Here is a 143425-nt window from a genome sequence, read left to right as displayed (position 1 = left end):
ACTGATCTTGCAACGCACAGGCTCTCAACATATCTTCAAGGATTTGGTTGGTTCTTGTTGGAACTTGCTCTCGGTCGCAAGGGGGCCCAACAAGGGTGACGTCAACAGGGTTACGCGCAAGATGGCAATAGCTCTGTTAATCTGGCCTCTCACGGGCACTGTGCGGGGGTATTTATAGGTACCTGAGCGCCCAGCGCCTTGTGTTAAGGACGCATGTGCCCTCAGCTACCTAGATTATCCCCAGAATATTCCCATAAAGCAGAGTTACAGACTGTAATTACAGGAATGCCTTTACAAATTAGGCCTGTAACACGCAGCGGCCTCGCAGGGCCCGTTACAATGGGCCGGAACACACGTGGGCCTCCGAGCTGGACGAGGCCGCACGGTGGGATGACTACGTCGCAGGCCTTCGTCTGATGCTGTATCGAGCGAAGGGTGTCCCTGCCCGTTTTGTCTCCGTCGGACCGGCGACTGCAGCGAAGGCCTCGAGCGAAGGGTGGCGTCTTTGCCTTCGCCCCAACATTTGCCCTCCGAGGGACCAGTTCGACAAAGTCACCTGGTGCCGAAGACGTCGCTAGATGGTGGAGACGCTGCCCTCGCTCGAAGTGGTTCCGCGGGGGTTTTTGACGTGACCGTTGATTGACAACGTACTGTTGGATTGCGGGTTTCCCGAAGCGCCGCGCCCTGTTGGATTGCGGGTTTCCCGAAGGGCCGCGCCCTGTCTATAAAAGGGGGCGGGGGTCGGTGTTTTTTTAACTTCACTTTCCGCGCTCCGTGAAAACCCTAGCCGCCTTTTTTCATCGTCTTGTTGCTCGTCTGCCCGCCGTGCTCTTGTTCGCCGGTGATCTGGCTCGAGTGAAGCAGACCGCCCGCCGCCGCCGACGGTACGTAGCGATGCCGACCTCCTCTTCTTCCGCTGCCGCTACGCCGCCGGCCGACGCCTCGCCGCCGGCCAGCGCCTCGTCTGAGGAGACACTGAGTAGTTTGATGGCAGAGGAGTTGCGCGCCGGCGATTCTGTGGATTTTGGCGTGTCGCGGATGTCGTCGGTCCGCGTGCAAGATATGCAGCGGTTGGGTTACTTCGGTGGCGGAGTTGCTCGTGTCCCGGGGACGGAGGAAGTCCCCGAGCCGGAGGGCGAGTTGGTTGTGTTCGAGGCGTTCTTCGCCGCCGGTCTCCGCCTGCCTGCGCACCGATTTGTTGGCGAAGTCCTGCGCAGGTTTAACGTTCAGATACATCAGCTGACACCGAACGCCGTGGTGGCTCTGTCAAAGTATGTCTTGGCGACGACTTCGTACGGCGGACAGCCATCGGTCGAAGTCTTTGCGAAGTATTATTGCTTGCACTGGCAGAAGAGGATGATTGGAGATGAAGTTGCTCAGTTTGGGTCCTGCACGTTTACGCCGAAGACCGGCAAGACCACGATGCAGGTAGTCGAGTTGGTTCCTTGCGCCCGCAACAAGTGGGGCAACTGGAATGAGTTTTGGTTTTACGTTGCTGAGGGTACCGTCGAAGACCATGAGGGACTCCCTGTATCCGAGATGTGTTCTCATTTTTACTCAGCGTACCAGCCCTTTGAGGTGGCGGAGGAGGATGCGGACGAAGGGGCCCTTCGGTGCGCCGCCGGCCTGAGCAGTGGGCGCGATTTGGTTGAAGAATTTGTGGCGTACGGGGTATGGCCCTTGGCGCATGGCTGGGCGTTGGGCGAAGTGTGCCCTCGCCAGATGCCTTTCCACGGTGGGAGGGTGGTGCGAAGTCCGGCCTTCGCGCTGAATCTGCAAAGCCGCGATCCGGCCGCCTTTGTGCGCGAGGCGGAGGATGGGGCGGTGCGGCTCGTTGGTCGTTACGTGCCGAGGACAGAGGGCCAGCGCAGCTGGGAAATCCGCGGGTCGAATGACCGTCTGAACAGGGTTTTTGAATTGAATCAACTGTCGTATGATGGCTATCCCGGTCAAGACGATGTGGACCGCCGTGGGAAGAAGCCGGTGGTGGAGACTAGAGACGACCCTGCGTCGGCGGCCGCGCCATCCTCTAAGAAGAGGAAACTAGGTACTGCCATGGGAGGACTTGGGGTTTCCGATGGTTTTGCTAGAGAGTTGATCAGGACATGCGCGGCCCCGGGGGGAAGGATGTCTTCGCCCGAGCTCCGGGAGTCTTCGGCTCGGATGCTGAGGGTTACCGGGGGTTGTTGGCCTAGGAATGTTCCTATCCCCGCGCTGCTGGCGAGGACTTTTTTACATCTCGCATGGTTCGTGAATGGAGAGTTTTTCCTTACGGGCGGAATATTGCTGCTGTTGTGTCGGCAGTGATGGACAAGGATCGCCAGGGAGCTGCACAAAAGCGCCAGGCGGCTGTCAGGCTCGTTGAAGCCAGGCCGAAGAGGCAGCGGAGGGGCTGCGAAGGCTGCGGCCCCCGGCGGAGGCAAGCCGCCGCTGGCGGCAAAGTCGGGCGTCCCTGCATCTAGCAAGGCGCCGGAGGCAACGGCAGGCGCCGGAGGCTCCAAATCGACGAAAGCTGTGCCACCGTCCAGCAGAGTGCCGGAGGTCGCGAAGGCGGCCCGAGCGTTGCCGTCGTCCGGCAAGCGTGTCGCCGACTTCGCCACCGATATTAGTGTGGACGACTATTTTGGTGGTAAGTCGTTGGCTCGTTTTTATTTATTTATTTATTTATTTATTTATTCGTTGATACGTCGCAGGGTCGGATGAAGGCCAACTTGCTATAGTTGCGCCTACCGCGGCGACCACGACGGCTGCCGCAGCGCCGAAGGCGAAGGGCGGGGCTCTTAGCGCCGGAGGCGAGGTGTTGGCCCTCGCGGCTGTCAGGGATGAGGCGGGCGCTGTGTCCCGCCGGCTGAAGGAGGTGAAGGAGGCACTAAGTCAGGTCCGTTGAGCTAGACTTCGGTGTGTTTTTTTTTGTCGGCTTTGCTGGGGCCGCGGTCTTACGTGTGTTTTGCAGGCGGCTGACTTCGTCGACCGCACAGCGTCGGGGGCGCTCACGGCAGTTGTGTCTGCCGAAGTCGAGAGACTTCGGACGCAACATGCTGACGCCGTCCGTGAAAAATCAGCCACCGACAGTAAGTGCCGCAAGCTGGCGGACAAGGTGGCCGCACTGGAGAGGGAGAAGGCTGACCTCCGGCGCCAACTGGCGGGGGAGAGGAGGGAGACCAACGAGGCCCTCGCCAAGGAGCAGGCTGCGCAGGCGGAGGCCAAATTGGCGCGGGCGGAGGGCAATATTGCCAGGGAGCGCGCCGAGCAGCTGCAGGAGCGGCTCACCGCCCTGGAGAGCCGCGTGGAGAGGTCCGAGGCCGTGTCACGCGCGGAGGCAGAGCGGACGCGCAAACAGCTTATGGATACATACCATGAGCTGGGCGCGCGGACCGGTGACTTCGAAGTGCCGGACCGAGAGCCCGGACTTCGCTGCCTGGAGTGGGTGCAGGAGGAGTTGCAGGCACTCCCCTCTGTCGTGGAGGGGTTTATGTCGTATGCCTCCCTGGTCACCTGCGAGGGGGCGATGAACGCGCTCTCCCGCGAAGGGTGCCGGCACTTCGAGGTCTTCGACCAAGCCGATGAAGATTTTGAGCAAGATATCTATAAGGTTGAGGACCCCATAGTGAAGGAATCCGCCGGAGCCATCTACGACCGGATGTGGGGTCCGTACGGTCGTGAGGTGGTCAGGGAGCGGGCCGAGACGGCGAGGGCTCAGGTAACGTTTTCGTTTGTTTGGCGTTTGCTGGATGTGGGCTATGTGTGGGTTTGCTGAATTTTGTGTGTTGTGTCTTAGGCGGCGCGTGGCGAGAGGGTGGACGACTTCGGGGCGTTGAACAGCGCGCTGCCTGACCCGGAGCCGACCCCGGCGGAGGCCGTGTCCGGGGCCGCCCCCGGAGACTGCGGAAGGCGCACCGGATGCCCCCGCATCCGCTGCGGCCGGCGGAGACCTGCCCCCAGAGACCGCCGAAGGCGCGCCTGATGCCCCCACAGCCACTGCGCCGAGTGCTGAAGATCCTGCGATGGTGGCGGCGGAAGCAACAGCGGAGGCAACGGCGGAGGCTCCCGCAACGACAGGGTCTTCGCAGGTGGCGTAGTGGGTGTAGATAGTTAGGGAATTTTGGATATGTTGCTGAATTTTGGTTGCTGCGCAGGTTCAAGATTTTGGGCCTGCGCACGCAACCGCCACTACTAAATTTTTGGCGGCTTCGACCGTGGATGGTGGTAATAAATGTGATGGTTCTGCATCTGAGTTTTCTGATTTTGCTAACTCTGGGAGCTCGGTTGAGTGGACTGAGGAGTCGTCGGAGGAGGATTTGGACTATTTTGCGGTCTTGGATGTGGCTGCGGCGGAGGCTTCACCGCACGCTGCGGACACAGAAGATGTGCCTGGTCCTAGTACTGGGCGCCGGCGACGAAGGGCGGTTGCGAAACGCAGAGTGAGTGAAACGGAGGGAGGTCGGCTTCGTGTGAGCAGGGCTGGCCGGCAGGAACTATTGTCTTTGCCAGCCGCCGTGAGTACAGGTGAAGGGGAATTGCGAAGTCTTTTTGCGGGTGAGGAGCTTAGGATAATGTTATTTAATTATAGGGAGATGGGAATTATTCCTAAGGTTGAGCTGATGTAGAGTGTGGTGCCCTCGCTTGTATATGTGTAAAGGCTTGTATGATGAGGTTGTGTGCCCCCGCACACTTGGCTATGCTTGCGAAGGCTTTATTCCTCTGATGTGTTTTGTTATGCTGTGCTAGTGCGCATATAGTGGGTCTTGGCGCGGACAGTTTGGTGTTGTCGTTTGTGCTTTTGTTGTGCTAGTCCGGCTGCACCCTTAGGCGACTTCTGCGCGGATAGTCTTCGCGGTAGACTTCGGTTTCTTTTCGCACTTGTTGCGCTAGTCCGGCTGCACCCTTAGGCGACTTCTGCGCGGATAGTCTTTGCGGTAGACTTCGGTTTTTACGCACTTGTTGTGCTAGTCCGGCTGCACCCTTAGGCGACTTCTGCGTGGATAGTCTTTGCGGAAGACTTCGATTTTTCGCACTTGTTGTGCTAGTCCGGCTGCACCCTTAGGCGACTTCTGCGCGGATAGTCTTCGCGGAAGACTTCGATTTTTCGCACTTGTTGTGCTAGTCCGACTGCACCCTTAGGCGACTTCTGCGCGGATAGTCTTCGCAGAAGACTTTGATTTTTCGCACTTGTTGTGCTAGTCCGGCTGCACCCTTTGGTGACTTCTGCGCGGATTTGTCGCACGCGAGGGTGGCTAGCGCTGAGCCTCGCGGTGACCTCGTAGTGGTCGAATGTCGAAGGCCGTCGTTGCGGTCTTTTTTCGACGCATGTTTTTGCGGGGGATTTTGCACACATATATTACATGGCTCCGCCTCGTTAAAAACCTCACCCCCTAGGAGGAAAAGAGTGCGGGCCGATATAAGATTGTTTTTGCGGATTACAAGGGCGAATCAGCCCTGGTGAGTCAAACAAAAACTTTGCGGAGGTTGTCGATGTTCCAGGAGTGCTCCAGGTCTTCGCCGCTTGGCGTTGTAAGCCTGTAAGCGCTGGGGGAAGCTTTCGTCTTGACTATAAAGGGGCCCTCCCACTTGGGCTCCAGCTTGCCCTTGGACTCTGTCCGAGCTGTTCGGACGAGTACGAGGTCCCCTTCGCTGAATTCCCTCGGGATGACTGTGTGGTCGCGCCATGCTTTGGTCTAGGCTTGGTATTTGTTTAGGGCCTGTAGGGCGAAGACTCGGTCTCCGTCGATGAGATCCTTTGAAGTTGGCTCGTCCACGTCGGGGACGGCTGACGGAACTGTTCGCGGGGACCCATGCTTTATTTCTTGTGGGGTCATGGCCTCCGATCCGTATAGGAGGCAGAAAGGAGTAAACCCAGTCGCCCTGCATTCAGTCGTGTTTAGTGCCCAGACTGCCTCGGGTAACAAATCGGTCCATCTGCCCTTTTTTCATCGAGGAGCATCTTTTTGACAGCTGTGAAGATTTTCCCATTGGCGCGTTCCACAACCCCGTTGGACTGCGGATGATAGACTGAGGCGAAGGCAAGCTTGGTGACAATGGAGAAGCAAAAATCCTTGAAGTCTTGGCTGTCAAACTGCTTGTCGTTGTCAACTGTTAGTTCGGACGGTACTCCGAAGCGGCAAACAATGTTTTGCCAAAAGAATTTCTGGGCAGTTTTTGATGTTATTGTGGAAACAGCCCTTGCCTCGATCCATTTGGTGAAGTACTCGACAACGACGAAGGCGAATTTAAGGTTCCCCTGAGCGGTGGGCAGGGGCCCGACAATGTCCAGGCCCCAGCGCTGGAGAGGCCATGTGTGGGCAATCAGCTTTGTATACTGCGAGGGGTTGCTTGACTGAGGAGAAAACTTCTGGCAGGCTTCGCAGGACCTTGTGACCCGATTTGCGGCGCAGATCATTGCGGGCCAGTAAAAGCCTTGGCGGATCACCTTAGCGGCTAGGGCCCTTGGCCCTGCGTGCGAGCCGCACGTGCCGCTGTGGACTTCGCGTAGGATCTAGATGCCCTCGGTTTCGGTGACGCACTTAAGCATTGGCTGACTGACCCCTTTCTTGTAGAGTTGGCCTTCGATCAGTGCGAAGTCTCGGCTTCGATGTCCGAGGCGTTTGGCCTCACTGATGTCAGTTGGATGATAGTACCCCTGTAGGAACAGGGTTATTGGTGTCCGCCAGTCTTCGGTCATGATAAGGTTGACTATGCGGTGGCCCTCGCTGTCATTAGTTATTTGGAGCCCTTCGGGGCTCCGGACGGCTGGCGTGCCGATGACATGAAATAATACGTCGAAGGGCAAGGACTCGCCCCTGGCGGCGGCCTTGGCCAATGCGTCGGCCTCTTCATTCTTGGCCCGATCCACATGCTGCAAGGTGAATCCCTTGAATTGTCTCTCGAGGCTTCGGATGGCCGCGAGGTATTGCATAAGTGCGGGGTCCTTTGCTGCATAGTCTTTCTCGACTTGGCCGGCAACTACCTTGGAGTCTGTTTTGATGATGCAGGTGGTGACTCCGAGGGCCCTTAGCTTGCGGAGGCCGAGGATGACTGCTTCATATTCTGCTATATTATTAGTGCATCTGTCGGATTCCAGAGCGAAGCTGAGTCGTGCTGCATATCTGTGCTTGACCCCGGCTGGTGAGGTGATGACTGCAGCGGCGCCTGCCCCGCATGGCACCATGCGCCGTCGCAATGGATTGTCCAAACCTTTTCTGCGAACGGGTCTGGCTGTGTTATTGGCCCAGTCCAGTCGATGACGAAGTCTGCCAGGACTTGTGACTTGATGGCTGTCCTGGGCTCGAAGCTGATGTGGTAGCCGGATAGTTCGGCTGCCCACTTGGCAATCCTCACCGATGCCTCCGGGTTTTTGAACAATTCGCCGAGTCCCCTGTCTGAGGTGACTCAGACCTTGAATGTTTCGAAGTAGTGGCGCAGTTTGCGCGAAGACATAACGACTGCGTAGGCAATCTTCTCCAGCTCTGTCATGTTGCACTTGGACGGTGTCAGTACTTCGGAGACACGGTAAACAGGGCACTGCCTGACCACGCCCTCAACTGTCTGCTCCTGCACTAGTGCCGCGCTGACCGCATGCGGCGAAGCCGCGACGTAGAGCAATAGGGGGAGCGAGGAGTCGGGGCTTGTGAGGACGGCCAACTCCGATAGGTACTGTTTTAGTGAGGCGAAGGTCGCTGCTTGCTCCGGTCCCCAGGCGAAGTCTTTTGCACCGCGGAGTGTTTTGAGGAAGGGAAGACTTCGCTCAGCGGACCTGGAGATGAATCTGTTGAGAGCGGCCAACCTGCCTGTCAGGCGCTGGACGTCCCTGGCGGACTGCGGAGGCGTCATGTTTACGATGGCCTGGATCTTGGTTGGGTTGGCCTCGATGCCGCGGTGTGATACCAGGTAGCCCAATATTTTGCCTTGGCGAACGCCGAAGACGCACTTTTCCGGGTTTAGGCGGAGTCGTGCGTCTCGCATGTTCGCGAATGTCTCGGCGAGGTCGGCGAGATGGTCCTCCTTGCTCTTCCTGGCGACGACGATGTCGTCGACATATGTAAATATATTTCTGCCAACTTGCCCTTCGAGCACTGTTTTGGTGAGTCTGGAGAAGGTGGACCCGGCGTTCTTGAGTCCCTCCGGCATTCTGATGAAGCAATATGTGCCGAAGGGTGTTATGAAGCTGGTGCTAGCCTTGTCTTCCTCCTTCATGTATATCTGGTGGTAACCGGAGTAGCAGTCGAGGAGTGACATGACCTCGCATCCGGCCGCGCTATCGACTATTTTGTCGATTCGCGACAACGGGAAATTGTCCTTTGGGCAGGCCTTGTTGAGACTGGTGAAGTCTATGCACATTCGCCACTTCCCGTTTTTTTTCTGCACCATTACAACATTGGAGAGCCACGTGGGGTAAGCCACTGGCTCGATGAATTTTGCTTCCAGGAGACGGTGCACCTCCGCCTTGGCGGCCTCTGTCTTTTCATCGGACATTTTGCGAAGCCTCTGCTTTTTTGGTCGCACCGAAGGGTCAATTCCCAAGCTGTGCTCAATTATGGATCGGCTGACTCCGACCAGGTCGAGGGTGGACCAGGCGAAGACATCTTTATTCTTGGACAGGCAGCAGAGGAGTTTCTCTTCTTCATGCGAGGTGAGGTCTTCGCTGATAGTGACTGTCTGCTTGGGCGTGGCCTGATCGAGGGGGACAGTCTTGGTCCCGTCTTGGCTCTGCAGCTGTGCCTTGTCGTGCTGTTTATCGGTTGGGCTGGCGGGCGCGGGGACTTCGCGCTAGGCCGTGAGGCAATGCACGTTTCTCTGACTGGGCACGAAGTCTCGCTCTATGTTGCGCGCCGTCTGTTGGTTGCCGTAGACCGTAATGACGCCTAACGGACCTGGTATCTTCATACATAGGTACAGTCCGTGAATGGCGGCTTTGAACTTATTGATGGAGCCCCGACCCATGATGGCGTTGTATGGATATACCATATCCACGATATCGAAAGTCACTTGCTCACTTCGGGCATTGGGTGCTACACCGAAGGAGAGGGGCAACTCTATTTTGCCGACGGGAAAGGTGCCCTTGCCGCCGAAGCCATACAACGGGTTGTCAGAAGGCTTGAGCAGGCTGTGGCTTATACCCATGCGGTCGAAGGCGTGGAGGAAGATGATGTCCGCCTGAATGCCATTGTCGACTAGGACTTTGTGTAGGTCCCAGCCTGCCACGCTGCAATTGATAACCATAGCGTCGATGTGGGGGGCGCTGCGCTGGTCGACGTCTCGTGCGTCGAAGGTTAGCGGTATGTGGGACCACTTTGTCTGCACGACTGGGCCAGTGACGGCGACATGGTTGATGCTGCGGTGGTGGTCCCGCTTCTGCCGCTTGGTGTCGAAGTCAGTGCTGGACCTCCCAATTATCATGTGAATGACTCCGCGATATGGTTGATCGGCGAAGTTTTCCTGCTTTGGGGCGTGGGGGATGTTTTGATGTTGCTGGTGTGGTGGTGGGGGTGGGGGAGGTACGATTTGTACTTCCTGATGGTGTTGGTAAGCGTGGTGCGGTGGATGCAAGCCGGGGGCGTGGATGTATGGTGGAGGGGGTTGCTGGTAAGTGTGTGCGACAACTCTGGGGTTGTCGGCTGGTTGCGCCTGTGCCATTCTGTCCCTGGTGGCCTTCGTTTCGGGGCAGTCTTTGGTTTGGTGGGCGCAGTCTTCGCCATGGAAGAGGCAGTAGAATCGGCGCGGCGGCTGCGCACGCCCTCGACCCCTACCACGAGTTCCATTTCCGCGGCCCTGGGGGGGATATTCCTGGCGACGAGGGGGGTCAGCAGCGGGGTGCTGGTTGGCGATGTTGTGCACTTGCTGCTGATTGCGGCCGTCTCGACCGGAGTCTGGCTGTGGAGTCCTCGTCCACGTGCGACTGGACTATGGAGCATCTTTGGGTTTCCGCTGCGACTCAACCTTGCGCTGGTGGAGCTCTTCGGATTTTGCATATTTTTCGAAGAGCTGATATAGCTCCTGGAGGTTCTTGGGCGGATCTCTGATACAGTGGCTGTAGAGGACGCCGGCGCGAAGGCCACTGATAGCGTAGTGGATAGCGATCTGATCATCGACTGAGGGCAGCTGTGACTTGAGTGTTAAAAATTTGCGGTAATACTCCCGCAGAGTCTCCTTTTCCAGCTGCTTGCAAAGCGAGAGCTCGGCCAAGGCGTCGGTGTCTGGGCGGTACCCTTGGAAGTTGAGTAGGAACTTATCCCGGAGGCTTCTCCAGGAATCAATGGACAGCGGAGGCAACCTGGTGAACCAGGTGAGAGCTGGGCCCTCCAGGGCGATGATGAAAGACTTCGCCATTGTGGCGTCGTCCCCTCCGGAAGATGCAACGGCTACCTGATAACTCATTATATATTGTGCTGGATCGGTGTTGCCGTTGTACTTGGGATATGCCCCTGCCCGGAAGTTAGCTGGCCAAGGCGTCACTTGCAGGTGTGGCGCCAGGGGACTTCGCTCGTCGAGGTAGTTGACCCCTTGGAATGGCGCGGCGTGCGGGAAGGTATGGTCGCGCTGGGGGAAACGCGGGGCTTCCTGTTGTGCGCGGTCTTGCAGGGGTGGCCCATGCTGCAGGCCGAGGTGGCCTTCGCGCGTGTCTTCCAGTTGTGCGCGCTGCTGGAGGGGTGGCCCGTGCTGCAGGCCAAGGTGGCCTTCGCGCTGCATCAGCGCGATCTCCCGCTCGAGGTCTTGGGCCTTCTGCTCTTCGTCGCGTATCATTTGCCGCACTTTGGCTAGTGATGACACGCGCTGGCGCTTGGCCTCTAGTATCTCTTTCTGCCTCTGGAGATTGCGGTTCTTGAGGCGTAGGGCGCGCAGCTGTAGCTGTTCTTCCGCTGAGACGCCGAGGACTTCGCCATCCTCGGTGAGGTCCGCGCCCTCCAGTGAGGTGAAGCCTGGGGGTAGCTGCGATTGTCCTTCAGGGCCGCAGGTGCGGGGAATGTCGTCTTCGCAGGTGCGGGGAATGTTGTCTTCAGTGGCCTCCTGGTGGGTGGATTGGGTGAGGGCGAGGGCCTTGCCCTTTCTTGCGGCTAGCAGTGCTGCCTTCGCAGCCTCGTCAGCCTTCGGGTTAGCTCTCTTGGGTGCCATCGCGGGTGGTTTTCTCGTAGCACGAACGGTGGGCGCCAAATGTTGGAACTTGCTCTCGGACGCAAGGGGGGCCAACAAGGGTGACGTCAACAGGGTTACGCGCAAGATGGCAATAGCTCTGTTAATCTGGCCTCTCACGGGCACTGTGCGGGGGTATTTATAGGTACCTGAGCGCCCAGCGCCTTGTGTTAAGGACGCATGTGCCCTCAGCTACCTAGATTATCCCCAGAATATTCCCATAAAGCAGGGTTACAGACTGTAATTACAGGAATGCCTTTACAAATTAGGCCCGTAACACGCAGCGGCCTCGCAGGGCCCGTTACAATGGGCCAGAACACACGTGGGCCTCCGAGCTGGACGAGGCCGCACGGTGGGATGACTACGTCGCAGGCCTTCGTCTGATGCCGTATCGAGCGAAGGGTGTCCCTGCCCGTTTTGTCTCCGTCGGACCGGCGACTGCAGCGAAGGCCTCGAGCGAAGGGTGGCGTCTTTGCCTTCGCCCCAACAGTTCTTTCAGTCTGACCATCTGTCTGTGGATGATACGCTGAACTGAAATTTAGATGTGTGCCCAAGGCTTCATGCAACTGCTGCCAGAAATGAGAGGTGAACTGCGTTCCTCTGTCTGACACTATCTTCTTTGGCACACCATGAAGACAAACGATCTGAGACATATACAACTCTGCCAATACTGCACTGCTGTAGTTGGTCTTGACAGGTATGAAGTGGCCTGACTTGGTTAAGCGGTCCACCACTACCCAAATGGAATCGTAGCCGGCTCGAGTGCGAGGCAATCAGACTATGAAATCCATACCGATCTCGTCCCATTTCCACTGAGGAATTTGCAACGGTTGCAACAATCCAGTTGGCCTCTGGTGCTCTGCCTTGATCCACCGACAACTATCACACATAGCCACATGCTCTGCGATTTCCCTCTTCATTCCATACCACCAGAATTTCTTCTTCAGATCCTGATACATCTTCTCACTACCAGGGTGAATCGAATAGGCTGTCTCATGAGCTTCCTTGAGGATCAACTCCCGAATAGACTGGACATTGGGAACACACAAGTGGTCTTTGAACCATATCACACCTCCTGCGTCTTCCCGAAAATCTTTGCCTCTGCCATCTAGAATCAGTCGTCGGATCTCACTGATCTTCTCATCATTCTTCTGTGCTTCTTTGATTTCCCGCTCCAGGGTAGGTTCCAACTCAACTGTGACTCCTCGCGAATTGTTCAAAAATCCGAGACTCAACCTGTCAAACTCCTTGGCCAACTCATAAGGCATCGGACGAGCGACCATCAGATTGATCTGGCTCTTCCTGCTCAAAGCATCTGCCACTACGTTCGCTTTGCCTGGATGGTAATGGATCTCCAACTCATAGTCTTTGATCAACTCTAACCATCTTCGCTGCCTCATATTCAACTCTGACTGAGTGAATATGTACTTCAGACTCTTGTGGTCTGTGTAAACATCGCATTTCTGTCCATACAGGTAGTGCCTCCATGTCTTCAGTGCGTGAACCACTGCTGCCAACTCTAGATCATGGATTGGGTAATTCTTCTCATGAACCTTCAACTGTCGGGACGAGTAAGCCACAACTCTTCCCTCTTGCATCAACACACATCCCAAACCAGTGTAACAAGCATCACAATACACCGAGAAGGGCTTGTGCACATCAGGCAAGACTAAGACAGGCACTGTAGTCAACTTCTCTTTCAGCGCTTCAAAAGCCTCTTGACATTTCTGGGTCCACTTGAACTCGACCTTGTTGCCTAGCAACGCTGTCATTGGTTTCGCAATCTTCGAAAACCCTTCAATGAATCGCCGATAATATCCGGCCATTCCAATGAAGCTCTTGATTCCTCGAGCATCTGTTGGCGCTTTCCAGTTCAGAATGTCTGCCACTTTCTTCGGATCCACAGCCAATCCTTCTTTGTTGATTATGTGACCCAAGAACAGGACTTCACTGATCCAGAATTCACACTTGCTCAACTTTGCATACAACTGGTGCCCTCGCAATCTCTGCAATACCATCCTCAAATGACTTGCATGCTCTTCTTCGCTTTGAGAATAAATCAGAATGTCATCAATGAATACCACCACAAACTTATCAAGATAATCCATGAATACGCTGTTCATCAAGTTCATGAAGAAGGCCGGTGCATTGGTCAAACCAAAAGACATCACAGTGAACTCATACAAACCATACTTGGTAATGAATGTCGTCTTCGGAATATTCGAAGGTCGGATCCTGAGCTGATGATAACCTGACCTCAGATCAATCTTGGAGAACACACTGGCACCTCTCAACTGGTCGAACAGATCTTCTATTCTGGGCAAAGGGTACTTGTTCTTGATCGTGACCTCATTCCGAGCTCGATAATCGATACACATCCTTTTGGTGCCATCTTTCTTCTCCACAAATAGGACGGGGGCGGCCCAAGGCGAGGTGCTTGGCTGAATGTAACCTTTCTCTGACAGCTCATCAATCTGCTTCTTAAGCTCAACCAACTCCGGTCCAGATATTCTGTAAGCTCTCTTAAAGATGGGGGCAGTTCCACTAAGAAGCTCTATGGCAAATTCAACTTTCTGCTCTGGTGGCATACCCGGTAAGTCCTTGGGAAACACATCTGGAAACTCAGACACAATCTTGATCCTCTCAATTGGGTCTGCTTCACTGCTATCGACAGCCATCTGATAACAACTTCCTTTATTCGGCTCAGGCAGGACTAACTCGGTCACCACTTCCTCTCCTAGTGCGGACACCAACTTGATTGTCCTTTTATCACAACTGATAACTGCCTGATACTTATCTAGCCAATTCATCCCTAGGATGGCATCTATTCCCTGAGTACCCATTACTATGAGGTTGGCGGGAAACGCTATCCCCCTTATTTCCACACTTATATTCAAACAAATGCTATCGGCTCGAATTCTACCACCGGCTGAGTCAATTTGAATGGGGGTTGACATGGTAGTTATTGGAAGATTATGTGCTTCTACCCATGATGCAGTAATGAAAGAATGCGTTGCTCCAGTATCAAATAACACTTCTGCAATATGGGAGTCGACTGGGAACATACCTACTATCATGCTGGGGGTCTCCTGAACTGCTTCAGCCTCCAAGTGGTTCAGTCTTCCATGATTGTAGCGTGGCTGAGAGCGGTTGCCTGCTCCGGGCTGAGACACATTCTGCTTTGCTGGGGCATTGGGGTCTGATTGCTGCTGGGCTACCTTCTTCGGACATTGCATCACCTAGTGGCCTTGCTCTCCACAGTGGAAACATGCCCTGTTTCCAACCTGAGCTGGTGCTGCCTGACTGTTCTGCTGGGCTGCTGGGGCAGGAAGACGAGGTGTCTGCTGATTCTGCCTCTGAAACTGACCTCCTCCTGACTGATTGTTGTGACGATTACTAGTGCTGAGGATACTGCCTTTGAAACTGCTGCTGCTGAGGTGGACGTTGGTTCTGCCTGAACTGCTGAGGTTGATTGCCTGAGAAACGAGGACGATTGCTGCTTCCAGGCTGGGGTCCACTGATCTTGCGCTTACGATCCTCCATCTCCTTACGCTTCCTCTCTGTCATGATTGCTCTGTCAATCAGGTGCTGGAATGTCGGGAAGGTATGATTCATCAGTTGGTACTGCAGAGGATCAACCAAGCCTCTTAGGAAACGGTACTGTCGCTTGGCGTCGGTGTTGACATCTTCAGGAGCATAGCGAGACAGCTGCAGAAACCTGTCCCGATACTCACTAACAGACGATGACCCTTGCTTGAGGGCCAGGAACTCCTCCTTCTTCACTATCATCAGACCTGCGGGCACATGGTACTGACAAAAGCTACCTCTGAACTCCTCCCAGGTGATGGTGTTGGGGTTGGCATGGGTGGCGAGATAAGACTCCCACCAAGACTGGGCTGCTCCTCTCAACAGACGGGGACCATACAGGACTTTCTCCCTGTCGTCACACTGAGCGGTATGCAACTCCCGCTCCATAGTGCGCAGCCAGTCTTCAGCATCCATGGGGTCAGAAGAGTGAGCGAACGTTGGTGGATGACCTCTCATGAATTCAGCACGCTTGTCCCTGGGCATCTGAGGCATCTGAGGCTGAGGTGGTGCCTGCTGCTGCTGCTGCTGAATGGCGGCCAGAGTCTGACCGATGGCTTGAACTGCCTGAGTCTGCATCAGAAACATCTGCTCGATGGACATCGGGGGCGGGGGCGGCAGCTGCTGTTGCTGGGGTACCTCTTCCTGTTGAGCGGCTTGCTCCTGCTGAGCACGTCTTCCTCCTCTGCGCCTGTTCTCTGACATCTGCAGAATGCAACCACACATTAGAACTGATCTTGCAAATCTTGCAGCATAAGAAAAGAGTATATAATTCTCCACAACCCTGAACAGATGAGCATCTTCACTGATCTCCAACACAGACCAACACAGCTTCTTAGATAAAGAGGAAAGTGGAATAAAAGGCTTCCCAACTAGATAGCTAACTCCTTTAACATATAACAGGTAAACCAAAATGCAGGGGATACCCACACTCTGGTGACAGTCATTACAAAGATCCAAACCAAACATAGTTCATCATGACAAACATAAAGGCACAGGATATAGCAAACTACCCTGTTTAACTAAGACTAACTAAAAGCGAGACTAACGCTAAGACTGTAGCTTCTACGTATATATTTTGTATTAATTACAAGATCCAACTCTAACGATCTATGGTTCTAGATTTATCTTGGTCTTGCAGTCGGGATTGCCATAAGACTGGCGTCCACGCCGAGGTGAGCGGTACGGGTGCTGAGTCCCGACGGGAGCGGGGGAACCATCATCCAGGTGACGACGTTCCGCGCGCTCAGCCCGCAGCAGGGCGATCTCAGCACGAGCCCTACTCAGCTCGTCTAGTGCATGGTCCAGCTCCGTGTTTAGCACGGCGGCTAGGTTGGATGTGCTGCTCAACCTAGGATTGCCCTCGCCAACAGGTGAGACAATCACGCCTCCTGTGCTGCCAGATAGACGGCGGGGGTAATACTTCAGGTCGAGACCGTCAGCTACCCCACCGAGAACCGAGCAGTAGTGCGAAAGCGCACGCCGTGCAGCATCTTGCATGGCCGCCTCAGCTGAGTCCCGCTCAGAGATGGAATAGTGCTCTGAGCAGGCCTCCGCACCCTGCAGACTGTTCTCCGGACGGCGCACCAAGCAGGTTGCCTCCCAGCGGTCCGGGTAGACCCCGCGACTATGCTGGTAGACCACACAGCGATACTCGATGAACCAAGTACGTCGGTCAAGTGCCCGATGTAGCAGGGTGTCGAGCGCATCATGGAAGTGACACCCGCGAGCAGCGTCGCGAGTGATGGGTCGAGCAACCCATCCTTCCGGCTCCTGGTCAGCAGAAAAGTCGGTGTCGTGGCTCGAGCTATCGTCGCCACCTCCGTCGTCTGGGTCTCCTCCAGCAGCTACTCCAGAGGCTAGGGCGCCCAGTGGTGGTGCAGGGGGCGCCTCCAGGGGAAGCACGGGGGAGCAGCTCCTCACAGACTCTATCTCCTGCTGGAGTGAGAAAGAAGAGCCCTGCTGCTCCTGTCATCGACGTTCCTGCTCCTCATGCAGGCGGTGGTGCAACCTCTCCAAGTGGCTGGACTGTCCGGCCACGGGACGGCGAAGCGGATGCTCAGCAAGGCGGGAGGGTAAGAAGGGGATGACGGACTTTCGTGTAGTGTGTCTAAGACGAGCCATCTACAAAAGACACCGCAAGCAAAAGAGTGAGAACAGAATTAATATGACCAGCAAGTAATGAACCATAAATAAATGAAGGATTAGAATAAAACACAATTTTCAGCAAGGTATAATATATAGTAGAACATAGGTTTTGGTCGATATGACCAACTTTTGAAGGGATATCAAAGTCAAGGCAGGGACAAAGGTCTATAGTCCTTAGAACGACCATTCTAATTTAGGTTAGCAGTCCTACAGTCAGCACGGCTTTGATACCACTTATGTCACACCCGGTTTTAGAAGGCAAACCGAATGTGAACCATGTACGTGCCAGGATCAGCAATTCACGTACACAGCAGTTACATAACATGGACATCATCACATAGTGCTCAAATAGTACTAAAAAGGGAAATAGTAGTCGATTACATCATATGTCTGGGACATCCACATAGTCTTTACAATAAATCAAAGTGCAGAAAATAAACGTAGATAAACGCGGCCTTCACAGGCAGCCGACTGGGGGTTGCCGCTAACCCACGCCTAGAACTCGCCGTAGTCTTGGAATTCCTGGAAGTCTCCTTCCACGGCTTCATCTTCTCCTGAGCAGTGGTTGCAATGCTGACAACCTGGGGATGGGGGGTTTGGTGTGTAGAGCAAGGATGAGTACACATCAACATACTCAGCAAGTATCCTGTTTGGCTGTAGTGGACTAGCTTTATGTGGGGGGTAAGTCAAGCAGTTGCTTTTAGTTGGTCAGATTATTACTTACTAGTAGAAAGCCAGGTTTTAACGTTAACCCAAGTTATTAGCCTGATGTACCCTTTCCAAACGGAAAGAATACCACTTACCAGTACCATAGTCATAACCAGAACCATCAGTCTCATTGCCACCTGTAAACCAAAATGTCTCTGACCAAGTACCACTAATCACTGGAGCTCCCTTGGCCGCTCATAACCGCGAGCACGGCTGATATATCAGTTTTCAAACACTCTGCAGAGGTTGTGCACTTTACCCACAAGCCGTGATTCCCTTTCTGCCCGGAGATCATGACTCTCCATTGATCACTACCAAGGTGACCCAGCAGGGCATCACTACGTAGCCTTTACAAAGATTCCCCGGGGCTGTAGCCGCCCGTTAGGTTTCCTAAATGCACCGCACTCCTCCCCAAGGGGCGAACCCAAACTTGGCAGAGCGAGCCGCATACACCGAGCCCCATTGACGGCACAACGGCTAAGCGAACTACACCCCGGATCCTCTGATTATTCAGCTAAGGGCACCCCATTCCACCCTCATGGTTGCACTGTTTTCCCGGGCGGTCATCCAAAGAACAGGTCCTTACGGAGAGGCACTCGAGAAACCGCTCGAGCCCCCTTGAAGGCCACAAGTATAACATCATAATAAAAGAGAAGGGAAAACATCGTATCATAGATAATCTCATCATGTTCGTTGATTAGAGTTGAGCAATAGCATAAAGCTAAACAATAATAATCCAACCCAAATAGGTAAACAAGGACATGGATAACAAAAGCTAGTAAATCCTTAGGTATAAATGTGTAATGCGAGAGGTGAATTAAAGAATGAATAGGACAGAGATAGCTCAAGGGACACTTGCCTCCACCAACCGACTGCTGCTCAGGGGCTTCTCCTGCGAGTTCCTCGGGCTCTTCAACCAGATCGTTCTCTATGCGGTTGCAAACATACATACATCCATCCATTGAAATTAGGAAACCAACAGTACACCATACTAGAGAACAAGTAGATTAAACATGCATAGCATATGACATGTGATATTGCATTTACCATGGTTAGAAAGAAACGGGGAAAGGTCTCGTAGGGGTTAAAGCTTATGCTCGAGGCGCACTACGGGTAGACGAATAACTAAACGTTACGTGCTCTAGTTCTACTTAGCTTCAATAATAAGGATTAGCTACATGCACTAATGGAAACGTGACCACCTTTAGTAGATTAACATTAAATGAGATAGACGATTAGCTATACAAATTAACTAATGTAACCAATTTCTAAATTGAGTTTCCTATTTTATTAACATGAACAATGTGATTAGCATGCATAAAATATAGGGGGGGTAGACGGACTCGTCCAGGGGTAGACGAAGGCACGACGAGCTGTGCCAAGGCACTGCGCACTACGCGAGCACGCGCGCGAGGCCGCACGCACGCGCCGCGAACTAGCCGTGCGCACGTCGGGGCCGCGCGCTAGCCGAGCTCAAGGCCGCGCACCATAGGCACGATGGGCCGAGCTCGAGGCCGCGCCGGGGCCGTCACGACGCGAGCAAGGCACGCCGGGGCAGGCGGGCGAGCACGGAGCCGAGCGAGGCGAAGCACGGGCGGGGCGGGGCACGGCCGGGGCCGGGACGGCGCGGGGCCGAGGCGGCGTAGCCGGGGGCCGGCGGGGCTAGGGGCGGCGCGACGCCGGGGTTGCGCGGACGGGGCGGGGCCGGGTGCGGGGCGGCTCGGCCGGGGGCGGCGCGAGGTCGGGGCGGGTGTGGCTTGTTGGGGCGGGCACGGGGGCGGCGCGGGGGCGGGTCGCCGGGGCGGGCGCGGGGGCGGCGTGAGGTCAGGGCGGGGGCGGCTCGCCGGAGCGGGCGCGGGGGCGGCGCGGGGGGCGGCTCGCCGGGGCCGAGCGCGCGCGGGGAGGAGGGCGCGGCTCGCCGGGTGGGGCCGAGGCCGGGGAGGGGCGGGGCTCGCCGGGGCGGGCGCCGGCGCGGCTGCGCCGCGGGAGGACGCCGACGGGCAGGGAAGGGGGAGGGAGGGGAGGGAGAAGAGGGGAGGGGGGCCTCGCCGCGGCGAGATCGGCGGCGGCGGCGCGCAGGGGAGAGGGCGGCGGCGGTTAGGGCAGGGGGGAGAGAATGACGGGCGGGGCCCACGGGGAGGGGAGAGGAATTTTGGGGGGAGGGGGGAGGGGGCGCGGTTGGGCCGCTTGGGCCCAAAGCGGGGCGCGCGCGGGGGGCGGCTGGGCCGGCCGGGGCGGCCCATGGCGCGGGGGAGGGAAAGGGGAGGGGGGCGCGGCTGGGCCAGCCGGCTGGGCCGGGCGCGAGGGGGAGGGGGTGGCTGGGCCAAAAATGGGGAAGGAGGGGGAGGGGAGAGAGGAAAGGATTTTCCTTTTTTTCTAAAATCTATTTTTCCTAGATGAATGCATTTACATTTTCAAACAATCAAAAAGGATGCATGGTTCGGCATGGTGCATCAAACAAAATAGAGTATTTTAGGGCTTTGCTTTACATGGGATCTCAGGCCGAATCCCGCTATACTTTGGAAAAGATCAAGGTTTAGCGAGGAGAAAAGGGAAAAGGAAAGGGTAACGCCCGAATTTGGTGGGGGAAAAGAAGGAAAAAATTCTACCCCCAAATTCAGGGCGTTACAGCGGGCTTGGCATCCTTCATCCCAAACCTCTTGAGCAAGTCTTGTGTATAGTTCGTTTGTGAGATGAAGGTGCCATCCTTGAGTTGTTTCACTTGGAACCCAAGGAAGTAGGTCAACTCGCCCATCATCGACATCTCGAATTTCTGAGTCATCACCCTGCTAAACTCTTCACAAGACTTTTGGTTAGTAGAACCAAATATTATGTCATCGACATAAATTTGGCACACAAATAGGTCACCATCACAAGTCTTAGTGAATAAAGTTGGATCGGCTTTCCCAACCTTGAAAGCATTAGCAATTAAAAAGTCTCTAAGGCATTCATACCATGCTCTTGGGGCTTGCTTAAGTCCATAGAGCGCCTTAGAGAGCTTACACACGTGGTCGGGGTACCGTTCGTCCTCAAAGCCCGGGGGTTGCTCTACGTACACCTCTTCCTTGATTGGCCCGTTGAGGAAAGCGCTCTTCACATCCATTTGGAACAACCTGAAAGAATGGTGAGCGGCATAGGCTAACAATATGTGAATTGACTCTAGCCTAGCCACAGGAGCAAAAGTCTCCTCAAAGTCCAAACCTGCGACTTGGGCATAACCTTTTGCCACAAGTCGTGCCTTGTTCCTTGTCACCACCCTATGCTCGTCTTGTTTGTTGCGGAACACCCACTTGGTTCCCACAACATTTTGCTTGGGACGAGGCACCAGTGTCCAAACTTCATTTCTCTTGAAGTTGTTGAGCTCTTCCTGCATGGCCAACACCCAGTCCGGATCTAGCAAGGCCTCTTCTACCCTGAAAGGCTCAATAGAAGAGACAAAACAGTAATGCTCACAAAAATTAACTAATCTAGAGCGAGTAGTTACTCCCTTGCTAATATCACCCAAAATCTGGTCGACGGGATGATCCCTTTGAATCGTCGCTCGAACTTGAGTTGGAGGTGCCGGTTGTGCTTCTTCCTCCATTACATGATCATCTTGTGCTCCCCCTTGATCACACGCCTCCTCTTGATGAACCTGTTCATCGTCTTGAGTTGGGGGATGCACCATTGTTGAGGAAGAAGGTTGATCTTGCTCCTTTTGTTCCTGTGGCCGCACATCTCCAATCGCCATGGTGCGTATTGCGGCCGTTGGAACGTCTTCTTCATCTACATTATCAAGATCAACAACTTGCTCTCTTGGAGAGCCATTAGTCTCATCAAATACAACGTCGCTAGAGACTTCAACCAAACCCGATGATTTGTTGAAGACCCAATACGCCTTTGTATTTGAGTCATAACCTAACAAAAACCCTTCTACAGCTTTGGGAGCAAACTTAGAATTTCTACCTTTCTTCACTAGAATATAACATTTGCTCCCAAATACACGAAAGTAAGACACATTGGGTTTGTTACCGGTTAGAAGCTCATACGAAGTCTTCTTGAGGAAGCGATGAAGGTACACCCGGTTTATGGCGTGGCAAGCCGTGTTCACGGCTTCCGACCAAAAGCGCTCAGGTGTCTTGAATTCTCCAAGCATTGTTCTCGCCATGTCAATGAGTGTCATGTTCTTCCTCTCTACCACACCATTTTGCTGTGGTGTGTAGGGAGCGGAGAACTCGTGCTTGATTCCTTCCTCCTCAAGGTACTCCTCCACTTGAAGGTTCTTGAACTCGGACCCGTTGTCGCTCCTTATCTTCTTCACCTTGAGCTCAAACTCATTTTGAGCTCTCCTTAGGAAGCGCTTGAGGGTCCCTTGGGTTTCAGATTTATCCTGCAAAAAGAATACCCAAGTGAAGCGGGAAAAATCATCAACTATAACAAGATCATACTTACTTCCTCCTATGCTTAGATAGGCGACGGGTCCGAAGAGGTCCGTATGAAGCAACTCCAAAGGTCTTGATGTGGTCATCACATTTTTTGCATGATGAGAGCTTCCCACCTGTTTACCTGCTTGACAAGCTGCACAAGGTCTATCTTTTTCGAAAGTTACATTAGTTAGACCTATCACGTGTTCTCCCTTTAGAAGCTTGTGAAGGTTCTTCATTCCTACATGTGCTAAACGGCGATGCCACAGCCAGCCCATGCTAGTCTTAGCAATTAAGCATGCATCTAGACCAGCCTCCTCTTTTGCAAAATCAACTAAATAAAGTTTGTCGTCTAGTACACCCTTAAAAGCTAATGAACCATCGCTTCTTCTAAAGACAGACACATCTACATTTGTGAATAAACAATTATATCCCATATTGCAAAGTTGACTAACAGACAACAAGTTATATCCAAGTGACTCAACTAAAAACACATTGGAAATGGAGTGCTCGGATGAAATAGCAATCTTTCCTAACCCTTTCACCTTGCCTTGATTCCCGTCACCGAATATGATTGAGTCTTGGGAGTCTTTGTTCTTGACGTAGGAAGAGAACATCTTCTTCTCCCCCGTCATGTGGTTTGTGCATCCGCTGTCGATAATCCAGCTTGATCCCCCGGATGCATAAACCTGCAAGGCAAATTTAGGCTTGGGTCTTAGGTACCCAACTCTTGTTGGGTCCTACAAGGTTAGTGACAATTGTCTTAGGGACCCAAATGCAAGTTTTATCTCCCTTGCATCTTGCCCCTAACTTCCTAGCAATCACCTTCTTATCCTTTCTACAAATAGTGAAGGAAGCATTGCAAGTATGAAAAATTGTAGAAGATTCATAATTTACTTTCCTAGGAACATGAACAACATTTCTTCTAGGCATAGCAATTTTTCTAGCCAACTTTCTATCATGCATAATAGAAGAACTAGAAGCAATCATGGCATGAGAATCAAAAGCATCATAACTTCTATAAACATTCCTAGAATGTCTCCTATCATGATACATGAAAGCATGGTTCTTTTGAGTACTGCTAGCCATAGGGGCCTTCCCTTTCTCCTTGGCGGAGATGGAAGCCTTATGGCTTGTTAAGTTCTTGACTTCCCTCTTGAAGCCAAGAACATCCTTAATTGAGGGGTGTCTACCAATCGTGTAGGCATCCCTTGCAAATTTTAGTTTGTCAAATTCACTCTTGCTAGTCTTAAGTTGGGCATTAAGACTAGCCACTTCATCATTCAAATTAGAAATTGAAACTAGATGTTCACTACAAGCATCAACATTAAAATCTTTACACCTATTGCAAATTGCAACATGTTCTACACAAGATGTTGATTTATTAGCTATTTCTAACTTAGCATTCAAATCATCATTTATGCTCTTTAAGCTAGAAAAAGAGTTATGGCATGTAGACAATTCACAAGAAAGCATTTCATTCCTTTTAATTTCTAAAGCAAGGGATTTTTGTGCCTCTACAAACTTATCATGTTCTTCATACAAAAGATCCTGTTGCTTTTCTAATAACCTATTCTTATCATTCAATGCATCAATTAATTCATTAATCTTATCAACCTTAGTTCTATCTAGGCCCTTGAATAAACATGAATAGTCTATTTCATCATCGCTAGATTCTTCATCACTTGAGGAAGCGTAAGTACTAGTATTATGAGTGCTTACCTTCTTTTCCCTTGTCATGAGGCAGGTGTGATGCTCGTTGGGGAAGAGGGCCGACTTGTTGAAGGCGGTGGCGACGAGTCCTTCGTTGTCGGAGTCGGACGACGAACAATCCGAGTCCCACTCCTTTCCAAGGTGTGCCTCGCCCTTAGCCTTCTTGTAAGCCTTCTTCTTTTCCCTCTTCTTCTCTTGTTCCTGGTCACTATCATTATCGGGACAATTAGCGATAAAATGACCAATCTTACCACATTTGAAGCATGAGTGCTTCCCCTTCGTCTTGGTCTTGTTGGGATGCTCCTTGCGACCCCTTAGCGCCGTCTTGAAACGCTTAATGATGAGGGCCATCTCTTCCTCATTGAGTCCCGCCGCCTCAACTTGTGCCACCTTGCTAGGTAGCACTTCCTTGCTCCTCGTTGCTTTGAGAGCCACGGTTTGAGGCTCGTGGATTGGCCCGTTCAACGCATCGTCAACGTATCTTGCCTCCTTGATCATCATCCGCCCGCTTACAAACTTTCCAAGTATCTCCTCGGGCGTCATCTTGGTGTACCTAGGATTCTCACGAATATTGTTCACAAGATGTGGATCAAGGACAGTAAAAGACCTTAGCATTAGGCGGACGACGTCGTGGTCCGTCCATCGCGTGCTTCCATAGCTCCTTATTTTGTTGACGAGGGTCTTGAGCCGGTTGTACGTTTGGGTTGGCTCCTCGCCCTTGATCATTGCGAATCTCCCAAGTTCGCCCTCCACCAACTCCATCTTGGTGAGCATGGTGACGTCGTTCCCCTCATGTGAGATTTTGAGGGTGTCCCAAATCTGCTTGGCGTTATCCAAGCCGCTCACCTTATGGTATTCATCCCTGCACAATGAAGCTAGAAGAACAGTAGTAGCTTGTGCATTTTTGTGAATTTGCTCATTAATGAACATGGGACTATCCGTACTATCAAAGTGCATTCCATTTTCTACTATCTCCCATATACTTGGATGGAGAGAGAACAAGTGGCTACGCATTTTGTGACTCCAAAATCCGTAGTCCTCTCCATCAAAGTGGGGGGGTTTACCGAGGGGAATGGAAAGCAAATGAGCATTGGAACTTTGCGGAATATGAGAATAATCAAAGGAAAAGTTTGAATTAACCGTCTTCTTTTTCTCGTAGTCGTTGTCGTCGTCCTTTTGGGAAGAGGAAGATTCGTCGCTATCGTAGTAGACTATCTCCTTGATGCGCCTTGTTTTCTTCTTCCTCCCGTCTTTTCTTTTGTGGCTCGAGCCTGAGTCAGTAGGCTTGTCATCCTTTGGATCATTGACGAAGGACTCCTTCTCCTTATCATTGACCACCATCCCCTTGCCCTTAGGATCCATCTCTTCGGGCGATTAGTCCCTTTCTTGAAGAGAACGGCTCTGATACCAATTGAGAGCACCTAGAGGGGGGTGAATAGGTGATCCTGTAAACTTGAAACTTAGTGCCACAAAACTTGATTAGGAGTTAGCACAATAAAGCCAAGTGGCTAGAGAAGAGTTCTTGCACAACACGATAACCACAAGAATATCAACACAGAGATGGCACATGTTTATCCCGTGGTTCGACCAAGTCCAACACTTGCCTACTCCACGTTGTGGCGTCCCAACGGACGAGGGTTGCAATCAACCCCTCTCAAGCGGTCCAAAGACCCACTTGAATATCACGGTGTTTTGCTTTCACTTTACTATATCCCGCTTGCGAGGAATCTCCACAACTTGGAGCCTCTCGCCCTTACAAAGATGTTCACAAAGAAGCACGGAAGTAAGGATGGGATGAGCAACGCACACAAGACACAAAATCAGAGCAACACACGCACACAAGTCACAACACGAGCTCTTAACACAACTCAAAGAGTTCTCTACTCAAATGGAGCTCTAGTTGCTATCACAAAGAATCGAATGCGCGGAATTGAAGTCTTGGTGCTTAGGAATGCTTAGAGAATGCTTGGTTGTGTCCTCCATGCGCCTAGGGGTCCCTTTTATAGCCCCAAGGCAGCTAGGAGCCGTTGAGAGCATTCCAGGAAGGCAATTCTTGCCTTCTGTCGCCTGGCGCACCGGACAGTCAGGTGCACCACCGGACACTATCCGGTGCGGATTTCTTTCCTTCTTTTGCGAAGCCGACCGGTTGAGATTCAGAGCCGTTGGCGCACCGGACACTGTCCGGTGCACACCGGACAGTCCGGTGCCCCCTTTCTGACTGTTGGCTCTGCCACGCATCGCGCGCGGATTACGCGACCGACCGTTGGCCCGGCCGACTGTTGGCTCACCGGACAGTCCGGTGATTTATAGTCGTACGCCGTCGACGAAATCCCGAGAGCAGCCAGTTGACAGACGCCAGCCTGGCGCACCGGACACTGTCCGGTGCACCACCGGACAGTCCGGTGCACCCAGACCGAGCAGTCTTTTTGGTTGTACACAGCCAACTTCTCCATAATTGTTTCTCCTGTTTCTAGCACTTAGACACAATACATTAGTCTTCAAAACAATGTACTAAGTCTAGAAACATACCTTTAATCTTGATTTGCACTTCTTGAGTCCTTGGCACAATTTAACACTTAGACACTTGTGTTGGACACTTAATCACCAAAATACTTAGAAATGGCCCAAGGGCACATTTCCCTTTCAAATCCACTATAGTCCTAGATGCTTTCAATCTCTCCCTTTTGTTTATTATATGTACTTAAAACATGTGAACTTAGCATAAGTATGGGATTAACAAGATTATAATAAAACATAACGAACAAGAAATGACCAAGTGACATGATATTTATATACAAGGAAAGTGTGCATACGAATGTCATGGGATCTCATACAACATATAGTCACACATATAATACAATGTACAAAAGTAAATGTTAACGATGAAAGAGTCACACACAAAGAACGAGTCCATCTCACATGCTCCTCTTTAGTCTAATATACTTTTTCCCTCTTCCTCTTTAGTGACAAGCAAAAAACATAAGGGTCTGGAGGTGGTGAAAAGGTAGATGTGTTAGGCAATGAGACATGTGTAGTGAGATTGTACTACTACATATAGGGTGTATCATCTGAATCTATCCAATCGGTAGTTGTATGACGTTCTATCTTAGGTCCAGTTGTGTTGAGTCTGAGTAGAGTACTCTAGAACTATATCAGTGGGCTTAGCCTCCACAAAAGTGCCTTAATGATGGTTGCAACTAGGACTAAAAGACACCTTTAGTTCGAGTTTATCTCTCACACTAGGAGTAAAGGTATCGATTGTTTTAAATTGGGACTAATATCACTTTTAGTCCAAGTTGTCAATTTAGTCGAGACTAAAAATGTTTTACAAAAGCTTATTTCTTTAATACTGATGGCTGATCATACCTAAAGTATATCTTGTAGCAACACATTGGATGGATATCCATCACTTTGAGTTAACCATCAAAGTAACAGCTCATTGGGAAATTGTATTGGCACCATGCCACATTTAGCCTATAAGAACTCTCCTTCAAGGCGAAGTTTTCTTGTTGAGATTGATTCCTTGTATCAAGTCTCTGTCTCTACATCACAAATCCTGCTACTTAGCTAGGACCCTAACATGTACCTTTATGGCTTTATCATTGATGGTTCACATTCAACCCACGGTCATAATTGCTTCTCTAGCATGTTCCTGACAAGTCATATCCCCTAGGCGAGCCCATTCCAAAATATCTAGTGCCACTAGTAGAGAATAAACCTTTGATTTGGTATATTAATCCTAACTAGAATTAGACTAAAGACTAATGTGAGAATTAGTTCTAGGTCTATGATTTTTGAGCGACGAGGAGTCTTTAATTCCGGTTGATGCACAAAATCAATTTGGACGGACTAGATTGCTTCAATCCTCTCCACTTCAACTTCAAGAGTGAGTATTAATGGGGTTCCTAATCCGCCCATTTGTCACGAGAGAGGCCTCAGGCATGGGGACCCCCTCTCACCACTACTTTTTGTCTTGGCGATAAACCCCTTGCAGAAAATCCTGAATATTGCCTCGGAGACTGGTGCACTAACCAAATTGGGTGGGCATTCCCCACCCTAAGGATTTCCCTATTTGCAAATGATGTGGCCTTATTTGTTAAGTTGATTAAAAGGAAATCGAGTCAATTGTTAGGGTACTAACCTTATTTGGTGAGGCTACTAGTTTGGTGACAAAATTTTGAAAGTCCATGATCGTCCCGATCCGTTGCTAGGGACTCCCGCTTGATGACATCATTGGCTACTTTCCAGCTAGAAGAGCAGCCTTCCCCATTCGATACCTAGGTCTCCCACTCTGCACATCTAGGCTCAGGAAAGGAGACTTCCAGTTCTTGGTGGACAAGGTTTTAAGCAAGTTAAGTAGTTGGAAGGGAGAAATTTCTCGGTGGCGGATCATTTAACTCTTGTTAAATCGGTGATTACCTCACAACCAATCTACCTACTTTTCGCACTCAATGCTCCCAAGCAAATTCTGGCTATTATCGACTCTAGAAGGAGATAATTCCTTTGGGCTAGTTTTGAAACGCTGAAAGGCGGAAAATGCAAGGTTAATTGGAAGCATGTGGTGAGACTAAAGGTTCTTGGTGGCTTGGGGGTCCTTCACTTGGGCTCTTTCGCGCGTGCCTTACGTGTGCGGTGGCTACGACATAATTGCATCTCCTCATGTACATCCTAGGGCAATTGGGAGTTACCTTGCACCAAGACTGATAAACTTATGTTTGCGGCATCAACAGATATTGTGATTGGTGATGGCTCTAAAATATCATTATAGGATAGTGCCTGGGTTGGTGGGATGAGGGCCAAAGATCTGGCGCCTCGCCTATTTACCATATCAAGAAATAAGAATAAATCTTTGGTAGGTGCGGTAAGAAGCAATGCCTAGATCACTGATCTTGACTTGCTCGATAGAATAATTAATTCTCACCGTATTCACGAGTTCTACACTCTCTTGTCCCATGTCCAAAAGATCCAACTCCGACTAGGGTATGAAGATGTCATTAATTGGAAATTCACTTCAGACCATCGCTACACAGTAAATCGGCATATCAGGCTCAATTCTTTGGATCGACTTGCACAAAGTTTGACCTGTTCATATGGAAGGTTTGGGTGCCCCCCTAAGTGCAAGTTTTTTAGTTAGGTAGCTATTCAAAATTGAATCTAGACGGCCGATCATTTAGCAGCCATAAATTGGCCACATGCATCATATATGCATGGGGCCCTGGAGTCTAGGATACATCTTATCGTTGAATGTGAGTTCTCTAAACGGATTTGTGAGGACATTGTTGTTTAGATGACTATTGAGGACCTTAAGCCGTTCCACGCTCATTGTTGTCCTGGTGGGAGAGATCGGCCATGTTGGCGGGATGCAAAAGGAAAGTCCTGAGATCGTTGTGGACTTGTGGCGTGGCAAAATGAATCCAAGAAATAACGAACTCCCAAACATAGCCTCCACAAACGTCTCCCCACCCTTCTTTCCCCGGAACAATCCACAGTCCCCAAATAAACCTGTCTCGCCATTGCCTCCCGCCCTTGCTCCATCCTCTCTGCCTTGGGCGATGGAAGGCAGAGGGTGACGGCCAGGAGGAAGCGGTCAATAAAAGACAAAAAAAAATTTGCCCAAAAAAGGACTAGAATAACAGCTCCGATCCGACCATGTCGTCGTCGGCGTTCGGCGACTTCGGTCCGCTCACCGAGCGCCGCCGCGCCGAAAAGGCGCGGCAGCAGCGCAGGCGCATCATGATCGCCGCCGGGACTATCTCCATCATCATCATACTCATCGCAATGGGCAGCGCCGCGGTCATGTACAGCGGGAAGAAGTCGTCCAGCGACGGTGGCCACAAGTCTGCTTCCAAAGGCAAGTCGAGCGGCGGGTCAGACTCGGACTCGGGAGCGGAAGCGGAAGCGGAATCGGAATCGGAATCGGGGTCGGAATCGAAGACGAATCTGAAGGCCGTGTCCAAGAGCATCAAGGCGATGTGCTCGCAGACGGACTACACGGACGCGTGTGAGAAGAGCCTTGGCAAGGCCGCGAACGCCAGCTCGTCGTCGCCCAAGGACATCATCCGCAGTGCTGTGGAGGTGATCGGCGACGCGATCGGCCAGGCGTTCGACCGCGCCGATCTGATCCTGAGCAACGACCCACTCGTGAAGGGCGCTGTCGCCGACTGCAAGGAGGTGTTCGCGGACGCCAAGGATGACCTCAACAGCACGCTCAAGGGCGTCGACGACAAGGACGGCATCGCCAAGCAGAGCTACCAGCTGCGCATCTGGCTCAGCGCCGTGATCGCGAACATGGAGACGTGCGTCGACGGGTTCCCCGATGACGAGTTCAAGGCCAAGGTGAAGGAGTCGTTCAACGATGGGAAGGAGCTCACTAGCAACGCCCTGGCGCTCATCGAGAAGGGGTCATCGCTCCTCTCTGTGCTAAAGGGCGGCTCGAAACGACGGTTGCTCGAGGAGGAGGGAGAACCGGCGCAAGCCGGGCCTGCACTCGACAAGGACGGCATCCCGGAGTGGGTGCCCGACGGTGAGCGGAGGGTGCTCAAAGGCGGCGGCTTCAAGAGCACACTCACGCCAAATGTGGTGGTGGCGAAGGACGGCAGCGGCAAGTTCAAGACCATCAACGAGGCGCTCGCCGCCATGCCAAAGACCTACGACGGAAGGTAGACAAGGTGGTTGGTAGTGCACAGTGTTTATAACGTGTTGGTGAATCGTCGTTCTCCTATAGATACGTGATCCAAGTGAAGGAGGGAGTGTACGAGGAGTACGTGACCATCACCAAGACTATGAAGAACGTGACCTTCTTAGGTGACGGCTCCAAGAAGTCCATCGTCACCGGCAAGAAGAGCTTCGCCGACGGGATCACGACTTTCAAGACTGCAACCTTCAGTAAGGACGACGATGGGCCTCCTCAACCTCCTCAAATGCAACAACTGACGCCCCCCATGATGTGTTGTTGTTTGGTTCGTAGCTGCGCAAGGCGACGGATTCATGGCGATCGGGATGGGGTTCCAAAACACGGCCGGCGCGGAGAAGCACCAGGCGGTGGCGCTGCTGGTGCAGTCGGACAAGTCCATCTTCCTCAACTGCAAGATGGACGGGTTCCAGGACACGCTGTACGCGCACTCCAAGGCGCAGTTCTACCGCAACTGCATCATCTCAGGCACTGTGGACTTCATCTTCGGCGACGCGGCGGCGGTGTTCCAGAACTGCATCCTGGTGCTGCGCCGCCCGATGGACAACCAGCAGAACATCGCGACCGCGCAGGGCCGCGCGGACGCGCGCGAGGCCACGGGGTTCGTGCTCCAGAAGTGCGAGTTCCAGGCCGAGGCCGCGCTCCGGGACTCCGGGCGCCCGCCCATCCGCAACTACCTGGGCCGGCCGTGGCGCGAGTGCTCGCGCACCATCGTCATGGAGTCGGAGCTCCCGGACTTCATCGACAAGGCGGGGTACTTGCCCTGGAACGGCGACTTTGGGCTCAAGACGCTGTGGTACGCCGAGTTCGGCAACACAGGGCCCGGCGCCAACACGGCGGGGCGCGTCAGCTGGCCGGGGTTCAAGAAGGTGATCAGCAAGGCGGACGCCACCAAGTTCACGGTCGAGAACTTCCTGCACGCCCAGCCATGGATCGATCCCACAGGCACGCCGGTGAAGTACGACCTGTTCACATGAGGACACAGCTGGACCGGGGATCGGATCGGAGGGAAGTTCACGGTGGGGGATCGGAGACCAGCGCGGCAGAATGCATGCACTTGGTTCGTTGAATCGTTGGGTGTCGGAGGCAAGGGGGAGGACCGATCACTGCATACACGAGTGGAAAATGCTACTGCTGTTCAGTTTAAGTTCGCGTTGTACTTGTATGTATAGTGGCTGCTACTTATGTGAGTTTTGTACCTGTACTGTACATGAAGTCTCTTTTCTTTTATATACCATGGCTAAGGGGGTGTTGACTAAGTTTCATCCGTGTGGTGTTTCAACGTTAACTATGAATATTAAATATAGTTTAAATATAAACTAATTATATAGATAAAGACTAAACAGCGAGAGGATTTTATTAAGACTAAGTAATCTATTATTAGCAAATGTTTATTGTATCATCACAAGAAATAATTAATTAATTGGATTTAATAGTTCGTCTTGCCGTTTAATACTTATTATATGTGTAGTTAGTTTTATAATTAAATTATATTTAATACTCATAATTGTCATCTAAACATCTAATGTAATACATACTAAATTTTAGTTAGAAAACCAAACACCTCTTAAGACTGTCTCCAACAGTCCACATATATGGTCATCCAAAACATTGTTTTGTATTGTAGATTGTACTGTTCGCAGAGTGAAGTTTAAATATAGGGATGGGTAAGCTGCTGAAGATAGCCTAAGTCTCAGTATTGCGGATTAATTTGGGGGGTTTTATGGAGGATGAACAAGTACATGTAGTGTATGATTGGCAATTGGCATGTTTCTATAGAAAGAATTGCATATCTAAGACTCTAAATATTGCGCTTTGCACTTTCATCATTCGAATCATTTACTTTGCAAGTTACAACTAGTAAAATGCTCATTGTGGGAGTTGCTTGTTGTCTCGCTGTCCTCACGCATCCCGACAGACAGGGGTGGACCCATAGGGGGGTCTGGGTGGGCCCTATCACACCCTAAGCCAAGCCCACCGGGGACCCCATCCGGCCATCCCGTTCGGCCGACGTGACGCCCGAGCCCGACGGCTGTTCCAACTTCTCTCCGATCGTTCGGCTTCCCACTTTCCCGGTTCCCACACTCACAAGGCAACAACAAGATGATTGTTCCTGGTGGGCTGGCGGCTGGCTTCCTGCGCGGCCAGTCGGGCGAGTCCTCGCCAGAGTTGAGCGCGTTGAACCTGCTTGACGGCGTGGAGCCGTGGAGGTAGAAGTCGGGGCGGAACCGCGAAAGAGGAGCTTGACTGCTAGTGCTTCTCTGCTTGAGGAGGCGGATGTTGAAGAGGTAGTCGTCCTGTCCTTCAGTTCCTGGCGAAGTCTTCTTGTTGCTGCCTGTATGGCTGTATGGATAGAGTTTTGTTGATGTGTTCGTGTGCAACGGGATTTTTTTTGCTAGGGGCCTTTTCTAGCTATGAAATCTGTGTCGCGGAACTTTTTCATTTTTTGTTGAATTTTTTCTAACAAAATGTGTGTGTCTATATATATTATTATTGATTTTTGTCTCATTGATTATTGATTCACTACCATTATTTTTGTAGTAACTAAAATATGAAGAAGCAGGGAGATATTGCCTCTCTTTTTGCAATCATGCTGCAAAGAAACAGAAGTTTATTGCTTCTTTTCATTATCTCCGGATGTTACTCAAGCGTCGACACATCAAGAACAAGAGGAAGAAAGGATAAATGAAGAAATTGTGAATCCAATGCCATCTGCACCACCACCGCCAACACTTTATGATGTCAGTCGTCTTCCACATGATCCAGGTGAAAGACAACCTATTGCAAGTTACCATGCTAATGATCACGATGCAATTCGAAGAGCATATATTCTTAGAGGTCCATTTCAACCATATGCACATGAATTCCCGAATAGGAAAATTGGAGATAGAGATCGCCATTTTAATTTTGTGTGGTTTCAAAATTTTCCTTGGATTGAATATAGTGTCAAGAAAGATGTTGCATTTTTCTTTATGTGCTACTTATTCAAAAGTAAAGCAAATAATGGCAAAGGGACTTCTGCATTTACTTCAGATGGTTGGAATAAATGGTCTGAAGCACTTCTAAAACATGTGGGTTCTATGTCACATAAGATAGCCGAAGAGAAATATCTTGGCTTTATAAATCCTAATGAAGCAATTGATAATAAAATTGAGAAGTGGAGTGATGATGATCGCAAACTTTATAAGATAAGGTTGACATATTCACTTCGATGTTTGAAGTTTCTTTTGCATCAAGGATTGTCATTTCGTGGACATGATGAAAGTGAAGAGTCTAGCAATAGAGGAAACTTTATTGAAATCTTGAAATTTCTTGTTGTAAATAGTGAAGATGTCAACAAGTATGTTCTTAACAACGCTCCAGGTAATTGCACTTTGACTAGCCCAAAGATACAAAAGTAGATTATTCAGTGTTGCGCTATAGAAACTAGAAAGAAAATAATTGAAGAGCTTGGGAAAGAGCCATTTGCAATTTTAGCGGATGAGTTTAGGGACATATCACACAAAGAACAACTACTCTTTACTTGCGTTATGTTGATGCATTGGGAAGGCCATGTGAGCACTTCATTGGAGTTGTTCATGTAGATGATACTAGCTCTTTATCACTTAAAGATGCAATTGAAGCTTTACTTGTTAGTCATGGCTTGACTATGACACGAATTCGTGGTCAAGGTTATGATGGGGCTAGCAACATGAGAGGTGATATTAAAGGATTGAAAACATTGATCATGCAAGCCTCACCTTCTGCTTATTATATGCATTGTTTTGCACATCAACTCCAACTAGTTCTTGTTGTTGTTGCCAAGGGAAATAATGATTGTGTGTGGTTTTTTTATCAAGTAACTCTCTTATTGAACATCGTTGGAGTTTCTTGTTAGCGTCACGGTATGCTTCGAGATGCTAGACTTGAGAATCTCATGAAATCACTTGAATGTGGTGAACTTGAAACTGGGAGAGGATTGAATCAAGAGATGGGGTTGCCTAGGCCTGGTGAGACTCGATGGGGATCTTATTACAAAACTATATGCAACATAATTACTATGTATCATGTAATCCGAGATGTTCTCATGATACTTGGAGAGGATACTACAATTAGAAGTGACTGGACAAGGATACATTCTATGCTTGGAGCATTTGAGTCATTTGACTTTGTTTTTTATGCACACTTAATGTTTGTTATTCTTGGATATACCAATGATTTATCAGTGTGTTTGCAAAGAAGGGAGCAAGATATTATTAATGCAATTTCACTTGTTAATGTGGCAAAGAGAAGAATGCAACAGTTAAGGCTTGATGGTTGGGATCAATTCCTTCAAAGAATCACTTCATTTTGCAACAAACATGATATCCAAGTTCCTGATATGGATGGAAATTATAAGCCTTATGGAAGATCATCACGATTTGTTTATAACCAAACCAATGATGACCACTTTAGAAGAGAAGTATATATTGGGGTCATTGATCAAATTAGCCTAGAGCTTGATGTCGGTTTAGTGAGGCTAATATGGAGCTGCTTTCTTGTATGTCAGCCTTAGATCCTTCCAACTCTTTTGCTTCTTTTGATGCACACAAGGTACGAAAGCTAGCTGATTTCTATCCAAATGACATGTCAAACACTGACTTGTTAAAATTTGACTTGCAACTTGACAATTATATTGATGGCATAAAAGAAGATGATAGATTCAAAGACATAACTAATATTGTGGACCTCTCAGTTAAGCTTGTTGAAACAAAGAGATATAATGTGTTTGATATGGTTTATTTGCTTCTCAAATTGGTATTGCTTTTGCCGGTGGCGACAGCAAGTGTTGAAAGGGCATTTTCTGCAATGAGTTTGGTGAAGACTAAATTGAGAAATAAGATGTGTGATAGCCTTTTGGATGATTGTCTTGTTACATACATCGAGAGGGATATTTTCTTCGAAGTGAATGAAGAAGATATAATTGAAACTTTTATGGCGTTGAGGAAGCGTAGGCCAGATAAGTAGTATTATTGCAACCTTTGTGTTTAATGTATGCAATTTTCATGCTTATTTGTTGAGTGTCAAACTTTATATCTATATACCAAATTGTTTACCAAATTTACTATGAAGTTACATGTACATTAGATAGAATTCTACATGAAAATTTTGTTGTGGCACTCCCTATGTAAAAATCCTAGGTCCGCCACTGCCGACAGAGCCAGCGCACCCCCTGGCCGCCAACTGGGGAAGGTGCTCATCGTGTCGTCGTTCTACTGCCATCCTCAATGATGAAGAAACAATTTCTTGTGTTGAAAAGTTTAGCATCGTTTTCTTCCGCTCCCACACCATCCATGCAGTTGCATCTCCTTCATCCTCATGATAAGCTGTAACACCCTGGATTTGGGGGTATAAAAAATTCTTTCTTATTATCATCCAAATTCAGGTGTTACTCTTCTCTCTCTCACTCTAGTTTCTATCTCTCTCTAGTTTCTCCCTCTCTATTTCTCTTTTGGTTAGGGTTAGCTTAATTAGTGAGGGATTATTTATTTTATTTTTGACAAAGCAGATGAGTTATGAAATGTTGCATCATGTTGAGTTCCAAATATTCTTTGAATTGTTGCACATGTTTGATTTCGTATGAATTTGAAACTTGGTTTGAATTTGAATTGAAACCCCTAGAGAAAATAAATGTAAAAGGCATTAGAAATTCCCTGGAAATAGAAAAACCCATTTCAACACAGTCGGCCCAGCAAGCCTAGCCTCGCGCCCGCGCGCCCTCGGTGCATGTGTCACACCCGGTTTTAGAAGGCAACCCGAATGTGAACCATGTACATGCCAGGATCAGCAATTCACGTACACAGCAGTTACATAACATGGACATCATCACACAGTGCTCAAATAGTATTAAAAAGGGAAATAATAGTCGATTACATCATATGTCTGAGACATCCACATAGTCTTTACAATAAATCAAAGTGCGAAAATGAAACGTAGATAAACGCGGCCTTCACAGGCAGCCGACTGGGGGTTGCCGCTAACCCACGCCTAGAACTCGTCGTAGTCTTGGAACTCATGCAAGTCTCCTCCCATAGCTTCATCCTCTCCTGATCAGTGGTTGCAATGCTGACAACCTAGCGATGGGGGGTTTGGTGTGTAGAGCAAGGGTGAGTACACATCAACATACTCAGCAAGTGTCCTATTTGGTTGTAGTGGACTAGCTTTATGTGGGGGTAAGTCAAGCAGTTGCTTTTAGTTGGTCAGATTATTATTACTAGTAGAGAAAGCCAAGTTTTAGAATTAACCCACGTTATTAACCCAAACGTACTCCTTTCCAAACGGAAAGAGTACCACTTACCATTCCCAGAGTCAAAACCAAGAACCCTCAATCTCATTGCCACCTGCAAACCGAACATCTCTGATCAAGTACCACTAATCACTGGAGCTCCCTTGGTCGCTCATAACCGCGAGCACGGCTGATATATCAGTTTTCTAACACTCTGCAGAGGTTGTGCACTTTACCCACAAGCCGTGATTCCCTTTTTGCCCGGAGATCATGACTCTCCATTGATCACTACCAAGGTGACCCAGCAGGGCATCACTACGTAGCCTTTACAAAGATTCCCCGGGGTTGTAGCTGCCCATTAGGTTTCCTAAATGCACTGCACTCCTCCCCAAGGGGGCGAACCCAAGCTTGGCAGAGCGAGCCGCATACACCGAGCCCCATTGACGGCACGACGGCTAAGCGAACTACACCCTGGATCCTCTAATTATTCAGCTAAGGGCATCCCATTCCACCCTCATGGTTGCGCTGTTTTCCCGGGCGGTCGTCCAACGAACAGGTCCTTACGGAGAGGCACTCGAGAAACCGCTCGAGCCCCCTTGAAGACCACAAGTACAACATCATAATAAAAGAGAGGAAAACAGTGTATCATTGATAATTCTCATCATGTTCATTGATTAGAGTTGAGCAATAGCACAAAGCTAAACAATAATAATCCAACCTAGATAGGTAAACAAGGACATGGATAACAAAAGCTAGTCAATCCTTAGGTATAAATGTGAAATGTGGGAGGTGAATTAAAGAATGTATAGGACAGAGATAGGTCATGGGACACTTGCCTCCACCAACCGACTGCTGCTCAGGGGCTTCTCCTGCGAGTTCTTCGGGCTCCTCAACCGGATCGTTCTCTATGCGAGCGCAAACATACATACATCCATCCATTCGAATTAGGAAACAAACAGTACACCATACAAGAGAACAAATAGATTAAATATGCATAGAGTATAACATACGATATTGCATTTGCCATGGCTAGAAAAAGAAGAAAGAAGGTCTCGCAGGGGTTAAAGTTATACTCGAGGCGTAGTACGGGTAGACGCATAACTAATCGTTATGTGCTTTGGTTCCACTTAGTTCCAATAACAAGGATTAGTCACATGCACTAATAAAATCATAACCATTTTCAATTGATCAACATTAAATAAGGTAGATGATTAACTACATGAATTAACTAACGTAACAAATTTCCAAATTGAGTTTCCATTTATTAATTAGATAACGTGATCACTACGCATAGAATACACAGGGGGTAGACGGGCACGTCTAAAGGGTAGACAAGCGCGTCAAGGGCACGGCGAGCCATGCCAAAGCACCGCGCACCACGCGAGCACGCACGAGCATGGCCGCGCTGATGCGTCACGAACGGGTCGCGCATACGCCAGGTCCGAGCTGCGCACGCGCTGCGTTGCGCGCCGCGAGCGACAACGAGGCCATGCCGAGGCCGACCGCGCGGGGCCGCGTGCTGGCCGAGCTCAAGGCCGCGTGCCATAGGCATGTCGGGCCGAGCTCAAGGTCGCGCCGGGCCGGCATGTCGCGGTCGCGCCGGGCAGGGGCGGGGCACGCCAAGGCGGGCAGGCTGCTGGGGCCGCGCCATGGCCGAGGCAAGGCGGGGCGTCGGGGCAAGGCCGCACCAGGCGGGCGGGGCCGAGCCGCCATGGCCGACGACGGGGCCGCACCACGGTCGGGCTAGGGGCGCACGCCGGGGGCAAGCGGGCACGTGGGGAGGGCGCCGCGCCGGGTGGGCGAGGCCTAGCCGCCACGGCGAGGGCCACCGGGGCCAGACCGCGCGGGCGTGAAGCCGCGCGCCGAGGGCGGCAGGGGGCTGCGCGGGGACGTCAGGGGAGGGGGCGCCACGGCCGCACGCCGGCGAGCCGGGGGCGCGCCACGGCCGGGCCGCCATGGCCGGGCAAGCCGCACGGGCGCGTGCGAGGGGGAGGCGCATCGGGCGGGGCAAGGGGAAGCGCGCCGGGCAGGGGCGGGGCCGGGGCCGCCGCGCCAAGGCCGGGGACGGGGCCGTGCCGGGGCTGTCGCGCCATGGCCGGGGACGGGGCCGCGCTGGGGCCGCCGCGCCATGGCCGGGGATGGGGCCGGCGAGCGTGGGGAAGGGGGACGGGCTTACCGCGCGGGGGAGGGAGGCCTGCGGCGGGCGGTTCGACGGCGAGCCGAGCAGGGGAGCGGGCGGATCGGGCAGGAGAGCAGGGGCGAGCAGGAGAGGAGAGAGAGGGGTTTGGGGAGGGGGAGGGTCTGACGGGTGGGGCCCACGGGGGAGGCGGCGGCGGTTTCCCAACCGTCCGCGCGCTGGGCGCGGCATGAGGAGCGAGGGGCGGCTGGGCCGCAAGGCCAGCTAGGCCGGGAGGCCGGCTGGGCCGCGCTGGCTAGCTGGGCCACGCGCGAGGGGAGGGGGCGGGCTTGGCCAAAAAGGGGAGGAAGGGGGAGGTCGAAAAGAAAAGGTTTTTCCTTTTTTCTAAAACCTATTTTCTAGATGAAGGCTTTCACAATTCCAACCAATCAAAATAAATGCATGGTTCGACATGGTGCAGCAAACCAAAATAAAGTATTTCTAGGGTTTTGCTTTACACGAGATCTCAAGCCAAATCTCGTTATAACTTTGGAAATGATAAAGGCTTAGCGAGGGGAAAGGAAAAAGGAAAGGGTAACGCCCGAATTTGGTGAGTGAAGAAAAGAAAAAATTCAACTCCAAAATTCGGGGTGTTACAGCCTAACAGGCGGGTCCCGCCTGTCGGCGCCAACCCTCGCGCCCCTTCTCTCCCTCCCGCTACCTAGTGGGTCAGGCTTGTCGGCGTCGTTCCTCTCGTACGTGCCCGCTTCTCTCTCTGTCCTGCCGACCCCACCTATCAGCTCGTCCCCAACCTCCTGCCCACGTTCCCCCGTCGTGGACGCGCCCACGACCGCGCGATCTCCGGCCACCTCCGCACGTCCTCGCCCCACGCCCCGCTCGCCCACCTCCCCTCGCTCACTCGCCCCCTCTCTCTCTCTGCGCACGTGACCAGATAGCTCCACCGCCGCTCACTGTCGACCGCCGTCCGTTCTACGACCGTCGTTGAGCCCGCGCCCCGTCCATTGCCTCGGTGAGTTCTGCCTTGCTGTCAGCTACTCGAGACACCTTTTGGTTTGCCCTTCCCCTCCCTGATTTGCCCGGTCTACGCTCACCGGAGTGTTTCCTGTGCAGCCGGAGCCCGCCGTCGTCGACCCGAGGCTCCACCGCACCCGCGTCGTTCCCCAAGCGTCCCAGAGTTCGCACTCGAGGTGAGCGACCTTCCCATGCCTTTATTTTGCCAAGTATCGCCCCAGTGCCCGCGCAATTGCTCACCGGAGTAAGTTCCGCCGCCGCGGAACCTTTCCACCGCTGTCTCTGTCCTCTGGTGCCCCCGTGCCAGTTTTGCGCCCATGGTCGAGTTCGCCAGATCGCCCTGAGCGCGCTCGAGTTATTCCCCAAGCCCCTAGAGCCTCGACGTGGCCAGTCTCCGGTGAGCCCTCGCCGCGAGACCGAGCGGCGCCACCGCACCCGCGTCCGGCCGCCAGCCGTTGGATCTCGGGCGTCCGTCCGAGATCAGATGGTTTAGACTTAATCAGAGCGGATCTAATCCCAGCCCCCTGATTCGGATCCGACCGCTCTCCCCTCTCCCCCTCACCCGTGCCCCTGCCGCTGGGCCCGGCTAGTGAGCCCGCTCTGGTTCACTGACACCTCGTCCCCGCCTGTCAATCGCGTCCGCGCGCCCGCGCGAGCGTTCGCGGGATCTAATCATGTCTGTTGATCTCTGATCCGATGGTTGAGATCACCCTGTACCCCTTCACGTGTATGTTTTGCTTAAGAGACCCTCGGGTTTTAAGAAATAAACCTGTTGTCCCTGGTTTTCGCGCGCAGGTCCCTGTGTTCTTTTAAACAGCCCCATGTACTTTTAAATAATTACATAATTAGACCTAATTTCATATTTTAAACTTCAAAACTTGTTTATTTCATATCTTTTTCATATCAACTCCAAATTTAGTGGTTCAAATTGCAAAATGTTCATAAGATTATTCTCTGCCCAAATAAATTATGTTCATTTATAGTCTGTACACTTTAATTTTACACCTAGAATATAATATTAAAGTATATGTTGATTTATTCATTTAATGAAATAAATAAAAGGAAAGTCCTAGAAGTTAAAGTATATTTAATCTTGTGAGATTAATAATATGTACTACATGAATTCATCTCTAGTTTAACTTTTAGGTCTCAATAAAATGAATAGAATTAGGTTATGTAATTATGGACAACACTTGAAGAATAATCAATTCCAAAATAAGATTAGTTCATCTTATAATTTAATCTCTTTCTTTGTTTAATTACTATTTTACCTTTTTGAGATGTGTTCCAAACACTTAGAGAGTAATCAACTCCTAATTAAGATTAGTTCATTTTATAATTTAAGGTCATTCTCCTTTATTTAATAATATACCTTTTGAGATGTGTTCCAATGTTTGTACATGTTTGATGTGTTGTTCATTTGTACTTTCCAAATGTATTGAATGTATGATCGCTTTATTTAGACAACAAGCAGCCCGTGGTTCCTGAGTGTGTTGCCGAAGATCCCTCTAAGCAACAACCTGGTGAAGGCAAGTGTCCTCAGACCTATCATGTCCTATTTTACTTTATAATTCATTGTCACGCATTACATTATTTAAAACTTAAGGATTGACTAGTCTGTATTTACCTTACCCTTGTTTACCTTTTTGGGTTAATCATGGTTAGCTTATGCTACTACTTTAACTTAATCAATGAACATGGTGTAATTATTTATGATACAATGATGTTATATCGATGAGGTTCTTGTGATACTTTAGGGGACTCAGGCTGTTTTCTGAGTACCTCTCCGTAAGGACCTGTTTGGAGAGTGACAACTCGGGATAACAGTGCAACCATGAGGGTGGAATGGGACGCCCTTAGCTGATTAATTAGAGGAACCAAAGGAGTAGTTGGCTTCGCCGTAGGGCCGTCAATGGGGTCCGAGCAAAGTACTTGCTCTGCCGAGGCTGGTTGCAGAGGTTCTTGATTTGGTTTTGTTAGTCACCCTTCATTTGGGGAGAGGTACTGTGTTTATCAAACTGGAGAAACGTAACGGGAGACTATGACCTCTAGGAAATCTTTGTAAAGGCTACGTAGTGAGACCCTGCTAGGTCACCTTGGTAGTGATCAATGGGGAGGCTAGAACCCCGGGCAGAATGGGAATCACGACTTGTGGGTAAAGTGTGTGACCTCTGCAGAGTGTTAGAAACTGGTATATCAGTCGTGCTCACGGTTATGAGCGGCCTTGGGATCCTCTTTGATTAGAAGAACTTTGGTTATTTTTATGATGATGGTTAGCAATGATAGTCATAATTCTTGCTCTCTGGTATTTCCTTTTGGAAGGAGTACTTCTAGGTAATAACTGGGTTTATTACTAAAATTTGGCTCTACTTATAGTAATAAAACTTGACCAACTAAAAGCAACAGTTTAACCTTAACTCCACATACAGCTAGTCCACTTTATCCAAACGGGACATTTGCTGAGTATGTTGATGTGTACTCACCCTTGCTTTACAAACCACCCCACCCCAGGTTGTCCCCACTGTACTCAGTGCTCAGGAGGAGATGCTGGCAACCTGGAGGACTTTGAGGAGTTCTAGGACTACGATGAGTTCTAGTTTATCTTAGTGGCAAACTCCCAGTCAACTATCTGTGTAGGCTTATCTTCTACGTTTCGTTTCTCGATATTAATGTTGAACACTATGGATATGTATTAGACTTTGTGGATGTCTTGGACATCTTGATGTAATTAAAGTACCTTTCTGCTATTTATTTCGATCATTGTGTGATGATGTCCAATTATGTAATTGTTGTGTACGTGAGTTTCTGATCCTGGCACGTACATGGTTCGCATTCGGTTTGCCTTCCAAAACCGGGTGTGACATCAGCGATCGTACCATGATGGTGGAGCCCTCTCCACCGGCTCCTCGCCCAGTCCTATTCCCACGTCAATGCTGGACTGCTCCACCATAGATCCACAACCTTTAGTTATCCATCGCATTTGAAGCTGGGTGATCGGGGAAGTGTAGCCGGTGGGCCACACCAGCTATTGTGCCACATGTAGCCTAGTAGGCCATTCAGCTCGTCTACTCTCGCTTGGCCAACTAGTATCGCAGCCGCGAAGCTCACGCCAGCTCCACGCGGGCCACGGAGCTCCCTTTGGTCGCCACCCCTTACACACGTTGTGGATCTAACACAGGATTGTCTCGGGACATGGAGCTCCTAGGCTGTAGCGAGGCATTGGTGTTTGTACATGCGAGGTGGGCGTGTAGCTGGGGCGGTGGCAGCTAGGGCTTGGCTCGGCTCGGTGAGGGTCCGAGCTCGGCTCGGTGAGGGCCGTTCATTAAACGAGTTGGGAGTAGAGTAGAGGCTCGGCTCGTTATACGCTTGCGAGCGAGAATATTAATGCAGTCCAGAATTCTATATTGTAGGGAATATAGCATTAATAGTTCATCAGTTGCACTTGATACTTGCAGTTATTCATCCAACTAATGAAATATATATGTATGATGCATCCAACAACACAATAATACAAAATAAGAAGTCTCAAGTCTCCATGATTCATAGCAGCATGCCAGCATATATTGTCTAAACATGAAACAAGTTCAGTTCATCATTGCACCTAATACAGATACTTGCATTTGCATAGTTGCATTTCTTCATCCGAAAACTAAAAAGTAGATTATAGAACAGTTCATCCATGTTGTCCACCAGAAATAGAATATAAATAAATACAAATAAGAGAACCATGCTGTCCACCAGCCTGTCCAGGCGTGCAGGTCTAGGTCGTTCAGCCACCTTGTAGACTCCACTCTAGTTCCAGAATTTTATTTTCATATGCCATTACCATTTCACGGTTCACACCAATACACCATCCAACAATCCATAACAAAAAGCATCAGTCCTACTCCAAGTTTCCAACTCTAATTTTGATAGATATCATAATAGAAAAAAGATAACTAGTTAGATCCAAATGCAAAGTAAACTTAAAATAAGTATTGAATGGACACTTTTGAAGAAAAAAACCACTCAACTAGCTAAGCATAATACAAACTTACAAAAGGATAATCTAGTTGCTCTCCACCAAACGTTTTGAAAATGAAATGTTTTTGACATCGTCCTCTTGCTCCTAAAAATAATTAGAGTAATTTGATTGAGTGGTTTAAAGAAACCTAATATAATAAAACAATACAAGAATAGCATAGTACCAATACATACCACATATGTAAAAATCCCATCATGTGCACCTTGAATCCAACTAGAGGAGCATACCAATGCCTCCACCATAGAAGGGCTTAGAGAGCTACGATCGTCATCTAGAGTTCGACCACTAGCGCTAAAAGTTGACTTAGAAGACACAGAGGTAGCTGGAAAGAACTTCTTTGCCATCCTCGACACCACTGGAGATCTATGTGAGTTAACCTTCCACTAGTTAAGAAAATCAAACTCTTGTCAGCTAAACTCACATTTGTTTCATCCAAATAGATGAGCAACTCACTCTTTGATGGGTTCGCTTCAGTAGATGATAAGTATGACTGAAACTCACATGAAGCAGAAGGCAAACTGCATGATCTATCTGTGGTCAAAGATGAAGATACACTAGGATTGCTTTGAGCAGCTTTTCTCTATATATGTTGCATTTCATAGTCTTCAAGCAGCTTTTCTAATTCACGTCTAACTTCTTCTATCTCAATACCAACTTGGTATGTATCAAAAATCTTACCAAAGCACCACTCAATATATCTCATCTTATACCTTGGGTCTAGGATAGTAGCAATGACCATAACATTGTTCTTTTCTTACCAATACTTATTGAATTTCTCCATCATTGCATTACCCATTTTTCTCATATTTAAATTAGTAGAACCCATTGTTGATCTCAATGCAATTTTGACATCCACAATGTGAGGATAGAATAGGTTTGCAGTGGGGTAAGAAGAAGCTGACAATGCAGTGGTTACTTTAGCTAGAGAGGCTAGAATTGGCTCAATTGCAACAAACAAATCTCATTCTTCAGTTGTAGGTTCCTACTTATAGTTCAAATCTGAATCAGCATATGTCTTAATAGCTTCTTTGTAAGCTATACTAGTGTGCAACATCTTGTATGTTGAACCCCACCTAGTTGACACATCAAGTCTCATCCCTTCTCCAATTTGCAATGCAAGAGATCTACATATCTCTACAAACTTATGCATGCGAGATGGAGACTTCTTAAGGTACTTGACTGTTAACCTTAAGTTTTCTATCAAAGAAGCTAATGCAGTTATTCCATCATTGACAACCAAATTGATGTGTGCACAACAATAGACATGAAAGTATTTTGCAATGAAAGCATTCCCTTGTCTAGCTGCAAATCTAGCCCTCAAACCTCGTATAGCATTATCATTGTTTGCAGCATTATCTAGAGTGAAGGAAACAATATTATCTTCTAGTTTCCATGCAGTAACACATTCATAAGCAGCATGTCCTATCACATATCCTTTGTGTGGAGGGTCTAACTCAAAAAAATTCAGCACACGATATTGCTTTTCCAATCTTTATCAATGTAATGTACAACCAAACACATATAGGACAATGTTTGATTAGATGTCCACAAATCAGTGGTTAAGGAAATGAAATCCACGCCTTTAAGGGCCTTTGCTAATGATTCCTTTTCAGACTCATAAATCTTTAAACATTTAGCTCTTATGGTCTTCCTACCAACAAATTCATACAACGGATTCATATACTTCATGAGAATATTAAAGTGCTCAACCATTCTAAATGGGTACTCATGAACTATGATCATTTTGGCAATTAGTTTTTTTACTTGCTCGTGATTATAATCTTTAGGTGATGAGATAGTAGGGAGACCAGATCCAGATTCACCTGTCGTTGAAGGAGCAAAGTTCAATAGAGACTGATCAAGCTTCTGTTCGATATGCTTTTGATACTTGTCACAGTTCATATGCCTCGACAATGTCATTGTTGTTGACCCTTGTGCATAACTCTAAAGCTTTTTACAATATTTTCACTTTGCCTTTAGTAATGGATTCTCCTTATCGGTCGGGTTTGGCACATTCACCTTATCAAAAACCTCCCAAACCTTGGGTTTGCCTTTGCTTCCCCCCTCAACCTTAACTGGTTTATTCACCCATTTACGCCTTTTTCTTGACTCTATTCACATCTCCACCACCATCAGATTCATCAACTCTAACAACATCGGCATCTTTCCCACCTAGCACCGTCATCTCATCCTCACGCATTTCATCATTCTTGTCAAAGGAGTTGCTCTCTGAATCAGTGTCATCTCTTTCGCTCCTCCCTTTCCCTTACGCGGTTGAATGGACTGTTAAGGATTCCATCACTTAGCAATCTACAAACAATACCAAGAAAGTGAATAACAAATGTGTCACTTAGCAATGACAGTGAATAATAGTGAATAACAGTGAATAACAAAGTGTCGCTTTTGAATAACAGTGAATAACAATGTGCCATTTTGAATAACAGTGAACAACAGAGAGCGCATACATGCTAGTCTGCTACGGTGTTGTCGGTGCAGTGCAGGTGCAGTTGATGCTGCCTGCTGGGCGCTAGGGTGCTCGGCACTCCGCGTCTCGACGGCGGACGGCGGCGCCGATGGCTGGAGCTGGCCGCTGGGCGCTGCCGACCGGAACCGGCGGCCTCGGGCCTCGGCTAGCGCTCGGCGCTTGGGCTTGGCCGTCGGGCACTTGGTGGTCGGCACACAGCGCACTCGAGCAGTCGGTCAGTGGCGACCACCGGCTCGGGCAGTCGGGCCTCGGTGACGACGGTGACTCGGCGAGTTGGCGAGGGGCCAATGGCCGAGGGCGACTGGGCGAGACGACGAGTGACAGCTGTGCGGCGGCTGCGGCTGTCCAAACCCTAGCAACCTGTGCGGGGGCTGTGTCGTGGTCGTGGTTAGGGCGAGGGCGACTGGGCGAGTGACGACTCGTGGTGGCCTGGTGGGGTCACGGTCATGGCCCATCTGGCATTTGCGGATCTGGCCATCATCCCGAGTCTCAGCTCTCGAGCCAGGCTCGATGGTACAACGAGCCTGCAGAACAGGCTCGGCTCGATATGATAGTGACAGAGGACAAAGATATTTTAGGGTGCGCTTGGTTGTAGTGGCAGAATAAAATAAGATATTACAATTATTTAAATAAGTTTGTTTAGTTCATGGTCAGTGGTTGGAACATAATTATTCTAATATTGTTCTAATACTGCAACCAAACTCATACTTAGTCAATCTTAAAGTAGTCGAGGAAACACCATATTTAGCGGATAGGAAGTTTTATAGTGCGTTGTTGGAGAGTTTTAGGGCTCCTTTCAAACGCAGAAATTTTATAGAAAGTTTACATGAATTAGTTAAAAACAAATGATTCAGGAATTTATCATGCTTTGGTTTGCGGTTTCCAGACAGGCGCTAGCCATTATCCACCTGCTCTGTTTCTGCCTGTAGTCTCCTCTGCAGACCCGCCGATTCAAGGTAACATATGGCTAGTTTTCCTGTGTTCCATAGAGATTCAATTGACTTTCATCCAGAATCAAAAAAATGTTTCATCCAAAATGGTCTACCGAAAGCATGGGCCGGGAAGCACATGGAAGACAACGCTCCACCGGCATTTCTTTATTTGTCAATCAACTTTCAAAATTCAAAGGCGAGCAAGACTGAGCAGGAGCATCAGCAATACAACCCAAACGACTTTTTCCAAAATTTAGTGTAACAAAACAGTACAGAAAGTAGCTTCAGATCATGAGACAAATTCATTCAGCAAGGAGACGATGTATCCCTCTTAAAATTTTAGCATACACGCTAGAACTTTGACAACTGAATTGCAACTCTGAAATACACGATCTTCAGGATGGAATGGGCTTCATACTTAGTCAATGCTGTATGGAAAAAAAATCTTAACAGATATAATGGACCTAACTCTCGAACGAGATTGCCTGCAAAATGTTGCCCAGGAATCATTTCAATTCTCGAACGATAAGATTGGATTACATTCGAAACACAACTTCAAGAATACTACTAACAATAGTCCAACACGTCACAGACAAGGAACTAAACGAAGTAACCCTAACAACAAACAGGCATCCACGACAGCAAGGAGAAGAGGCATCCAGCCTAGCCTCCGAAGCCGTAGAGGGTTCGGCCCTGGCGCTTGAGCGCGTAGACGACGTCCATGGCGGTAACAGTCTTGCGGCGTGCGTGCTCGGTGTAGGTGACGGCGTCGCGGATGACGTTCTCGAGGAAGATCTTGAGGACGCCGCGGGTCTCCTCGTAGATAAGCCCCGAAATGCGCTTCACGCCGCCCCTCCGAGCCAGCCTCCGGATGGCGGGCTTGGTGATGCCCTGGATGTTGTCACGGAGCACCTTCCGGTGGCGCTTTGCTCCGCCCTTGCCCAGACCTTTGCCGCCCTTGCCGCGCCCCGACATCGTCGCTGCCGGTGCCCTGTCTTTCACGCTCTCCTCGCCTCGAAGAAAATGGGGGATTTTTTGGGAAGGTGCTTGGACTTTGGTGAATGTATCGGCTGGCGGTGGAAGACAATATATAGAGGTGGGAGAGGAAGTTGGAGGCGTCGGATGGGGAGCGATCCGCGTCAGAAGTGAGAGGAGTGGCGTGAACCGTTGGATGGGGACGGCTTGACTCCTATTGGTGGAGGAGCGCGAGCACGGATAGGGGAGGGGGCGGGACCGCGGGAGATCAAAATCATGTGGGAACAGAGAGCTTGTTTTTTTCGGTGGAGCGCTGTGATCTCTGCTGTCCGGAATCCTGATATATACTCCAAGTCTTAATCACCTCTAATTAAAAACTAAGAAATATATTTAGGAGATATTTGATTTCTAAGCACTAATTTTTAATCTTTTTATTTTATTTTATTTTAGATTTTAAATTATTAAATACAGAAACTGAAATATTGTTCTAGTTTCCGTATTTAACAATTAAGTAATTGAAATATAATAAAATTGAAAGACTAAAATTAGTCCTTATAAACTAAATACTTCCTTAATACACTTTGTACTGCTACAACTATATAGAGAGAGAGAGAGAGAGCACTTTTTATCTCATGGATCAAGAATAAAAAAATAGTACGTCTCATAAATTTGGACGAAATGAGTAATATAGTTAAATTTGCTTGTTTACTAATTTGTCTAGATGTTATGGTGCGATTAACACGTGAAATAGGCTACAGTCAGTTCTAAACAACTCCTTAAGTTTAGGGACTAAAAATGGGCATTTAGAAAGGTGGTGTAGTTGAATACCTTACTTTATGAACTGTTTGAATATTGTTGAGCACCACAAATTGTCCGAGCGGACGGTCTGACCGTAAGGCCGGACGGTCGTCGGTCCGACACTCCATGCTGGTGTTGCGGACGGTCCGCGAATGCACAAAATCAGTTACGTTTCCGAGTTGCGATATTTGTTAGCTAAATCTGCGGGATTAACTCGAAAAATAGCTTGTAACGAGTCTAGGCCTCCCTTTATATATATGGAAGGCTATGATCGATTGGAACACAACAATAGATCAATCAATATACATCTAGTTCTTTACATTTTCCACATGAGTAGATAGTAAATTAGATTTCTCTCTCAAAATCTTCATCTTTCTTCGACTCTACGTCGATTAAAGACGTCTAGGATCTCTCCTCCCCGACAGGTCCCTCCCGGAAGCGAGATTCATGCGTTATCGACGAACTCCGCCGCCCCAATGCACGCGCGGACCGTCCGGCTCGTCAAACAGGACCCTAACCTCTGCGTCAGGTCGCGGATCATCCGGCTCCTGACAGCAGACCGTCCGGCTCATCAAGCAGGACCCTAGCCTCTGTGTTAGGTTGTGGACCATCCGACTCCTGACAGCAAACCGTCCGCACCTCCGCAGAAAACACCGCCTTCGGTTCTCATCGCAGTGATTGGTGTCCGAATCAGAGCCAACAAATATGATTTTTGATTAATAACACTCTAAATTAATTTTAGGGATTTTTTAGTTGCTCGAAAGCGCCAGTGAAGGGGTGTTTGGTGCGAGTAGTGTTTGATTGATAAGCCAGGTAGAACAGAGTCGTTTCATCCTTGATTTTAGGAACGGAGCCGCTCTGTTCTGTGTTTGGTAAGCTGGAACGGAGCGGCTCTGTTTTTTGTTGGGTTACAGAGTGAACTGGAACAGAGCGGCTCAATCCTTTGTTTAGTTGAAGAGTCACTGAGTCGCGTGAGGAGAGAGGTACCTGAGTCGCGTGACTGTGCGAGCGGGCCGGGAGCGGAGCGGCTCCGTCCAGTTCATTTTTTGGAGTGGGATGGTTCCGGATCTGAGGAGGAATATTCCATAATTGAAGTCACTCCGTTTTAGTTAATTTGTAACCAAACAATAACAAAACTGTGACAAAACGACTCTGTTCTAATTGGCTCTTTAACCAAACACTACCTACCTAAAGTACGGAATAATCGCTAGCGAACGGTGTGAGAAGGCCTCTGCCTCTTGTAGACGATGCCTGTGCCTTGGAGAAACGTCTGCCAAGAGAAGCAACAAGGTGGGCAGGGAGTCGAGGACAAGCAAGTTCAATCAAAACCCTTGCCTGCTCCTCAAGCTAGTTTCACATAACGCATCAACCAGCGCGATTGTCCTGGGTCACCTGGGGTTCAGGCAGAAGGTGACACGAGGCCTGCAGGAGAACAACGTCTGCGATCATGCAATCACTTCAATTTTGTCAAAATCGGCAATGGGAGAACAACGTCCCTGTCTGTTTTGGCTTTTCGCAGCTTCTGGCCACTAAAAGCTGCTGCATACTGCCAAAACACTTAGTTTTTCAGACAGCTTCTATAAAATTCGTTTGGGTAAAAACCATTGAAAATCAACATAAACATATAATCGGTTGAGTTATCGCAATAGTAGTAATCCGTCACTTTATAGATCTTGAGCCTCATGGACAACTTTATCTTCCTCCGCACGTAATCCTATGATACTCAGATTCTATACTGTTGGAGGCTAAAAAGAGCCTGGCGGACGGTCCGGCCCTGAGGCCGGACGGTCCGCGGTCCGGACTGTCCGCGGTGGTGACGTGGACGGTCCGCGCGCGCGCAGAGTCAGTTAGGGTTCCTAGTTTCTCGCGGGATTTGTTACCTAAAACCGCGGGATTAACCCGGGAAACAGTTGGAAACGGATCCAGACCTCCCCCTTTATATAGATGAAGGGCTACGGCCGATTAAACCCCCAACAATCGAATCAATACAACTTCTATTCGCATTTATTTCCAGTACAATTAGGAGTAGTTCTAGTCTAGTTCTAGTTTAGCCTCTCGATCCCCAAATTCTCCGCCTCTCCTCGACTCTACGTCGATTAGAGGAGTCTAGGTCGGCCGGCCCGAGCCTAGACAACCCCTAGGATCTCTCCTCCCCGACGGGGTCCCTCCCGGGAGCGAGATCCAGGCGCCGCCGGCGATCTTCCGCCGCCCCTGCACACGCGCGGACCGTCCAGCCCCAAGGCGCGGACCGTCCGGACGTCAGGCAGGAAAACCTAGCCCCTGCGCCAGGTCGCGGACCGTCCGGTCCCAAGTCGCGGACCGTCCGCGCCTGACCAGAGAGCACCGCCGCCGGTTCTTCTTGAGTATTTGGCGCTCCGAAAAGGCGTCAACATACTTTTTGGCGACTCCGCTGGGGAATAGGTGTCTAGATCTGCTAAAAATCGGCCCATAAATGGCCGGTTCTAAGGATCACACCAAGATCTCCACTACCAACATCATCAAGCCGGCCATGGAGGCGCTCCCGGCTGATGACCAAAGGCCCTTTGAAGACCTCGTAATGCGCGATGAGAAAGAGGTGATGCGGCAATGGAACGAACAACGCGACAAGGAAGAGGCGGAACTGCTGCATAAACTCTCCGAACGGCGCAAGGAGGCGGCGGACAAGTACTTGTCACACTTCACGGTGGATCGCCACCAGAAGATCGTCCGTCAAGGGGAGATCGATATGGAATCTCTCCTACCTCCACTGCAGGGTCCCGCTGTAAGTACTCCAGATCTATCTCTTACGACTTTCATGGATCAACGAGGAGATCAGTTAAAGCAATATGTAGATGAATCTATTAAAATGCATTTACGTGCATACGAGAAATCAGCTGCTCCTAATTTTCCATCGCGAGAGTCTAATACAGTGCCACCCACGTCAAACACATCGGCTATAAACGGGTCACCTTTGACCCAGCTATCATATGGTATGCCGATGAATGCTTTCGTGTCACCATCACAGCCGCAACCACTAGGCACGCGACAGGTACTGGACGCGACCGGACCGTCCGAGCATCATCTCAGACAGTCCGGTTATACCGCGGACCGTGCGGCGTATTTCGCCGGACCGTCCGACCAGATGCAGGCCCGCACACAAAACACTCAGGTCGCACCGTACATGGCCGGACCATCAGGATACAACCCTGAACACTTCGGCCCCATCACGGACCGTCCGGTGCATCACGCCGGACCGTCCGGATATGTTGCGGACCGTCCGCCATCTTACGTCGGACCGTCCGGATATGGCATGAACCGGCCGACGTATTACGCTGGACCATCCGACTCTACACGAGTCCATGCGCAGACTGCCCAAGTCACGCCATATATGGCCGATCCATCCGGGTATAGCCCTGGACCATTCGGCCCGATCGCGGACCGTCCAGTTCTTTATGACAGACGGTCTGGGTACGAAACTACCCACGTAGCACCATATACGGCTGGACAATCCGGATATACCTTCAGACCATTTGGCCAGGTCGCGGACCATTCGGCCTCTTACGCCGGACCGTCCGGATATGCATACGCAGAGGCGAGAGCTGCGCAATACGCACAGTTCCCACATTCATCGCAGCAACATTATGATGCCCCACCAGCAACACATTATAATCATGCCATACCACCTCATGGACATAGGGCTGAATACTATTCGGCCACAAAAGAGCCTGAGGGGTATAGGGCAGGAGCTGGTGACATTAATAGGACACCTAACACACACCTCAAACATACCTGGGAGGAAAGCTGACAGAGTAATGTCAGGCAACCTGAAATCTCCACCCACAAACTCAATGGATGGTCGCCAGACATGGCAGAGAGGGTCAGAGATGAGGTAGCCGGGATGTTCAGGGACAAACTCGGTGTTAGTGTGTCAGGTACAGGGCAATCGTATCGGAAGCCTTATAGCCACCGATTCGACACCGTGCCATACCCACAGGGAACTAGAATACCAGACTTCTCTAAGTTTTCTGGTGAAAGTGGGAAAAGCACACACGAACATATAAGCCAATTCATAGCACACTTGGGAGAATTGGCTGATGGGGAAGCCTACCGCGTTCGTTTATTCTCGTTGTCCCTTACTGATACTGTATTTGCATGGTACGCAGCTTTGCCACCAAACTCTATTAACTCTTGGGAAGAATTAGAGCAGAAATTTCATAAACACTTCTTCTCAGGAGAACATGAGTTAGAATTGGCTGACTTAGCTTCAGTCCGACAGGGGCCTGAAGAATCGGTTAATGACTATATCCGGAGATTCCGGGACACTAGAAACCGATGCTTTCAGATTCATGTCGCAGAAAAACAACTGACAGGGCTAGCTTTCAATGGGTTGCGACCCTACTTAAAAGAAAAATTAGATGGCACCCAATTATTTTCACTAGTGCACTTACACCAGCGGGCTATGACCTGTGAAAGCCGAAGTAAGGAAACATCAAAATCGGCTAGCCATAAGATGCATCTAGTGGGATACGATAATTCGGATGATGAATCCACGGATGTATACACCGCCGAACTGGTTTGGCCAGGACAGGCTAAACCTTCAGCGTGTTCTGCTTTACAGTCGATTCGAAAGAATCGACAAGAGAAAGTTAAGTTTACTTTTAATGTTGCCAAATGCGATAAAATATTTGACGAGTTACTGAAAAACGGCAACATTAAATTGACTCATACTATTCCTCCTCCTGATGAATTAAAAAGGCGTGCTTATTGTAAGTGGCATAATTCCTTTTCTCATGCCACCAATGATTGTAATATTTTTCGTCGACAGATACAATCGGCCATAAATGAGGGTCGATTGGCTTTTCAGGAGATGCAAGTAGACACACAACCCTTTCCTGTTAATACAATAGAACTCACATGCAAAAAGGTCTTGGTTCGGCCCGAAATGGCCGATAAAGGCAAAGGCAAGGGCATCGTCATCAGCAATCCTCGCATGTCAGATATATCACAAAAGGAGATTGATCGAAAGGCTTCGGACGAGAAGGCTAAAAGGTCCGAAGACGCCGGGGGGCAGGCACAATTAATAAACCAAACACATCAGCCTAGCCCCAGCATCGTAGATGGTCCGACACCTACGTGCGGACAATCCGGTGCTCAGACAAACGGTCTGGCTAACTCAGCCAGACAGTCCACCTATGACCAAAGGCGTCAACCTCTACACAAAGCAAGGAAAAAGACGCAAGGTCAAAGCACATATAATCGGCTGATCAAAGCCGATCCTACTTTTGATCAGTTGCTCTCCAAAAATACTAGCAAAAAGATTGTTCCACGTGATCGGTCAACAAAGAAACCCCGGTCACCTGCTAAAACAAAACGGTCAAACAAAACGACCCGAAAGGCGACACAACAAGCATCGCCTATTCATTCTATGAGACCAGGGTACTTTCCACCTATTTACTCATCGTCGGTATATTATCCTGTTCAAACATGGAATGGCATGACGATGAATCCATGGTACATGTATAGTCCCGTTGTCTATCCAGGCTGGGGGGCACCTCCATTCTATTCATTTTGATCCATTGATCAAATGGTCATGGCCGAGAAAGATACAATCCAAAACGGCCTTTATACATTGGTGCTTTATTGAATGATCTCTATTTTGAAAAGCCGATGACTTACATCAGGTTTAGTTCATATGCTTTTGGTTCGTCAAACTGCACCAAAAGGCAGGGGGCATATGTTGGAGGCTAAAAAGAGCCTGGCGGACGGTCCGGCCCTGAGGCCGGACGGTCCGCGGTCCGAACTGTCCGCGGTGGTGGCGCGGACGGTCCGCGCGCGCGCAGAATCAGTTAGGGTTCCTAGTTTCTCGCGGGATTTGTTACCTAAAACCGCGGGATTAACTCGGGAAACAGTTGGAAACGGATCCAGACCTCCCCCTTTATATAGATGAAGGGCTAAGGCCGATTAAACCCCCAACAATCGAATCAATACAACTTCTATTCGCATTTATTTCCAGTACAATTAGGAGTAGTTCTAGTCTAGTTCTAGTTTAGCCTCTCGATCCCCAAATTCTCCGCCTCTCCTCGACTCTACGTCGATTAGAGGAGTCTAGGTCGGCCGGCCCGAGCCTAGACAACCCTTACGATCTCTCCTCCTCGACGGGGTCCCTCCCGGGAGCGAGATCCAGGCGCCGCCGGCGATCTTCCGCCGCCCCTGCACACGCGCGGACCGTCCGGCCCCAGGGCGCGGACCGTCCGGACGTCAGGCAGGAAAACCTAGCCCCTGCGCCAGGTCGCAGACCGTCCGGTCCCAGGCCGCGGACCGTCCGCGCCTGACCAGAGAGCACCGCCGCCGGTTCTTCTTGAGTATTTGGCGCTCCGAAAAGACGTCAACATATACACAGCCAGATTCTCCTCACAATAAGATTCTCGGAAAAACTGGTCAGAAAAAAGATAAACCAAACAGGCCCAACGTGTTTCTGGTTCCATGACTGCCTCCATGGTAGACCGATCACAGACCACCTTCCTGCGATCGTGGAGTCATGCAACTAACCAGGGCGCTGCTGTGCTGCTAGGGGGAATCGAGAACCATCAGAAAGCTAGTTTAAGCAGGGCTGCAAGGAAAGAGCTCCTCACTCTTCAGCAAACTCTACATGGCATCTCTCACTGAACGAGCTTATGAAAGGTTGAGCCCCTTGATCCGGTATGCCATACAAGCTGATTCAGTCAATACAATTGTCTCTCCATTCGAAAAAACAGAATTTGTGGAGCTCCCCTCTCTCCTCCAAGGACAAACAATGAAAATGTTTATGGATTCTCTTACAACGCAAGATCAACCATAAAAATAATCTAGCCGGAAAGCTTTTTTTGGAGGGCGGTATGCGACCACACCACCTTAAGATGTCCGACTGCCTCCTGGCGCAGCATCGATGTGAACCTCATGGCTTCTAGCCCTTGGGAAATGGGTCTCCCGTCCATGATCGATGAACGGCACCGAAACACCTTGAAAGGTTTGCTAATTGGGTGCCAAATTGTCACCGCCTGTAAACTGACGCACTGGGCAGTAAACCGAAATAGGAACAACCAAAAGCACGAAAACATGTTGGTTCGTGAACAAAGATTCACTGTTACTACCATTTCTGACATATGCAGGTAGCATGCTTGCCAGCATCTCTTCATTGCAGAAAAATAAATGGATTACATCCAGGAACGCAGCAACACTATGGCCCACAGCGACAGAGACGTGTATCCCCCTAAGCATTCCCCAGCTACGAAGAGGCGCCTAGCCTCCGAATCCGTAGAGGGTGCGGCCCTGGCGCTTGAGCGCGTAGACGACGTCCATGGCGGTGACGGTCTTGCGGCGCGCGTGCTCGGTGTAGGTGACGGCGTCGCGGATGACGTTCTCGAGGAAGATCTTGAGCACGCCGCGGGTCTCCTCGTAGATGAGCCCCGAGATGCGCTTCACGCCGCCCCTCCGAGCCAGCCTCCGGATCGCCGGCTTGGTGATGCCCTGGATGTTGTCGCGGAGCACCTTCCGGTGGCGCTTGGCTCCACCCTTGCCCAGACCCTTGCCGCCCTTGCCGCGCCCCGACATCGCCGCCGCCTCGAACGGGTCTTTCTCCCCTCTCTGACGGAGGCCAAATAATTGGGGACTGGTGCTGGGGAGCTGGGGGAGAAGATGGATTGGATGTGGACAGGCGGCGATGAGTAATATAGCGATGCGAGGCGAAGCGGGAGGCGTTGGATGCGGCGCGATCCGCGTGAGGGGCGCGAGGTATGGCGCGGACCGTTGGATGGAATGAGCTCGACTGCTATTGGTGGAGGTGCGGGAGGGCGGATCGAGGAGCGCGTGATTGATCGAGGTTTTTCTTTCATTTTTGTGGTGGTGCGCGCGGGGACCGGGGGGAGGGAAATCGTATGGGAAGTTTCGAATTTTGGTGGCCTGGTGGGAGAAACACAAGATCTTGCGTTTGGACGTTTGGTGCGTGGTGGGCCGTCGTGGGCTGCTAGGTGCTGGCGCTGGACAGTGCACACGATAGTCTTGAAGGTTTAGGTTATCTTCAGCGACTTATTTATTTATATATTTATATTTAAATTATAAATAGTATAGTATATAATATAAAATAGTATTTTAGATGATTATATTAGTGAACTGTTAAACACGGTTAACCGTGAAATGCACTACAGACAAATGTTTGCAGGATAGAGTTTAAAATAAAAACTAGAATAGAAAGTATGTTATAGAAAATCTTAAAAAATAAAAAGGTCTCCAAATTACCTCACTCAACTACGGTGGTCATCTCCCTGAACTATAAAACTAGATTCTTTTTCTTACCTCACTTACTTTTAAAATTGTTTGTTTTCTTTTATCTCAGTTGATTTTAATGATGATCTTGATGCGTTATGTTAGATGAAACTAAATTAAACTGGGTTAGAAGTTTATATAGGTAAATTAAACTATAAATAATTTATTTAAAAATTATCCAAAAACTAAAAAGTTAAGATTCAAATTTATGTAAATATATTTACATGGGAACGTAAAACAATTAAAAATCTAAAATATAGTTTAACCTTATAGGTTTTATTCTATCTTGAAAAAATCTAAAAGTTGTTTTAGTTTTTTCCTAAAATCATGTTCTACATTATAATATATATATATATATATTAATTGTTTGAATCTTTATAAAATTATTATAATATTTACTTGCTACTATAATCTCCCCTTATCTGTTATAATTTATACCCCTATATAATCCACCAATTTAAACTTTGCAAAACCCACCCCACCCAATTCACCCTCACACACTTAAACGCCGCTAAATCTATCAAACAAATTGCATCTAGATTTAACACATCATCAAAACCGACGGTTTAAATCGATGGATAACACTTTCTTCTCTACTCAAATCAAACGGACAATATTATTTAGATCATCTCTCATCTACTCCTCCTCCGTGATCCGCCCACCCTAGCCTCTCGCTCCCCCTCACCCACGTGTCCCTGCCACCCGCTTCCCCTCACTTGTGCCACCGTCGTTGTCGGCTTGCCGCTATCAACCCCTCCCCTCATGTCGCTGATCCCTCCTCTCTCTCATTCACGAGATCGTAGCATTGGCACGAGCTATATATTAGTTCATTATAACTAATCGTCGTTCAATGGTGGAGCCAGCATAAAAGTAAAACCCGGACGCCGGGACTCCACCGTTACGCTGTCGTCCGTTGTTTGTCGGAGCAGGTGCCCCGGTCCCATTCCCGCACGACGGTGGTTTTCAAAGGCCTAAGGCGGCAGAGCTGAGGTGTGGGTCGCCGTGCAGAGGAAGGCCGAGGATGCCGATGGCAGGAATCGTGCGTCACTCACGTTGAAGTCAATAGAGGAGCGCCAGAGCCTGGGCACATAACCAGGCTCGCCGGGCTCTAGCTCCGCCACTATCGTCGTTGATCATCTAGACTACGTAGAAATATCAGTAGAGCGCCATGAGATCTGTATGTGTGGAACTAGAAGGGTGCATGTAATCACACATGCTAGCAGTAACTTAACTACCTTGATAGTCTATTAGCAGATTTATTGTTGAATAATTATACAAATTCCAAATTAAATTCCGAATATAAATCATGACCAAATCAGAAGAACTGAAATAAAAGCCAAATCAGATGATGCGTACTGATTAGACTTACTGATTGTTGGCGCGCGCCAGGATCAGCTGGGTCGACGATGTCAGAAGATCACGAGCAGTCGCGTGAAGACGCTTCCCAAAAACCTTATTCGCCCTCTCCCGGTGCAGGATCTAGAAGACGAAGGGTTCCGGAGACCTGCTCTCCTGATCGCAGATGCACCTCTGCGGTCGGGACGAAGGGAACTAAAAGGCGGCTCAGCTATGAAGAGAGGCGAAGGCGAACTGGGATCTGCAGATGATTTAGAGGCTGGCTGCCGGGCTCCTTTTATAGGGCCGAGTCCGCGACCCCCGTGCTTATCCGCCCACGAAAATCTCGCAATCAGTTGAGATTTTATAGCGATCGGTTAGGATAAGCGTAACAGCCAAGAAACCAAAAAATCAAACGGCAAAAGGTAGCCGCGCCCCCGCAAGGCGAGGGGCCGGATTTCGGCGGACCATTCACGCGCATGTCGTGCGCCCGCGCCCTTCGCCCCGCCCCGGCCCGGCCCGGCCAGGCCAGGCCAGGCCAGCGAGCGCGCGCGCGCGTGTGGCTCTCCACACTCTCTCCTCTCATCCATGACTTGGTGAGTGAGTGTGGTTTCCATATTTAAGTTAGCTCTACTCCACAAGAGCTAGCAATATGGTGCTATTGGTTCCACCTATCCCTTTGCCATCCACTTATATGGGCTTTTGAGATTTTCCTGGGATTTATTAGAAATTCTTAATTGGGCCAAGCCCATAAATCCTAACAATCCCCCACCAGATCTCAAATGCCCATCTGCAGTTTTCGCCACTGTTCACTACTGTTTAATATACTAGTTTTTCAGCAGAGACTGTTAAGTTGAACTTCCGCCTAGAACTCCAAGTTACACCAACCCACAACTTGGACAATGGACTATGCCTTGAATTGCAAGTTTTGCGTGGATGGGTTTCACTTGAAGTCATGACCAGTACTTGGCTACCAGTAGTCCCCTTCTCGGGTGGAGCATATACGTCGTACTCCAAGGTCTCTTCATGAGTTTACTAGAGATCACCCAAATCTCATAGACTGCGACGTTAGACAGTCTAACTCATATAGGTGTGTTCTTTCAAAGAATGTTCTGCAGGACAACATCTTCGCTAATACAAGCCAACAGAACACATTAAGGCACAAAGCCAACCTGCCTTACAGCATTTGAGAGTATTGCATCTTTACTTAGAGAGGGTCAAAGGTTACTCTCCTCAGTTCACCAATGGCTTGTTCTTCCCAGGACCTAATTCACGGGATCTCCGATCACATAGACTGGGTTTCCACCATGGCAACTTTATTCGGGTCTCATACCCATCTCTCTCGATGCGATTTCTATCACATTACGTGGTAGTCCCTTGGTAAAAGGATCTGCCAGATTTTTATCTGTTGAAATATAAGTCACACTTATAACTCCGGAGTTTCTCAACTTTCTGACAGACTTCAATCGTCTTTTGACATGTCTTGATGACTTTCCATTATCCTTAGAACTCGTCACTTTAGCAATCACTGTCTGATTGTCACAGTTCATAAGGATAGCTGGTATTGGTTTCTCAACCACCGGCAAGTCCATCAAGAGTTCACGCAACCATTCTGCCTCAACGGTTGCTGTGTCAAGTGCAGCTAGCTCGGCTTCCATGGTTGACCTCGTCAAAATGGTCTGCTTGCATGACCTCCATGATACCGCACCTCCACCAATAGTAAAGACATAACCACTGGTGGCATAAAGCTCGTCTGCATCAGATATCCAGTTCGAATCACTATATCCTTCAAGTACTGCATGCTGACCAGAATAGTGAATTCCATAACTCATTGTACCTTGCAGGTAGCGCATAACCCGCTCAAGTGCATGCCAATGATCAGTCCCGGGGTTTGACATGAACCTACTCAATTTGCTCACAGCAAACGAGATATCGGGCCTTGTTGCACCAGCAAGATACATGAGTGAACCGACAATCTGAGAGTATCTCAATTGGTCTAAACCAATTCTCTTGTTCTTTCGCAGTGTCACACTGGGATCATAAGGTGTTGGAGAAGGTTTGCACTCAGAGAAGCCGAATCGCTTCAAAACCTTTTCAACATAGTGAGATTGCGAGAGAGTAATCCCACCATCTGCCTTAATCAGCTTGATGTTTAGAATCACATCAGCTTCTCCCAGATCTTTCATATCAAAACTCTTTGATAGAAAAGACTTGACTTCATTGATCACATCAATGTTTGTGCCAAATATCAATATATCATCAACATATAAGCACAATATAACTCCTTCGCCCCCACCACAGCGATAATATACACACCTGTCTGCCTCATTAATGGCAAAGCCTACAGACGTTAGAGTAGTGTCAAACTTCTCATGCCACTGCTTTGGTGCTTGCTTCAGACCATACAAAGATTTCAATAACTTGCACACCTTGCTTTCTTGACCCTTTACTACAAATCCATCAGGCTGTTCCATATAGATTTCCTCGTCTAGCTCTCCATTAAGAAAAGCTGTCTTTACATCCATCTGATGAACAAGGAGACCATACGAGGCAGCCAAAGAAAGTAGTACTCGAATAGTGGTCATTCTAGCAACAGGTGAGTAAGTATCAAAGAAGTCTTCTCCTTCTTTCTGAGTATAGCCTTTAGCCACAAGCCTAGCCTTGTACTTTTCAATTGTACCATCAGGCTTGAGCTTCTTTTTAAACACCCACTTACAACCCACAGGTTTGCATCCATAGGGTCGATCAGTGACTTCCCACGTACCATTTGAAAGAATGGAGTCCATCTCATTATGAACTGCTTCTTTCCAATCATCTGCATCTGGAGATGCAAATGCTTCTGCAATGGTGGTAGGAGTATCATCCACAAGGTACACAATGAAATCATTACCAAAGGATTTTTCAACCCTTTGTCTCTTGCTCCTTTTAGGAGCATCATTGTCATCCTCCTCTAGGACAATTTCATGTGGCTGTTCAAAACTCTCAATAGGTGTATTATGTTCAGGAATTATCTCAGAAGAGTATCTAGAATTGCTATGAATGTCTTTCATTGGAAATATATGCTCAAAGAAAGTAGCATCACATGATTCCATAATAGTATCAACATACACATCAGGAACTTCAGATTTAACTACTAAAAATCTATATGCTATGCTACACGAAGCATATCCAAGAAAGACACAATCCACTGTCCTTGGACCAAGCTTGCGTTTTTTATTAATTGGTACATTGACTTTCGCCATGCACCCCCAAGTGCGCAAGTATGAAAGTGATGGTTTTCTTCCAACCCACTTCTCATAAGGGGTTTTCTCTTCTTTGCCCATAGGAATTCTATTCAGAACATGACATGAAGTCAGGACTGCCTCCCCCCACCATGCCTTAGATAAACCACAAGTGTCTAACATGGCATTCACCAGGTCAGTCAACGTACGGTTTTTCCTTTCAGCAATCCCATTTGACTCGGGTGAATAGGGAGGAGTCCTCTCATGAATAATGCCATGTTCTGCACAGAAATCATCAAAGACTTTGGGAAAGAACTCGCCACCACGATCTGATCTAAGACGTTTGATCTTTCTCTCTAGTTGGTTTTCAACTTCAGCCTTATAGATTTTAAAGTAGTCTAAAGCCTCATCTTTAGTTTTTAGCAAGTATACATAGCAAAATCTAGACGCATCATCAATCAATGTCATGAAGTATCTCTTACCACCTTTTGTCAACACACCATTCATCTCACAAAGATCAGAATGTATGAGTTCTAGCGGTGCCAAGTGTCTCTCCTCAGCAGCCTTATGAGGCTTTCGAGGTTGCTTCGACTGCACACAACTATGGCACTTAGAACCTTTGACTATGGTGATATTCGGAATTAAACTCATGGTTGCAAGCCGAGACATAGAGCCAAAATTAATATGACACAAACGAGAATGCCAAATACTCGCAAGATCATCAACATTAGCACAAATATGGTTCACAGACTTATTATTGAAATCTAACAAAGAAAAGCGGAACAAGCCTCCGCAATCATAGCCTTTACCAATAAATTGTCCAGACTTGGACACAACTAATTTATTGGACTCCAAAACTACCTTGAACCCATCTCTACATAGAAGGGTTCCGCTAACGAGATTCTTGTGTATAGAAGGGACATGATGCACGTTCTTCAGCTGCACGATCTTTCCCGAAGTAAACTTCAGATCCACCGTGCCAGTGCCATGAACAGAAGCATGTGACCCATTCCCCATTAGCACGGAAGAATCCCGGGCGCCCTGATAAGAAGAGAACAAGTTGATGTCAGAACACACATGAACATTAGCACCAGTATCAAGCCACCAGCTAGGTGATTGAAATACTGAGAAGATGAAAGATAAATTATCATACCCTTTGTCTTCCTCATTGCTAGCGACCACTGTGTTGACATTGCCCTTTTTGCCACGGCGATCCGCTCGATCGGGACAATCCTTGGCAAAATGACCCGCCTCGCCACATGCGAAACATGTCAATTCAGCCTTGTTCTTCTTCTTCTTGAAGTTGGTAGTTTTGTTGGGCTTGTTAGATTTTGGCTTTCCTTTGCCCTTGTTGTGGTTCTTCTGAACCATGTTGGCGCTGGAGTGGCCCTCGCCTCCTTTAGATCCCGTGTCCTTTGCCCGAGCTTTCTCCTCAACATCTAGAGACGCTATCAGATTTTCAACTGATATCTCCTGTCTCTTATGTTTCAGAGCTGTGGCGAAGTTCCTCCATGTAGAAGGCAACTTTGCAATAATGCACCCAGCCACAAATCGGTCAGGAAGGACTATCTTAAGGTGGTCGAGTTTGAAAGTCGCCTAGAGGGGGGGTGAATAGGGCGAAACTGAAATTTACAAATATAAACACAACTACAAGTTGGGTTAACGTTAGTAATAAAGAAATGAGTCCGCGAGAGAGGGCGCAAAACAAATCCCAAGCAAATAAGCAAGTGAGACACAGAGATTTGTTTTACCGAGGTTCGGTTCTTGCAAACCTACTCCCCGTTGAGGAGGCCACAAAGGTCGGGTCTCTTTCAACCCTTCCCTCTCTCAAACGATCCACGGATCGAGTGAGCTTTCTTTTCTCAATCACTTGGAACACAAAGTTCCCACAAGGACCACCACAAGTTTGGTGTCTCTTGCCTCAATTACAAGTGAGTTTGATCGCAATGAAGGAATCAAGAAAGCACGATTGCAAAAGCCAAGCGACAAGAGCGACAAATAACACACGGATCACTTTCTCTCTCTCAAGCCACTTAATCACTAATGATCTCTTTTCTCAATTGTGAAACTTGGAGAGATGGAGGCTTTGAATGTGTCTTGGAATGGATTGCTAGCTCTTGTATTGAATGTTGAAGGTTGGAATGCTTGGATGAAGTGAATGGAGGTGGTTGGGGTTGTATTTATAGCCACCAACCACTTCCTAGCCGTTGGGCCATTCTGCTGAGCGCGGACGGTCCGCGAGCCAGGTCCGGACGGTCCGCCCCTGTGGATCAACGGCTGAAAATGCAACGGTCAGCAGTAACGGCTATATCAACGGCTATATTGCATTTAATGCGTCGTCAGATGTCAGACTGAGCCAGTCGCGGACGGTCCGGTCGTGCACCCCGGACGGTCCGCGAGGCCCCCTATAATTCATCTTTCCGAACCCGTTACCTTCGGGTTTTTCGGTTTCTTACCAACCGGACGGTCCGCGCCTGAGGCCGGACGGTCCGCGCGAGGGCTCGGACGGTCTTAGCTTTTCCTCCGGACAGTCTGTAGTGGAAACTTGTATTTTTGCATTGGTTCTGTCCGAGAGACATCCTTGTGTCGCGGACGGTCCGCCGCAAGGGCCCGGACGGTCCGCGCTTGGCCTGTCTTTCCAAAAAGCTTCTCCTGTCCGGAATAATCTACGGTATTCCGGACAGTCGATTTAGTATAGTTATAGATGAACCTTTGGCACCTGTGTAACATATAATCTAGAGCAAACTAGTTAGTCCAATTGTTTGTGTTGGGCGATTCAACCACCAAAATTAACTAGGGACTAGGTGTAAGCCTAATTCCCTTTCAATCTCCCCCTTTTTGGTGATTGATGCCAACACAAACCAAAGCAAATATGGAAGTGCATAATTGAACTAGTTTGCATAATGTAAGTGCAAAGGTTGCTTGGAATTTATGCATGAATTGTTTCTTTCTTATATAACATTTTGGACCACGTTTGCACAACGAGTTTTGTTTTTGCAAATTCTTTTGTAAATCCTTTTTAAAGTTGTTTTGCAAATAGTCAAAGGTAAATGAATAAGATTTTCCAAAGCATTTTCAAGATTTGAAATTTTCTCCCCCTGTTTCAAATGCTTCTCCTTTGACTAAACAAGACTCCCCCTGAATGAAATTCTCCTCTTAGTTGTTCAAGAGGGTTTTGATATATAATTTTTGAAATACTACTTTCTCCCCCTTTTGAACACAATGGGAAAACCAATTGATAAAATACTTTGGAAACACGAAGTTTTGAAATTGGTGGTGGTGCGGTCCTTTTGCTTTGGGCTCATTTCTCCCCCTTTTTGGCATGAATCGCCAAAAACGGAATCATTAGAGCCCTCTAAGTGCTATCTTCCCCTTTGGTCATAAATAAATGAGTTAAGATTATACCAAAGACGAAGTCCGGTCCTTTTGCCTTGGGCTCATTTCTCCCCCAAAGACGAAATCCGGTCCTTTTGCTTGATGTTCATGCTTGAAGTGATGGCGAAGTATGAGTTACGTAGTGGAAGCCTTTGTCTTCGCCGAAGACTCCAATTCCCTTTCAATGACTTGGTTTGAAATAGACTTGAAAGCACATTAGTCATAGCATATAAAAGAGATATGATCAAAGGTATATAGAAGAGCAAAGTGTGCAATCTAGCAAAAGAAGTTCCTAGAATCAAGAATATTGAGCTCATGCCTAAGTTTGTTAAAAGATTGTTCATCAAGAGGCTTGGTAAAGATATCGGCTAATTGATCTTTAGTATTAATGTAAGAAATCTCGATATCTCCCTTTTGTTGGTGATCCCTTAAAAAGTGATACCGAATGGCTATGTGCTTAGTGCGGCTATGCTCGACAGGATTGTCGGCCATTTTGATTGCACTTTCATTATCACATAGCAAAGGGACTTTGGTCAATTTGTAACCGTAGTCCCGCAGGGTTTGCCTCATCCAAAGCAATTGCGCGCAACAATGGCCTGCAGCAATATACTCGGCTTCGGCGGTAGAAAGAGCGACTGAATTTTGCTTCTTTGAAGCCCAAGATACCAAGGATCTTCCCAAGAACTGGCAAGTCCCCGATGTGCTCTTCCTATTGATTTTACACCCCGCCCAATCGGCATCCGAATATCCAATCAAATCAAATGTGGATCCCCTAGGATACCAAAGCCCAAACTTAGGAGTATAAGCCAAATATCTCAAGATTCGTTTTACGGCCGTAAGGTGAGCTTCCTTAGGGTCGGCTTGGAATCTTGCACACATGCAAACGGAAAGCATAATATCCGGTCGAGATGCACATAAATAGAGTAAAGAACCTATCATCGACCGGTATACCTTTTGATCCACGGACTTACCTCCCGTGTCGAGGTCGAGATGCCCATTGGTTCCCATGGGTGTCTTGATGGGTTTCGCATCCTTCATCCCAAACTTGGTTAGAATGTCTTGAGTGTACTTGGTTTGGCTAATGAAGGTGCCCTCTTGGAGTTGTTTGACTTGGAATCCTAGAAAATACTTCAACTCCCCCATCATAGACATCTCGAATTTCTGTGTCATGATCCTACTAAACTCTTCACATGTAGACTCGTTAGTAGACCCAAATATAATATCATCAACATAAATTTGGCATACAAACAAGTCATTCTCAAGTGTTTTAGTAAAGAGTGTAGGATCGGCTTTACCGACTTTGAAGCCATTAGCAATAAGGAAATCTCTGAGGCATTCATACCATGCTCTTGGGGCTTGCTTGAGCCCATAAAGCGCCTTAGAGAGCTTATAGACATGGTTAGGATACTCACTGTCTTCAAAGCCGGGAGGTTGCTCAACATAGACCTCTTCCTTGATTGGTCCATTGAGGAAGGCACTTTTCACGTCCATTTGATAAAGCTTAAAGCCATGGTAAGTAGCATAGGCCAATAATATGCGAATTGACTCAAGCCTAGCTACGGGTGCATAGGTTTCACCGAAATCCAAACCTTCGACTTGGGAGTATCCTTTGGCCACAAGTCGAGCTTTGTTCCTTGTCACCACACCATGCTCATCTTGCTTGTTGCGGAAGACCCATTTGGTTCCTACACCATTTTGGTTAGGACGTGGAACTAAATGCCATACCTCATTCCTAGTGAAGTTGTTGAGCTCCTCTTGCATTGCCACCACCCAATCCGAATCTTGGAGTGCTTCCTCTACCCTGTGTGGCTCAATAGAGGAAACAAACGAGTAATGTTCACAAAAATGTGCAACACGAGATCGAGTAGTTACCCCCTTATGAATATCGCCGAGGATGGTGTCGACGGGGTGATCTCGTTGGATTGCTTGGTGGACTCTTGGGTGTGGCGGCCTTTGCTCTTCATCCTCCTTGTCTTGATTATTTGCATCTCCCCCTTGATCTATGCCGTCATCTTGAGGTGGCTCATTTGATTGATCTTCTTCCTCATCAACTTGAGCCTCATCCTCATTTTGAGTTGGTGGAGATGCTTGCATGGAGGAGGATGGTTGACCTTGTTCATTGGGAGACTCTTCGGATTCCTTAGGACACACATCCCCAATGGACATGTTCCTTAGCGCGATGCATGGAGCCTCTTCTTCACCTATCTCATCAAGATCAACTTGCTCTATTTGAGAGCCGTTAGTTTCATCAAACACAACGTCACATGAGACTTCAACTAGTCCAGTGGACTTGTTAAAGACCCTATATGCCCTTGTGTTTGAGTCATAACCAAGTAAAAAGCCTTCTACAGTTTTAGGAGCAAATTTAGATTTTCTACCTCTTTTAACAAGAATAAAGCATTTGCTACCAAAAACTCTAAAATATGAAATGTTGGGCTTTTTACCGGTTAGGAGTTCGTATGATGTCTTCTTGAGGATTTGGTGTAGATATAACCGGTTGATGGCGTAGCAAGCGGTGTTGACCGCCTCGGCCCAAAACCGATCCGAAGTCTTGTACTCATCAAGCATGGTCCTTGCCATGTCCAATAGAGTTCTATTCTTCCTCTCCACTACACCATTTTGTTGTGGCGTGTAGGGAGAAGAGAACTCATGCTTGATGCCCTCCTCCTCAAGGAATCCTTCAATTTGAGAGTTCTTGAACTCCGTTCCGTTGTCGCTTCTTATTTTCGTGATCCTTAAGCCGAACTCATTTTGAGCCCGTCTCAAGAATCCCTTTAAGGTCTCTTGGGTTTGAGATTTTTCCTGTAAAAAGAATACCCAAGTGAAGCGAGAATAATCATCCACAATAACTAGACAGTACTTACTCCCGCCGATGCTTATGTAAGCAATCGGGCCGAATAGATCTATGTGTAGGAGCTCCAGTGGCCTGTCGGTTGTCATTATGTTCTTATGCGGATGATGAGTGCCAACTTGCTTTCCTGCTTGGCATGCGCTACAAATCCTGTCTTTCTCAAAATGAACATTGGTTAGTCCTAAAATATGTTCTCCCTTTAGAAGCTTATGAAGATTCTTCATCCCAACATGTGCTAGTCGGCGATGCCAGAGCCAGCCCATGTTAGTCTTAGCAATTAAGCAAGTGTCGAGTTCAGCTTTATCAAAATCTACCAAGTATAGCTGACCCTCTAACACTCCCTTAAATGCTATTGAATCATCACTTCTTCTAAAGACAGTGACACCTACATCAGTGAATAGACAGTTGTAGCCCATTTGACATAATTGAGATACGGAAAGCAAGTTGTAATCTAATGAATCTACAAGAAAAACATTGGAAATAGAATGGTCGGGTGATATAGCAATTTTACCAAGACCTTTGACCAAACCTTGATTTCCATCCCCGAATGTGATAGCTCGTTGGGGATCTTGGTTTTTCTCGTAGGAGGAGAACATCCTTTTCTCCCCTGTCATATGGTTTGTGCACCCGCTGTCGAGTATCCAACTTGAGCCCCCGGATGCATAAACCTACAAAACAATTTTAGTTCTTGACTTTAGGTACCCAAATGGTTTTGGGTCCTTTGGCATTAGACACAAGAACTTTGGGTACCCAAACACAAGTCTTGGAGCCCTTGTGCTTGCCCCCAACATATTTGGCAACTACCTTGCCGGATTTGTTAGTTAAAACATATGATGCATCAAAAGTTTTAAATGAAATATTATGATCATTTGATGCACTAGGAGTTTTCTTTCTAGGCAACTTAGCATGGGTTGGTTGCCTAGAGCTAGATGTCTCACCCTTATACATGAAAGCATGATTAGGGCCAGAGTGAGACTTCCTAGAATGAATTCTCCTAATTTTGCTCTCGGGATAACCGGCAGGGTATAAAATATAACCCTCGTTATCCTGAGGCATGGGAGCCTTGCCCTTAACAAAATTGGACAATCTCTTAGGAGGGGCACTAAGTTTAACATTGTCTCCCCTTTGGAAGCCAATGCCATCCTTGATGCCCGGGCGTCTCCCACTATAGAGCATACTTCTAGCAAATTTAAATTTTTCATTTTCTAAGTTATGCTCGGCAATTTTAGCATCAAGTTTTGCTATATGATCATTTTGTTGTTTAATTAAAGCCATGTGATCATGTATAGCATCAATGTTAATATCTCTACATCTAGTGCAAATAGAAGTGTGCTCAACGGTAGATGTAGAGGGTTTGCAAGAATTAAGTTCAACAATCTTAGCATGAAGAATATCATTTTTATCTCTAAGATTGGAAATGGTAGTATTGCAAACATCTAAATCATTAGCCTTAGCAAGCAATTTTTCATTCTCAATTCTAAGGCTAGCAAGGGAAGCATTCAACTTATCAATCCTAGCAAGTAAATCAACATTATCATCTCTAGGATTTGAAGTTGAAATATTGCAAACATGTGAATCAACCTTAGCATTTAAACTAGCGTTTTCATTCCTAAGGTTGTCAATCATCTCACGGCAAGTGCTTAGCTCACTAGATAACTTTTCACATTTTTCAATTTCAAGAGCATAAGCCTTTTTAACCTTAACATGTTTCTTGTTTTCTTTAATTAGACAATCCTCTTGGGAATCCAAAAGGTCATCCTTTTCATGAATAGCACTAACTAATTCATTTAATTTTTCCTTTTGAGCTATGTTAAGGTTGGCAAAAAGGGAACGCAAATTATCCTCCTCATCACTAGCATTATCATCACTAGAGGACTCATATTTAGTGGAGGAGTTGGATTTAACCTTCTTCCGTTTGCCGTCCTTTGCCATGAGGCACTTGTGGCCGACGTTGGGGAAGAGAAGTCCCTTGGTGACGGCGATGTTGGCGGCGTCCTCGTCGTCGGAGGAGTCGCTTGAGCTTTCGTCGGAATCCCACTCCCGACAAACATGGGCATCGCCGCCCTTCTTCTTGTAGTACCTCTTCTTCTCCTTTCTTCTTCCCTTCTTGTCGTCGCCTCGGTCACTGTCACTAGATAAAGGACATTTTGCAATAAAATGACCGGGCTTACCACACTTGTAGCAAACCTTCTTGGAGCGGGACTTGTAGTCTTTCCCTCTCCTTTGCTTGAGGATTTGGCGGAAGCTTTTGATGACGAGCGCCATTTCCTCATTGTCAAGCTTGGAAGCGTCTATTGGTTGTCGACTTGGTGTAGCTTCCTCCTTCTTGTCTTCCGTCGCCTTGAATGCGACGGGTTGAGCTCCGGATGTGGAGGGTTCGTCGAGCTCGTTGATCTTCCTCGAGCCTTCAACCATGCACTCAAAACTAACAAAATGCCCGATAACTTCCTCGGGGGTCATTTTTGTATATCGACGATTACCACGAATTAATTGAACTTGAGTTGGGTTAAGGAAAATGAGAGATCTTAGAATAACCTTAACCATTTCGTGGTCGTCCCATTTTATGCTCCCGAGGTTGCGCACTTGGTTCACCAGGGTTTTGAGCCGGTTGTACATTTGTTGTGGCTCTTCCCCTTTGAGAAGCCGGAACCGACCGAGCTCCCCCTCGATCGTTTCCCGCTTGGTAATCTTGGTGAGCTCGTCTCCCTCGTGCGCGGTTTTGAGCACATCCCAAACTTCCTTGGCGCTCTTCAACCCTTGAACTTTGTTATACTCCTCTTTACTTAGAGAGGCGAGGAGTATTGTTGTTGCTTGAGAGTTGAAGTGCTCGATTTGGGCCACCTCATCCTCATCATAATCCTTATCCCCTATAGATGGTACCTGTGCACCAAACTCAACAACATCCCATATACTTTTGTGGAGTGAGGTTAGATGAAAACGCATTAAATCACTCCACCTTGCATAATCTTCACCATCAAAAGTTGGTGGCTTGCCTAATGGGACGGAAAGTAAAGGTGTATGTTTAGATGTACGCGAGTAGTGCAAGGGGATCTTACTAAACTTCTTACGCTCTTGGCGTTTAGAAGTTACGGAGGGCGCATCGGAGTCGGAGGTCGATGTTGATGAAGTGTCGGTCTCGTAGTAGACCACTTTCCTCATCCTCTTTTCCTTGTTCTTACTCCGGTGCGGCTTGTGGGAAGAAGATTTTTCCTTCTTCTCTTTGTGGTGAGAAGAAGATTTCTTCTCCTTCCCTTTGATGGAGGAGCTCTTCTTCTTTTCCCTCTTTTTGGTGCGGGACTCTTCCGATGAAGTGCTCCCTTGGCTTGTAGTGGGCTTTTCGCCGGTCTCCATCTCCTTCTTGGCGTGATCTCCCGACATCACTTCGAGCGGTTAGGCTCTAATGAAGCACCGGGCTCTGATACCAATTGAAAGTCGCCTAGAGGGGGGGTGAATAGGGCGAAACTGAAATTTACAAATATAAACACAACTACAAGTTGGGTTAACGTTAGTAATAAAGAAATGAGTCCGCGAGAGAGGGCGCAAAACAAATCCCAAGCAAATAAGCAAGTGAGACACAGAGATTTGTTTTACCGAGGTTCGGTTCTTGCAAACCTACTCCCCGTTGAGGAGGCCACAAAGGCCGGGTCTCTTTCAACCCTTCCCTCTCTCAAACGATCCACGGATCGAGTGAGCTTTCTTTTCTCAATCACTTGGAACACAAAGTTCCCACAAGGACCACCACAAGTTTGGTGTCTCTTGCCTCAATTACAAGTGAGTTTGATCGCAATGAAGGAATCAAGAAAGCACGATTGCAAAAGCCAAGCGACAAGAGCGACAAATAACACACGGATCACTTTCTCTCTCTCAAGCCACTTAATCACTAATGATCTCTTTTCTCAATTGTGAAACTTGGAGAGATGGAGGCTTTGAATGTGTCTTGGAATGGATTGCTAGCTCTTGTATTGAATGTTGAAGGTTGGAATGCTTGGATGAAGTGAATGGAGGTGGTTGGGGTTGTATTTATAGCCACCAACCACTTCCTAGCCGTTGGGCCATTCTGCTGAGCGCGGACGGTCCGCGAGCCAGGTCCGGACGGTCCGCCCCTGTGGATCAACGGCTGAAAATGCAACGGTCAGCAGTAACGGCTATATCAACGGCTATATTGCATTTAATGCGTCGTCAGATGTCAGACTGAGCCAGTCGCGGACGGTCCGGTCGTGCACCCCGGACGGTCCGCGAGGCCCCCTATAATTCATCTTTCCGAACCCGTTACCTTCGGGTTTTTCGGTTTCTTACCAACCGGACGGTCCGCGCCTGAGGCCGGACGGTCCGCGCGAGGGCTCGGACGGTCTTAGCTTTTCCTCCGGACAGTCTGTAGTGGAAACTTGTATTTTTGCATTGGTTCTGTCCGAGAGACATCCTTGTGTCGCGGACGGTCCGCCGCAAGGGCCCGGACGGTCCGCGCTTGGCCTGTCTTTCCAAAAAGCTTCTCCTGTCCGGAATAATCTACGGTATTCCGGACAGTCGATTTAGTATAGTTATAGATGAACCTTTGGCACCTGTGTAACATATAATCTAGAGCAAACTAGTTAGTCCAATTGTTTGTGTTGGACGATTCAACCACCAAAATTAACTAGGGACTAGGTGTAAGCCTAATTCCCTTTCAGAGTTCCTTGGCTATACACTGTATTTCATGAGCTTGCTCTACAATAGAGCGATTATCAACCATCTTATAATCATGAAAGCTCTCCATGATATACAGGTCACTGCCAGCATCTGATGCACCATACTTAGTAGTAAGTGCATCCCACAACTCTTTCCCGTCTGTGTACTGCATATTCGCATCAACCAGACGGTCAACAAGGGCGCTAAGAACGGCTCCCGTGAACATAGTATTGGCATGATCGTACTCTTTCTCCTGTTCAGGAGTCAGTGGACCCTCAGGTCTGCCTTTACTAACATGGAAGACATTCATAGCAGTAAGCCAGAGCGTGGCCTTGACTTGCCATCTCTTAAAGTGCATACCATTAAACTTTTCTGGCTTCAGCGCGTCGGCAAAAGCAGCCATAGAAAAACTAGGAAATTGTCTACAATAAGGTTTTTGGATTGTTGAATAATTAGACAAATTCCAAATTAAATTCCGAATATAAATCATGACCAAATCAGAAGAACTGAAATAAAAGCCAAATCAGATGATGCGTACTGATTAGACTTACTGATTGTTGGCGCGCGCCAGGATCAGCTGGGTCGACGATGTCAGAAGATCACGAGCAGTCGCGTGAAGACGCTTCCCAAAAACCTTATTCGCCCTCTCCCGGTGCAGGATCTAGAAGACGAAGGGTTCCGGAGACCTGCTCTCCTGATCGCAGATGCACCTCTGCGGTCGGGACGAAGGGAACTAAAAGGCGGCTCAGCTATGAAGAGAGGCGAAGGCGAACTGGGATCTGCAGATGATTTGGAGGCTGGCTGCCGGGCTCCTTTTATAGGGCCGAGTCCGCGACCCCCGTGCTTATCCGCCCACGAAAATCTCGCAATCAGTTGAGATTTTATAGCGATCGGTTAGGATAAGCGTAACAGCCAAGAAACCAAAAAATCAAACGGCAAAAGGTAGCCGCGCCCCCGCAAGGCGAGGGGCCGGATTTCGGCGGACCATTCACGCGCATGTCGTGCGCCCGCGCCCTTCGCCCCGCCCCGCCCCGCCCTGCCCCGGCCAGGCGAGCGAGCGCGCGCGCGCGTGTGGCTCTCCACACTCTCTCCTCTCATCCATGACTTGGTGAGTGAGTGTGGTTTCCATATTTAAGTTAGCTCTACTCCACAAGAGCTAGCAATATGGTGCTATTGGTTCCACCTATCCCTTTGCCATCCACTTATATGGGCTTTTGAGATTTTCCTGGGATTTATTAGAAATTCTTAATTGGGCCAAGCCCATAAATCCTAACATTTATTCGGACCATTCACTAGTACTGATTTTATCTACTAATATGAGGCCAGAATTAGTGGGGATAAAATTATTTCTCTTAAACTTATTTAATTCTTCGAGTACTTTATTGTTTTTCCCCTTCTCGTCTATTTTGTGCAATATGTTTATTTAATGGTATAGAAAATTTTATTTAAGATTGGTCTAACTATTAACATAAGTGTATTTATAGAGGCGAAATCCTAAGTGAGTAGGGAACGATTCGTACCGCGGGGGCGGAGCGCTCCGCCAAGGTGTCTCTGGGGTGCGAGCCGAAGGCCATTTGGAATCGCTACGCTCCGGTCTAAGTCTTCCGGCAACGGGTCTCTGTTTCGCTCGTCAACTTGACTGTTTTTTTTTAAAATTTGGATCACAAACTCAACATACAAATTGGACGGTATAAATTCTACCGCCGGTATATAGTTATAGATATAAAAACACGTGACGGTCTTCAATAACTATGATATGATGCTACTCCATGCGGAGAGTAGTGCGCTAAAGCGGCGGAGGAACAAGAAAGGCGTCTCGGCTATACGAGCATGCCGTACGCCTCCGCCGAGCAGGCGAGGAAGAAACTCGTCTCGACGGACGCCGCTGGCTTTCGTAGTTTCGTGAACCGGTGATCGGATTCATCAGTTTGTTTGGTGACACGTGCCTTTCGAGCAGTCTCTAGCTAGCTACTCTCACATCACGGTCAGCAAGCACGGCACGCTACTGATCGAAAGACGCCCGATCCAGCACTCATTAACACTGTGCCGCGAAGGAGACGCTGAATCATCATGGACCTCCGTCCTCTGCTCGTTGATTCCCGGGCGCGCTAGCATAGTAAGAGTTGTTGTTGTTGTTATTTTATTTTACTATATGTCTTTTGGTCAAGTTTTGTCGGTGCTTCGCGTCTGCGATCTGTTGCCTCTACCATCTGCGATCATCGTCTCCACTGACAGATCCAGGAATAAATCAAAAGAGAGGCTACTAAAAAGCCAATTGTAACGTTGGTGGTTAAACGATAGACAATTGGTATCTTGTGGTGGACTATCTAGTCGATTCACTACTGACGTCTGTTCGATTTTATATATTTCAAACAATATCAAATATTGTTATATACAATTCTACATCCTCTATTTTAGAGACAGTATAATGGCAACCGTGGTGCCGGGGCGTACACAAGCATCAGGATCCATGGAAATGCCAGCTCTTGTACTGTTCCTAGTGGATACTGCATACATGCCCCTGTTTGTTTCAGCTTTTTTCAGCTTCTGGCCACAAAAGCTGCTGCGGACTGCCAAACGCGTCAGCTTTTCAGCCAGCTTCTATAAAATTCGTTTAGGTAAAAACTATTCAAAATCAACATAAACATATAATCGGTTGACTTATTGCAATAGTAGGAATTCGTCACTTTCTAAATCCTGAGCCCTATGAACATTTTTATTTTCCTCCGCACATAATCCTAATAATACTCAGATTCTCCCCACAGCCAGATTCTCCTTACAGCCAGATTCTTAGAAAAGCTGGTCAGAAAAAAGCTGAATCAAACAGGCTTCATATCTTGTTGGGGAGTGGTACAGTCCAGTAGCGTTGGTCCAACACGTCAGGCAAACTGAAGTGCCTCAGCGTCTCCTCAACTACCGTTAAACCCAAGGTGATCACGAATCCATGGAACCTTCCGTCCAGAGATCCATTTCGAAACCGCTACCTAGCTCCGTCACAATCAAAACACAGGATAATTTAATTAGGGCGACGACAGTTTGTACGCCCCAGCATACGGCCACAGCTAGCGAGAGGGGGGCCAAAACCGCCGTCCGTCCGTCCGATGTGTTAGACTGTCCGCAACCGTGCCCCTAAATTTTTCCCCCTAAATGTTACTATGCAGCCACGTCAGCAAGATTCCATCCCCTATATTCACTCGTCCCGCAACCGTTCTCCCTATATTTTCCCCTATATATCCCTCTACTCATTAAAAAACCATTTCCATATAACTAACTTTAACCAACTTCAATTTTTGATTTTCTTTAATTATTTTGCACACGTCCGACGTGTTACGCATGTATTCAAAAATAAAATTTATAAAAAATAATTACTTTACAATTACTTCCACAAAAAATATATAACAACTATTATTTTACAATACATTCGAATGTTCATTTTTTTGTGATCACGTTTTATCCATCCTGTGATAAGAAATCAAATTTCCTGCACACCAAAAAGCACTAGTCGTATGCGACAAGCCGCACTTGCCTTCCAATGAAAGCCATGTTTGCCTTTCGTGCGAAGCCACTAGCTTGCACCTGAAGCCGCATTCCTCTCCCCTATATATATGGAATCCATCTCTTCACAAATGTCATAACAAACTTCACTACATCAACAATTCCAACATTTCACAGTATGTCTCACAGCCATAGCGATGAAGACTCTTACTCGAGTGATAGTGAGGAGGAAACACTTATGCTTGTAAATCTTCTTGTCCTAAACATAGAGGCGAGACGCCACCTGCAACGACGGTCCCGTTTGCCTCGGCGGGTTATTCATAGAGATCATTTTCGTGGAGAAAATCTTATCCATCATCACTACTTCGCCGAGAACCCTGTGTATCCACCCCACGTCTTTCGTAGAAGGTACCCACACATTATTATTCGAATACGGTTTCATATTTGCAATTTCATTAAAAATTTTCTTTATTATAAACTTAGGTTCCGCATGAGTAGGCCTCTCTTCCTGAGAATCTTGCAAGGTCTTCAACAACATGATTCGTACTTTACACAACGGGTAGACGCAACTGGTATGCCTGGTCTAGGTCCACTACAAAAAGTTTGTGCGGCATTGCGGGTACTAGCATATGGGTTACCTTCAGATGCTGTAGACGAGTACATTCAAATAGGGGAGTCGACAGCTAGGGAATGCCTTCATCATTTCTGTCGAGGTATCATTGCATACTTCAGTGGCTGGTATCTACGAACTCCTAACGAAGCTGACATAACACGCATCATGCACCATAGCGAATCAAGGGGTTTCCCAGGGATGTTGGGTTCTATAGATTGCATGCATTGGGAGTGGCGGAACTGTCCTACCGCATGGCGTGGTCAGTTTTGTGGCAGAAATGGTCGAGCGTCTATGATCCTAGAAGCTGTGGCAACGTATGACCTTTGGATTTGGCATGCTTTCTTTGGCATGCCCGGGACAAACAACGACGTGAACGTGCTCCACCGATCACCAGTTTTCGACCCCATGACATCTGGCCGAATGCCACCTGTGCATTACACAATTAATGGTAATGCATATAACTTCGGATATTACCTTGCTGATGGTATTTACCCGAACTGGCCAACTTTCGTAAAAGCTATAAGGCACCCATATGAGCAAAAGAAAGTCTATTTCACACAAATGCAGGAAAGTTGTCGAAAGGATATTGAGCGTGCATTTGGAGTTCTTCAAGCTAGGTGGGCGGTGCTGCGAGGTCCAGCATATGGTTCGGATCGTAATCGTTTAACTGAAATTATAACTGCTTGCATCATAATGCACAACATGATTGTTGAAGACGAAGGGCCATTTGCAGCTAATACTGATTTTGGAGATAACACTTCAACGAGCCAAGCACCACATCTAATTGCTGAAGGAAGGGCAGAATGGGTGATTAACCACTTCGATCTTCGTCGCCAAGAAAGATCGTGCTCCCTCCAAAATGACCTTGTCGAGCATTTGTGGGCTCGGCGTGGAAGCATGTACACTTCAGCATTCGTATGCTCAAGTTTATTGAAACTAGATTCTACTATGTGTAATTTCCATTCGCAAGTCCTACGTATTTCAGAAATAAAGAAGTATTTCAGTGCAAACCTGTACTTGTTCGTTCAACAAAATAACATGAACACTGTAAACGATTTGTACACATCACAAGCGATTCCAAGCTCAACACGCAGCAAATATATGAAAATTAAAGCAAACATGTTCACATGAACTGGAAATAATTATTGTCGATTACACCACCATAGAACAAACAGCACTGCACGACTGTCCTTGACGACTTATGGTTCGTACAAATATTATAATGGTCTGCCAAACAAATGTAACGTTCTCACATAAACAAATAATACAAACAGGTTCAGTAAAACAAGTGCAAGTTACCAGTAACCGAATAAATGTTTCACTCGTAACCAAATATGAATTCTTGCAACTTCTGTTTTTGTTTTTGTATCATAATCCAAACATGGGGTTGGACATCTTCTTCATTCGTTGCCTCCAGCCTTTGTAATCTTTTTTCAGCAGATTCTAGTTCTTGAAGTTTCAATTCCCTTTTTCGTATGATGACCTTTTCGGCTTCCAATTCTAACCTCTTTTTCTCCATTTCCCTGTCTTCTTCTGTGCACTTCTCTTTTTTTGCACCCTTTTCAATGGACCTCTGAATTTGTTTTTCAGTTATTTCTTGCAAACGGCTAAGGTACTCTGGAGATGAAGATGATGCAGGTTTGTTTCTCTCTGATTTACTGAAATCACGACCACGCGGCCGTTTTCCTGTCAACCCTGCTGATGAACTATCATTTTCAGTTGTCGGAGCAGACGGAGTACCTGTTGACCCAACTGGATTTGCATTCAATCCGCGGAACGATTGGCCACTACAAATGCTCTCCCATTTCGGTTCTCCCTTTAGTTGGTGCCAGCAATGCATGTACTGGAAATTTTTGTTCTCCTCGTGTGCAAATAATGTTGCGGCCTTCGAAGTCTGTACAAATTATGGTTTAATTTTACAAATGTGTTAACATGTATATACAATCATTTGTAAATGATTTAAAGTCATGAAAATTTGGGTTACCTTGTCGTCATCAGTTAACCCACTTTGTTTCTCTCTAAGAACTCTTGCATAGTAGCCAGCAAACTTACTTACATCTGCTCTTATCTTATCCCATCTGCTGCTAAGCGCTCTGTTCACTCGGCAAGGAAAGTTCCCCCTCTGTTCGTTGTATCTTTTTTCAATTCTAGCCCAAAGGCCCTCCCTACGTTGCCCAGTGTGCACAACAGGGTCACTGCTAATTTGCAACCAGGTTGTGCAAAGTAGAAGATCTTCAGGGCTAGTAAAGTTTTGTTCCTTAGCCTTTTTGGGTTTTTGTATTGGAGGTGCATTCTTTTCAGGACTATTGATGTCTTGAACACTATGTTCTGCATCTGAGTCCAAATTCACAGGTATGGAAGGTATAGTATTGGAACCCTGCAATGGTGTACTGGTATTGGATGGTGGAATGCAATCAGGAAATGGGTTAACTTCTGGTGGCCCAAGAGGATTCCTCACAAAATTCAAATAATGATTCCAGTACATAGCTGATTGAGAGGCCGGAATCATGGAAGATTGGGAAGAAGTATTCCCTGTATGCATGGGTGCCCACATTGTTGTCGGACCTTGAGCAGGGTTTGGAAAATTCAGGTTTCCCACGAGGTTACAATCCATAGCACTCTGGTGCATGTAAGCCGTGGGCCACATAGGGGGTGGAGGAAGAAACTGCTGGCCAATAGATGAGTTTGACATGTACTGAGAAGAAGTCGCATTGTTTGATGGGTCCATTCTAGTAAGGGTGGACAGGGGACAGATTAAGTGAGATGGTAATAAGAGTAACATTTCAGCATATGCATTTGAACTAATGATTTAGAAATCATACATAATAAGCAGTAACAATTATAATAAAAGGTTCGCATTAACGGTTACAGTACTAAACCAAACACATTAGAGTTGATACTGAGCAAAGTTCCCAGACTACAATTATTCCTTACATCGAACTAAGTACTTCTTCGGACAGTCTACTGCTTAGACATAGACATACATGACATATGGGTGTTCAAAAGGATGTCATGTACCTTTCACTGCCAACATAACCCTAAAACATATTCCAGTAGCTATTACGGGTAGACCTATCTGAATCACTGAAATACCATTCGTCACTCACGTCGGGGCAGTAGAACTCCTCTTCGTCAACAGAAGGATCAGTAACTGTTGGAGGGGGTGACGGAGAGGGAGGATCAACACTGATGTCATCCCAGTCGTACTTAGCTAGTTTTGGAAACGCTTGGACTTTTGCCTCTAAGGCATCCTGCTGAAGCAACTCTAGTTTATCTTTGATAGCAAACAATGTCCTAGCTAGGATTTCTTCGTCATGCATGTGGTCTAATGCATGATCAACTAAACCCCCAGGGATTTTGTGGCATCCTCTGTACAGTCGACAAGGACTTTCATCAAAGCCTTCATCTTATCTTCTTGGGAGGATGCCATTCACAAATGGGCTGCAAACATTTAATTTATGAAGTAACATGTTTAAACACTTTAAAAGCATATGCATTCTTGTAATGAGAAAAGTTTGCATATAAAATTACATACTAATTTTGTTTCAACCACAAGGGTGTCATAAAAACATGCAACAACATTACAAACTAGTACCAAATATAAGGGATGTAGAAACTAGAGATTCAAAATCGTAACTCATATGTACCATCACTTTCCTAAGGACTGGGGAAAATAACAGATATGTAGAAACTACTTATCAGTAAAATATTTGTTGGCAGCAACAAGTGTTATGCATGAAACACAAGATGAAGTCTTGAACATTACATATGTTTGTGGGTCAAACACATGTTCAGGCACACACATGATGAGGCAGCTAATCATAGTCAAAGGTAAATGAACATGTCATGAATTGTACTGAACAATTAATGAAAATACGTGTATTCGTGAACTAATCGGGTTGTCAGTCCTATGACATTTATTGCTCAAGACTACAATGCTTTGATATGGTAACATTGGACATAAACACCACAAATACAAGTTGTTCACTTAATAAATATCTGCTTCATTGGATTCATCTTGACTGGGCAAATGCAGTACACCGGCATGGCTAATGTTAGGATACGAGGTTGCAAACCTTGCTTGCATTGGCAACTAAGGGTGAACTCAAAATTTGGAGGGGGCGTCTGCATCGACTACAAATCCTAAACCGAAACAAGGGTACAAAGTTTGTTGCACCAGGTACCTAAATGGGAGGATGAACAATGTAACAAGGTGACAGCTTAAACTACAAGTGTGGATCTGGTAAAGTCGTAAGGGCTGGGGAAAATAAACTAGGATTGTTGAACAAAACCATTGGTGTTGTAAATCATTGTTGAATGAAGTATTCATATGACGGGGTACAAGATGGTATACCTCAACACGGGAGGATCTCGCCCGGTACACGGCGAATCGAAGAAAAAAACGAGTGCTGTTCGAAATGAATCGTCAAATAAGTATGGATTTGACGAGGTTGAACAAGGTATTACCTTAAGAAGGGGAGATCTCGGCCGCACCACGCCGAATCGTAGCGTCTCCGTGTGGATCTGATGGAGCCGTCCAAGGTCGGATACGGAAGGCAACGAATCGAAAGCGGGGTACCTCGTGCGAAGCGGATTTGACCCCGCTTTGTCTTCGGTCGCGAACGGAACTGCGTGGAGACGAAGTCGAGTTCGTCTTCTGCGCAACTGAGCGGGGCCGGGGCCGACTCCACAGCCCGACGGGAGATCCGCCGCCGCGTCGCCGCGCAAAATCTCTCTTCCGCGGACGATTCGAGGCGAAGCGAGGTGGAGCGGGAAGTTTCCGTTGTCTTCCGCGGTCGGCTCCGTCCGCGCGAAGGAGGCGAGGGGGCGGCTACAGTCATCCCCTGCATGTGGCGTGAGAGAGAAGAGTGCGGCGAGGAAGGGGAGAGTGTAGCGCTCGCCGCTGCGGGAGATAGGGGATAACTGTAGCCTCTACAACATGAACAGTATTAGCGTAGGGGACGAGTAGGGTGAGGCGCTGCGGGCAGTCTTAGGCATCTGCTGTTGCCGAGCCGTGGGGTGCTGCTGGTGAAGTTGTTTCGCCTTCTTCCGGATGGCCGGCCGGCCGTCGTGTTCTTTACCTTTCCCGGCACCCGGCAGTAAGGAAAGATAGAAGCGTCAAACGGTCCCGGCGTGTGACTGCGACATGGGGTTGGAGCCTCTCGCCGAGTCGTCCTTTCAGCTGTATATACTGGCTTCAATTCCACTGTATTGACCTTGTCGTCACCCGTCAAGGCAGCCGCCCCTGCCAACCTCTTTCATTTATGTATGTACGACGAGAAGCATGCACACATGATATGATATGAGATTCCTCTATTACTTACTCATTCTCATGTCATCATATTTCAAACTCTACAAACACATATACGATCTTCTGATCGTGTCCAGTAGTTCACCCACAATGTCACTAAAACACTGTTTTTTTCGCACGGTTGAGGATAGAGATGTGTAATCTGTTGGAGATAGTCTAATAACAACATGAACACGGGTGACTTCGGTCCAACGAGTGCGTATGTTGTGCTCGAGCGTCAACAGTAGTTTCTGCAGCTACTAGTGACTGTCTTTCGTGCCATCAAGGACCTGTTTGAATGCGCTAGAGGTAATAGTTAGTTGACTAAAAAATATAGAGAAATTAGCCGGTTAAAAAATAGCTAGCTAAATGTTATCTAATTTATTAAAAATAGCTAATAACTAAACTATTAGCTAAATTATTTTGTTGCTATCCGCTAACTTTAGCAACTAAATATTAGTTATAGTGCATTCAAACCGTGTCTAATTAAATAATAATACTTCTTTGATTTTAAAATAGTATTTCTTTTAACTTTTGATTTTTTATGTCTACATTTAAATAAATGATGATGAATCTAGACACACATATAGAACATATATATTAAATATTTTATGAATCTAATAGAACTCTAAAAAGATTTTTAATTTTAGGTTTTTAATTTGGGCCGGTGGGAGTACCATAGCAAGTAACGATCCGAAGCAGTTGGTGCTGCGTTTCTGTCAGCCTCCAGGGCCAGCAAGCAAGCGCGGCCGAGCACGGCACTTTGACTCAGAGACGTCCATCAGCTCGTGATCTGAGACAGACTACACACGCATTGCGTTACGTTGCGACAAAGAGATGCTGAAAGATCGACAATGGCGCCTTCGTGAACGCCGCGCTGCTCCGCCCGGCGGGCTGTGGTCTGCTGGTGACACAGATTGCCAAAGGGATTTTTATCTTTCAATTAAAACGCTCTGTTTAGTTACTACATTAACCGCCACCGCCAATAGGTAGCCGGTTCTGTTCTTAACTGATGAGATGGTTATTAGTTGATACGCAGCTAACAGTTAGCTGGATCCATTTGAATCGAAGTAGCTAATTGTTAGTGGTTCACTGTTAGATCTTTGGATGGATCCAGACAAGCCCTGGGTTAGGAGAAAGAGAGACTGGTCCTAAAATAGTGTAAGAGAGCCGCACAATTTCTGACAGTCAGTGCAGTCGTCCCCAAGAGTCCCATTTTTTTTTTACCTGTGCATGCGTGATTAGTCCTGAGCTCGTCCTGGTAGATCCGTGGGATCTTCAGAGAAACATGGTGCGTCGCATGAAGAGTCCGATCCCCTCGCATGTACACAACGCAGCGGTTGGGTCTCTGAACTATATATTTTATTATATATAGCGTGCTGTTATGAGCTCCTACGGAATTTACGACACCAGCTAGTTGTTGTTTTCTTCGAAGCTTCTTACAGGTGGCGACTGGCGAGTGCCGACCTCGACCGATTCTTCTTCGAAATCCTCCACTAGAGGATCGCAGCTTCTCTTTTGAGCGAACAATAAAGCACCAGCTGCTCTCACGCTTCCGCGTTTAGCCAGGCCGGCCCCGGCCACGAGCCCACGACAATGAAGCCGCCCGCGTCGTCCACCGCCACCTCCTACCTCCTCCTGGCCCCGCTCGCGATCCTCCTGCTCGTCTTCGTGCTACCGTCGCTCCGCCCTTGGTCCCGCGTAGGCTCCGACTCCGACGGCCTCGGCATCCTCTGCGCCCGCCGCACCGGCGGCTTCGTCGACGTCGCCGCCGACGCGCCGGCGCCGCCACCGGGCCAGACGACACGGGCGGCGGAGTTCAGCCTACTGGTGGGCGTGCTGACCGTGCCGGGCCGGCGGGAGCGGCGCGACATCGTGCGCACGGCGTACGCGCTGCAGCCGGCCGCGGAGGGCGCGCGCGTGGACGTGCGCTTCGTGTTCTGCCGCGTGACGGACCCCGTGGACGCGGCGCTGCTGGCGGTGGAGGCGAGGCGGCACGGGGACGTCCTGGTGCTGGACGGCTGCGCCGAGAACATGAACGACGGCAAGACGTACGCGTACCTGTCGTCGGTGCCGCGCCTCTTCGCGGCGGAGCCGTACGACTACGTGATGAAGGCCGACGACGACACGTACCTGCGCGTGGCGGCGCTGGCGGGCGAGCTGCGGGGCAAGCCCCGCCACGACGTGTACCTGGGCTACGGCTACGCCATGGGCGGGCAGCCGATGCCGTTCATGCACGGCATGGGGTACGTGGTGTCGTGGGACGTGGCGGCCTGGGTGGCCGGCGCGCGGGAGATCCTGGAGCGCAACGACACCCTGGGCCCCGAGGACCTCATGGTCGGCAAGTGGCTCAACCTCGCCGGCAGGGGCAGGAACCGCTACGACCTCAAGCCCCGGATGTACGACCTCAGCTGGGACATGGACAACTTCAGGCCCGACACCGTCGCCGTGCACACGCTCAAGACGAACCGCCGGTGGGCGGCGGCGTTCAGGTACTTCAACGTCGTCACTGCGGGGATCACGCCGTCGTCCGAACTGTACCACCTGCCGTGATCGTCTCATCGATCGACCAACACTTTTTTTTTTTGTAATTGTCTGCGACCCTTGCCAATTGTATAACAATTATCTGGCAATACATGAATGGATCGTGGAACAGTGGTGGGGGAGCATTTGAGTCACGTTGACGCGCTCATGTAAGCGCAGCGACGACGGTTCGCCCGTTGACGCGCTCCAAACCGCCGTGCAAGTTCCTCTCCCGGCGAGGCGACGGGTCCCAAAGGCTGGGTCTTGGCCTCGCTCCGTCGCTCGTGAGGTCGTGACATGGCATCCTCGCCGCCGATTCATTGATCTAGATCGGAAAACAGCATTGCCAATCTAATCTGTCTTTGTCGTCCTTTCCTCTTTTTTTTGTCTTTCTTTTGGATGAAAATGGATGCCAAATTGCCTAGTGATAGACAAAGGAGGTTAGGGTATGGTATGTGCAATGTCTGTCATCCTGTATATCCCTGTGTACTCTCCGCAATGATCGACGACACTTGCATGGAAGCCGTGCTGTCCACACTCCACAAGTGGTGGCAACTAGCAAGCACACCGGTTTTCATTTCCTTGTCTAACTTATATTTGGCACTTGGCAGCCAAGGAAAAACTCAAATGACCAAAAATGTATGAACCGGAAGCTTTCGTTTCAAAAGGCCGGTGTTAGAGAGTTAGCAGGCGAAAACCGAAAATCAAATGGTCATGCTTTGGAAATTCTAACTACAAACATACTCCCCGTTCTCCAGATTTATTAACCAGATTTATACAAGGAAAAGATACTAAATATCGATATGGTTTTTTAATGGTTCGGTTAAACTTTAAAAGATTCGATCTGCTTTAAATCTAGAATTATATTTTTGTTGGTAGAGATTTATAGTAACCTTTTGTGTTTGAAATTGAAGATTTGACCTCAAAGGACCCAACAAGTTTCGCGAGGGGTTTTTACCGCACGATATGCAAAGGTTGACTTATCCGTTATATAGCAAGGTTGGTAAGATTTCAGCTTCGACCATATATCAAAATATGATAAACCATGGACGCCATCCACCACGCAAGCAGTAACCGACAACGAATGGTGTCGCCAGCGTCCTCATCGAACTTGTCGTTGTTGCCGCCCGTCGCACTCTCGCAAGCAGGCAAGCTGCGAGGCAACTAGACAACGCCCTTCCCGGAATCTCTATCGTTTTTTTTTTTTAATTTGAAGAAGAACACTTGGTCCAACGGGCTCCACACGGCGTCGCTCTGCACGCTGTACCTCCTCCTGGCGCCGCTGGGCCTCGTCGCCCTGGTGCTGGCGCTCCCGAACCTCGTCTCCTTCCATCCCGCTCCCAGGGCTTCGACGTGCTCTGCCGCCGCCGCGACGGCTACTACTCCGTTCATGCACGACCTACGTCATGTCGTGGGACGTCGCGGTGTGCGTGTCCGCCAACCAGGACATCCTGCGCCACAACGACACGCACGCGCCCGAGGACCTGCTCGTCGGCGAGCCGCAAGTGGCGGCTCAACATCGGCGGCAGGGGCAGGAACCGCTACGGCCTCAAGCCGCGGATGTACGACCTTAACTGGTTTATGGACAACTTTCCTGCCGAACACCATCGCCGTGCACAATCTCTACTACTTATTAAGGCTCTAAGAGTAGTCTGCCCATTCCTTGTTCTGCCACCATTCCGGTTCTGCCATTCCCATCCGCGATGCCCCGCTGTTCTGCCATTCCAGCCTCTCCTCGCCTCCATTCCCATCCGCGATTCGTTCTGCCATTCCAGCCTCCGCGATGCCCCCCCGCTGTTCTGCCATTCCAGCCTCTCCTCGCCTCCATTCCCATCCGCGATTCCAGCCTCCGCGATGCCCCGCTGTTCCGCCATTCCAGCCTCTCCTTGACACCGAGGCTCCCATTCCCATGGCAAAAAAATCACAGGAGTAGAGACTGGCAAGAGAACTTGACCACGATTGGTTCTTCTAAAGCAGCACAGCTTATAAGCTGGTACCGCGATTGTTGGCTGGTCAGTATGGTACTATATTTTGCAAGTGATGATGACGGCAGCCAACAACTTATTTGGTGCGGCCCATGTCACATGCCCAGCAGGCCGCACGCCTCTGGCCCCGGCCCAGCCTGACGTTCGAGTCTCCCTCTATCGCTCTCCCTGCCCAGCGGGCCTCCCTCCACCTCTCCCTTCAAGAGCTTCCTCGCTTCAGTCTCCCGAGACGTGGCGGTGCCTTCCTCCTTGCAACCTCTAGCCATCTTTGGTCCACACCCGCACGCTACCTCTCCACGACCTCCACTCCGCCAGATCTACTCCTTGCTCTCTAGCATGCACGCTTGGAGGTCGTGGAGCTGAATGAGAGGGCGTCGTCCGGAAGAGGAAAGTTTGGGGAAGCGCGCTTGGAGGTCGACACCATAGCTCCAGCTTCGTGCGAATGGGCTCCAAGTTGCTCCAGATCTGCGCGTCCAGGTTGTGGCGGCGATGATCGAGGACTAGATCCACGTCCAGGCTGCTGCGGCGACGGCGGAGGCCTCAATCCGGGTCTAGACCAAGGTCATGGTGGCGACGAAGGTGGAGGCCGAGGTGGAGGGCGATGCTTCCACTCTCAGTCTTGGGGTGGGGTCTTAGGGATGACAGATGAGAGTGGGGTGCAGTGGTGGCTCATCGACATCAGCCATTGGCACCCTTCCCCTGCCCAGTTCGACGATGCACCCTCCGTCCTACTACTTCACGATGGCACCACCATCTCCAGGTACCGTGCCGATGGAGGAAAGGAGAAACAAGGTATTTTGAAGGTACCGAAAAATTTAGTTGTGTCTTCTGTAATTTGAACTGGCCAATGGCCTTTGTTGTTGAATGATTATGTCTTCTATAATTTGAACTAGCCAGTGGCCTTTGTTTAGTTTGTGTTTGTACCATTATGGTGAATGATGTGGTGGATGCACCTAAATTCAGATTGAACTGCATTCATTTTTATTGTCATTTCGAGGCCCTAAATTCAGATTGTGTGCATGTGTGGACTGCTCCCATCAACTGAATGAAAAAATTTAGATATCGGGAACAAAGCAACCTATCCTGAGCTACATTTGGACAGTCGACAATCAACAAAAAATAGGTGCATACCCAATTTCTACTGAACATTCAGTTAACAGCATGGACAAATAAAATACAACCCATCTGAATTTGCACAGCCAACTTCTACTGAACATTCAGCTTTCAGGACACAAAAACCCAACTGAATACACATGAACACAACTGTCCTCATTCAGTTTTTAGGGCACAAATACAACAAAGGTTTCAATTTTCCTAATTCACTACAACATATTACAGAAGAACTAATGGGGACAAGCATCCCTAGATCTTCATGCCCTGCTACTTTCTGATACCTTTTGTTTTAGTATATTATTTGTGACTAGCAGCTTTCAGATTGCATGGGATTGTGGAGGCATCTATCTTACTACTTACAGGTGGATCTGCTGTTGGTTTGCTTGTAGGTGATTAGCTAGATTGTGTTATTTTAAGTCCCGACAATTCAGTTTCTACTATACATGCTTGCCCTTTCTTGAATCTACCCTTATAGGTATCGCTACTAGGCATGTTGTTGATCGAAAGGAACAAGCAAGCAACATAAGTGGACTACCCTTGAAAATTGTGACCTGGTAAGTCCAGTAAGTGATGCTTGCATCACAATGCATTCACTTGAGACTACATGAATGTCCCCCTCCTAATATTTTAGAGATTAGACGATGAGGAATAGCCCTCTCACTATATTCATCTACATTTGAAGATATGGTCGTGTAGGCCATCCAATTCCCTTCCCTTCTGCTTTTGCCAACTTAAAACCGTTGCAGTTAATCCTTTGTGAGGCCTCACCACAACTTACAGGACCATAGCCGAGTTCTCTCTAGCTTTCAAGAACGAAAAGTAGTGTATGACATCAACCTGTCAAAATTAGCAAGCAACGTCAGATGTATTTATTTAAAGATCCTTGCATATTGGCATTCGTACCCTAACCTTTGTTCAACATCAAACAAAAATATTATTTGCAAGTCTGTTGTCCTAATCAAGTGTTGTTGAGTAGAGAGATTCCTTGAAAAGAATCACTTTTTAAACTAGCAATAAAATTGACATGACTGGTTATATTCATATTTCAAAACTATACTAGGGTAGGTAAACTGCCAACCCAAAACCAAACATGAACCTACATAGGCAGGGAATCACTTAAGCAAAGCCCTTAAGTTAGCAGTCCTTAACAGTCCTCTTACAGTTTCTTCTCCAGTCCTGGATTGTTTCAGCAACTAAAGTCAGTGATTTCTTCTTTGTCTACAATAATGCTATGGCTTAATGCCCTAATCTTTATATTCCTCTTCTTATATCTGCACTTCCATGGACACTAGGTGACACTAAATTCACAAGATGTCTTCATTGATATATAAGAAACCCTGATGCACAAAACATGGAACTCGATAGATATTTGTGCTCTAATTTATTATTGCATTTACATTTTTTGGTTATAATATCAAAGGACCGCTATTGTGGGGGGCTCTAATGGCATTTCTTATATTGACAACATGTCTTCAGTGATATCTCAAAGTAGTGCAAAGGGAGAGTTACCAAGTTGATCAGTTTTTTTCTAGAAATTTCACTACAGCCGGTTATAGCTACTAATGAACATGCATTTAGGTAATCATCTCTAGCTAAAAATATCTACTGTACTTATCATTCACTATAGGCGAGTAGAAAATTCTAAAGGGTGTTGCATGAATATGACTAGCAAAAATTATGGTTTATTTTAATAGTTGAGAGTGATAATGATCTATTGTTACTTAGCCTATAAAACTTCCTTGTGGATTACTTAGCCTATAAATCTTTATCATTTGCTTTTGCTACAAAGCAATCGTTATGAAGTTTTTAAAACATGCTTCCATCCACAGGTTTGATCCTCAATTTCACTGTTGACTGGTTATTTGGGAAGTGCTCGGAGAAGGCCATTTGCATAAGGCTCATTTTTTCCAGGTAAACCTCAAATGCACTGATGCTACATACTACTATTTTACATTTGTTTCTTGACTTCTGAATTCTCATGCAAATGTCCTATTGTAGAGTGATGCAATGTGTGTATTGCATATTATGGCTTAAGTTATTAACTGCACTGAAATACAGAAAAAAAAAAGAACTGAAATTGTTCGCCTTGTCCAAACGAAAGTACAATGAACACCAAATGGACCATGCTTGAGTCCTGAGCGGCAATAATAGAGTTATGTGAACAAATGGAGCATGTTTGAGTCCAGAGCAAGTAAGTAATTAATGTCTTCAATATTTATGTGGTGCGTAAACTGAACATAGGAACAACACTTTTTTAGGTAAATTACTAGCTTTGTTTTTTATATACATTTGAATTATTCCTATCAAAGATTCCTATTAAGGTCAGGGTTCTGAAACAAATTCAAACGATGTGTAGTTTCAGTTCAGAATTTCCATATTGAATATAGCTGAATAATAATATTATATTGCTGATCACCTTACTTTAGGAACCTGCTCGCAACAGATTATTGTAGCACAATACTATTCATATTAAAGATGCTTACAGAAATGTTACTATAAATCCAATGTAGTTGCATTACCGGACATTCTCTTTTCATTCCAGTCCAATTTTTTATTGTGATTATGATCCCCTGCCCCCTAATGTGCAGCTTGAATTGGTATAATCAACTTTGTAAGAATACTCGTCTAAATCCAGATATCAAAATGGAATGTTCATTGTATTTTTTGTCCTAAGTCAATCCACCATCTATTTGGCAAAGTTTATAAATGTGACGAGCACTGCTTTCTATTACGAATTTGGCAAAGTTTATACAGACAAATGTGATGAGCACTGCTTTCTTCTGACACCTCTTGTATGAGCAGGGACTTCGTTCCCTCCGTTGAGCAAATTCAACAACTCTCTGAGCTCCTCCCTCGCATTTTTTTCTGAGCTAACCTGGCCATTTGCTCCGTCATTTAGCATTTTATTACGAGTTTGTGAGATCGTAGGTCTTTACTTTTTCTTAGATGATGTCGACTGTGCTGTGACGATCTACTCCTTATTTCTGACACCTTGTGTGAGCCTTGAGCAGATTAGCAACTCTCTGGATCGTCAATTTCGTTTGCTATTCTTGATATTCACATTGTTGAATTAGTGAATTTGCAGCAGATTAGCAACTCTCTGGATTGTCACATCATGCTGTGAATGAGAAGGCAATTCTTTTCTGATGATGTTGTGCTTCAATATGTTACAAATGGCATGTTTTTGGATTATTTGTTGTCTACTTTTGTTCGTGGGTTGGGAGCATGTGCGCTATTTCTTTCACCCATATTTCGTTTTTTATGATGATGTGTTGATGTAGGAAACCTTCAATTTGCCGCATGTTTCAATTTGCCGTCGAGGAGCAGGCCGGCGCTATTTCTCTCTTGATAATTTTTACTGAGCCCTTTGACTTATAAGAAATAACCACACAAGTTTGAACTATTTGTTCTCCTGGTTGTGAAGTGTCCATTTCTTGCTCGTTTCGATCTATTCATTACTTGATTCAAGTCTGCAACTAATTTTGTGTACGGTAGATTATGATGCACATGTAGGTGTGTAGTCTCTATAAAATGCATAGATAGAATGGGGTTACAATGTTGTAGATTGGCTAGATAGAGATTTTAGATGATATGAATCTAACTGTTTTCACTATATTAAGTTCTGAATCTAACTGTTTTCACTACATTACTATTGTTTACCTTCGCATTTGGTTTCAAAAATACTGGCGATATCTGTTGCGTTTACATATCACACAAGTTTTTGTTGATTATTTTGGTATACTAAGATATTTGCCACCTTCACACAAGTTTTTCTTGATTACTGTTATACTCAGATCAGCACTTAAAATAATCTGAGACTTAAATCACATTGCAGTGAGTTATATTCAGATCAGCACTAAATTTTGTTCATGCGATGTACTCATAGCAGTAGCGCTAAATCTTTTAAGAGACTCATTCCATGACTTAAATACATTTTTACTGATTACCTCCCATTTCTTGCTAGCTTTTTACGTGCATCTGTTCGATCCGTGGCTTCTCGGCGCTCTCCCAGGTATACTCAGATCAGTGGTATATTCAGGACAAGTTTTTCTTGATTAGTGTTATTTTTCTTGACTCGGCGGCTCGCCCAGGCACCTAGGCACCAGCCCGAGGATGACGAGCCACTCGGACGACAGCACGATGCCACGACGCGTCCAACAGCCGGAGCCGAAGGCCGAGAGGATGAAGACGTTCGACATCACCGTCCCTTCATCACGGGGTTCGCCATCACCGGCTTCATCATCACCAAGATGACGACCAACTTCACCGAGGAGAACTTCAAGAACTCCAAGTTCATCCAGGAGCACAAGAGACGCTGACCAACCGGTGAGCCCCTCGATCCGTCCGCTTCTAGATCTCAGTTCTCCTTGCTGATGCTTCTAGATCTTGGCCCTTTTTGTTTAATTTAGAGAAAAGTTATGGTTGGGAGAGAGCCTTTTGTTTTTAGGCAACTCGAATGTAAACTATTTTTTGTTGAATGTGCATGGTCATGGTGGCTGGTTCATTAACCATTATGAAGTGCTTGTAGATGAGAGTTTCTGGCTGCAATAAATTTATGCTGAAGGGTGACGTGATCTGCAATTCTGCATGCATGTTTTTGAACAATCAGAATAGGTCATTTTCAGAAATGATTTATCACTAAGCTCATCAATGCCATTTATTTATCTTACCATATACCTCATAAATTGATAACCTGATTTTATACACAAGAGTTGATTGTATTAAGCTTGCTATTTGACTGTATTAAGCTTGCTATTTGATTCCTCAAAAAAAGCTTGCTATTTGATTAAAACTGTGCCTTTTCTGATGAAATGGTGGAACTCAGTGTTGAAGACTTTTTTAAACCATTCTAGAATTTACTAATTTCTATTTACAGATCTGTTGTATTTCATGTATATAAATCTCTGGCAGATCAAAGGAATCACTATAACCTCAGTTGTTGAGGTTTGGCATCTTCTCTCTCTGTGTAGAAAGGATATAAGTTTTAGGTTTAGGCTTTCCTAACAGGATGCTCTGCTGGTGGGCTAGCCACTTACATGCACGATGATTCTTTTGTGCGCTGCTACCAAAGGATTCTAGGGTTAAGTTTCTCGCGGATGGCGGGTTTTTCCTTGATGTGTATGTTTCTCTATGGCATCCTATGACTGATATTGATACATTTCGCTATTTATTTATTTATCACCTATGTTCTGTGGTTTATCCTTTGGCATGCATGTCAATGTTAAGTTGTTACTCTACTCCTATTGATAATCTGAAGTAAGGTTCAACAAACAGTCCATGTCAAAAAATGTCAGGATTACTAATCAGTCTATTTAGACATTTAGAGAAGCCCATGTACCATCATTTGACAGTAGCAGAAGTCATTATAAGACCATAAAATGGGACCATAGTTTGAACTCCGAATTACTTGTACCTCACAACATTCAATGTCAACAGAAACCATTTCAATAGTTAGATGCATATTTGAACGTCATAAACCTTACCTTAAAGGCATCACCAACTATATATCTTACTTGGTCCTTTATCATTTTCAAATGCCAATAAGTGAACACCAAATTTTAGGTTTGTTAAATGCCTGTTACCAGTCAGGAATGAGATATTATCTTCAGATGATAAATAAAAAAACTGGGAACTGGGAATTGTACCACTATGTTGTGTACTTAGTTTCTATCTAATTCTAATTCCTTGGTTTATTCTTTATTAACAAATTTCTAGGAGGAGGACAATGCACTCTTTCTACAGTCATGTTGTGCGCCTTCAGGTTTGTTTCCCTCTGTGACATGCTACCATGCTGCCACTACCACCATTTCCTCTATTCCCAGTGTTCATATTTTTCTCTGAATCCTTTGTTTCAGGGTCTAAGGGAAAGGTTTTCACATTGCAACTCAAACATGGGCGCGAGCCAGGTTAGTACTTAATCTTCAGTATATAATAATTAGTCATAGTAGTATCATCACTCATTGCCATTACTGAAACATATGAATGTATGATATTCTAAAAATGCACTTACATGTTTCCTGCTGTTTCTTTCCACATGAATTTGTGAAACACATTGCCCCCCTAACTTTGCAAGTATCTTGCTACGGTGCTACCTACTGAATTTGTTTGTCTCCTAAACTGTTCAAATTTAGTATGTGACAATAAGCCTGAGTGGGCCTAAGCTCCGGAAGTTTCATATGATGTGCAGGAATCCACTGGTGTATCAGATGGTGATTTTGTTTCTTATGTAAATGAATGGTGCATAGATGGGGCTACGCTTATCGGGAGCTGCTACAGGACAACTCCAAACACTATCAGAGCCATACACAGGACTCTAAACCAAGGCTCCAACGAGCAGCAGTTACCTCTAGCATAGAGTAGTGCTCCACTCCTGATGCTCTCCTCCCAACAATACCTTGAGCTGTATCCCCGAGATTCCTTAACCAGCGAACCAATACTGCTGCACGTTCTCTTGCAATTAAGATGTTCTATACCTATGTTTCTAAATACAGAGACTTATCAATATCGTTAAAAAGGATTAGATTAGTGTACGGTTGTCGATATATTTGTCTGTCATTAAAAGTTCTATATTAACTCCTTAGAAATAATTTATGTGATATTAATAATGTTTGCCACACATATTTTACATATCATAGTGATGTTTGTCGTTTCGTATCTATGTTTTATATAAATTTTAGTACCGTGGCAACGCACGGGCACAGACCTAGTAGATTATATAAGTTAGATTACGGTGAAAATGTATCAGAATAAAATATGATTTTTGGATAATAAATAAGCTAAAATAAACTAACATTAGATAGCTTATTTCAACTTCTTAATGCTTCTAAAGTGATATTTTATCATACTATCTTTTTAGAATAATCCAACTTATATAATTTACGAGCGAAACAAACATATTCTTAGGTTACAATAACATCACTGTATGCACCCCCTCCCTCGGACATTGGTCACCTTGTCAACCTTAAGCGTACTAGAGATAGGGCACACGTTCATGTCCAGAGTTTTTCCATGTTGCATTGGACGGCTACTGAACTTGGTTTAATTAGCTTTGGATAACAATAGTCTGTCAGGCCTCATACCTCCATAGCTCCACCCAACAATAACTTTGAAGGAACAATTCCAACGAGCCTTTAAGATACTAAAAAACATTGATATTCTCGATCTGTCAGTGAATTGTTTGGGAGTGAAGTTTTTTCACAGTTTTAAAAAAATACTGCAGTATTCTCAAATACTACAGTATTATATACAGAATGGTGTTTGGCAAGCTGGCTAAAATCTCTGCTTTCAAAACTAAAGTATTGCAAATAGTATAATTGTTTTAAGGTATTCTAAACTTAGGTCTAGACCTTATTTTTCAAAACTGCGGTATTGTAAACTGCGGTATTGTTATGACTAAAGTATACTGTAGTATTTTAAAAACTGTGGTTTTCAAAAACTTTGTTCCCAAACATGGCCTTATCGGATTGAACAACCTCAAGCCTGTTCCGTTAGCAAGCCAGTTTTGTACTCAGATACCTGAATCTTGTAGTAACCTAAACAGCATAGTTTTTGTGCATTTTTGCTGCTGGATTGGAATCCATACCTCGTTCTCCGAAGAATCTAAGAATGTAGAAGGTGCCAGCAAACTGAAGAACAAGTTCTCGGATGCAATGCCTGATAACACTGGTAGCAGCCTAGAACAATAGTGGCACGCAACTTCTCAGGGGAAATCCCAACCGTTTTGAAAATTTTGAAACACTGCTGGCAACGCTAAAGCACAATTGAGTTAGCTATGTTTCTCTGAAACAGCATCTGGACGATCGGAGTTCTAGAGTAGCATTATAGCCATGTCCATGACATCATCATCAATAGGCCACAGATTCTCCTACATATTCAAGTTTCCAGTGCAAGTTGGTTACTACACTGTCTAGAAATTCGATCGACCATGTCAATTTCTAACTTTTTTAAGCATTAAAGATTTCATGTTTTCAATGCAACCAAAAAAATTCAAGTAACTAGCTTCTTTCAGAAAGTTGATGTAGATTTGCACATGTAATTGGCGGCTCACTGGCGGGCAACGAGTGATGTGGAACAGTGTTGTAGAAAGATCAGCACAATTCTTTAATTCAATTACACGCAGATCATCATCATCCATCGCTAGCAGTATCACATAAACTGAGCCACGCCTACCGCCGACGCCCACATGACCATTACAAGGATCCTAAGACGAGGTGAACTTCGTAACGGCCTTAGTGCCCTCGGAGACGGCGTGCTTGGCGAGCTCGCCGGGGAGGACGAGGCGCACCGAGGTCTGGATCTCGCGGGAGGTGATGGTGGGCTTCTTGTTGTAGCGCGCCAGCTTGGCGGACTCGGCCGCGAGCTTCTCGAAGATGTCGTTGATGAAGGAGTTCATGATGGACATGGCCTTGGACGAGATGCCGATGTCGGGGTGCACCTGCTTCAGCACCTTGAAGATGTAGATCTTGTAGGTCTCCACGGACTTCTTCGCCTTCTTTTTCCCCTTCTTGCCCTCGCCGCCCTCCTTGGACTTGCCCGCCGGGAGGCGCTTCTCGGCCTTGGGCTTCTTCCCCGCCGGAGCCTTCTCCACCTTCTCTGTCGCGGGCTCCTCCTCCGCGGGCTTCTTGGCCGCCGGCTTCTTCTCCGCCTTGGGTGCCATCTGTGCGGCGGCTGCGGGAGGTCGGGACTCGCGAGGGTGAGAGGCTGCGGCGAATTGCCTAGGTTGGTTTGAGAACGGAAGATTTCCTTGGCTGTGAGGAAGAAACGGAGAGGGTTGCGGTGTATTTGTAGAACGGAGCATCGGGCGCTGATTGGTGGAGCGGCATGTGCCGCGGATTGATGGCGTGGAGGGGCGAGATGCGTTGGAGCCATCCCAAAATGGACGGTGAGGATTGTTTTGCCGTGGATTACTGACGTGGTTGGAGTGGAGCCTCCATAGAGACGGAAGGAACTGGGAGCTCGGACGGTCTTTCTTTTGGCGGTTGATTTTGTGCAATTGAAACTTGAAAAAAACTGATGTAAAAGAGAGGGAAAATTTTTTAGTTTGTTTGTATATGATTTTTATTGCACTTGTATTTTGACACGAATACAGTTTCAACAAGAATACAGTTTCACATTAGATCCAACATAATACTTCCCGTGTTATGAAAAGACTATAATCATCATTTTCTAAGCGATCAAAAACAATTTCAAACTTAACCAAATCTAAAAATACTAAATTTTGCAATTAGATTAGTTATGAGATGTTTTTTGAAGCTATATATGTTGAAACCATTTTCTACAGATTTGACCACGCGTATGAACGTTTGACTTGGTAATCGGTTGGACTATGGAACCTTCATTGCAAGCAGTGTTCACCCTTGAAAGGAAGACATACAACCCATTACTGGGGCACTGGACCTAATTGTGTATACTGAAAGTCGTCTATAGACTATAGTGGGTGAATAGGCGAAACCTATAAATTATAGACTTTGAACACGAACTTCACCCGGGGTTACGATTAGAAAGAAAATTATAATGAATGTGGAGTGCGAAAAAGAGTTCTTGCTATGAGTTACTCAATTAATACATATGACTTTGAGAGCAAACTCAAAATATTGTGAGCAAGAGAACTTAGAGAGAGGGGAGGGCAAGAATCAAATCGAACGGTGATGATCAACACAAATGAACACATAATCCTCGTTGAGGAGACCACGGAGGCCGATTCTTTTTCAACTATTTCCCTCTCTCAATCGATCACTTAGAGCGATTGAGTGCTTCTTAATATCAAGGATCACTAAGACCCCACAAGGATCACCACACACTTAGTTGTCTCTTGCTAGCTTTACAAGTCACTTAGAGAGTTTAGAAGAAGATGAAGAAAGCACAATTAAAAAGCCAAGCAACAAGAGCACCAAATGAAAAACGAATCACACTCTCTCAAGTCACTAATCACTAATGATCACTTGTCCTAATTGTCGCACTTGAGGAGATTGGAAGCTTTGAACGTGTCTAGGAATTGATTTTTTGCTCTTGTATTGAATGTGTGAAAGTGGAAGGCTTAAATGTGATGAATGGAGGTGGTTGGGGGTATTTATAGACTCCAACTCTATTTATAGCCGTTGGACAGCAAGTAGCAGTTTTCTGTCGACAGGCGCACCAGACAGAGCAGTATTCATTGTCCGGTGCCTGCCACTTTAGCCGACCGTTGGAGTTTGTAGCAGTCGACCGTTGGATCCGACCACTACCCAGACTGTTCGATGCACACCGGACAGTCCGGTGCCCTAGCCACGTCAGCCGACCGTTGAGGTCCGCGGTAGTCGACCGTTGGATCCGACCGTTGCCAGACTGTCCGGTGCACACCGAACAATCTGGTGCCACAGCCCGAGAGCCCCCGTAGTGGGCCTCTCTGTGCAGGCTGCCCGGTGTCCCACCAGACAGTCCGGTGCATACCGGATATGTTATTGTACAATGTTCGGTGCATCACCAGCGCTGGTTGACTGCCATTTTCTTGGATTTCTTCGCTGATTCTTTTGGGCTTCTATTCTTCTTGAGTGTTGGACTTCTATGCTTTTTTATGTCTTTTCTTTCTGAGGTGTTGCATCCTCATGGCCTTAGTCCGATTATCTTCACATCCATTTTCTTGGATTTCTTCGCTGATTCTTTTGGGCTTCTATTCTTCTTGAGTGTTGGACTTCTATGCTTTTTTATGTCTTTTCTTTCTGAGGTGTTGCATCCTCATGGCCTTAGTCCAATTATCTTCACATCATGTGAACTACAAACATAAACACTAGCACACTCATTAGTCCGTAGGTTGTGTTGCTCATCAAACACCAAAATGCCTTTAGCCAAATGGCCTAGGGTCCATTTTTCTTGCATATGTATATGAACTTTATGCACCTGAGAAAAGATAAACTAGGCAAACTAGTTAGTCCATAAGCTTTGTGATGGTCGTCAAACACCAAAATCGATTATAGGAGATGGTTGAGTCCATTTCCCTTTCAATCTCCCCCTTTTTGGTGATTGATGCCAACACAAACCAAAGCAAATACAAAGTATATAAATGTAGCTAGTTTGCATTTTGACAATGTGCATAAGTTACTTTGAAATGAAAGCAGTTCTAAGTATATATGATTGTTTTGAAATAGTTAACATTTTGGACCACATTTGCACCACTTAGGCTGTTTTTGCAAATCTTTTAGAAAAGTCTTTTCAAATTCTTTTGCAATTAGCCAGTGGTATAAGAATATAATTTTCAAAGGCATTCTTATGTTTTGAAAGATTCTCCCCCTTTTTCAAATGCTTTTCCTTTGGCTTCAATGAGCTCCTACTCACCAGTCACCACTTGCTGGACACCTGGATCCTCTATGGCTTGCTCGTCTACTCGCAACAATATAAACAAGCACAGGATAGCAGAAATTAACATCACACCAAACAATAGAACATAATGCATGATAATATTCTACGCATTGTAACGAGATCATAGGAAAAAATCACTAAATTCGGAGTTACGGTTATCGAGTTACGATTTTCCGAAGTTATTAAGTGTTTGGTACAGGATAAATTAAGTAAACAATTTTAGTCTATGTTTCATGTCTAAACAAAGTTACTAAGTGATGAACAATATTAATACCAAATTATTGCAACTAGAATGGAGTAAAAAAGCTAAGATGAATTTTCTACGGATTAAACAATTTCTAGATTTAATTTTATACTAGAAAGTATTTTCTGTATTTACTTATTCAGTTTTCATTGACATCTGGACTGCGCACAGTAATACAGAATAGCTCGAGGTTGAACCCACAAAAGTTCCCAAACTCAGTTCATACCCGGGATGGACTGCGAGTTAGTTACTGCTTTTCTCGGGGTTTCTTTAGCAAATTCGCCACAGCGAAGCGTTATCGCGCAAAGCTCGTCGACCGATCCCAAACGGAGCGCCAGGATTAGACCGCCGAGGGAGGAAAAGCGGTACACAGCTCCGACCACCGAATCAGCGATCAACGATCCACGTTCTACATAACCGGGATCGACTCGCGCTCATCGGATTTAAGATCTACGACCCTAATTGATCGCGTGAAGGATCAATGGTCAGTGCGCCTTCTTCCCCCGATAGCCTGCCACCACAGTGGACGGTGGCGCCGCGGCGGCGAAAACCCCGCCGGTGACAGCAAACTACGCAAACTAGTACTCTAATCCCCTACCCAAACGAGGCTACACGATTATAGGAGTTAGGCGGACATGATCAACGACATACCGAAGGTGGATGCGACTTCGGAAGCGGTGCCCACAATGTTGCGGATCCCGCGGCGGTGATGGCACTCTGGCGAGGAATTCGCCCAAGAATTCAGTTAGAACTCCGCCCGCAGACGGTGCTCGCACCTTCCCCGATTGACGGCGACTCTCCACGGCCACACGCGGACTCCGTAGGTACGATTGCAGTCAACGTCCATGAAGTGTCCTGGTCCTCTGGGACTCAAATGTGATACAATTGCTAGTTCCAGGAGGCTAGTAAACACATTTATACATCAGATGATTACAGATCTACTTAAACAATACAAACCTACAAAGGTGGCGAACAACTTTAAGAGTTGGTCCACAACTCGGGACATATCATCAGAGTGAGGCTGAAGCAGCCCGATATACGCAGCGAAGCAATTCAGCGGTCCAACAACCACAGGCAAGGTTGGGAACAGTCGTAACTCTTACCCGATCTCCTTTTTCTGAAAAAAACAAATAAGCAAGGGTGAGTACAAACGTACTCAGCAGCCCACCTTCACCCGCGGAATGGGGAAATCAGATATAATGCATGGAATATCTGGAGCTCAGGATATTTTGCAGAAACAACAATATTTTATGCAAGGTTGTTTTGTAAAACATTTTGTACTTTGCAAAGCGCATCCTCTCCCAAAGAAGCAGGAAATTTTTCAATATAGAACAAAATCCCCTGGACTAAACCATCCAGGTATCTCAGCAGTTTCCCACTGGTTTTCATTTTCAAAAACAGCTACTAGACTTCCCGTCCACCATAGCTCACGGCTCAACCGCTGGACCTTTTAAAAACCATTTTTCTCAAACGCACCTTTTTTGAAAACAAAACATTAATTGCCATACCATACCAGACTCGTCCATTCCTGTGGACATGGACTATTCGAATAGGTTTTCAAACTCTGCGTAGAGGTGTACACTTTACCCACTAGTCCGGTTTCTGTGATCTCACCGTCATGAGACCCGAATGCTGATTCTCTTTCTTTCCTCGCACGTCCTAACCTTAACGGTTATACCGGAAGGAGTTAGGCCACCGCCATGTCCAAACCGGACAAAACATTCCCCCTCCTTATCCTCCCGGTGCTCCCCACCTTCATAACCCTGGGGTTGGACCGTACGAGTTCAGATCGAGTGACTGCCCACACAGCCTCGAGTGGTTGTACTTTTCATGAGTACATGTAGTGAAGGATGACAAACCGGTCCTTATATGAGAGGACAATCCTTCTGCTCACGCCTAAACCAGCTGAGCCATCACCTTAGGCCCTCCCCTAAACCAGGGAGTCCCTGATCATCCCTACTCAAAGGTGATAAGGGTGAAAACCCTTCATCATACACATTTTAAAAAGCATTTTCTTTTGAAAACTCACACCTTTCCTCAAATCATTTCTAACAAATATATAAGGGATTGATTGCGGCAAGCGGCTGGGTGGCCATAATAACTTGTCTCAAAATCGTATCATGCATAAAATAACAGGTTGAGGGTTGTTGTTGAAAAACATAGGTAATTTATGCATCAAAGGGATCCAGTGAGCTTGCCGTGCTTATCCAGCGAAGGGGAAGGAGAGCTCGCGGAACTGGCTTCTGGCTCCACCGCCTGGCGTAGACTTGCAGATCTGGCCTCCACGAGACGACACGAATGCTCCGATAACTATGCAACATGAACAAGCAAACATACAAACCAACAAGTATACCAACAAATATTTAGTATAGTGGTCAAAATAGCGATGTATGGATGGGTAGAGTCGTGAGTAGAATCTGTGTCATGTGGTGTTGAGATACTGCTGGTGGTGGAGCGAAGGTGCTTACCAGGAGGGTGGACTGGAGACGAAGCGACACTATGCGTGTAGCCGACAGAGCAGAGTAACTGAGTGGGTGGGGTGTTTGCCTTGGCTGAGGGTGTTGAGTGTGTGTGGAGAGGGAGAGGGTAGCTGGGTGTATTTATAGCTGGGTGTATGTGGTGTAGCACAGTGAAGTTCTTTGTTGGTGAGAATAGTGACGAATGAATCGTCTGACTTAATATGAACAGGAGAGTTTTAGGCAGAATATGGGACAAGAGTATTTTGGGAGTTTTATGGAATATGAACCATGCTTAAGGGATGACATGGTTGGATAGGGAATAGTTTGACAAGAATTTTAGAAACAAGAATGACTGAAATCTGAGTTTGGATGGAGGAGTTTTGGATTTTATAATCATAGGGAGAAAAAGAAAAAGGAAAGGAATATTCTTGGAATATTCTAGAATTTGAATATTTAGAGATATTTGGAAAATCAAAAATAGAAATGTATTTTTGAGCGGGGTGCGAGAAATTATTTTTGGGCTTTTCTTGGGCAGAGGTTTATGTTGGTGGAAACTGTTCCTACCTACTGTGTCACATCAGACAACAGTGAGGCGGGACCCAAATAGCTGGAATGATGTGGTATTCTGGTCCGAGTGGGCTGTGGTATCTTGGGCCAGGTTTTATAGGGTTGAAGACGTATCCATACAAACATGGTTTGCCTTTCTTTTTGGAAGTCTGGCTTGAAAGAATCCCGAAGTTAAGCGTGCTCAACTTGGAGAAATCTAGGATGGGTGACCAGATGGGAAGTTCCCTACTGCAATGAAAATCACAGTCACCGGAGTTCGTATGACTGGAATTTGGGTCTGACTGGTCTTAGGTGGACTGGACAACATGATAGATGAGTAGTTGAAATTTGGGGTGGTCGGATGATCGATAAATAGTAACAATGAATAGTAACGGTGAATAGTGATGGTGAATAGTGATCGTGAATAGTTCGTATGCGCGAACGATGAACGGTGAATAGTGACGATGAACAAACGATGAACGATGAATAGGAACTATGAACGAACGATGAACGATCGAATGATCGAACGAACGAACGATCGGAATTTCGGCAGCATAACGGCAGGAAAAAGATTATTTGGACGAACGAACGGACGAACGATCGAACGATCGAACGAACGAACCATGAACGATCGGACGAATGAAAGAACAAACTAAGAACAGGGGGACGAACGATCGAAGAACGACCGAACGATACTTGTGCTAGTGTGTGCTTGTGTGGGAGGTGGAGTGGGAGTCGACGTGTGGGTGTGGGGGGAGAGGGAGGGAGTTGCCATGAAATGGCTTGGGGTGGGATGAGAGGAGGCCCATGCCCCTCTAGGGCTCTATTTATAGCCATGGTGGGGGGATTAGGGGGAGGGATGAGAGGATTAGTGGGAGGATGAGAGGATTAGTGGGAGATTAGCATGGATTTGTCTTATATGAGTGTAATTAGCTTGTAGAGTTCACCGTATGACACAGGAGGCATACATATACGTATGAGCATGAGGAAAGTTATGAAGAAAATATTTGTAGGGACTTGAAAAATGATTCTGAAGGTATTTCTTAGGAAGAAAATACTTGGAGATATATCGGTGTAATATTTGGGCAGTATTTCTGAAAGAGTTTGAGGGTGATCACTGGGGAAATATTTGTTGGATATTTTGAGGAGGATTTTAGAGAGAATATAGACCACTATATTTTACTTCTTGATATCAACTTGCAAACAAACATTTTGAAACAAAATTTGAAATTCATTTTGAATTTAGAGCGAGTTTGAGAATATTTCAGAATTTGAATTTTTGGGATGCTACAAATCTACCCCACTTAAAATGAATCTCGTCCTCGAGATTCGGCTTAGAAGGGTTATGAGTATAGCTTTACTTCAGCTACATATCTTCACTTTGCAGACTCTTTGAGGAGATAGAGTTTCAACAAAATCTGGCCTTTGAGGGGCTTCTGGTTGCTGATTGCAAACGCTGATTCTGGCTACTCAAGGAATTATGTTCATGCTTCTAGGTTTCGCTTGGCAGCTAGCTTATTGAGGAAGCATTGATGCCAACACACAAACCTTTCTCTTGCGAACTCCCACATGGATTCCTTCCTTGATTAGTCTTCTGGTGCTTCATCAACGGAACTTGGGTGACCACTTCTCATCCAAAAAATTATATGCTTTGATGATCTGGTCCTCCACAAGCTTGCTACATGCCTTCTTCTTTTTCTCCATAGCAGGAACCTTATTGGAACACTACCCCACTTAAAAAGAATGAGGGTAGATCTCTTGAATCTTGGGGATTTGAACTCCTTTAAGTACCTCATAACAAGGGTGTTACAGGGCCTTCTTCTGCTGTTGCTGCTTGAGCAGGCTGCGGAGAAATGACTGACACAGGGTTGATTCTGGGAGAACCTTCTTCTTATCTTCCCTTCACTATCTTCTTTTCACTGACCCTTTCTTTCTCTTTGCTCTTCTCACTGGAGGATTCTATCAAAGAGTATTACCATTATACAGAGGAGGAAACCGAAGATGTTGAACCATGTACAACAGTCTTCAACCTAAGAATCACCAAGCATTGTGATCTTAGGGGCGAGGGAGTGGGAAATGGGGTTGCTTGCGATTTAGCAGAGGGGATTTATCTGGAGTGTGCTTTGCTTTGAGCGAGATGGGAGTTGAGGGAGTTGGTGGGGGGTTTTATAGGCAAGTGGGGGTGCTCGGGTGAGGAGTGGTGGTGATGGAGCAGGTGACACGCGGCAACAGACGTGACAAGGGGGAAGGGGGCATGTTGCCGACGACGATGGCGGTAGTGGGTGCGCTGCAAAGGGGGTGGGCGTCGGTAGTGCACTGCAAAGGGGGCATGGGCGATGGTGCTAGTGCGCATGGAGGCGGGCACGCGTGCGGGGGCACGAGTGAGTGGTGGGGTCAATGACCCTGTTGTTTGTGGTCTCTAGTTCCAAGAAGCTTTGCCTCTCTGTATGGTATTAACTCCTTCTGTCCTCTTTCCTGCTCACTTTGACTCAGGGGTAGTGCTTTGATTTTCACGGTCGGTCTTTTTGACTGAGCGGCTGGACTGGTTGCTTCTGTAGCTTATTCCAGGCTTCAAGGGTAAGCTTCTCGGTATCTTCTTGGGTAAGGTGCTTTTCTCTTGAGATGGGTTAAGATGAGAATGGAAGCATAAGGTGAGGATTAGCTCTAATTTGTGATCTATGTTTTAGAGAAAACCTTTCTTAAAAAGAAAGAAACCACACAAGCTCAGCAATGATAAGCACAAACAAATCAAATTTTTTGAATAAGGGAAGGATAGAGTTTTCCCAAATCATGGACTACTTGGATTCGGGGGCTAAGCATAACTACTATTGCTTGGCTCCTGAATTAAGAACTATGCTAAATGCAACTTATGAGCACTAACGTTAAAGCATCACATATGCACTCAAAAGAGGAGAAAACATCAAGCGAAATTCATTTTGAAATGCCCTAGGGGGCCACACAATTAGAGTTTTGTAAAACACGAGTCTACACGATTTCCTCTCATACATGCAGGGCTCTGGCCAAAGTGAAGAAAAACTTCACTACCCAATGCATGCAGAGGACTAGGCATAACTAACTCAGATCTGACAGCTTCTCTTTTGGCAAGGCTGTCACACAACTTCAATCTGAGACATCTCCTGGATGGGTCAAGAGGGAGCTGATGTTGATGACTTCTTCTCGCGGAGACTGAGATGGCAAGACGGGGTCAAACTCTTCTTCAAGCTGGGCTGGCTCTTGTAGCTCCTTAGAGGGCGGCGGTGCTAGTGGGGTGCTTGCGGCTTCTTCTTTGACCTCACGGGACGGTGCTGGAATCTTCTTCATGGTGAGGAGCTCAAATAACTCCGACGGGGGATCTTGGGAGGCTTCAGGGTGCTCTTGCTTATCCATAGCCTGAGGTAAGACTGGAATTCCTTCCAAGACTATGGCTCCTTCCGGGACTTCCCAAGCCTTCTTCTCTCCTCTGATAGAGACCGGGTGACCTTCAAGAATCTGGGGGTCTTCAGCTCTCCTAGGTTGAACTGGGTTGGATGGAGCGGGCTCTTGGATCCGCAGGGCTCTACGTTGGTTATGGGTTACCAAGTAGGCCTCCATCAGCTTCTGGACATGCTCATCCTTGGCTTGCTTCAGGGCTCCAACAGCAATGGCTTCACGACTTTCCAAGGCAGCTACACGGGCTTGAGCTGTGGTGAGATCCACATGGAGCTTACGGTTGAGCTTCTCTGCATCTTCTACTCGAGCAATCACCTGACGGTGGTGCCGAGCCAAGAAATCATACTGTGCATCCAGGGTGAGCAGGTATGCAGTGAGGTACACGACTGTGGGGTCGTCCTCAAGCAGCTGCTTCCCTTCTAATGCACGCATCCTGGCCATCCAAACTGGACGGTCTCTCCGAAAGGGCAGAAAGAATCTGAGCGGTGTGTCAGCCACTTCTTCTTCATAGATCTGAGACAGGGCCCTCAATGCCTTGCGAGCGACGACTTGGCATGTGTCTTTGAATCTGTGCCCAGCAGCAGTGACACTCCATTCCACATGGTGCGGACTGGATCCAATGTATACAGTCACGACACACTTCTCTGTGCCATGCTCGATGAATTCACGACCATCATACTCTGGCTGGCTCCTGATTGCAAGGCGGACTGTGCATGCTCTCAGCAACTTGGGGAAACCATCTTCATTCTGGCAAAAGCTGGTTTGGCGGCGAACCTCCATCTGACTTCTGAGAGAAGGAAAGGGGGAAAGCATTTTTGAAATGAAGGGATGAGAGCAAGAATTTTTTTTAAGAAAATAGTTTTGACTCAAAAACTTTTGATCAGGCTAAGGGTTACGTCCTACGGCCAACCTAACAGCTCTGATACCACCTGAAGCGCCCCAATCCTCTGGGACTCAAATGTGATACAATTACTAGTCCCAAGAGGCTAGTAAACACATTTATACGTCAGATGATTACAGATCTACTTAAACGATACAAACCTACAAAGGTGGCGAACAACTTTAAGAGTTGGTCCACAACTCGGGACATATCATCAGAGTGGGGCTGAAGCAGCCCGATATACGCAGCGAAGCAATTCAGCGGTCTAACAGCCACAGGCAAGGTTGGGAACAGTCGACAGTCGTAACTCTTACCCGATCTCCTTTTTCTGAAAAACAACAAATAAGCAAGGGTGAGTACAAACGTACTCAGCAGCCCACCTTCACCCGTGGAATGGGGAAATCAGATATAATGCATGGAATATCTGGAGCTCAGGATATTTTGCACAAACAACAATATTTTATGCAAGGTTGTTTTGTAAAACATTTTGTACTTTGCAAAGCGCATCCTCTCCCAAAGGAGCAGGAAGTTTTTCAATATAGAACAAAATCCCCTGGACTAAACCATCCAGGTATCTTAGCAGTTTCCCACTGGTTTTCATTTTCAAAAACAGCTACTGGACTTCCCGTCCACCATAGCTCACGGCTCAACCGCCGGACCTTTTAAAAACCATTTTTCTCAAACGCACCCTTTTTTGAAAACAAAACATTAATTGCCATACCATACCAGACTCGTCCATTCCTGTGGACATGGACTATTCGAATAGGTTTTCAAACTCTGCGCAGAGGTGTACACTTTACCCACTAGTCCGGTTTCTGCGATCTCACCGTCATGAGACCCGAATGCCGAATCTCTTTCTTTCCTCGCACGTCCTAACCTTAACGGTTATACCGGAAGGAGTCAGGCCACCGCCATGTCCAAACCGGACAAAACATTCCCCCTCCTTATCCTCCCGGTGCTCCCCAGCCTTCATAACCCTGGGGTTGGACCGCACGAGTTCAGATCGAGTGACTGCCCACACAGCCTCGAGTGGTTGTACTTTTCATGTGTACATGTAGTGAAGGATGACAAACCGGTCCTTATATGAGAGGACAATCCTTCTGCTCACGCCTAAACCAGCTGAGCCATCACCTTAGGCCATCCCCTAAACCAGGGAGTCCCTGATCATCCCTACTCAAAGGTGATAAGGGTGAAAACCCTTCATCATACACATTTTAAAAAGCATTTTCTTTTGAAAACTCACACCTTTCCTCAAATCATTTGTAACAAATATATCAGGGATTGATTGCGGCAAGCGGCTGGGTGGCCATAATAACTTGTCTCAAAATCTATCATGCATAAAATAACAGGCTGAGGGTTGTGGTTGAAAAACATAGGTAATGTATGCATCAAAGGGATCCAGTGAACTTGCCGTGCTTATCCAGCGAAGGGGGAAGGAGAGCTCACGGAACTGGCTTCTGGCTCCACCACCTGGCGTAGACTTGCAGATCTGGCCTCCACGAGACGGCACGAATGCTCCGATAACTATGCAACATGAACAAGCAAACATACAAACCAGCAAGTATATCAACAAATATTTAGTATAGTGGTCAAAATAGCAATATATGGATGGGTAGAGTCGTGAGTAGAATCTGTGTCATGTGGTGTTGAGATACTGCTGGTGGTGGAGCGAAGGTTCTTACGAGGAGGGTGGACTGGAGACGAAGCGACACTATGCGTGTAGCCGACAGAGTAGAGTAACTGAGTGGGTGGGGTGTTTGCCTTGGCTGAGGGTGTTGAGTGTGTGTGGAGAGGGAGAGGGTAGCTGGGTGTATTTATAGCTGGGTGTATGTGGTGTAGCACAGTGAAGTTCTTTGTTGGTGAGAATAGTGACGAATGAATCGTCTGACTTAATATGAACGGGAGAGTTTTAGGCAGAATATGGGACAAGAGTATTTTGGGAGTTTTATGGAATATGAACCATGCTTAAGGGATGACATGGTTGGATAGGGAATAGTTTGACAAGAATTTTAGAAACAAGAATGACTGAAATCTGAGTTTGGATGGAGGAGTTTTGGATTTTATAATCATAGGGAGAAAAAGAAAAAGGAAAGGAATATTCTTGGAATATTCTAGAATTTAAATATTTAGAGATATTTGGAAAATCAAAAATACAAATGTATTTTTGAGCGGGGTGCGAGGAATTATTTTTGGGCTTTTCTTGGGCAGAGGTTTATGTTGGTGGAAATTGTTCCTACCTACTGTGTCACATCAGACAACAGTGAGGCGGGACCCAAATAGCTAGAATGTTGTGGTATTCTGGTCCGAGTGGGCTGCGGTATCTTGGGCCAGGTTTTATAGGGTTGAAGACGTATCCATACAAACATGGTTTGCCTTTCTTTTCGGAAGTCTGGCTTGAAAGAATCCCAAAGTTAAGCGTGCTCAACTTGGAGAAATCTAGGATGGGTGACCAGATGGGAAGTTCCCTACTGCAATGAAAATCACAGTCACCGGAGTTCGTATGACTGGAATATGGGTCTGACTGGTCTTATGTGGACTGGACAGCATGATAGATGAGTAGTTGAAATTTGGGGTGATCGAATAATCGATGAATAGTAACAATGAATAGTAACAGTGAATAGTGATGGTGAATAGTTCGTATGAACGAACAATGAACGGTGAATAGTGACGATGAACGAACGATGAACGATGAATAGGAACTATGAACGAACGATGAACGATCGAATGATCGATCGAACGAACGATCGGAATTTCGACAGCATAACGATAGGGAAAAATTATTTGGACGAACCAACGGACGAACGATCGGACGAACGGACGAACGAACCATGAACGATCGGACGAACGAACGAACAAACTAAGAACAGGGGGACGAACGATCGAAGAACGACCGAACGATCCTTGTGCTAGTGTGTGCTTGTGTGGGAGGTGGAGTGGGAGTGGGCGTGTGGGTGTGGTGGGGGGAGGGAGTTGCCATGAAATGGCTTGGGGTGGGATGAGAGGAGGCCCTTACCCCTCTATTTATAGCCATGGTGGGGGGATTAGGGGGAGGGATGAGAGGATTAGTGGGAGGATGAGAGGATTAGTGGGAGATTAGCATGGATTTGTCTTATATGAGTGTAATTAGCTTGTAGAGCTCACCGTATGACACCGGAGGCATACGTATACGTATGAGCATGAGGAAAGTTACGAAGAAAATATTTGTAGGGACTTGAAAAATGATTCTGAAGGTATTTCTTAGGAAGAAAATACTTGGAGATATATCGGTGTAATATTTGAGCAGTATTTCTGAAAGAGTTTGAGGGTGATCACTGGGGAAATATTTGTTGGATATTTTGAGGAGGATTTTAGAGAGAATATAGACCACTATATTTTACTTGTTGATATCAACTTGCAAACAAACATTTTGAAACAAAATTTGAAATACATTTTGAATTTAGAGCGAGTTTGAGAATATTTCAGAATTTGAATTTTTGGGATGCTACAGTCCACAACCTCCCTACGCCATCGACCCGCTCACTCCCGATTAGCTCCCCACACGGTCGCGATTGCGCAACGAAGATTGTGGAGATGGGGGAGGAGGAGACCCTTTTTGCAAATCTTTTGGAAAAGTCTTTTCAAATTCTTTTGCAATTAGTCAGTGGTATAAGAATATAATTTTCAAAGGCATTCTTATGTTTTGAAAGATTCTCCCCCTTTTTCAAATGCTTTTCCTTTGGCTTCAACGAGCTCCTACTCAGCAGTCACCACTTGCTGAACACCTGGATCCTCTATGGCTTGCCCGTCTACTCGCAACAATACAAACAAGCACAGGATAGCAGAAATTAATATCACACCAAACAGCAGAACATAATGCATCGTAACGAGATCGTAGGAAAAGTCACTAAATTCGGAGTTACGATTTTCCGAAGTTATTAAGTGCTTGGTACAGGATAAATTAAGTAAACAATTTTAGTCTATGTTTCATGTCTAAACAGAGTTACTAAGTGATGAACAATATTAATACCAAATTATTGCAACTAGAATGGAGTAAAAAAAAAGCTAAGATGAATTTTCTATGGACTAAACAATTTCTAGATTTAATTTTATACTAGAAAGTATTTTCTGTATTTACTTATTCAGTTTTCATTGAGTTCTGGACTGCGCACAGTAATACAGAATAGCTCGAGAGTGAACCCACAAAAGTTCCCAGGCTCAGTACATACCCGGGATGGACTGCGAGTTAGTTACTGCTTTTCTCGGGGTTTCTTTAGCAAATTCACCATAGAGAAGCATTATCGCGCAAAGCTCGTCGACCGATCCCAAACGGAGCGCCAAGATTAGACCGCTGAGGGAGGAAAAGCGGTACATAGCTCCGACCACCGGATCAGCGATCAACGATCCAAGTTCTACATAACCGGGATTGACTCGCGCTCATCGAATTTTAGATCTACGACCCTAATTGATCGCGTGAAGGATCAATGGTTAGCGCGCCTTCTTCCCCCGGTAGCCCGCCACCATAGTGGACGGTGGCGCCGCGACGGCGAAACCCCGCCGGTGACAGCAGACTACGCAAACCAGTACTCTAATCCCCTACCCGAACGAGGCTACACGATTATAGGAGTTAGGCGGACACGATCAACGACATACCGAATGTGGATGCGACTTCGGAAGTGGTGCCCATAATGTTGCGGATCCCGCGGCGGTGACGGCACTCTGGTGAGGAATTCGCCCGAGAATTCAGTCAGAACTCCGCCCGCAGACGGTGCTTGCACCTTCCCCGATTGACGGCGACTCTCCACGGCCACACGCGGACTCCGTAGGTACGATCGCAGTCGACATCCACAACCTCCCTACGCCATCGACCCACTCACTCCCGATTAGCTCCCCACTTGGTCGCGATTCCGCATCGAAGATTGTGGAGATGGGGGAGGAGGACACCCGGAACCCTGTTACACCTTATAGGGATATCACGATCTGGGATGGAGCAACAGACTCCCACGTCCATAGCGCACCTCCGCCATGCGTGGTGTTTCTGTTGGGAGGAGAGAGAGGAGCTTTCGCTGACCATGATGGCCCACAGTCGGTGAGACGCCTAGGTAGCGCGCGCACGGAAGATGCACGTGGTCGTGTGGGCCCACAAACCATTGAGAGGGTGAGGAGCGAGCGCACGAGAGAGAGAGAGACTGACCAGTGGGCCCTATGTGTCGGTGCCACATGGTTAGCTGGGGCGAGCAGGGAATTGGGCCTAGCGCCAATTTTCCTTTTTCTTTCTTCATTTTCTTTTTATTTTCTATTTTCTTTTCATACTTTCCAAAATCAAAACTGCAATTCCAATTTAAATTCAATTTTTTGTGGCAAGTTTGTCTTCACATTAAATGTTCAAGTTGAACATAGTATGGGATAAATTTATTTATTTATAAATTTATTTTGTTTTCTATAGTATTTCTCTCTTTCCTTTTTCCTATGTTATTTAAAATTTACTAATTTACAAATTAGATTAAATCTCCATTTAGGCTTTAATATATAATTCTATTAACATTGTTAGTATTAAATGCACAAACACATAAACTCCAGCATGATGCATAAAATGTCTTTTGGTGTCCTTAGCTGATTATTCACTCTAAGTATGGTTATTCCCAAGTGATAATGGGTAAAAGACAAAACACCTAATGAGATCAACCCTTTTTCTTATTATTTCCAAACTGGGTATTACAAATCCTACCCTCTTAAAAAGAATCTCGTCCTCGAGATTAGGAAGGACTAAGAAAGAGGTGGGGAAAATCTACTCGTAGCTCTTCTTCTCTTTCCTAAGTAGCTTCATCCTCACCATGATGACTCCATTGCACTTTGCACATTTTGATTACTTTACTCCTCGTGACATGAGTAAAAGTATCAAGAATCTTGATAGGATACTCAATATAAGTCAAATGATCTTGAACACTAAGATCCTCCATAGGTAGCTGCTCCTCGGGTACCCTGAGGCACTTCTTCAGTTGGGACACATGGAAGACATCATGTACATCCGCAAGATGGTCGGGTAATTCCAGTTGATAAGCAACTTCCCTCACTCGCTTTAGGATCAAGAAGGGTCCAATAAAGCGAGGGGACAAGTTCCCTTTGACTTTAAATCTCCTCATACCCCAGATCGATGACACCTTTAGATACACGTGGTCACCCTCCTTAAACTCTAACAGTCTTCTCCGGGTATTCGCATAGCTTTTTTCTGTCTTGACTGCGTAGTTCTCAAGTTATCCCTTATCAATCGTAATTGCTCTTCTGCCTCTTGTATAATTTCTGGCCCAAAGAACTGCCTTTCACCAGTTTGATCCCAATATAAAGGAGTCCTACATTTTCTGCCATATAATGCCTCAAACGGGGACATCTTCAAACTAGCCTAGTAGCAATTATTGTAAGAGAACTCCGCATATGGTAAACTCTTATCCCAACTGCCACCATGTGATGACGACATCCTCCACTATTACCCGTTGGCAAAGACGCAATTGGCCCAGTTGACCCAATTGTAGTCGGACGGCGACCGTGTGAGCCTCAGAATTATCCCACCTCGCTTAACTTGGGAGGAGGAAGCCACTTTAAAAGGGAGAGCCACCCTTCCCCCATTGGACTAGTCTTTTGGGGCGATTGGGCCTTTCCCTGAGTTGGGTGTGATTAATGAACTGTTGGGCTCCGGGCAACCCTAATTTGTTGGGCCTCAGCCAACCCCACCTGGGCTGGGTGCATCATCTGGTATCAGAGCTAGGGCCCATTTTAAGAAGGTGGGAATGATGAGGACATCCTCCACTATTACCCGTTGGCAAAGACGCAATTGGCCCAATTGTAGTCGGATGACGACCGTGTGAGCCTCAGAATTACCCCACCTCGCTTAACTTGGGAGGAGGAAGCCACTTTAAAAGGGAGAGCCACCCTTCCCCCATTGGACTAGTCTTTTGGGGCGATTGGGCCTTTCCCTGAGTTGGGTGTGATTAATGAACTGTTGGGCTCCGGGCAACCCTAATTTGTTGGGCCTCGGCCAACCCCACCTGGGCTGGGTGCATCACCATGTTTAAGAGCACAAGCTCTTAACATATCTTCTAGCACTTGGTTGGTTCTCTCGGTCTGCCCATCAGTTTGAGGATGGTAGGCCGAGCTGAAGTTCAGTCTTGTATCCAAGCACTGATGCAACTTTTGCCAAAACCGAGAAGTCAACTGAGATCCTCGGTATGACACGATCCTCTTAGGCACACCGTGTAGACAAACTATCTGTGCCATGTACAACTCTGCTAGCCTAGCTCCTGAATACGTGGTCTTCACTAGGATAAAGTGGGCTACTTTAGTGAGCCTGTCCACAATCACCCATATAGAGTCATACCAAGTAGATGTGCGGGGTAGACCTACAATGAAGTCTATGTCAATCTCTTCCCACTTCCATTCGGGTATCTTAAGCGGGTGCAACAAACCGGCTGGCCGTTGATGTTCAGCTTTCACCCTCTGGCAAACATCACACAATGCTACATATGAAGCAACATACTTCTTTAGTCCATACCACCAATACTAATGCTTCAAGTCCTGGTACATCTTGGTACTGCCCGGATGGATGGAGTAAGCCGAGTCATGTGCTTCCTTCAATATGGTCTCACAAAGACTGTCGATCTCAGGAACACAAATCTGGTTCTTGAACCATATCGTGCCCTGCTCATCCTCTATGAAGTCTAGACCTCTTCCTTCTGTTATTAGATCTTTGATCTCCTGAATTTTGACATCACCGATATGACCCTTTCGTATTTCTTGTTCTAAGGTAGGCTCCACTTCTATGGTAATTCCTTCAGTATGAGCAACTATCCCTAGATTGAGCTTCTCACAGTCTTCTGCTAATTCATCGGGTAACTGGGCGACAATAGCTGCATGAACATGCTCCATCCGACTCAAGGCATCCACAACCAGATTCGCCTTGCCCGGATGATAGTGAATTTCCAAGTCATAGTACTTAATGAGCTCCAATCAATGCCATTGCCTAATGTTGAGATCCTTCTGAGTATAGATATACTTTTAGATCTTGTGAACAGTGTAGATTCGGCACTTGGTCCCCATAATGTAATGCCTCTAAATCTTGAGAGCATGCACTACAGTTGCGAGTTCTAAGTCATGAGTGGGGTAGTTCAACTCATGTTTCCGCAACTGGCGAGACACGTAGGCGATGACATGTCCTTCTTGCATAAGCACACATCCCAAGCCTTGGCTGCACGCATCACAATATATGTCAAATCCATTCTGCAGATCTGGCATAATCAACACTGGGGGTGACATCAACTTAAACCTCAATTGATTGAAACTCTCTTGGCATTCATGAGTCCACTTAAACTATTTCCCTTTCTCTAATAATAAGGTCATAGGCTTCGCTATCTTGGAAAATCCTTCAATGAATCGCCGGTCATAACCCGCGAGTCCCAGGAAACTCCGAACCTCAGTGTTTGTCTTTGGTATCTTCCAACCCACTATCTTCGTTACTTTAGCTAGATCCACTGCGATTCCACCTTTAGAGATGATATCTCCAAGGAATGGTACCTCATCAAGCCAGAACTCATACTTTCTAAATTTGGCATAGAGTTGATTATCCCGTAGCTTTTGTAGCACCATCCGTAGATGTTCCTCATGATCACTATCATTCTTGGAATAAATGAGAATGTCGTCGATGAGTACCACGACAAATCTATCAAAATACTCCATGAACACCTTGTTCATTAGATTCATGAAGTAGGTTGGTGCATTAGTTAAGCCAAACGACATGACTGTGAATTCATATATACCATATCGGGTAGAGAAAGTCGTCTTGGGAATATCAGATGGCCTAATCTTCATTTGGTGATAACCCGACCTGAGGTCAATCTTAGAGAACACCTTGGCGCCTCTCATTTGATCAAATAAATCTTCAATACGAGGTAAAAGGCACTTGTTCTTAATTGTGACATCATTTAATGATATATAATCCACACACATCCTTTGTGAACCATCCTTCTTCTGTACAAACAGAACCGGTGCTCCCCAAGGTAAGGAACTCGGACGAATGTACCCCGCCTCTTGCAACTTCGTTAATTGTTTCTTAAGTTCTTTTAATTCTTCCACTGGCATCCTATATGGCCTTTTTGAAATGGGAGTGGTACCAGGCAGGAGATCAATGACAAATTCAACTTCCCTATCTGGTGGCATTTCGGGTAACTCTTCAGGAAATACATTTGGAAAGTCTCTAACCACACGGATGTCTCTACCCACAAATTTTCCATCCACTAGATATATGGCAGGTCTGGTAGAGGTGATTATGGTAATATCGACTTCAAACCTTTTCTCCTTTTGAGATGGTGAGATCTATGGTTCCTTTAGCACAGTGTATAACTGCCTTTGCTTTCCTTAACCAAGACATCCCGAGTATTAGGTCTATGCTACTTCATTCTAATACTATAGGTGTAGACCAGAATTCCCCTTCCCATAATTGTCAGTGTTAATCTATGTGTCATATAATTTGCTTCAAGAGACCGTTTAGGGGTAATTACTGTAACACCCCTGGTGTTACTGCCACTAAAACTTGAGCATAACATCATAAGCATTGGCATATCATGTTTTTGTCACACCTAGAGTGCATTCACTAGGCAAAAAATTCAAACAAGTTGTATTGATGTGACATGTTATAAACCCTAGGATACAATGTTTAACCCTAGATTGGGCTTAATATAGCAAACAAGGCCTAATAAGAGAAAACTTCCAAAACTCATTAGAAATGGTCATAAAATATCACCATGTGTGGACTTAAGTAGCATCAAAACCCTAGAAGTACCAAAAACCCTAAATAGACGCCTAGAAAACCCTAAACTAAAACCCTAGGGGGCTAAGTGCAAAACTAGTGCACTTTTGGACTAAAGTGCAAAAACCAAGGCATTAGAGTACCTTAAGTCATATGGTTCACATACTTGGGGATTCCCAAGTCAAAAGATGTGAACTGGACTTATTTGCAAAAGGGCCACCCTTGTGCTCAATTGGTTAAGTCTGAAAATAGTGAAGTAGGGCTGACTTTAGGGCACTGTAGATCCAAAAATATTGAGAATTTGCCTAGGGTCAACACATCAAACCTATAGAGCTTTGAAAGGAGAACAATTCTTGTTAAGTAACCAAGCACTGATGCTGTGTAAAAATTGGAGAAAAGCAAGCCCAAAGATGGTTTGTGAGTCAGCCAAAAACCTGAATTTTGATATTCAGTGACATGGGATGAACTTTGGGAGTCTTTTCGAAGATGATCCAGTAAGTGTTTGAGCATGGTTACCCTAGCAAGATTGTAGCTGGTTTATTAGGCTATCACTTTGATACAGAGAGTTGATTCAGTCCTTATACAAAATCTGGAGCAAATTGGTACCAAATATGCTCTGTCAGGCCAACTGAATAAGCTGCGCCATGGTACAGTGAACGGGATGGATCGGGTTCAGATAACCTCGCCGCCGGCGACCTGTGCGCCCGGATTCGCGCCGACGTCGTGATTCACGCCCGACCGAACTCAGATAAGCACTCCTCGGTATAAAGTATCACGCTGGAGATAAACTCCGACCATTGTTCTCACCGTTGTCGTGTCTTGCTGTAGTTAGTCGCGCTGGCATCACCGGCGTTTGCCGTTATCCGGTCGGGCTACGTGCCTCGACGCTTTACCTCGTCGCGGTGAGTCACTAGAAATCGCCCGGTAGCACTGGTTTGTCGTCGGTGAGGTCGCCACAATAGATGCCACTGAGCTTTCGCGACAGTACTCTTTTCACTCTCCGGCCGCCACCGCGCTAACTCAAATTCACGCGCCACCGCTGATGGAGTCTATAAATTGCTGCCCCCGCCTACTACGCTATGTAATTGTGTAACCAGTAAAGCAACCCGTGCCTCGAATCATCCCCTAGAACTCTCCAATTTTCCATTCTCCCCAATTCGGTTTTCGCCGCCGTGAGAGCATCCTTGCCCTAGCTAGCTTGTTTCAGGTTGGTTCAAGCTCTCTGGTCGTTTGTTCTAGTCTCCTTAAGAACTCCTAATGCTGTTCGACCCCTCTGATTGAACTAGACCGCCCTGGATCACCGAGAACGCCCATGTTCATCCATTGTCCGCGCTGTCTCCGTGGACAGGATGATTTAGAGTCTCATTAGTGAAATTGAGTGAGGGGAAATGGTTAGGAGGAAATCCAATTTGGTGTCTACCGCACGGGAGCACCGGTCTTTGCGTGATCCGGCCAGTATAGACTCGCCGGTGCTCGGAGTCGGACCATCTGGAGCAGCGGGTGAAGCCCTTGGAGGGGAACTGGACCTTTTCAGGCCTCCTCCTTCCATGAATTTGGTCGACGAATGGTCTCCTACACCTGACAGCGAGGCTACCAAAAGCGATAAGAAGCTAGAGTAGTGTAGTATAGAAGTAGTGATAATGTGTAATAGGTAATGCAATCCTATTGTAAATACGAGTCTGTAACATTACCCTTTTAAGTAATGTAAAATGGATGGTTTGCTTTGGCATATTATATTTTTCCAAATGTTCTTTGCCTCAGATGCCGTCCAAGACCCGCGCACAGGATGGGGCAGGAACCTCCTGTGGGAGGGAAGCAACTCCTAATCCACCCCCAGTACCTCCAACATTAGCTGAGGCCATCGCTGCCTTAGTTAATGCCACAACTGACAACACCCGCTTTCCGTGGGAAATGGCGGGACAACAAATGCAACAGCAAGGCGGGCGAGCGTATCCGCAAGGACCCCGCGAAACATCATATCTGGATTTCTCAGAAACACGTCCCCCATTATTTGTCAAGGCGGAAGATCCTTTGGAAGCAGATGAGTGGATCTGAGTTATCAAACAAAAGTTCGGGCTTCTCCGATGTATGGAAACTCAAAAGCCCTTATTTGCGGCACAACAGTTGCAAGGCCCTGCCAGCACATGGTGGGGAAATTATGTTTCAGTTCAGCCGGCCGGCCATCAAATTACATGGGACGAGTTCAAACTGGCTTTCCGGGAGCACTATATTCCTGAAGGGATGCTCCATATGAAGCAGGAGGAATTTATGAAGCTCAAACAGGGTGGGGATATTGTCACTCAGTATCTCAACAAATTCAACCACTTGTCCCAATATGCTATCGATCAAGTCAACAGGGATTTAAAGAAGAGAAATTGCTTCATGAGAGGCCTTAATGATCGAATGCAACGAAAGATGGCCACCTGCATTGATCTTTCTTACGGAAGGGCTGTTAGCACGGCGCTGGCAGTTGAAGCCAAATATGCAGGCCCAAGAAAATCAAAGGGCAATGGAGGCGACAGGCCTAATCAGGGGTCTGAGAAAAGACAAAGGTTGGTAATCCGACCTTTTAATCAGAATCGTTCTTCATCGCGTCCACCCTCCTACCCTTTCAAACAACCGGTTCTTATCCATCCTGCCACTGCCCCCACCGCAACAAATCAGCCAGGTGCCCCTGGTACTCGTTTCCCCGCTCTCCCAAGCTCTTCAACAGGCTGCTTTAATTGTGGAAAGTCCGGACATTTTATCAAGGACTGTCCATACCCGCAGTAGAATCGATCAAATAATCAGCAGAGTTCTGGGAGTTCTGCTCAAGGCAAGGGAAATGCGGCAAACAATACCGCAGACAAAAATATGAGGAAAACGGGGCATATTTATTATACTCAGGTGGCCACAACACCGGAAGGTGAACCGGTTATGATGGGTACGTTTCTCGTGGCCAATCACCCTACAATTATTCTTTTTTATTCTGGCGCTTCACATACATTCATAAGCAAGAAGTTTGTGGAGCAACATTGCATTTCATACCATGAATCAAGGGAAGGGTTTATAATTCATTCACCTGGGGGACAAATATTTACTAAAGAGGTGGCTTACCATGTGCCCATAACATTGGTTGAACGAGACTTTCCTACAAACATGATTGTTCTAAAAGGCCAAGATATAGATGTAATTTTGGGCATGAATTGGTTAGCCCATCATAAAGCAATCCTCAACACTGATCTGAGAACCATTAGGTTGAGTTATGGCCAAGAAGAGGTTCTTTTGTCTATCCCCGTAGCTATTCTAGCTAAACCGTGTGGCAGAGTATATGAAGCCATCATACCGGAGATCCAAGATATTCCGGTAGTATGTGAGTTCCCGGACGTCTTCCCGGAAGATCTTCCTGGATTGCCTCCAGAAAGAGATGTAGAATTTGTGATTGAGTTGAAGCCCAGTACGACTCCTATTTCTAGAAGGTCGTACTGAATGCCTCCAAATGAATTGGAAGAACTCAAGACCCAATTACAAGATCTACTAGAAAAAGGATTCATCCGACCAAGTTCGTCACCTTGGGGTTGTCTAGCCATCTTTGTCAAGAAGAAGGACCAAACACTAGAGATGTGTGTGGATTATAGACCCCTTAATGAGGTCACCATCAAGAATAAGTAGCCTCTTCCCTAGATTGACATTCTATTTGATCAACTTATCGGAGCTCGGGTATTCTCCAAGATTGACCTCAGGTCGGGTTATCATCAGATCCGTATCCGACCCGAAGATATACCAAAGACCGCATTCACCACACGGTATGGATTATTTGAATATCTGGTTATGTCTTTCGGACTAACAAATGCTCCTGCCCACTTCACATATCTTATGAACTCGGAATTCATGCCCGAGTTGGATAAATTTGTGGTGGTATTCATTGATGATATCTTGATATATTCTAAAAATGAAGAGGAGCATGCTCGACATTTACGGATCGTATTAACGCACTTAAGGGAACACCAGTTATATGCTAAGTTCAGTAAGTGCGCGTTCTGGCTGGAGGAGATCCAATTTTTGGGACATGTATTATCTGCCAAGGGGATTGCGGTGGATCCCAGCAAAGTCAAGGATATTTTGGAGTGGAAACGCCCAACCACTGTACATCAAGTCCGAAGTTTCCTTGGACTGGCTGGTTACTACCGGCGATTCATTCCAGATTTTTCCAAGCTTGTGAAACCAATCACAAGTTTATTGAAGAATGATACTAAATTTAATTGGTCTTCGAAATGTAATGAAGCCTTTGAGAAGCTAAAGGTATTATTGACCACTGCTCTGGTATTGACTCAACCAGACATTGAAAAGCCCTTTGATGTGTATTATGACGCATCAGACAGTGGTCTCGGCTGTGTTCTAATGCAAGAAGGCCGAGTGATAGCTTATGCTTCAAGGCAGTTGTGCCAGCATGAAGAACATTATCTAACTCATGACCTGGAGTTAGCTGATGTGGTTCATGCCCTAAAAATATGGCGTCATTATCTGCTGGGAAATATCTGTCACATATATACAGATCATAAAAGCTTGAAGTACATCTTTACCCAGTCAGAGCTTAATATGAGACACAGGAGATGGCTTGAGCTGATCAAGGATTATGAATTAGAGATTCACTATCACCCAGGCAAAGCCAATGTAGTGGCAGATGCGTTAAGTCGTAAGGCTTTCTGTCATTGTCTTACCATGAAGACTTCTGACATTATGTTATGCCAAGAAATGGAGAAGTTGAACCTGGGAATGATTCAGCATGGAACTTCAAATCACTTGAAGCTTGGGTCAGTCATCCTGCAAAGAATAATTGACGCACAAAGAAGTGATGAGGGAATGAAACACATTCATGAGCAAATAGAGGCCGGTAAAGCCAACTGCTTCAGAAGAGATGATCAAGGTGTTGTATGGTTTAACAACCGCATAGTTGTGCCTAAAAAATGATGAGATCCGCCAGAAAATTCTAGATGAAGCACATCTTAGTCGCTATTCTATTTATCCCGGAAGCACTAAGATGTATCATGATCTAAAACAACATTATTGGTGGACAAAGATGAAGATCGAAATCGCACGCTATGTGGCAAGATGTGACACTTGCAGACGTGTCAAGGCCATAAACATAAAAGCTGCTGGTCCATTACAATCTCTACCTATACCAACATGGAAATGGGAGGATATAAGCATGGACTTTATTGTGCGATTGCCCAGGACCGCAAAGGGGTATGATTCTATTTGGGTTATCATTGATCGACTTACGAAGATCGCCCATTTTTTCTCAGTCAAAGTAAAGTATCCAGTAATCGCATATGCGGAACTGTATATTGCTTGCATCCTCAGTTTACATGGTGTTTCGAAGACAATAGTGTCGGATCGTGGACCTCAATTCGTATCCAAATTCTGGGAAGAACTTCACAAATCCTTGGGTACTAAATTGCTCCACAGTTCGACCTATCATCCTCAAACTAGTGGGCAAACTGAAAGAGTAAATCAAATACTTGAAGATATGTTTTGAGCATGTGTTCTGGAATTCCCACAGAAATGGGATGATTGTTTACCATTAGCGGAGTTCTCATACAATAATAGTTATCAAGAGAGCATCAAAATGGCACCCTTTGAAGCCTTATATGGACGACGATGTCGTACTCCGTTAAACTAGTCTGAACCAGGTGAAATAAATTTCTTCAGGCCTGATATGGTAAAGGAGATAGAAGAGAGAGTTCAACGAATAATTCATAATTTGAAAGAAGCTCAAGCTCGTCAAAATAATTACGCAGACAAACGCCGGATACCCTTGTACTTTCTAGTTGGAGATTATGTCTACCTGAAAGTTTCACCAATGAAGGGTGTATCACGTTTCAGGGTAAAAGGGAAGCTTGCACCCCGGTATATTGGTCCTTTTCCTATCCTTGAAAGATATGGACCAGTGGCTTACCGACTCCAGTTACCCACAACATTGTCTGTAGTACATAATGTGTTCCATGTGTCTCAATTGAAGAAGTGTCTTCGGGTTCCCGATCGAACTATTGAAGTAACGAATGTTGCCTTAGAACCAGACTTGACATATTTAGAGCATCCTATTCAAGTCTTGGATCAAAAGTACATGATTACCCGAAGAAAAATCCTCAAGTTTTATAAGATACAGTGGAACCAACATTCAGAAGACGAGGCTACATGGGAAACTCAAGACTTTTTAGAAAAGAATTTCCTAGGCTTTTTAGCCTCATGTAGTTTGTAAAGTATGTACAATTGTTGTAATAAAGAGATGAGCCCCAAACCACCCCTGCCTTGTACCAAAAATAAGGAAATAAAGATACGTCGCGTTTCCTTTTCCATTACTTGCCCTAGGACTTTTAATCTCGGGACGAGATTCTTTTATGGGGGGGGGGAAGGATGTAACACCCCTGATGTTACTGCCACTAAAATTTGAGCATAACATCATAAGCATTGACATATCATGTTTTTGTCACACCTAGAGTGCATTCACTAGGCAAAAATTTCAAACAAGTTGTATTGATGTGACATGTTATAAACCCTAGGATACATTGTTTAACCCTAGATTGGGCTTAATAGAGCAAACAAGGCCTAATAAGAGAAAACTTCCAAAACTCATTAGAAATGGTCAACCCTAAACCCTAAAATATCACCATGTGTGGACTTAAGTAGCATCAAAACCCTAGAAGTACCAGAAACCCTAAATAGACCCCTAGAAAACCCTAAACTAAAACCCTAGGGGGCTAAGTGATAAACTAGTGCACTTTTGGACTAAAGTGAAAAAACCAAGGCATTAGGGTACCTTAAGTCATATGGTTCACATACTTGGGGATTCCCAAGTCAAAAGATGTGAATTGGACTTATTTGCAAAAGGGCCACCCTTGTGCTCAATTGGTTAAGTCTGAAAATAGTGATCCAGTAAGTGTTTGAGCATGGTTACCCTAAAACCTGAATTTTGATATTCAGTGACATGGGATGAACTTTGGGAGTCTTTTCGAAGATGATCCAATAAGTGTTTGAGCATGGTTACCCTAGCAAGATTGTAGCTGGTTTATTAGGCTATCACTTTGATACAGAGAGTTGATTCAGTCCTTATACAAAATCTGTAGCAAATTGGTACCAAATATGCTCTGTCAGACCAACTGAATAAGTTGCGCCATGGTACAGTGAACGGGATGGATCAGGTTCAGAGAACCTCACCGCCAGCGACCTGTGCGCCCGGATTCGCACCGGCGTCGCGATTCACGCCCGACCGAACTCAGATAAGCACTCCTCGGTATAAAGTATCACACTGGAGATAAACTCCGACCACTGTTCTCACTGTCATCGTGTCTCGCCGTAGTTAGTCGCGATGGCATCACCGGCGTTCGCCGTTATCCGGCCGGGCTACGTGCCTCGACGCTTTACCCCATCGCGGTGAGTCGCTAGAAACCGCCCAGTAGCACTGGTTCGTCGCCGGTGAGGTCGCCACGGTAGATGCCACTGAGCTCTCGCGACAGTACTTTTTTCACTCTCCGGTCGCCACCGCGCTAACTCAAATTCACGCGCCACTGCTGATGGAGTCTATAAATTGCTTCCCCAGCCTACTACGCTATGTAATTGTGTAACCAGTAAAGCAACCCGTGCCTCGAATCATCACCTAGAACTCTCCAATTTCCCATTCTCCCCAATTCGGTTTCCGCCGCCGTGAGAGCATCCTCGCCCTGGCCAACTTGTTTCAGGTTGGTTCAAGCTCTCTGGTCGTTTGTTCTAGTCTCCTTAAGACCTCCTAATGCTGTTCGACCCCTCTGATTGAACTAGACCGCCCTGGATCACCGAGAACGCCCATGTTCATCCATTGTCCGCGTTGTCTCCGTGGACATGATGATTTAGAGTCTCATTAGTGAAATTGAGTAAGGGGAAATGGTTACGAGGAATCCAATTTGGTGTCTGCCGCACGGGAGCACCGGTCTTTGCGTGATCCGGCCAGTATAGACTCGCCGGTGCTCGGGTCTCTGACGTGCGACGTCATGGACTTGGCGCTGTGAAGAATTAGAAGTTCAGGGGTCTAACTATAACTGTCAGCGACTCATAGAAATAGTGCGATGAACTCAGTTCGGGTTATTTAAAACAATAGGGGTCTCTGTGCAAAGTATGCACGCGGGCGCGCTCGCGGGCGCTTTCCTCCAGGAATGGGCTGACTTGGGCCGGTTTCGGTCGAGAACTATTCAGTTCTTTTCTTTTTTCCTTTTCTACCAGAGCTAAAGAAATTCTAGAAAATTGTAAAAAATGCTAAAAATACAAGACCAATTTTGCTAGGCTTCTAATTTCCTATAGTATTTAATAAAAATAGTTTCATGATTTTTAGTTCCAATAGGGAATTTTGGAACATTTAAACCAACTAAAAACCATACTTCTGGATTTTTAGGGAATAAATATTAAATCCAAAATTCACTAAACTTTTAGGGTAAACTCTAAATAATATTTAGAAGCCTTGGGTAGAGTTTGGTATGAATTGGACCATGTTTGATACTTAGAACCCAAAACCCTAGCCCTCTGCCCTATGAACTTCACTATAGACTCCGCGGGCCATAGTTTCTCGGAGATTCGTGAAGGAAAGTTGTACTCAAGACTTTAGATAATAAACTTTTATTATCTTTGCATCTTCATGAGCATTACATGAGCATTCATGATTATATATGGCTATATCTAGAAAACGAGGAGGAAATAGAAGTCGAAGAAACAAGGACTTCATCACCACCACCACCTGAAGAACATCAGGCAGGCAACTGTTTTTATTTTGATATCTGCGGAATAGAGCCTGATTCACCAGTAACACAAGGCAAGCCCCGGTGCATTTGCCACCTCCTTGTTCCTTTTAAAATCTTTCTCACTTACTTGATGCATTAGGTGATAGGAGTTGTGTGCTAAACCAATTCCCGCATTTCCTTCCTTGGATTTGATTACCTCTCTTTAAGTCCCTGTTTTACAAACGGTTTTTTCTTATGCTTATCCCTGCTCTAGAAAAACAAAATGTTTTGTTTTCACAAAAGATGATGTTGCAAAGTGGGTGAGATGTTTTTCAAACACAAAACTTGATGGTGGATCCATCATGGCCATGATGGGTTCAACATCGGAAAAGATGTACCTCTATTAGGTACCAAACTTTGGGTTTCAAATGATTAAGCTGAGACCGGGCGGGTGACTTGCACGAGAAGAGAGTCTCGGTGTAGTGTCTCCGTCTGAGTCGATTAAGGACCGTCTCGATGTAGGCTTGATGATCGAGGACCCTTTAACTGGTCACATGCCTCGTCATGGGTAAGCTTTGCCTCGGGCAGACTAATACTAGAATAAAATAACACGCAATGGGAGTGGAGAGATGGCGAGAGTAGCGTGTACCCTCCATGGCAAGAGGCTGGACGATGGTGTATTTGTGCTCTCGGTTGGCGTGAACCTGATCTGGTCTTAAGAACCCCGGTGGCGAGTTGACATATGCAAGGGTTAAGTGTTACATATGTCGTGTGATTGGAGATCCTCAGCTGAGTATAATCGATTCGGATTGCCGTAACTTCACGGATATGAAGACTTGGTCACTGCCCTAAACGTAGCAATCCAGTGAAGATGAAGGGCTGTTGAGAAATTGGCTAGTATAGGTCAAGTGATTGAATTAGGGTAGAAAGAACCCTAGCTGCACGTAATTTTACATAACCTGACAAATAAAACTGGATTTTTAAGGATCCACTATTAGTAAGCATTTCTGCAAACAAAGTCGTTGATTATTGATAAGCCTTACCTTGACTCCCTTAAAGCCAGCATATCCTTGAGAGTCTTTTACTTTGACGGGTAAGTCTTGCGAAAGTACACTTCGTACTCAGGGCTTTGTCCCATGTTGTTTTAGGTGAAGAAGCAGCAAACTTTTGTTGCTTCTGTTCCAAGGTGGTACCAAAAGAAGAAAATCAAGACTAAAGCTGCGGGAGGAAAAATCTTCCGTTAAGAAAAACTTTTTGCTACTTATTGGGAGGGGTTTTTGCCTCCCATGTTATGTAATAATAATACTCAACACTCATATATTTTGTTCTGGTCTGTAACTATATAACTATGTCTTACTTTTCAATAAAGTAAGTTATTGTAACTGCTTCCGCATTTTCGTACCTCCGATGTATTGTAATGTCTGTGTGACGGGTGAAACGCTCTTGGGAAAGGTAAGGAATTCAGATACCGAACTTGTCAAGTGATCAGGTGCACCTGCAGGGTTGTCTGAGGTCCGTTGGACAAGGACAACTGTAGGTGGGCCTAATGACTTGGGAGGTTCCGTCACAATTACTATCAGTGGTTTTTTGCATAGTTTGAAGTGGTAGTTCATTGGTTGTGGCATATCGAGCAGAAATAAACGAATGTGTAGCTCCAGAATAAAATAATATGGCTGCAGGAATTGAATTAATGTAAAACATACCGATAGCGATGTCAGCTCCATTAGCAGTAGCCTCAACACTGACTTGGTTAACTCTGGCAATGTTGGATCCCTTGCCAGATGTTGGAGTTTATTGCTTGTTCTGAGTGGGTGTGTTCGAATTCCTCATAGGACAAGCATTTGCATAGTGCCCAACCTGACCACACTTGAAGCATGTGGTGGTTGTACTCTATCCTGCAGGTCTCGCTAGGGTGCCAGTGAGGGCAGCCTAATGAGTGTGTGGAGTTCCCTGTGGTGCATACTGAGTTGGGCGCAATCCTCCTCCAGGACGAGCTGGTGTACCCTGGGACGGAACATAGTGAGGACGAATGTCGTTGCTCCCCTGCCCCTAGGTAATGGTCTTCCTCTTCATTTCACCCAGCTGAACACGCTTGTGTTCATTAGATAGAGCCTTGTCTACGTGCCTCTGGAATGATGGAAAGGTGTGAGCAACTAGTGAATACTGAAGTGGTCCATTAAGTCCCTCCATGAAGTGCTCCTGTATTCTTTCATCATCCGCCACTTCGTCTAGAGCTTACCATGATAGCTGAATAAATTTGTCACGATATTCACTGACTGACATATTGCCTTGCTTCAATGAAAGAAATTCATTCATCTTTATCTTCATCAGTCCAGCAGGAATGTGATAATTTCTGATCTGTGTAGTGAATTTTGCCCAGGTGATAGTATTAGCAGCATCATGGACAACAGTGTAGGAATCCCACCAATCAAAAGTGGGTCCAGTAAGACGACCAGAAGCATAAAGCACCTTCTCCCGGTCAGAGCATTGAGCAATATTCAGTATCTTCTCCATGGATTTTAACCAATCATCAGCATGTAATGGATCTAGAGAGCTGGCGAATGTAGGGGGCTTGTGACTCATGAACTCCCGGCGCTTGTCCCGGGGTGAAACTGGTGGTCGTGGAGGAGGCATTGGTTGTTGTTGTTGTCGTACCATTCGCTCTTGCCTCATTTCCTCCCGCATCTCTTGCCTCTCCTGGCACATCTTTTGACGTTCCTGTCGCATCTGAGCTTGCATATCCTTCATGGTATTTGCCAATTGTTGCAGCATCTGCATCTGGGCTGCAACCACCAGATCAGTCCGAGCCGGTGGAGGATTTGGAGGATTCAACTCTGCTTGATGTTGTCTAACAATCCTCCTGTTGTGGGGGTTGGCAGGTGAAAGTCGCCTAGAGGGGGGTGAATAGGCAAATCTAAAATTTATAAAGTTTAAGCACAACTACAAGCCGGAGTTAGCGTTAGAAATATAAACAAGTCCGAAAGAGAGGGCGAAAACAAATCACAAGCGAATAAGAGTCGATGACACGGTGATTTGTTTTACCGAGGTTCGGTTCTTGCAAACCTACTCCCCGTTGAGGTGGTCACAAAGACCGGGTCTCTTTCAACCCTTTCCCTCTCTCAAACGGTCACCTAGACCGAGTGAGCTTCTCTTCTCAATCAAACGGGACACTAAGTCCCCACAAGGACCACCACACAATTGGTGTCCCTTGCTTTGATTACAAGTGAGTTGGAAACAAGAATAGAGGAAGAAGAAAAGCGATCCAAGCGCAAGAGCTCAAAAGAACACAAAAGTCTCTCTCTCTAGTCACTAATTTGTTTGGAGTGATTCCGGACTTGGGAGAGGATTTGATCTCTTTGTTTGTGTCTTGGAATGAAGTCTAGAGCTCTTGTATAAAGTTTGATGGCTGAAAACTTGGATGCATTGAAGTGTGGTGGTTGGGAGGTATTTATAGCCCCAACCACCAAAACAGCCGTTGGGGAACTCTGCTGTCGAAGGGCGCACCGGACAGTCCGGTGCGCCACCGGACACTGTCCGATGCGCCAGCCACGTCACCCAACCGTTAGGGTTCGACCATTGGAGCTCTGACTTGTGGGGCCACCGGACACTGTCCGATGCGCCAGCCACATCACCCAACCGTTAGGGTTCGACCGTTGGAGCTCTGACTTGTGGGGCCACCGGACAGTCCGGTGGTGCACCGGACAGGCACTGTTCACTGTCCGGTGCGCCATCTGCGCCTGCTCTGACTCTGCGCACGCAGTCCGCGCACTATAGCGTTGTCAGCCGACCGTTGCACTCGACCGTTGCGCTGGCGACCGTTTCTCATCTTGGCACACCGGACAGTCCGGTGAATTATAGCGGAGCAGCCTCCCTGAATTCCCGAAGGTGGCAAGTTTGGAGTTGAGCTCCCTGGTGCACCGGACACTGTCCGGTGCGCCAAACCAGGGCTGCCTTTCGGTTGTCTTTTGCTCTTTTTATTTGAACCCTTTCTTGGACTTTTTATTGGTTTGTTGTGAACCTTTGGCACCTGTAAAACTCATAATCTAGAGCAAACTAGTTAGTCCAATTATTTGTGTTGGGCAATTCAACCACCAAATCATTTAGGAAAAGGTGTAAGCCTATTTCCCTTTCAATCTCCCCCTTTTTGGTGATTGATGCCAACACAAACCAAATCAAATATATAAGTGCAGAATTAAACTAGTTTGCATAATGTAAGTGCAAAGGTTACTTAGAATTAAACCAATATATATTCTCATAGGATATGCATGGATGCTTTCTTTATTATGAACATTTTGGACCACGCTTGCACCACTTGTTTTGTTTTTGCAAATTCTTTTGGAAATTCTTTTCAAAGTCTTTTTGCAAACAGTCAAAGGTAAATGAGATAATATTTTGAGAAGCATTTTCAAGATTTGAAGTTTTCTCTCCCTGTTTCAAATGCTTTTCCTTTGACTAAACAAAACTCCCCCTCAATGAAATTCTCCTCTTAGTGTTCAAGAGGGTTTTAGATATTAATTTTGAAAGGGGTTATACCAATTTGAAAATTCTATCAAAAATAAGATACCAATGAAAAATCTTCTTTTAATATAAATTTGAAAGACTACATTTTTGAAATTGGTGGTGGTGCGGTCCTTTTGCTTTGGGCTAATACTTTCTCCCCCTTTGGCATGAATTGCCAGAAACAGATACTTGTGAGTGAAATATAAGCCCTTATTAATCATTCTCCCCCTTTGGTAAATAATATATGAGTGAAGATTATACCAAATTGGAGAGCGATGCGGAGTGACGGTGAAGGATGAATAATTCGATGGAGTGGAGTGGAAGCCTTGTCTTCGCCGAAGACTCCATTTCCCTTTCAATCTATGACTTAGCATGAAATACACTTGAAAAACACATTAGTCATAGCAATCGAAAGAGAGATGATCAAAGGTATAGAAATGAGGTATGTGTGCAAAATATCAATCAAAATTCCTAGAATTAAGAATATTTAGCTCATGCCTAAGTTTGGTAAAAGTTTTCTCATCTAATAGCTTGGTAAAGATATTGACTAATTGTTCTTTGGTGTTAATATAAGCAATCTCGATATCCCCCTTTGTTGGTGATCCCTCAAAAAGTGATACCGAATGGCTATGTGTTTAGTGCAGTTGTGCTCAACGGGATTATCTGCCATGCGGATTGCACTCTCATTATCACATAGGAGAGGAACTTTGGTTAATTTGTAACCATAGTCCCTAAGGGTTTGCCTCATCCAAAGCAATTGCGCGCAACAATGGCCTGCGGCAATATACTCGGCTTCGGCGGTAGAAAGAGCTACATAATTTTGTTTCTTAGAAGCCCAAGACACTAGAGATCTTCCCAAGAACTGGCAAGTCCCTGATATGCTCTTTCTATCAATTTTACACCCTGCCCAATCAGCATCTGAATAACCTATTAAATCAAAAGTTAGGATGTGGAACTAAATGCCATACCTCATTCCTTGTGAAGTTGTTACAACATTTTGGTTAGGATGTGGAACTAAATGCTATACCTTATTCCTTGTGAAGTTGTTGAGTTCCTCTTGCATCGCCAACACCCAATTTGAATCCCTTAATGCATCTTCTACCCTGTATGGCTCAATAGAAGACATAAAGGAGTAATGTTCACAAAAATGAGCAACACGAGATCGAGTAGTTACTCCCTTATGAATATCGCTGAGGATGGAGTTCATGGGGTGATCTCGTTGTATTGCTTGGTGGACTCTTGGGTGTGGTGGTCTTGGACCGTCATCATCTTCCTTGTCTTGATCATGGGCATCTCCCCCTTGATCATTGTCCCCTTCTTGAGGTGGCTCATCTTCTTGATCTTCATTTTCATCCTCTTGAGCTTGATCCTCATCTTGAGTTGGTGGAGATGCTTGCATGGAGGAAGATGGTTGATCTTGTGCTTGTGGAGGCTTTTCGGATTCCTTAGGACACACATCCCCAATGGACATGTTCCTTAGCGCGACGCACGGAGCCTCTTCATCATCTAGCTCATCAAGATCAACTTGCTCTACTTGAGAGCCGTTAGTCTCATCAAACACAATGTCACAAGAAACTTCAACTAGTCCAGTGGACTTGTTAAAGACTCTATATGCCCTTGTGTTTGAATCATAACCAAGTAAAAAGCCTTCTACAGCCTTAGGAGCAAATTTGGATTTTCTACCTCTTTTAACAAGAATAAAACATTTGCTACCAAAGACTCTAAAATATGAAACATTGGGCTTTTTACCAGTTAGGAGTTCATATGATGTCTTCTTGAGGATTCGGTGAAGGTAGAGACGGTTGATGGCGTAGCAAGCGGTGTTGATTGCTTCCGTCCAAAACCGGTCCGAAGTCTTGTACTCATCAAGCATGGTCCTCGCCATGTCAAGTAGAGTCCTATTCTTCCTCTCCACTGCACCATTTTGTTGTGGCGTGTAGGGAGAAGAGAACTCATGCTTGATGCCCTCATCCTTAAGAAAGCCTTCAATTTGAGAGTTTTTGAACTCCGCCCCGTTGTCGCTTCTAATCTTTTTGATCCTTGAGCCGAACTCATTTTGAGCCCGTCTCAAGAATCACTTTAAGGTCTCTTGGGTTTGTGATTTTTCCTCCAAAAAGAACACCTAAGTGAAGCGAGCATAATCATCCACAATTACAAGACAATACTTACTCCCGCCGATGCTTATGTAAGCTATCAGGCCGAATAGGTCCATGTGGAGTAGCTCAAGCGGCTTGTCGGTCGTCATGATGTTCTTGTGTGGATGATGAACACTGTCGGCGTTTCGAGACCGGGGGATCCCTAAGCCGACGAGTGAATGTGCCGCGTGCCCCAGCCCAGATGGGTCGAGCGCGTGGGCGAGCGCGAAGGGGGGAAGCGAGGTGGCCGGAGACGGGCGTGAGAGAGGTGGAAATCTCGCGGCCTTCGTGTTCGTCCCGCGCCCAGGTCGGGTGCGCTTGCAGTAGGGGGTTACAAGCGTCCACGCGGGTGAGGGAAGCGAGCGGCCCCAAGAGAGCGCCTGTCTCGTCCTCGTCCCCGCGCGGCCAACCCTCTCTAAGAGGGCCCTGGTCCTCCCTTTTATAGGCGTAAGGAGAGGATCCAGGTGTACAACGGGGGTGTAGCAGAGTGCTACGTGTCTAGCGGGGGAGAGCTAGTGCCCTAAGTACATGCCAATGTGGCAGCCGGAGAGATCTTGACACCCAGCTGGTGTGATGTCGTGGCCGTCGGAGGAGCAACAGAGCCTGGCGGAGGGACAACTGTCGGAGCGGTTGAGTCCTTGCTGACGTCCTCCTGCTTCCGTAAGAGAGCTGAGAACCGCCGTCGTCACAGGTCATGCGGGGCGCCATCATTGCCTATCTGGCGGAGCTAGCCAGATGGGACACCGGTCTTGTTCTCTGCGGCCCGAGTCAGCTCAGGGTAGGGTGATGATGGCGCTTCCTGTTGACGTGGCTGGCCCGCGCCCGAGGTCGGGCGACGTGGAGGCTCCTCCGAAGCCGAGGTCGAGTCTGTCTTCCCTGGCCGAGGCCGAGTCCGAGCCCCTGGGTCGGGCGAGGCGGAGGTCGTTCGTCAGAGGCCAGGGCGGAGTCCGAGCCCTGGGGTCGGGCGAAGCGGAGTTCGTCGTCTTCTGGGGCTGAGCCCGAGTCCGAGCCCTGGGGTCGGGCGGAGCGGAGTTCGCCGTCTTCCGGGACTTAGCCCGAGTCCGAGCCCTGGGTCGGGCGGAGCGGAGTTCGCCGTCTTCCGAGACTTAGCCCGAGTCCGAGCCCTGGGTTGGGCGGAGCGGAGTTCGCCGTCTTCCGGGACTTAGCCCGAGTCCGAGCCCTGGGTCGGGCGTAGCGGAGTTCGCCGTCTTCTGGGACTTAGCCCAAGTCTGAGCCCTGGGTCGGGCGGAGCGGAGTTCGCCGTCTTCCGGGACTTAGCCCGAGTCCGAGCCCTGGGTCGGGTGGAGCGGAGCTTCCTATGGTGCCTTTGGCAGGGCCTGACTGCCTGTCAGTCTCACTCTGTCAAGTGGCACTGTAGTCGGAGTGGCGCAGGCGGCGCTGTCCTTTTGTCAGGCCGGTCAGTGGAGCGGCGAAGTGACGGCGGTCACTTCGGCTCTGCCGGGGGGGCGTCAGGATAAAGGTGTCAGGCCACCTTTGCGTTAAATGCTCCTGCGACTCAGTCGATCGGTGCGGCGATTTAGTCAGGGTTGCTTCTTAGCGAAGGCAAGGCCTCAGGCGAGCCGGAGATGTGTCCGCCGTTGGAGGGGGGCCTCGGGCGAGACAGAAATCCCTCGGGGTCGGCTGCCCTTGTCCGAGGCTAGGCTCGGGCGAGGCATGATCAAGTCGCTCGTATGGACTGATCCCTGACTTAATCGCACCCATCAGGCCTTTGCAGCTTTATGCTGATGGGGGTTACCAGCTGAGAATTAGGAGTCTTGAGGGTACCCCTAATTATGGTCCCCGACAGTAGCCTGCGAGCCTCGAAGGGAGTGTTAGCACTCGCTTGGAGGCTTTCGTCGCACTTTTTTGCAAGGGGACCAGCCTTTCTCGGTTGCATTTTGTTCCGGTGGGTGCGCGCGAGCGCACCCGCCGGGTGTAGCCCCCGAGGCCTCGGAGGAGTGGTTTCACTCCTCCGAGGTCTTAATGCCTTGTGTAATGCTTCGGCTGGTCTGGTTGTTCCCTCATGCGAACTGGCCGTAGCCCGGGTGCACGGTCGGGGCCCAAGCTCTCGGGCTGGTATGTTGACGCTGTCAACGGTTCGGCCGGAGCCGGGTTTGCGAGAGCAGCCCCCGAGCCTCCGCACAGGGCGAGAGGACGATCAGGGACAGACTCGGCTTTTTTACATACGCCCATGCGTCGCCTTTCCGCAAGGAGGAGGGGGGAAAGCGCCATGTTACCCTCGATGGGCGCCGAACATGGTGTCTCCGGTGAGCTGCAAGCGGGTAATCCGAGTGGACGTCCGTGCCCCGTTCGTTAGGGGTCGGCTAGGGGCCCAGAGGCACGCCCAAAAGTACCTACGGGTGATCTGCCGGACCCGGTCCCCTGGCGACGGGGTCCGAGGGCTCGATGCCTCCCTCTGATGGGATTCCGTTACAAGATCGCTCCCGCCGGTCTCGGAAATGTCCTAGGGTACCTCGGGAGCGCAGCCCGAGCCTTGGTTATGTATCGAACGTACCCCTGGTCATCCCTCGCTCGGCGTCTGAGGCGACTGTGAACCCTTCGGGGGCCAGCCTTCGAACCCCTAATCAGTAATGGGCGCGGAGCCCGAGTAGCCTGAGGCGGCCGTGGAACCCTTCGGGGGGCCGGCCTTAGAACCTCTGACCAGTAGTGGGTGTAGGGCCCACGCGATCTGAGGCGGCTGTTGAACCCTTCGGGGGGCCAGCCTTCGATCCTCTGATCAGTAGGGGGGCTCGGAGCCCGGTTCCTTCACGGGGAAGGATCCCTTTCGGGGTATCCCCCTTTCCCGGTCCCTGTTGCAAGAGATAGGGAAAGAGGAGAAAAGGAAAAGGATACAAAATCGAACGACGTAGCGTACCTTTTTGGCGCGGTTATTACGGCGAAGGCGAAGCGTCGTCCGCTTCTCCTGCCAGAAGCGCCGCCTGTCCCGCCGCGGAGTTAATGCGACGGGGCGAGTGGTTGGCGGGGCGGTCGTTGCGCGTGCGCGAGCCGTTCGAGGAACGGATCACGGGCGCGTCGTCTTCACGCCGTGAGAGGGGGTTCTCTTGTTGCCCCTGGATGGGACGTGAGCTTGGCTGACGACGTGACCGCTGCTCCCGCCCGCCTGCCACCGTCATTACTGCCGGCCAACTTTCGGCCGCATTGACCGTCGCGCCAGGCTGGCGCTGCTGGGTCGTGCGCTGGGTCGCCTCGAGTCGCGGTATTGGTTCCGCAACCGAAGAGGCGCGGTGGTGGCGCAAGTGGCGGCGCAGTTGCTTTCATGCAGCATCCGGCACGCTGGTCGCGTGACGCGTGGGCCTGGGTCTCCAGGCCGAGCGCGTTGGGAGTCGGAGAAGCGCGTCCACCTGGCGCGGTTGCATGCCGCCTGCGTGGCTGCCCGCCCCTCTCGCCCGTTGGTCTGGGCGAAAGTGGAGGGTCACTTGTAACCGCTGAGCGGTTGAGTGCACCACGCGCGGCGGTTTGGCTTCTTCTGCTCCGAGTCGGTTTGCATGGCATGCGGGACCCAGCCCCCGCGCCGCAGGGGAGGGCCTTGGAACGTGTTGGAGAAGACTCAGCCCGTGACGGTTGGGGGCGCAAGCAGGGAGAGTCGCCTTTAAAAGGAGGGCGACCCCTTTCGGAAGGCGACCATGTCTTCTTGCTCCCTTATGCATTGCGTCTCTCCACCTTCCAAGCCCCCGGATGGGGGATACCCGCCGTCTTTTCGCCTCATCGTTGGAGGAACGCAACTCCGTGGGAGTTGGTACCTTTCAGCCATCGCTCGGCTTCAAGGATTTTCATCATGCAGCCCGGCTGCACCCCTCCACCGGCGGTCACCCAAGATGGTGACCTCCATCTTGATGGTGGGGGAAAGCGAGCCGGGCTGCGGCCTCTGCCCCTCCCTCAGCCTCAAGGATTTTCATCACCAGGGCTAGGGAGGAGAGAGTGCCGAGTTGGGGTCGGCCCCTGCGTGGGCGGTGGCCCGCTCCTTCACTCAGTGATCAGAGGGAAGGGCGGTCGTCGTCCGTGGCGCTGGCAGCTGCAGCGTGCCTGGCTTTCGGACGCGAGTGGCTTCGGAGCCGCTCGCGGCACCGGCGTCTGCCACGGCAGCTGGAAGAGGTTCCTCCGTCGACGAGATAGCCAGGGCCGCCCACGGACCGACCTCCAACTCTACGACCTTCTGCCCGTCCTTGCCTCACAAGTTTGGGCATGGGCGGGGGCCTCCTGGCAGCAGCACCCGCCCTGAGGTCAGTGCTGCCGTTGTTCGGCCCCCCGGAGCAGAAGTCGTCGTCGTCACTGCTGCTGGAGCAGGTGACGACGCGCCGTTCGTCGGTCTTCTGTTGCTCCGCAGGCCCACCCCTATCGAGTGGGGTTGTTCGTACCTGCGGAGGGGGAACCAGAGTTCCGTTTGTAATGGCACTTTGAATGCCAGTGTTTTTGTTCATTATGGCTGTCGAGGCCTGAACACGTATGTAATTTTGGCACGGAGCCATGTTTTTTCCTCATTTTCAAGCACTAAGACTCGCCTGTCGATTATCTGAACCGCTTCACCAAGCATGAGTCGCCCCGTGTCAAGGTGACGAGTGAGGTATCCGTATCCCGGAGGCGTAGGAGTCCCTCGGCTCGGTCGGCCTTGTTGTCCGAGGCTCCTCTAGCTTAGTTAAAGGGACCCCTTGGCCGCTCTTCGACGAGCCGAGGCCAGGGGTAGCGATATCAGCACGAACAGAGGCGGAGTTGGCTCGAAAATGAAAACCTGGTTGGCCGGAGCCTAGCCGGGTTGTCCGTTAGCGGGACCGATGCCGGAGTTGACCAGCCAAGGCCTCAGGTCGGGCTGGCGCCCTTGGAAGATGGTCGGCCGAGGCCCTAGAGGTGACCGGCCGAGCCGCCTGCTCGGGCCGGATTCCAGGAGAAGACCCCGACGGCGATGGCCCGGGCGCGGTGATGACGTCGTCCTTCGGAGTGGAGGTCTTCGGACCGCGTCGCCGTCCGAGGCTAGGTCGAACCTTGCCGAAGTTGTCGTCGATGCCGAGGGTGCTGCTGCCCCCTTCCAGCGTCAAGACCTGAGCCTGCAGGATCAGATTGTCTTGTAGCGTGTGCCTTCTGCGGCCGCCGAGGCCAGAACACACACCCTCGCTGCGTTGTAAAGCTGCGTCTCTTTTCCTCTTGTTTCGAGTATCTGGACTTTTTTGTCGGTAACAGGGATGTTTGTGCGAGCGAGAGTTGCTTCTCGCGGAAGGTGATGAGTGAGGTATCCGTATCCCGGAGGCGTGGGAGTCCCTCGGCTCGGTCGGCCTTGCCGCTTACGCGTACTTTCACCCGTCCATGAGGCCCTATCACCAACTCAGTCGAGAAGGCTCGAAGGATCGCTTCGGCAGAAGGGCTTCCGAACGTAAAGACTTGTTCGGTCCGCGGAATCACTTTATCCGAACGCGAGTTACTTATCGCAGAAGGTGATGAGTGAGGTATCCGTATCCCGGAGGCGTAGGAGTCTATCGGCTCGGTCAGCCTTGGCTGCTTACGTGTACTCCGTCGTTTTCAGGATCCACTTTTCGAAGTAGTCAGAAAGCACGAAAGACATTCTAGCAGAAGAGATCTTTTTTTTCGAGGAAAATTTCGACGCAGAGGGGGTCCCCCCCCCCTTTTAGCCCCGAGGGAGGGTCGGGCTTTGCCGAGGCAAGGCCGACCCTTCCTTGATGACTAAACTTTGCGTGGGTGCGAGGTATATGAACAACTTGAAAATATCTTAAGGGTAGAAGCGACGTAGCTGTTGGATATTCCAAGCGTTGCCGTAGACCTCGCCTTGACTGTTGGCCAGCTTGTACGTTCTGGGCTTCAGAATTTTGGCGATGACGAATGGCCCCTCCCAGGGGGGCGTGAGCTTGTGCCTCCCTCGGGCGTCTTGCCGCAGCCGAAGCACCAGGTCGCCCACCTGGAGGTCTCGGGGTCGGACCCCTCGGGCGTGGTAGCGTCGCAGGGACTGCTGGTACCGCGCCGAGTGTAGTACGGCCTTGTCCCGAGCCTCTTCCAGCTGGTCCAGCGAGTCTTCTCGGCTAGCTTGGTTGCTTTGATCGTTGTAGGCCCTCGTCCTCGGGGAGCCGTATTCCAGGTCAGTGGGCAAGACGGCCTCGGCCCCGTAGACCAGGAAGAACGGCGTGAAACCCGTGGCTCGGCTCGGCGTTGTCCTCAGGCTCCAGACCACCGAGGGGAGTTCCTTCATCCATCGCTTGCCGAACTTGTTGAGGTCGTTGTAAATCCGAGGCTTGAGCCCTTGTAGAATCATGCCGTTGGCACGCTCTACTTGCCCATTCGACATGGGATGAGCCACGGCGGCCCAGTCCACTCGGATGTGGTGATCCTCGCAAAAATCCAAGAATTTTCTGCCGGTGAACTGGGTCCCGTTGTCGGTGATGATGGAGTTCGGGACCCCGAAGCGATGGATGATGTTGGTGAAGAACGCCACCGCCTGCTCGGACCTGATGCTGTTCAGAGGTCGGACCTCGACCCACTTGGAGAATTTGTTGATGGCGACCAGCAGGTGCGTGTATCCCCCGGGCGCCTTCTGCAAGGGGCCGACGAGGTCCAGACCCCACACGGCAAAGGGCCAGGTGATGGGTATCGTCTACAGAGCCTGAGCGGGCAGGTGGGTCTGCTTCGCATAGAATTGACACCCTTCGCAGGTGCGGACAATTCTAGTGGCGTCAGCCACCGCCGTTGGCCAGTAGAAGCCTTGCCGGAAAGCGTTCCCGACAAGGGCTCGAGGCGCTGCGTGATGGCCGCAAGCCCCCGAGTGTATCTCTTGCAGGAGTTCCTGACCTTCAGCGATGGAGATGCATCGCTGGAGGATGCCCGAGGGGCTGCGGTGGTAGAGCTCCTTCTCATCGCCCAGCAAGATGAACGACTTGGCGCGTCGCGCTACCCGCCGAGCCTCGGCTCGGTCGAGGGGTAGTTCTCCTTGGCGGAGATATTGCAGGTACGGGGTCTGCCAATTTTGATCAGGCGTGGCCCCGCTCTGCCCCTCCTCGATGCGCAGCGCCTCGCCCTCGGAGGCTGAGGGTACCTCGGGCTGAACCGAGGGCGCCTCGGGCCGAGCTGAGGGTGCCTTGGGCTGTGCCGAGGGTACCTCGGGCTGGACCGAGGGTGCCTCGGGCTCGGGCGTGTTGTCGATCTTGACGGAGGGTTGATGCAGATCCCGGGAGAAGACGTCTGGCGGAACCGTTGTTCGCCCCGAGGCTATTTTTGCCAGCTCGTCCGCAGTCTCGTTGTAGCGCCGAGCGATGTGGTTAAGCTCGAGCCCGTAGAACTTGTCTTCCAGGCGCCGAACCTCATCGCAGTAGGCCTCCATCTTCGGGTCGCGGCAGTGGGAGTTCTTCATGACTTGGTCGATGACGAGCTGCGAGTCGCCGCGGGCGTCGAGGCGTCTGACCCCTAGCTCGATGGCGATCCGCAACCCGTTGACCAGAGCCTCGTACTCAGCCACATTGTTGGACGCCGGGAAATGGAGGCGTAGCACATAGCGTAGGTGTCTCCCGAGGGGCGAGATGAAGAGTAGGCCCGCGCCGGCTCCCATCTTCATCAGCGACCCGTCGAAAAACATGGTCCAGAGCTCCGGTTGGATCGGAGCCGTCGGTAGCTGGGTGTCGACCCATTCGGCTACGAAGTCCGCCAATACCTGGGACTTGATGGCCTTCCGAGGGGCGAACGAGATTGTCTCGCCCATGATTTCCACCGCCCACTTCGCAATCCTGCCCGAGGCCTCTCGGCACTGGATGATCTCCCCCAGGGGGAAGGATGACACCACAGTTACCGGATGAGACTCGAAGTAGTGTCGCAACTTCCGCCTCGTCAGGATCACTGCATACAGCAACTTCTGGACTTGTGGGTAGCGGATCTTGGTCTCGGAGAGTACCTCGCTGATGAAGTAAACTGGCCTCTGAACGGGCAATGCATGCCCCTCTTCTTGCCTCTCGACCACAATCGCGGCGCTAACCACCTGAGTGGTCGCGGCGACGTAGACCAAGAGGGCTTCTCCATCAGCTGGAGGCACCAAGATAGGCGCCTTTGTGAGTAGCGCCTTCAGGTTCCCGAGAGCTTCCTTGGCCTCAGGGGTCCAAGCGAAACACTCGGCCTTCCTTAAGAGGCGGTACAGAGGCAGACCTCTTTCGCCGAGGCGTGAGATGAAGCGGCTCAGGGCCGCGAGACATCCCATGACCCTCTGTACGCCTTTTAAGTCCTTGATGGGCCCCATGCTGGTGATGGCTGCGATCTTCTCTGGGTTGACTTTGATGCCCCGCTCGGAGACGATGAACCCCAAGAGCATGCCCCGGGGCACCCCGAAGACACACTTCTCAGGATTGAGCTTGACGCCTTTCGCCTTGAGACATCGGAATGTCACTTCAAGGTCGGAGAGGAGGTCGGAAGCCTTCCTCGTCTTGACTACGATGTCATCGACGTAGGCCTCAACCGTGCGACCGATGTGTTCGCCGAACACATGGTTCATGCACCGCTGATACGTCGCGCCCGCATTCCTCAAGCCGAATGGCATGGTGACATAGCAATACATGCCGAAGGGCGTGATGAAAGAAGTCGCGAGCTGGTCGAACTCTTTCATCCTGATTTGGTGATACCCTGAGTAGGCATCGAGGAATGACAGGGTTTCGCACCCAGCAGTGGAATCCACGATTTGATCGATGCGAGGCAGAGGGTAGGGAACCTTCGGACATGCTTTGTTGAGACCAGTGTAGTCTACACACATCCGCCATTTCCCCCCTTTCTTTCTCACAAGCACAGGGTTGGCAAGCCATTCGGGATGGAATACCTCTTTGATGAACCCTGCTGCCATTAGCTTGTGGATCTCCTCGCCTATCACTCTGCGCTTCTCCTCGTCGAATCGGCGCAGAGGCTGCTTGACGGGTCGGGCTCTGGCCCGATGGTCCAGCGAGTGCTCGGCGACATCCCTCGGTATGCCGGGCATGTCCGAGGGACTCCACGCAAAGACGTCGGCGTTTGCGCGGAGAAAGTCGACGAGCACTGCTTCCTATTTGGGGTCCAGCCCGGGACCGATCCGGATCTGCTTGGAGGTGTCGCCACTGGGGTCGAGAGGGACGGCCTTGACCGTCTCCACTGGCTCGAAGTTGCTGGCATGGCGCTTCACGTCTGGCACCTCTTTGGAGAGGCTTTCCAGGTCGGCGATGAGGGCCTCGGACTCGGCGAGGGCCTCGGCGTACTCCACGCACTCCATGTCGCATTCGAGCGCGTGTTTGTACGTGGGGCCGACGGTGATGACCCCGTTGGGGCCCGGCATCTTGAGCTTCAGGTAGGTGTAGTTGGGGACGGCCATGAACTTCGCGTAGCATGGCCTCCCCAGTACCACGTGGTAGGTTCCTCGGAACCCGACCACCTCGAACGTCAGAGTCTCCCTTCGGAAGTTGGAGGGCGTTCTGAAGCAGACGAGAAGGTCGAGTCGTCCGAGGGGCTGGACGCGCTTCCCGGGAATGATCCCGTGGAAGGGCGCAGCGCCTGCTCGGATGGAGGACAGATCGACGCGCAGGAGCCCGAGGGTCTCGGCGTAGATGATGTTGAGGCAGCTGCCCCCGTCCATAAGGACCTTGGTGAGCCTGACGTCGCCGACGATGGGGTCGACGATGAGCGGGTACTTCCCCGGGCTCGGCACGTGGTCGGGGTGATCAGCTTGGTCGAAGGTGATGGGCTTGTCGGACCAGTCTAGTAGACTGGCGCCGCCACCTTCACCGAGCAGACCTCCCGGCGCTCTTGCTTGCGATGCCGAGCCGAGGCATTCGCCACATGCCCACCGTAGATCATGAAGCAGTCGCGGACCTCGGGGAACTCTCCTGCTTGGTGATCTTCCTTCTTGTCGTCGTCGCGGGCCCTGCCACCCTCCACGGGTGGCCCGGCCCTGTGGAAGTGGCGCCGAAGCATGACGCACTCCTCAAGGGTGTGCTTGACGGACCCCTGATGATAGGGGCACGACTCCTTGAGCATCTTGTTGAAGAGGTTGGCACCTCCGGGGGGCTTCCGAGGGTTCTTGTACTCGGCGGCGGCGACAAGGTCCGCGTCGGCGGCGTCGCGTTTCGCTTGCGACTTCTTCTTGCCTTTCTTCTTGGCGCTGCGCGGAGTAGACGCCTCGGGAGCATCTTCCGATGGGCGGCCCTGGGGCTGCTTGTCCTTTCGGAAGATAGCCTCGACCGCCTCCTGGCCAGAGGCGAACTTGGTGGCGATGTCCATCAGCTCGCTCGCCCTGGTGGGGGTCTTGCGACCCAACTTACTCACCAGGTCGTGGCAGGTGGTGCCGGCAAGGAACGCGCCGATGACATCCGAGTCGGTGATGTTGGGCAGCTCGGTGCGCTGCTTCGAGAATCGCCGGATGTAGTCCTAGAGAGATTCTCCCGGCTGCTGCCGGCAGCTTTGGAGGTCCCAGGAATTCCCGGGGCGCACGTACGTGCCCTGGAAATTGCCGGCGAAGGCTTGGACCAAGTCATCCCAGTTGGAGATCTGCCCCGGAGGCAGGTGCTCCAACCAGGCGCGAGCGGTGTCGGAGAGAAACAGGGGGAGGTTGCGGATGATGAGGTTGTCGTCGTCCGTTCCACCCAGTTGGCAGGCCAGGCGGTAGTCCGCGAGCCACAGTTCTGGTCTCGTTTCCCCCGAGTACTTTGTGATAGTAGTCGGGGGTCGGAACCGGGTCGGGAACGGTGCCCGTCGGATGGCCCGACTGAAGGCCTGCGGACCGGGTGGTTCGGGCGAGGGACTCCGATCCTCCCCGCTGTCGTAGCGTCCCCCACGCCTGGGGTGGTAACCTCGGCGCACCCTCTCGTCGAGGTGGGCCCGACGGTCGCGATGATGGTGCTCGTTGTCGAGGTGGCCCGGGGCCGCAGACGCGGTGTTGCGCGTGCGCCCGGTGTAGACCGAGGCTTCCCGCATGAATCGGGATGTCGCGGCATGAGGTTCCGAGGGGTATCCCTGCCTTCGGGAGGCAGAGCTCTCGGCCCGTCGGACCGCGACGCCTTCCAGGAGATTCTTGAGCTCTCCCTGAATTCGCTGACCCTCGGTGGTTGATGGCTCCGGCATCGCGCGGAGAAGCATCGCTGCGGCAGCCAGGTTCTGGCCGACCCCACTGGATGAGGGTGGCGGCCTGACCCTGACGTCGTTGGCGACGCGGTGCTGGAGACCCTGGGGCAGGTGACGTATTTCTCCGGCCGGGGGTTGGCCCGCCCATACCTGCCCGACGTCCCGGCGGATCGGCTCAAGCGCTCCTGCTCCCTCGTCGAGCCTGGCCTGCGCCCCGCGGACCTGCTCGAGCTGTGGGTCGTGACCCCCCGCCGGAATGGGGACCACAGCTAGCTCCCGCAGGATGTCAGCGCGAGGCACCGGCCTAGGGAGATCACCGTCCCCTGGCATACCGAGATGATTGCCTTCGGAGGGATCCCCTAGCTCGACGTGGAAACATTCGCGGCTTGGGCCGCAGTCCTCGTCGTCGAGGCTGCGGCTACCGCCGGAACAGTCGGAGAGGCAGTAGTCACATGCGGTCATGAAGTCCCGCATGGCACTGGGGTTGCCAAATCCAGAGAAATCCCAACAGATGCTGGGATCATCATCTTCCTCGGACCCAGAGGGTCCGAAGGTCGAGACGTCCGTCAGCCGGTCCCAAGGCGACCGCATGCGAAACCC

General features: G+C 48.0%; 6 protein-coding genes and 1 non-coding gene across 8 annotated transcripts; 4 read left to right on the top strand and 3 right to left on the bottom strand.

Moving 5' to 3' along the window:
- Positions 1 to 29221: 29221 nt before the first annotated feature.
- On the top strand, positions 29222 to 31629 carry LOC100194282 (uncharacterized). The gene is made up of 3 exons (NM_001139321.1): positions 29222 to 30340; positions 30406 to 30566; positions 30649 to 31629. Exons 1-3 carry the CDS (start codon positions 29331 to 29333, stop codon positions 31347 to 31349), a joined length of 1872 nt encoding a protein of 623 aa, NP_001132793.1. The 5' UTR covers positions 29222 to 29330; the 3' UTR covers positions 31350 to 31629.
- Positions 31630 to 47510: 15881 nt separating this feature from the next.
- Positions 47511 to 56643, bottom strand: LOC103634138 (uncharacterized). The gene is made up of 4 exons (XM_035961242.1): positions 56241 to 56643; positions 56011 to 56126; positions 50371 to 50417; positions 47511 to 48517 (listed from the first exon to the last, which is right to left on the bottom strand). The coding sequence occupies exons 1-4, from the start codon at positions 56545 to 56547 to the stop codon at positions 47869 to 47871; spliced, it is 1119 nt and encodes a 372-aa protein (XP_035817135.1). The 5' UTR covers positions 56548 to 56643; the 3' UTR covers positions 47511 to 47868.
- Positions 56644 to 76362: 19719 nt separating this feature from the next.
- LOC103634136 (protein ALP1-like) lies at positions 76363 to 77944 on the top strand. Its single transcript, XM_008655739.1, has 2 exons — positions 76363 to 76608; positions 76684 to 77944. The coding sequence occupies exons 1-2, from the start codon at positions 76379 to 76381 to the stop codon at positions 77942 to 77944; spliced, it is 1491 nt and encodes a 496-aa protein (XP_008653961.1). The 5' UTR covers positions 76363 to 76378.
- LOC103632798 (glutathione S-transferase T3-like) lies at positions 77944 to 79464 on the bottom strand. Its single transcript, XM_020541305.2, has 2 exons — positions 78798 to 79464; positions 77944 to 78707 (listed from the first exon to the last, which is right to left on the bottom strand). Exons 1-2 carry the CDS (start codon positions 79458 to 79460, stop codon positions 78132 to 78134), a joined length of 1239 nt encoding a protein of 412 aa, XP_020396894.2. The 5' UTR covers positions 79461 to 79464; the 3' UTR covers positions 77944 to 78131.
- A 3749-nt stretch (positions 79465 to 83213) lies between these two features.
- On the top strand, positions 83214 to 85059 carry LOC100194243 (Galactosyltransferase family protein). 2 transcript variants are annotated; one of them, XM_008652731.4, is made up of 2 exons: positions 83214 to 83442; positions 83549 to 84781. In XM_008652731.4, exon 2 carries the CDS (start codon positions 83700 to 83702, stop codon positions 84654 to 84656), a length of 957 nt encoding a protein of 318 aa, XP_008650953.1. In that variant the 5' UTR covers positions 83214 to 83442; positions 83549 to 83699; the 3' UTR covers positions 84657 to 84781. The 2 variants fall into 2 exon arrangements, with proteins under 2 accessions (XP_008650953.1, NP_001132756.1); NM_001139284.1 differs by lacking the exon at positions 83214 to 83442 and having other exon boundaries at positions 83628 to 85059.
- Positions 85060 to 90480: 5421 nt separating this feature from the next.
- On the top strand, positions 90481 to 90571 carry LOC111589846 (small nucleolar RNA snoR1). The gene has a single exon (XR_004851678.1). It is a non-coding gene; the product is annotated as a small nucleolar RNA snoR1 (small nucleolar RNA).
- Positions 90572 to 95629: 5058 nt separating this feature from the next.
- LOC100273030 (histone H2B.1) lies at positions 95630 to 96478 on the bottom strand. The gene has a single exon (NM_001147479.2). The coding sequence runs from the start codon at positions 96378 to 96380 to the stop codon at positions 95925 to 95927; it is 456 nt and encodes a 151-aa protein (NP_001140951.1). The 5' UTR covers positions 96381 to 96478; the 3' UTR covers positions 95630 to 95924.
- Between the last annotated feature and the right edge of the window lie 46947 nt (positions 96479 to 143425).

Source organism: Zea mays, chromosome 7 (genome assembly GCF_902167145.1).
Source record: "Zea mays cultivar B73 chromosome 7, Zm-B73-REFERENCE-NAM-5.0, whole genome shotgun sequence".
Classification (NCBI taxonomy): Eukaryota; Viridiplantae; Streptophyta; class Magnoliopsida; order Poales; family Poaceae; genus Zea; species Zea mays.
This window is presented reverse-complemented; position numbering and strand designations above follow the sequence as displayed.

Coding starts and splice junctions, on each gene's coding strand:
- LOC103632798 (XM_020541305.2), bottom strand. CDS start 79,460: ATGTGGCCCACGGCTTACATGCACCAGAGTGCTATGGATTGTAACCTC. Junction 78,708..78,797: donor GGTTAACTGATGACGACAAG/GTAACCCAAATT, acceptor TAATTTGTACAG/ACTTCGAAGGCCGCAACATT.
- LOC103634138 (XM_035961242.1), bottom strand. CDS start 56,547: ATGTCGGGGCGCGGCAAGGGCGGCAAGGGTCTGGGCAAGGGTGGAGCC. Junction 50,418..56,010: donor CTATTTCGGTTTACTGCCCA/GTGCGTCAGTTT, acceptor GCATGATCGCAG/ACGTTGTTCTCCTGCAGGCC. Junction 48,518..50,370: donor ACCTTCTGCCTGAACCCCAG/GTGACCCAGGAC, acceptor AGTATATATCAG/GATTCCGGACAGCAGAGATC.
- LOC103634136 (XM_008655739.1), top strand. CDS start 76,379: ATGTCTCACAGCCATAGCGATGAAGACTCTTACTCGAGTGATAGTGAG. Junction 76,609..76,683: donor CCCCACGTCTTTCGTAGAAG/GTACCCACACAT, acceptor TTATAAACTTAG/GTTCCGCATGAGTAGGCCTC.
- LOC100273030 (NM_001147479.2), bottom strand. CDS start 96,380: ATGGCACCCAAGGCGGAGAAGAAGCCGGCGGCCAAGAAGCCCGCGGAG.
- LOC100194243 (NM_001139284.1), top strand. CDS start 83,700: ATGAAGCCGCCCGCGTCGTCCACCGCCACCTCCTACCTCCTCCTGGCC.
- LOC100194282 (NM_001139321.1), top strand. CDS start 29,331: ATGTCGTCGTCGGCGTTCGGCGACTTCGGTCCGCTCACCGAGCGCCGC. Junction 30,341..30,405: donor CCAAAGACCTACGACGGAAG/GTAGACAAGGTG, acceptor GTTCTCCTATAG/ATACGTGATCCAAGTGAAGG. Junction 30,567..30,648: donor TTTCAAGACTGCAACCTTCA/GTAAGGACGACG, acceptor TTTGGTTCGTAG/CTGCGCAAGGCGACGGATTC.